The 143,321-nt window shown below is 47.2% G+C and overlaps 2 protein-coding genes and 1 long non-coding RNA gene across 3 annotated transcripts; 1 reads left to right on the top strand and 2 right to left on the bottom strand.

Annotated features, from left to right (window-relative positions):
* Window positions 1-28,679: 28,679 nt before the first annotated feature.
* Window positions 28,680-46,744, top strand: RGMA (repulsive guidance molecule BMP co-receptor a). Its single transcript, XM_082290552.1, has 3 exons — window positions 28,680-28,966; window positions 40,826-41,337; window positions 43,612-46,744. Exons 1-3 carry the CDS (start codon window positions 28,885-28,887, stop codon window positions 44,305-44,307), a joined length of 1,290 nt encoding a protein of 429 aa, XP_082146678.1. The 5' UTR covers window positions 28,680-28,884; the 3' UTR covers window positions 44,308-46,744.
* Window positions 46,745-49,269: 2,525 nt separating this feature from the next.
* Window positions 49,270-104,305, bottom strand: CHD2 (chromodomain helicase DNA binding protein 2). Its single transcript, XM_082290611.1, has 39 exons — window positions 103,333-104,305; window positions 102,864-102,997; window positions 89,519-89,726; window positions 86,683-86,769; window positions 80,933-80,994; window positions 79,569-79,691; window positions 79,114-79,260; window positions 78,093-78,226; window positions 77,211-77,436; window positions 76,384-76,484; window positions 75,688-75,732; window positions 75,360-75,535; window positions 74,556-74,680; window positions 73,745-73,961; window positions 73,033-73,122; window positions 71,957-72,147; window positions 70,758-70,946; window positions 70,123-70,285; window positions 69,595-69,747; window positions 69,034-69,105; window positions 67,801-67,950; window positions 67,058-67,206; window positions 66,454-66,550; window positions 65,637-65,729; window positions 64,979-65,152; window positions 63,895-64,070; window positions 62,413-62,454; window positions 61,303-61,442; window positions 60,434-60,572; window positions 60,146-60,296; window positions 58,717-58,839; window positions 58,258-58,386; window positions 57,385-57,525; window positions 56,116-56,250; window positions 54,868-55,046; window positions 54,237-54,336; window positions 53,542-53,758; window positions 52,921-53,170; window positions 49,270-52,811 (listed from the first exon to the last, which is right to left on the bottom strand). The coding sequence occupies exons 2-39, from the start codon at window positions 102,923-102,925 to the stop codon at window positions 52,478-52,480; spliced, it is 5,490 nt and encodes a 1,829-aa protein (XP_082146737.1). The 5' UTR covers window positions 102,926-102,997; window positions 103,333-104,305; the 3' UTR covers window positions 49,270-52,477.
* Window positions 104,306-106,127: 1,822 nt separating this feature from the next.
* LOC309578300 lies at window positions 106,128-119,866 on the bottom strand. The gene is made up of 5 exons (XR_014226819.1): window positions 119,478-119,866; window positions 116,793-116,865; window positions 115,996-116,081; window positions 111,831-111,891; window positions 106,128-106,513 (listed from the first exon to the last, which is right to left on the bottom strand). It is a non-coding gene; the product is annotated as an uncharacterized lncRNA (long non-coding RNA).
* Between the last annotated feature and the right edge of the window lie 23,455 nt (window positions 119,867-143,321).

The raw sequence follows: 143,321 nt of genomic DNA, 5'->3' as shown, positions 1-143,321 counted from the left end.
ACCAGGGGAAATGGCATTTCAAAAGCTGGATGCTCCTGGGAAATGCAGTAATACCAAGGAGACAGCTTAGATGCTTTTCTTGAAGAAGAAATACCCTCCTGCTCCCACTGCACAGCCACAGAAGCAAATGTGAGGAAGGGAATGCCATCTCCAGAAACTGTGACAATGACAGCTTCTTGTGTAATCAGCTAAATCAGGATTGGAGAAGTTGGCAGGTACCAATGGAGAGCATACCATGGAGAAGGCTGTCCTCAGTGCCAAGGACACAGGTTTCAAGGTCTCTGCTCCATGGGCCCCTCAAGCTGAACCTCTGGGCTCACCTTCATCTTCCATCAGCCTCCTCCAAATGCCTCATTTTATGCCTCACCTTCCACCATGGGAGAGCAGAGTCAATCAGGACAGGTCTGGCCTTACCCTTCTCCAGCAGAACAGTGGCTTTGCAGAGGAAAATTTACCTTTTCAGCTCTGTGGAGAACAGGACAGAAACACAAAATGTGGGATGTCTTTTATGGACACCAGCTGGAGCAACCCTCCAATGTGGGGCTTACCCCTCCACAACCCACAAGGAAAAGCTGGGCAGAGATGGAGGGGGGCAGGGGCTCCTGCCAAGCTCTGTGAGCTCACACTGAGCAGCCAGACCTGTATCTCATGCAGAGACACAAAATCCTCGTGTGGAAGAAAGTGTGAGAGAATAACTGCTGTGCTCATCTGTCTGCCATGAAACAGGAGCCTGCAGCCCAGCCCTGCCCAGCTCCTGCAATTACAGAGAGCTTTGGGGGCTATAAACAGCACCCAGCTGGTTGCAGAGCACTTGGGTTTCCGTGTCTGGAGTCTTTGCAAGCTTTGCAAGCATGGACTTAACAGGGAAACATATTTCCACAGGTGATGTTGAACTGCAGCTGGGAGGAAGTGGTGGATGCCTGGATGGATGGAGTGCAAGGTGTGGGATGGATCCAGAGACACCAGATCTCTCACTGGTCAGAAGGCAGGAATGAGATACAGCCAACCCTGATTACCAGCACAGGTAGAGCTGAGCTCCTGGGGAGCAGGGAGGTTACAGTGCAAAGAAAAGTGGCATCCTGCACCCCTTCCCACAATAAAGGAGCACTGGACATCCTGCACCCTCTCACCCTGCTGTCAGCACTCTCCACAGGTCTGTGCTCCTGCAGAGAAAACTCCCCACAGCAGAAGCAGATCCCAGACTGCATCAGCTACTCCATACATTGAACAGAAATGAACACCATCCATCTTCCCTCTGAAGGGAATTTCATGCCACCGCTTCTGCTTTTTGATCCAATAGTTGTCACCTGAAACAGCCAGTGCTTCCAAGCACAACCACAAAGAGAGAGACAGTTGCTTGATGCAGCACTATTCAAAATCTGCCCAAACACATGATGGATACAGCATCTGAGTGTTTTGACCTTCAAACCCTTCCCTCAGCTTTTCCACAGTCTGCAGTCAGATACAATGCTTGTTTCATTTATTTGGGGTATGTGGGCAGAGATAGGTGTCTGTTGACTGATGGTATCAGGTTGCATAATTTGCTTTTAATTTATATCTGTCTTCCCAAAGTGTCTAGTGGGGAGAATAAAATAGATCTGAGGATAAAACAATGGCTTCGGGGCGGGAGGGATGTACAGAATGTACAGTCCTCCACTCCCCACACACATCAGCCTCTGCTGAACACCTCAACAGATATTAACAGCTCCTGTGGGCTTCAAACTATCATGCAAGCTAGAAAATATGCCTAAGTGGTTAGAGCCCAGCTAGAAATGGTTTTGGAGCAGATATCAAAAAACAGAAATCTGGGATTGTACTAAACTGCAAGCCTGTGCTAAAGGGATGCTCAGGCGAGCCAAGAGCCAAGGAAGTACAGAGAGAGCAGGTGTACCAAAGCGAGAGAGAGGTCAGGACATGAATTCCTTGGCTTTTGGGAGGGAATGACAGGCCCTGAACAATGAAGACTATCCTGGCATGGGAAAACAGGTGTCTGGGAGCAGGGACAAGGACAGGCACATCAGGAAGAAGAAATTGGCCATTAGGGCAAAACGAGCAGGAGCAAGACCCAGAAGAACAGCTACAGCACAGGGCACATTGGAAAGGTGAGAGCAGCTGGTGGGATTGCCCAGCACCTCTGCCAGCCACAGGGACTGGCAAGATTGGTCTGGACCATCTGGTCGTTCACCAGACAATCTTTTTGAGACTTTGATTAAGATAACAATCTCTTCACTTGCCAGTGCACAAGTTTGTTGTTTCATTTACAGCTCCTTCTACTTTGCAGAGACTGGCAGAATGTGTTAATTAATCCTGAGATGATGAGAATTTTCTCAGCCTTTGTAGTCACACCTGACCTCTGCATCTGCAGAAAACCACCCTCTTTAAATCCACTTATCACCAGATTTCATTGCAGTCATATTCAGCCATCCTACCTCTGGCTTGGCCCTCTGGAAGCAGGCACATGCCATCTCTGCCCTCCTAACCTACCCACACACATCAGCAGCTCACCTTTCCCCATTTGAGGGGAAGGATATAGGCACTGCCTGGCACCTTCACTGTGTGGCCACCAGTCTGCATGGGCATATGAGTAATGCTAAATTCAAGCACAAGGGTAAGGATCTCCGTTTGTCCCTACCAGCATCCTTGCCTGCTCACAGGAAAAGAATCTGTATCTTCTCCAGCCCAAGACCCTCTTATATCACAGTGATGATCAGCTACTCTTTACTTTCTCCATGGTTTCTTTTTAGCACATAAAACATGTTACCCAGGTTTAAATTGTCCCTGTGCACAAGGCAGCACTAGGGCATTCAACCCACCTGGATCCCCCTCTTTGCCATTCGAGGCTTCCCTGGACTCAGGATTCAGTTTATGACAGGCAAGAGCCCTGAACTGCTTTGCACTGCAGCATTGTACCAGATAATCATTCACACGCTGAATTAACTTGTCTGAATCCCAGTAAAGATGAGGAACCAGTATATAAAAAGTCCCATGTAAGGCAAATGTTCGTCCAGTTTGATTTGTTTGAAATGCCTCAGCTCACGTCAAGTCTCAGCTGGGATCTGACAGCTTATTTCCACTAACTGGGGTAAACCCAAATATCTCAGAGTCAGGGAGAAACATTCAAAATAATTTTAATAAAAGCACCGGGCACTCCCAGCTCCATCTCTCACACTGGAAGGAAGGAGCCCTTTTCCTTGCTTATCTGCCACTGTTTGCAGCCTGGTCCTGCAAGTAAAGCATGGCCAGCAAGGAAAAAATATCCATCCCAACATCTGAACCTCTCCATGCCTTTGGTAACTGACCTGACTCACTACCTCGTTACAAAGCACAGCAGGACTATAGGCAAAAATGCAGGGGAGCCTGAGACCAGCAGAGAATTTTAGCTCCAGAAAGTAACAGCTGCTTAGAAATAAAGCAATTTAGAAGTAAAATGAAATAAAGCAATTTAGAAGTCAAACAACATAAAGAAAAAACCAGTAAGATCCAGAGTGAGATCAGAATTTTTTGAATATCCATCAGATTCTGAATCCTGATTCAGCAGGTGAATAGGCCATCCAAGGGGCATGGCTCTGTGGGAGGATACACAGTCCCAGGAGCCAGGAAAACGCTCAGACAGAGATCAAAACTGGAATTTCAGCAGAGCTAGCCAGGAGGTCAGATTGGGTCATATAAAAATGATCTCTCTTACTCTTGCACTTGGTGGAAGTTGGATCTCAACAGTGGGTGAAGGACCCCCAGGCTTTCAGGTTTGCTCCATACACAAGTGAGTCTCAGGAGAGGTGGGATGGGACGAGCCACCCTCTATGCCAAATTAACTTGATAGCCAGCATTTGGTTACTCAAAGCTGGCAACTTCGGGAAACCCTTAGAGACTTCTCCCTAGGGTATCTCCACTAGTTACCTAGAAACCCAGGCTGAGTTTTATGAGCAGAAAATATGTTGGGAGGCATGTTTGCCTCATCTGCTTTTAAAAAGAGCTATTTTCCCCCTTTCCCCACCCAGCAATTTCATTAGTGGAGAACTATTTATGGGCTTTAACTACCCCTCTTCTTCTTTGCAGCCTGGATTTCCCAGCCTTAAGAACATCCCAGCCCCTTCCACTTCCAGCATTGTGGCCTCACCCAGAAGCAATCTGTGCAAGCTTCCATGGTATCCACAGGACTTTGTGTGACTAAGAAACCCTTTATGAGCCTAATACCTCTGCATGCTGTGCCGAGACCTTAGAGAAAACGACTTTGGTGGGGAGGGGGTGGGTGGGAATGGTTACGGGTGAGGGCAGCCAGCCCATGATTGAACCCAGCAAGTTTTCCAGTTGATTATCCTCTCCTTTTGTCCAAGATCATGCTGAGCTTTCTTTGCAGCCTGTTTGCTGACCATCACAGAGCCAAGTGCCCAGCAGCCAGCACTGGCTGCTCGTCATCCCTGCGTGCCAGGCAGGGCACTCTCCCTTCAGCCATCGGCTGTGGGTTGCAGGAGCGATTTCCCAAAGTTAGACCATCGCCTTAACAAAGCAAAAAGGGGGGCTCAGTGGCAGGGAGGGAGGCCAGAGTGTTAGCCTTTCACCTCTGGAGGCCATGGCTCAAATCCTGGCTCAGGTTACCAAAGAAAGCGAGTCAGATGCACTCCTCTCTCCCCGAGCAGCCAAGCCAGCAGATGTGCTGCACACCACACTCGGTCCCAGCATCCACATCCCTGCATGGGATGTCCATGCTGCAGCTCCACTTCCCAGGAGCTTGGCCACACTGACAGTTTCATGGCTACAAATTGCCAGTGCAAAGGCCAGCAGCACTGAGGCTGTGAAGGCAGGCTGGGAAATATTTCCCCCCTTTTATCCTTGGGTTTGCTCATCTTTCATCTCTAGTCCAAGTGGACCAGCTGAAAATTTACTGATCCCTTCTCTCTTGTCATTCTGAAACTCTCTGTGACAAATGAGACAGCTAAAAATATAGAAAAAAAATATAGTTTAACTACAAACTAGCTAGGATCATCACTTTTCTGTAGGGAACTCTGCTTTATGTGGGTTGAGCTGCTAGGGGATTTATTTCTTTAATTACACTAGAAAGAAGCAAAAAGAATTGATTCTGGAAAAAAAACAACCCTGAACTCAAAAATCATCTCAAGCTCCTCAGACTGTTCCTGGAGATAAGGCTGAACTTGGCACTCAGAAATGTACTTTTAGAGAGGAAAATTTTTGCTATTCTTCCTTATATTTAAGCATAGCCACCAGCTGTGAATTTTTGCAACAGCTTTCTGGGAACAGTGTCAAGGACAAAAATACAGCTTTGGAGATGAAGGTAGAGCAGTTCAATGAAAGTTTAAGAAGTGGCTGCCAACAGGAGAGATGGGGTTTTAATTTTATCTGAGATGTGGCCTACGTAGGGGTCTGACATAAATTTCAATTATTTGCATCTATAAAGTGTTCTGGTTTGGTTCAGGAAGAAGTGAAGCTGAAGTGTCCTTCCAACCAGCTGATCTCCTGGCAGTCACAGAGAGGACATTTTAGAGGGGCAGTAGACTTCTCAGCACTTCTTAATTTCTTGCTTCCTGACTTAAAGAAAAGTGGGATTGCTGAGGTTTGATTCATGGTGAGGTAAACATCCAGATGCTTTGGAGACCAGGTTGGATGGGGCATTGAGCAGCCTGGTCTAGTGGGAAGTATCCTTGCCCATGGCAGAGGGGTGGAACTAGGTGAATTTTAAGGTCCCTTCGAGCTGAAACCATGCTGTGATTCTCTGCAAGTACTGGTGAAGGATGGGGCAGGAGAACAGCTGGAAGCAGGCTGCAAATTGAGTTACCAGACAGGTTCAGCGCTTCTCAAGGCCAGACTCATGGACCACGCACAAGATCAGTTCCCACAGCTGCGTTCCAGGAGAAGCCAGCCAACTTCAGGTAGATCAAGCACAGCAGAGGCTCACCCCTCCACCAGCACAAACCTCCAAGGACTTACTGACAGCTTTCCTTCATGTCCCATGCAATCTCAGGCCTTACACAGCCCACTGTGGGTGCTCCCAGCAGACCTGCATGCTGCATACAGACAGCCTAGAGTCAACCAGTGTGAGCACGAGGTCTGAATCTGGGGCTCTGGGCTTTTGAACCCACCCATCTGTCCATGCAGGCACCCCACAGGGGCTGAGCACAGACGAGTGAGTTTTCCCCATGAAATCACCACTGCTTTGCAGGAAGCAGAGACCACCAGGGCTGTCCAGCAGACACAACCCACTGGTGCGATTTTAACTTTAGGTATTTCTTTTCCCTTCATGAAGGAAAAAAACAAATACAAGACCTTTTGCACCTGGTGAGGAACGGCTGTTTGTTTAGACAGCCAAATGAAGTCATCGCTGAGACACGATGCCCTCACACCCCCTTTAATACTCACTTGCCAGAAACCAGAATGGAGTGAAATGACCCATCACCATCCACAGCTGTCTGATACAACCAGGAATGTTTCTGCCTCCTCCTCAGTCTCCTCTAACCATACAAAAGCCAAACTTATCACTGCCACTTAACACAAACAAAAAAGTCATCTCCCTAGAATGAAAAGGAGGTGGAAATTACTGCACAACCAATTTTTCCTGCAAATTGCCCTGTGAACCTTCTAATGAAGGCTACAGCATCCCAGCCTGCCGTGCCCTGGGGTCTGGCCAAAGCATTACACCAACCCCCAGCCCAAGCAAAACTGCCCTAAAGAAGCTCCACACTCAACACTACTCCTCAAGACAAATAGAAAACTAAGCATTTTTAATTCGCATTTTAAAACAAAGGCTTCTAATATCCAGACCATTAACTTGGCTACGAGGCTTTCACAGCAAAACTTGTTACCCACTGCGTTTTGTTGTCACTAAGATATATTAAACACTATTAATTGTGATGCCTTGCTATTATGCTATTTGGAGACTTGCCACAAGCCTGCTTCCGCCCAACCTGTATTATGCTGTGAACCTTGGAGGCGTTTTAAACATCTCATGCAAAATTCATGAATGTGAAAAGGAGCCTGTCTATGTTTCCAACATCTTGAGGGGCTGGGGAGCCTTCCTGAAACCCATCTCAGTTCAGGGCTCATCCTTAGCAGCTACTACATCTCAATCCAACCAGCCAAGCCCTCTCTCAAGCCCCGATGATTACCAAGGTCCATATGCACCTTCCTTCTAATTAATATAGGCTTATGGACTTCTCATGCATTATTTACCAAGGTGTGCTTATTATGATTGCAATGATTTAAGGCAGTTTGTTACAGGCACAGCTCTGAGTGATTTCGATCAATAGAAGAAACAAGAACAAGCCAATCTGCATAGAACAACAGCCTGGGTCCTCAGGGGCTGTGCTTCCCTGGTTAACCCTTCCCAGCCTGGCACAAAAGAGGCTTGCACTTGTTGGCTAGATACAAAGAGTTGGTTTCCCTCCCTCTCGCCCTCCCTACTCTAGTCAGGTCTTCGAAAGGGTTCTGCAGCTCCTCCAGCTGCTTGTTGGGCCGGATCCCACGTGCTGGCACAACATTCCTCATGGTATTTAACATGCACCTTGGATGTGGCTATAGGCCATTCATTAGGATATGTCATGCCCCACCTCCAGGCCCCATAAACAAAACCTCCACCTCTTTTCCCAGACATGAATTTTAGGCTTTTGCTGCCAGCTGGGGAGATCCCAGGTTCAACCCCCGAGGATGGCTAAGGCAGCAGGTATGAAGCAATTACTGCAGACAAGTAGCTGGACACTACTGCCAGCTGAAGCGGGGAAGGAGCTCCCTTAGCAAGAACTGGAAGGTGACAGGGAGTAGGATGTAGAGCAGTTTTGCGGCTTTCCAAGTTTACAGACTAAGAGGTCAAAACTCTATACCCAATACCTCCTACTGTACAGAATTACGGCTCAGCATTTGCTCTCTGAACCCTGGGAGCTGCAGCAGATCTCTGGACCAGTCAGGATGACCCAGTGATGTTGCTGCAATGTCCCACCACAACAGCATGAGGTCCCAAATGCCAGAAACTCCTCCCCTGTAGCACAGGGAGCAGGTAACTATGTCCTCTGGGCAGGGCAGAAGTGTGGTTTAAGGACAAACAATAAACACTGCTCTGTATTTTCCAAAAGTCCTCACATCAGGTGAGTCTGAGGACGTCCTTCCCCACTGAGTCTCAGACTGGTCTCAGCTCACTTTGCTTTTACATCGGAGCTTCGGATCAGAGCCGGCACACGGGAAATATATTCATTACTTCAAAGGGGAAGCAAACAGGATGTCTGGACAAAGCACCGAATAAAAGGCTAATGACACAAATGGATATTTAATACAATGACTTCCTCTGATTATCCTATAAGGAAACACTTCAAATGCTGTCCATTTTCTACATCCTGCATCACTGCAACGTGCTTCAGAGGCTGGGAGGGACTTTTCCACACCACACACTGGTCAGGTGGGGCTGTGCCCTTACCTGCATGCTGCAGACAATTTGGTACATCATGTACAGCCTGCACGAGTGGCTCAGTGCCCTGGGATGCTCTGCCAAGCAGCAGGATGGGAGCATTTCTCCTCCTTACCATCAGTGCTCAGCATCTCCAGCACAGTGAGGAGGGTGCCAAGGCATTGCTTTGGTGGCTGATCACCTTATGAAAAAATTCCCAGTGATACAGAGGAGACCAGAGTTACCTTTCCCCCTCCACTCCATCCCTGGGATAGCCAGCAAAGCACCAGGAGCTGGGGATAACACCAGCACTGCAAAGTACTCCTCGGGTTCAGCCCACAGGACTGTCCTACAGCCTGAGCCATCCCCAGGGCACGTCTGTGCTGGGGGGGGTCACTGAACAAACAGAGTTTATCCCAAATCCCCGCTTAGATTAAACCAAGACAGGATTTCATTAGCACAGCACTTGTTCTGCTGCTGCTGATCTCTCGGGAGAAGAGACAACTGAAGCCTTTTGCTTTATGGCAACAGAAGGGAAAAGACAAGAACAAAGTGGTTCAGTTTAAAAAAAAAAAGAAATTGTTTCCAGAGTCACCATGACCCAACAATTGCTTTGGGTTAAACCAAATCCAACCCAATTGGCCAAGAAGCCAGAGACATCAATATGTAGGATTAAGCTTAGATTTCTTTTTGCTGGCTAGAGAAGCCTGAAAAACTTCTCTGTAGAAATTACCTTTCATTTCTCTTTAATTTTTTGATGCAAAAAATTCAAGTGAGAGTTGAGCTCTATATGGGTACTAAATAGCAAAATAATGACACCATTAGGAACACAAAGCTGAATGCAGAAAGCTCCTTTCTAGTTTAAACTCATAAGTTTTGTTAACAGTTATTTCATTCCAGTGCCTAGCCAGCACTTTGTTTAAAAGAGGTCTTTGTTAATATTTTGTTTAAGTTAATAAACATTATTAGGCAAACTTGCCTCTACACCGCTAAGGAAGACCTCCTAGCAAAACCAGAAGAGAACATTTCACAGTCCTAACAATTCTCAGATAACATAGGAGAAACAAAAAGGAAATTCCCTCAACATCAGTAGTCTTTAACCATTCCAGCAAAATTAAATACATAAATTAAATGAAGTCTAATTAAACAGTAAATTTTATTACAGGCTATTTTCAAGGCACTGTTTTTCCAATAAAGGAAATCTATAGTCTGGGGAGGAAGAGGAATACTTTCTAATGTCTTTTGAAGTCTGACTTTCTTCCAGCAATTTATACACTGTTTGCTGGGATAATTCCACCAGAAAAAGAAAAGAAAAAAGAAAAGACCAAACAAAACTAAAACCTCTTCTCCATTTCTCAGCAACATCCTTGGGATATAACTTGCTTTTCTGATGCAATAAAGAGAGTTGTGACCAGTACAGCCATCCCTGATAGCAATCAGACTCTGGTATCTTTGTACATGGTGTGAATTATAGTTATTTCTGTACCAGTGATGCAATAGCAGCCTTCTACCCATCCTGAGTTGTTCCTAAGCTCAAGGGAAAAAGGTTCATTCAATCCCATCTTTGCTGTACAGCTGCTTTAGGAAAGAAGCCAGTGAATGTTCCATCCCAGGCCAAGAAAAATAATTTTTAAGGATGAGATAAGACAGAATTTGATCCTGTGTTTACAGCCCCCCTTGCAACAAAGACCAAGCCACCAGACCTGTGGGAAAGCCTCTCTGTCTCACAGAGCACCAGTGGCACCAAGAAGTGTTTGCCCCGAAGAGCGAACGCTCCTCCCTAACACCTTTCCTGGAGCACCACAAGGGATTAGCAGGTCTCCTTATTTGATAGCTCAAAGCTCCCTATTGATTCCCAACTACAGCTGACACCAAGGAATTACAATTAGTTGCAGTCAGTTTTCCCATCAGGACAAAGCTGCTGGCAGCAACCCTCAGCAGGCAGAGCCTGTGGTCCCATTATCTGCTCACACAGCCCAACACTAACGGAGAAAGCAAGGTGCAAAATCAGGAAAACACCTTCATTCAGATTCAAGGCCATCTCCTTCTTCTCCCACAGGAGCTCTAGGCTCTCTCACCTCCTCCAGCCTGGGAAATAAACTCCTCTCCCCTCACAAATGAGCTATTTCAACAGGCTGCAGCTGATGCTTGGCCGCTTACTCGCATCCACCTCCAGCTGCTGGCGGATCGCACAGCAGAGGAGGTTAAGTGTCACTGGGGCTTAGCAGCAAGATTGGACCTGCCCTTCTCCAGCTGCATCCGTTGTGCTCTTGGGGCTGGGCCAGGCTCGAGACAGAGGATCTGACGGGGTGGAAAAGGAAATTCTGTGCATTCCTCATCCGTAGCCTACATGCCAAGTGAAATGCAGCGATGAGCAGCCAGACCGGAGTGCTTGTCTGAGGCATCGTGCAAGCTGCAGAAATTGCAGTGTTTTAAAGCACTGTTGCTGAGCTGGGTCCAGAGAAACCAGACTGCTGGGGGTATGGAACCATTAGTGCTTCAGTAGTACTACTGCAACAGGTGAAATGTTAGGAGGAACGTAAATCCCAGGATGCACCCTCCAAAGACTGAATTCTGGCTTAGGAAAAACACCTGCCCCAAAATGTTCTGAGCATGTGATTTTAATTTTCTCTGACCTTTTTGTGTCTCTCCTTAGCCAGGCACAAAAATATCCTCCTCAGAAAAATTTCTGCCTGGAAATGATGGTCCTCTTTCCCCAAGTCCTTTTAAAGGGAAGAAAATTACTTGTCTTCCAGAAATGTGCTGCTATGAACAAGCAATGCACGAACTGTCTGTTTGAGGGAAAGGAAAAAAACCATGTTCTGCATGGGGAATTCTCTCAAAACTCATCCCAGCCATATCCTGAGCAACCTGATCTAGTGGAAGGTGGCCCTGCCCATGCTGGTCGGGTTGGAACTGGATGGTCTTTAAGGTCCCTTCCAGCCCAAATCATTCTGTGATTCTATCCTAACAAACAAAACTGTAATGAAATTAAAACACAACAGCAGGAAAATCCAGCGTAAATGTAGTGTGACATTGATAATTAACAGTTGAAAAAGTCAGCCTTTGGTTGCCTTCTCCCTCCTACCAGTGCATTATTAACTTTGTAAATGGAAATCTCCCATGAGCACAGTCATGGCTGCTAATCACAGCATCCTGATAAATGCCCTTTAGTGCCCCATCTGCCTTCAGAGGGTTTTGGGGGGGTGCACTCCACCCCCACAAGAACATCAGCTCCTTTTCATCCCCTAAAGCACTGTGTGGCCTGCTGGGGTGTTCCAGATCCAGTCACATCCCCTCAAGAAATGTTCACCCCAGGTGATTTTGGTCCCATGGTGTAGCTGGGGTTCTGTGGGGATGACGAACATGAAAGACACACAAAGTACATCCCTTCTATAAGAAGTGTTGGAGAAGGGTCTGTCCAATATCCATGCCCAGGGATGCCTGTCAAGTATCCTGTCTCCCAGGAGCTGGACTCAATGATCCTTGTGGGTCCCTTCCAGCTCAGGATATTCTAATATTCTATGTCAAACATTTAAAACTTTCAGCATGAGCGAGCTGGAGCCAGCAGCATTCATGCCTTGGGGAGAGAAGACTCATCCGAACTAAAATATAACTTGTGCCTTCCCACCCCAGCCTGGCAGCCAAAATACCAGCCAATACCACCACAGCACCTCACCCACTCCATCCATGGTTGCTGACTTTGATGGGGCAACAGCTCTGGTCCAGGATGGCTTGGAGAGAGCTCACAGTCAGGTTTGAGTCCAGGCATTTCTGGCAAATGTACCTCTGATTCAACAACAACATTGGGTTTGGAGACCTGGCTTTTGAAAACACACCAGCTCAGCTAAAATCCCTAGGGAACAGAATGGAGAAGGGTGCCAGCAGCCAAAGGGAAACAAATTGCTCGAAGACTCTTACAGGAAGTTGGCCATGCTGTACTGGCATTGGCCACACAATGTTTTCTTCACCACAAAAACAATGCTTCTGCCACTGCTACCACTAATTTCATTCCAGCATTGGGAAAACACTCCTGTCTTTGTGAATCTGTTTCCTGAAAGGGTTCATAACCCTCCCATTTGTACCATTCAGTGTGGGACTCGTTCCAAGCCATAAGGCAGGTGCGTGACCCAGGGGCACTCAGTGGTCACCTCTGGTTGTCACTACGTGTCACACCTGCTTGGAGGAAGGTGCAACCCTCTTTGGACACCTACCCATTACTGAGATCCAGGAAGGAGGATGAACTTCAGGAGGGAGGAGGCAAGCAAAGCAATATGTGAGGCATCATTACAGGGACTTCTCCTGAGCTCTTGGTACTATACCCACCAAACTAGAAGTACCTAGAAACATAGAAGTAAACTTCTATACTTCTAGTGCACTATAGGCATAAATTATCCCCAAGCAGCTGACCTAAAACCACTTCTTCTTCTTCATGAGAAACAGTTTCAGGCTGAGATGACTGACTCAAGCAGGTCAAGCTGGGGGCATTGGCCCCACAAGAGAAACAGGTCACAGATCAAGCATGCAGGAGGTATGTGGGTAGGGATGTCACATGGCACACTTTGTCCCTCAAAGGGCTCAGTTAACAGCTGTACCTGATGCCAGTAGCAACATATTGATGCTGCCTAAACGGCTTTTGGAGTTAAAACTTGCTCACCCCGATGCTTCTTTCAGATGGGTTTGTTACTCTCAACGTCCTTCCTAAACCATGCCATCAGTGCTCCTTATAAACTGACATCTCCTCTCAGGGCTGATTTCTACTGAAATTGTTCAAACTCAAATTCACATTCCTCCAGTCAAAATGGCCAATGAAAAACTTTGGGATAAATATCAGCAACAACTTGTATTTCTTGGGTAGAGCAGAAACCGCCCAAGGCAGGATAATGCCTGTGGGTGCAGCAGATGGAGCTTGTGCTGAGTTGGCACAGGGCTTGCTCTCTTGTTGAAGGACAAGTGACATAAGATCCGCAGCTTTTCTTCCACATTTCTTCACAGAAAACAGTTGGGATCCAGGAACAGCCTTGCAGCACATGTGCTGAGGGTAAACAACTGCACTGCTTCTAAAACAGTGCAAACAGGGCTACAATAACATGGACCAAAATCCTTGCCCTAAAAGGGTTTTTCCAGCCCTGTGTCCTGTGGTCCTGTTCCTTTGACCTTGCCTTTCTAACATTAACACATACCACACATTTTTCAAAAAGTAACCAGCAAAATGAGATATTTCACTGCATCTGATCCTCCCAGGGAGAGATGAGAACAAAACCTCCTAATGCACGTTAATCCCATCACCAGAGCACTGCTGAAAGATGGCTGATACCTGGAATAGGAACACTGGCAAGGGATAGGAAAACCTATATCAAGGCTCCCACATCCCACCCCAGCAGTGGCTGCCTATCAGTGACTGGGGAAAATATTCTCAAATACAATTTTTTCCATCATAAATAAGTCTGCATCAAGGCTCATCTGTGATCACAAAGCAGGCAGCACCATGGTTCAGGCTCTGCAATCTGCCTGTGTTACGTGTTACATCAGGCAGGGGGGTGGCCTGGCAGTTTTGGGGTGATGGGAAGCAAACACACACTGCTCTGCACATTTTGGGTCAAATCCCCTCCTCAGCAGGAACCCTTGTGCCTCCATCTCAGAAAAACCCAGAACGAGACAATTTGCATCCATGGGACCCTCAGCCACCGGTCTGGGGAAGAAAAAAGCCTCTGGCAAATCCATTGGAATACAAACAGAGCCTGGATGAAGGGTGACACCTTCAACAGGAGGAAGGGAGAGTCAAGCAGCAATTTCCATCCTGGGGCTGGGGCAGGTGGCAGCAGCAGCCGCCGGGCTGCGCACAGACTTGTTCTCATTTTTGTCCTTTGACCTTCTCCCCCTCAGCAGCTGAGCCTTGTTTACTGGCATTTCAGCAGCCCATCTCCTGTTTCCATTAACCCCCGGAGAGGTGGGAGGCAGAAAAAGGAATGGGTTTGCACGCTGGGTGGTTGGTGCTCTGCGTGAAGGGCAGTGAGCTGCTCTCAGGATACACCACGGGGACAGATTTATCCATGGGGGAAGCATGGAGACAGCAACGTGGCATGGGCTGTCTGCTTTGCTTGGCCCACAGCACGCTGGGAGAGCCACAGCAGGTACAAGGACTCTGGAGCCACCAGCTTTGCCTCTGATGCTGCACATCTGTGGGGGCTTCACTGTTCTGACAATTAGACAGACAGTGTCAAAACTAGCCCTGCTTTGCCCTCAGGCTGTGTTTATTCAGCACAGAGATGAGACATTTTCAGCATTCCTCCATCGAGCCTGACCTTGTAAGAGAATAAAATCTGATGGATCTGTCCCCCCTAAATGACACCATGGAGACTTCAATGCTCCTGAACAGCCATGCCCCATGGGTTAAATCCAAGAGTTTAACATAAAAACAAAGGGAAAATATTGCCCTGCTGACACTGAGAGACACTGAATGCAACTGATCTGAGCCACTGCTGGCCAAACAGATCAGAGATTAAAGACACCTGCTACAGGCAAGAAGGCACATCACTCATTCTCCCTCTTGATAACACTGCAGTTACTACGACATGGCTGGTACCCAGGTTATAGATCAGGATTGCTTGTGGGGACAGTCCTGGGACAGTTCTGAGCCATCCTGGCTATGAGCCAGGCCAGTGCTGCCCTGTGAATGCCCAATTAATTAATGCTCCGGGAGCACGTGTCCAGGAAAAGCCCTCCCAGGTCTTCACATTTTCAGTGCATAGTGAGAAATAAGTTCTGCTTCTCTGCAAAATCATTGAGGTTTAGTTCTAAGGTATTTATATTTATGGATTTTTGCTTATTTATTCTCTTTTTCTTTTCTCTTTATGGAATCTATTGGTAACAACAAAGAAGAAATTTCATCTGTGCACCACTACCAACTGCAAGGCATCAGCCGTTGGTTTGGAGAAACCCCACAACCACTCTCCAAGATAAATGGTGATTTTAATGACAAGCTGCTATGCAGTTATTCAGGATGGACAGACAGACAGACTGAATCTCCTTCTACTCCTAAAGTGTTTCAGTCTGGCCACAGTCAGTCAGCCTGGCTTAGCTATAAGTTTATTTGCCATACAGGGACCTGACAGATAGTGAAGGGCACAGATTTATCATTATTCCTGCAAGTACAGGCTCCCCACCCTGTGCCTGGGAATTAACAAATGGCACAAAGAACAAATTGAGGATTACAAGGACCCCTCGGTCCCTGCAATGTCCTGCTTTGCTGCTGGCCCCAGGGACTGAACGCTCCCCCTCTCTTTGTCTGATCTGCACTTGGGCAGGTGGCAGCCCCTCGCTGGACTAGACACCCCGCAAGCATCAGGGTGCTGATGAATATCCATCTAATTAGAATTACGGATTCTCCAGGCCAGCCCTTCGACTGAAGAAATTAGCTAGTTTATTCCAATAAAGATGCTAATATGGGGGGCTTTGTGAAGGGCGAGAAATTCCCATTGTCATTCAGAAGCAATTTGTAGCGGATTTGAAGCCTTTGAAAAGGTGACGTGCTGGTGGCTGGGTTTGTATAATACCCATCCCCGAAATTCACAGCTGAGCATTCTTCCCCTCCATATGCTTCAGTGCTGCCCAATTTGTATTCCCCCGGTGAGGAGGCGCTGGAGCGGAGCAGGGAGTGATAGCGAGTCACCAGCAGCGGCAGCGAGGGGAGGGCGGCGGGGCCCGGGGACATCAGCCCTGCACGCTGGGGCTCCACACGGGCTGAAGGGCTGGGGATCCTTGGCTAATCTCCCTGCTGGGGTGGGCAGTGCACAGCCTGAAACAGGGAGAAGGGTCTCGGGTGCCTTCAAACACTGGTATCAATTATTTAATGCTTCTTCAAGGTCCTCATGCCATTTTGCTGGCATTGTGACCCTCCACATTGCTGCTTTGCTTTTTGGAGTTCAGACCTTCATTACTCATTATTTCTAGTGATTGATGCTGAAGTTAACACCATCTCTCCAGAACAACCCCAAAATCCTTAGCTTAACTTTCCAACTCCATTTCAATTTAATTTTACCTCACCACTCACTCTCCAGATGCAGCCTTCTGAACTGAAGACTCTTCTGGTGGTGTCCTGCATGAGTCACCTGATGGGACTGAATTATCTGGGGAGGCCTGAGCTCTCCAAATTGCTTGGCAGGTGACTTTTTACTCACCTTCTAACCAGACTTGTCTCTAACACACCAGTGTCTGCAGCAAACCGAATCAGCATTTTAGGACCAAAGCACTTTGCAAACTGCAGCCTAAATTCACATAAAACCCTGATGCCTTCCTAAGCTACTCTTTGTGGATCGCTCTAGGAGACATAATGATGTAAAAATGTTTCTCTAACAGCTGCCTGGAAATGGAAGTAGAGCTCTGTAGCACAGCAAAGGACTATTCTTGTGGAGAGGGTCTCCTCTCTCTCACTGACCTTCTATCCTTTGCTCTTTCCATCTTGTGACATAAAGTCAAGGAATGACAGCAGAAGCCATGAGCAGCTGGGACTGCTCTCCAGAAGTCCAGATGCACTTGAGTCCTGTCCATCTCTCTTGTCTCTGTAGCTTTCTCCATGCAGAGCCTGGCACCGAATTAGACATTTGGTGTGGATTGCATTGCTCTGTTAAGTTCATTAAGTGACAGGGGCTGCTCTACTGTAAATGTCACTCCAAGGCCCTCAGTCAGGTATTTCAACTCATGCCTAAATTTAAACACAGGATGGCCATGCTGAATCCACAGGACTACTCCCATGCCTGCTGCAAATACCCTGAGGTCAGATGGTTTAGAAGCACAGGTAAGGGAGGAGGAATATTTCTACCTGCTCAGGATCCTGCATTTGCCCATGGGCCATGGCTCCACTTAGAACAGGACAACACTGACCAGGTCAGAGCCCATAAATGCTCACTCTCAGCCACAGTGAAGAGCTTCACATCTCTGGGAATGAGCCCATCAGCAGCTGAAGCTGAACCAGTATCAGGTTTTGATGCTCGAAGCAAGCATCTGTTTAAAACTAATAGATAAAAGAATATTAATAAATAGCTGCATAGGCAAAAAGGAGGTTTGGTCCCCAGCCAGGGCAGCTGATGCATCTGTGAGATGTTGCTTGGCTGTGCAGCTTGGCTTGCCATGGGTCCCTCGTGTGACTAGAGTGCAGATGAGGATCATAGAGAGTAGAAGAGTGGTCTTGGCTGAGCTCAACTTCGTACTCTGAAATAAGCTAAATTGAGCTCTGAAACCCCCTGAGTAGGGATTACAGAATCTGTTTGTGATCACAAAGCGCTACATAATTGTAACTGAACACTTTGTTTCTTATCTTATTTGCAATGTTAATATGAACTTTAATGAAAAGGAGGGGGGGGAACTGTTTCTCAGACATTTTGGCCAGCACTGAAGCAATGCTTTGCATTATCTACCCAGAAAGAATAGCTCCATTTGCACAATAACTTTTTTTTAACCTCTTGAAAAATGGAGCAAAGATAGTATTTTATTTTTGTTTCCAACTAGCTTCATTTCTATGTGGGGCTCAGAACTGGGGAGTTTTCTCTGGTCCTTGATGAGGACAAGGTCATGGTACCTTCCTCCCAAATGCAATAGGGAAAGGAGAAAGGAGCCAGTATCACCAAAATGTCCCAAACATGTAGGTCAGGCTCAAGCCAAGGAAAAGTGTAAAGATCAGGACAGAGAGCCAGCAGCACATGGTCACAGCACCTCCATACTGAAGCTTTCACAGGGAAGAGGGGAAAGGAAAGGCTACTGAACGCCAGGAAGCAAAACCACAGCCCTGCAGTCCATCCCCCACTGGTTCCCTGGTTCACTCCAGCAGGTAACATCCACATCCTCCCCACGGTGAGGAAACCCCACAATGCACCCCACAAAACAGGCTCTGTCACCTGCCTGGGGGTCAGGTCTCACCCGTGTGTAGGTGTTGGTAGCTTTGTGGCACCGGAAGGATGAACACATCCCCCTGCTCCCCAGCTCCTCCTCTCCTCGGTGGCTCCACATGCTTTAGCTCTGCAGCTCAGGCTCTTTGGGACCCCATTTTAGTGCAGCTCATGATGCACTGAATGCAGAAAAAGGGCTGGAAGGAAGGATGTCCTTCCTCCGACACACAATCCCCATGGGAGGTTTCCAAGTGCCACCATCAGCCCTACCAACACAGCTGGGTTGTCACCTCCTGAATGGTGCCATTGTTCCTGCCTCCAAAATGAAACAGACACAGGAGGCGTTTCCACCCAAAGAAAACCAATTTCCACTGGTGACTTCTCCCCCCTTGCTCGAGAATCCTCCCTCCCTTTCAGGGCCCCCGTAGCTTTCCTTTGTGCCTCTTCCAGGATGAAAAGAGGTAGTCATTGATTGTATTAATAATTCAGGGTCTAATCTCACAGACGGGTGTTCACAGCCCGTGAGGTGGCAATCTTTCATCTTGAGATCAGGATCAGCCAGATCTTTTAGAGGTCAAGGAAGATAGCTGCAGCATGGAAAACGCCTTCAAAGTAATAGGTTTAGGCAACCCTCATGCATGGACGAAAACGGCAGATGAAAATCTCGTGTGTCTCGCACTCTCAGTTGCACCTGCATCTCAGCCTGGTGATGCCCACAAAGTCTTGAAGATGATTTCCATCAGTGTCAGTGAGCTGTGATCTCTGCCACATATCCCATGGTTGGGGGGCTGGAACTGGATGATTTACTGGACTTTAGGTCTCTTCCAGCCCAAACCATTCTATGAATCTATGGCATTTCCCAGTCCATTAATATTCCCCAGGTCACCTGAACCCTCCTGCTTCTCAGGGCAGCCACCTGCCTCCTGATAATGGGTCTTGCGCTACCGTTCCTCTTCTCCCACAGCCAAACTCCTCCTTTAACCGCCTGCTCACTTGTGTTGTCTTAATCATTTCTGGAAGGACAAACTCTACTGGCACTATGTGCTTTGTTTGGTTTGTGGCCAAGAAGGTCCCTGCACAGGCAGAAGGGCCAATTCATCTCCAGGACTAAGAAAGTGGTCACAGACACTAAACTGGGGATTCACCAGACAAGACAAAGAAAAGGGAAATCTGAATATGCTGGATTTAATTTTCACCTGGCTGTACTTTACACGGGGGGACCAAATTTGCATCAGTACTCTTGGAGTCTCCCTGCAAGGACAAGTCCACCCTCCATTGAATCCTTCTCTTGCCCCAGGACCTGCAGTTATCCCCAGCAATGCCCTGCTAGCTGGGCGCTGCTGTCACCACAAGGGTGAAGCTCACACAGAAGGTGCCCATGAAGGGCCGTTGTTGCTCCTCCACCTCTCAGGGTGTTTATGGAGGAAATGGCAAGGTCAAAGACATGTACCTTGCACCTGGAACTTGAGGTGCCAACTCCTGTTGTGATGCCAAAGATTAACGGGCGTGCTGATAAGAGCTGGGGGAAGTGGCCAGCGGAGACTTCTGAGAGTTCCCATGAATGCAGCTGTGCTTTGCTGGAGCCCCCCCGCTTTGGGGCTCCTGGTTCCCAACAGGAACCGGGCTCAGCACCAATTTGCTGCCGCCGCAATGCTCTGCTGCTGTTACCAAGGCACCTCAGCGCCCTGTGCATTAGCATTCTTCTGTCTTGTGCTTTGTCTTCTCAGGGAAGCCCTTCCCCAGCACAGCCAAAGCTGCTGTGGTTTCGGTGGCAATGCCCCCCCAGCCCGTGGGGGCACGGTCCCCAAGAGCTGGGATTAGTAACGCTCCAGTGTGCAGTATTTTACAGCCTGGGACTCGCGCCCGACCCACTGTGCACACCTGCAGGAAGGCCTGGGCTTGCCATCACTTCTCCCCCCTCTTCTTTGTCTGCTGCATTCACTTGGGCTTCTCCAAACAAGCAGTTTACCTTCTCCCAGGCAGGGTATGTGCCTGGTTTCCGGTCTGTGCAGCATCCCAAGCCTGACAGAAGCTGCTCTGTCTCTGCTGTAGTATCCAGACACCACAGTATCCAGAACTGAGGACTGATTTGCAAATAATTATTACGGAAGGAAGCCATCCCTTCTATAACTGATAACTTATCTGGTATATATCAGGCTTTCCCCAGTCTTCTCTCTGTTCCTGCTTTAACAACTCTGACCCCCAAGCACGTTGTTCCTTTGTCAGGACTATACACTCACTGTGTCCACATTTAAGAAAAAGCCCCCTTTGATGGCAAGGTTTCTGTAGCAGGGCTGTTTAGATTTGTTGTGATTAAATCACATCCATTTTCTAATTTGTACCTTACACACACTCAAATCCCTCCTTAAGCTTGAGCTGTACAGGCACATTTTGTCTTCACTGCTGACTTAATCAAGCAGTGGAGAGCTGCTGTGTGCTCTCTGCAGTCGCTGTCTCTTGCACACAGAGGAGAAAGGGGAGGAAGAAACACTTTGCAAAGGGCTGCTATTATCCACGCACTACGGCAACAGAATATTTAGTACTTGTGGCTCTGGGGCTGTAGTAATTAATTGTGTGTCTGACACAGCCTGGCACCCAGACCCTTCCCATTGTCCTGGTACATGTGCATGCCAAAACCAGCCCCCACAGGCCTCTCTGGGAGATGGGTGCTCACCCCAGGGGTGCTGGGGAGACTTGGGGGCGAGCTGCCACACTGCCCAGCTCTCGGCAATGCTGGGTGCTGGGGCAGCTGGGGTGGGCGACTACAATGAGGGGCTCTTAGGGCAGCCTGGGGTCTCCATCCCTTCCCAACCACTCAGTCCTGCTGAGGGCCCTCCTCCCACCCCCAATCCCAGTCTTTGTCACAATCCCCCATCAATGTAAAGATGTTCTCAGCACCTACACATGCCCCAGGGGCTGGACAGTGGATACTCCCCTAATCCCACTTTCTCTCCATTCCCCCCTGCTGCAGGTGGAGCATCCCCAGCTCTCCGGGGAAACCCTGAAATCCTCCTCCACGTCCCCCAGCCCTGGCTGCCTGCACACGGAGAGGGGGTGCTGGGGTCGGGGGTGTTGCAGCGGAGACCCCCAGCCCCCCCTCCGCGGGGCCGGGGCTGCGCCTCCCTCCCTCCGCCGCTCCTTGCGAACGACGCTGCTCAGCGTGTGCGGAGGGAAGGAGGGAGGAGGAAGAAGGGAAGGAGGGAGGAGGGAGGGGACCTCCCTATCTGGCTCTATCTCCTCCGCTGCCTCTCACATGCTCCGGGAGGGCGATGCGGCTCCCCGCGTCCCGCTGAGCGAGGCCGCCTGCACCCCGCCGGGGCTGCCCGCAGGGCGGGGGGCTGCCCGCGCCCCTCGGCCTCCACCCCCCCGCCACCCCCACTTCAACCCTTGGGGGCTTTTATTATTTTATTTCGTTTGGGTTTTATTTTATTTCGTTTTTAATTTTTGTTTCATTTACCCCTCCTGGAAAAAAAAATATATAAAAAAAGCCGCCGCTGCCTGCACCGACCCCCGCGGGGCTGGAGAGGCTGATGCGGCCGCCAAGGTAAGCGGGGCGGGGGCTGGGGGCCCCCCCGGCCGCATGTCCCCCGGCTCCCTGCATGGCCCTTCCTCCTCCGGACCTGTTGAGGCTCCCGGTCCCCGCCTGCCTCCCCCCTCCCCGGCCGTTTTTATAAGGAACCTCGATTCTTCCCATTTTCCCTGCTCAGCGCTCCTTGCCCGGCTCGGCGCTAGCTGGCGTGCATGCGGTTATTCATTTATCCTCCCTTCTGATGGTTGCCACTAAAGCTGCTCCCTGCTGCGCTAAGTCAATCGAGTAATTCCTTGCAGACCACTGATGAGAACTGTAAACATCCTCCCCAATATTTCCCCCATTCCCTTGGATAGCTCATCCCGGGGCTGATCGCGGTTATCGAGACCGGAGCGGGGACACAAAGCTCTCCCCGAACTCGCCTGGTTGCCAGGTGCTGGGGGGTTTACGAGCTCCGAGGGGAGGAAGGTGAAGGGTGACAGATGGACAGATGTGGGACATGGCAGGGGATGGGCACATCTGTGCGCAGGGAGAGGATGGGCAGCTGGAGCGTGGCTGGGCAGGGGGAGCGACTTTGTTCCTGATGTCCTGAGTCCGTAAATAGCCCAAAACCTCCTCCAGGAGACGGGGGGGACAGAATACAGCCCCCAGATAGGACAGTTCAGGCGCACCAGCCAGAGCAGCCCCTGTCCAAGCTCGCTTCCACTCTGGGACGTGCACGTTGCCCTCCTTAAAAATTATATATCTTTATTGAAACCGGGCTGCATTTGCAAGACAGGTGCTTTTTGTTGTGGTGGTGGTTGCGAGGCAGGAGATGAAAGTTTGGTGTTGTTTTGATGTGATTCTTGATTGCTGCCTGTTGGAGTAATTGCATCGCAATTGCTCAGAGGTAGAATCAATTTCCCCAAATTGAGATTTTAATGGGAGCTCGCAAGCTGCTGTTATGTCATGTGGTTTAAGGCGGCGTTGGATTGCATTTATTTTATAAACTGGATACTTTCGCAGGCGGCGCAGGGATAACAGCACCACCCAGTGGGGCCGCAGCCCCGGCCCAGCCCAGTCCCAGTCTAGCCCAGTACCAGCCCAATTCACCCCAGTCCCAGCTCAACTCCAATCCTGCCTTAGTCCCAGCCTTAATCCCAGCCCAACCCCAACCCTAACCCAGCCCAGCCCCGTGCCAGGCACACCCGAGAGGACTCCCGGTGCCAACTCAAGATGGTCCCCCCCCGCCAAAACCTCCCATTTTCGTTTGCCAAAATATCCACAGAAGTGCTGGATTACAGATGTTTGGGTTTGGGGGTTTTTTCCACATAACAAGGAATGTCTCTTTCCCAGATATTCAGGACAAAGTTTTAAATCAGCTGAGGACATTGTCACTGAGCGTTTCACATCTGAGAACGCAGGAAAGGCATCCTGTGTTGGGTTGTATTTCTGCCCAGTACTGTCAGGAACTGACAGAAGGAGACCTGGGAAAGACGATTGGGTTTCACAGAGCTTTTTCCAGAAGATCCTTCAAACACCCCTTGCTCAAAGGGGCAGATGTAGACTTGCAAACACTCAATGCCATCTCATACCTTTAAATAGGTTCGAGGAGATGTCCTTAGCTGACCTGTCAGTCAGAGGAGGGGAATTAGTAAGCTATGTTTGCACTTTCTCGAGATGTCGGGAGCTTTTAAAAGCAGCAGAGAAAGACTGTCCCATTACACAGACTGGCTTCTGTCTCTGCTGATAAACACCCAGTTCTCCGCAATTCTTCCTGGTGTCCCTGCCCAAGGCAGGGGGATCAGAACTAGATGATCTTTAAGGCCCCTTCCAACTCAAACCATTCTGTGAGTCTATGATTCTGATCAATTTTTGGCAGTTCAGATTTATCCATCTTTTCTGCTGAGATGACAATTAGCCATTTGAACTTGCTCTTGGGAACCTCCCAGCCCATCTTCTATTTTTGCTTAGAGAGGAGCCCAGATGTGAAGAAGATACACTACGGAGATATTGCTTGATATTTACCCCAAAGAGGAGACTGGGCCAGGAAGACCAGCTCCCTGCAGAGAATTAAATATACAGACGGTGAATTCCAGCCAGCCCTCCAAACACTGCTGAACAAGGGATGGTTACATGCTCCCATGTGTAGGAATTAGGCCTCACCACCCCAGGGGCTTTGCAAGCAAGGGGAAGGGAGAGACACGAATGAATGTTACCAGTCAAAAAAAAAAAAAAAGTTGATGTGATGAACTCTATTTGCCTTAAAATATCCCTGCTTGTTTTGCTTTCTGCCATGGGTGAGTCTGGAAGTTTTCCACCAGCCCATCTTCCCTTCCCCTTGTACAGCTGGGTGGTTTTTCAGCATTTAGAGGTGATTTTTATGGCTGTGGGCTTGAAGCAGGCTGTTTGAGAAGAGAGGGTTACCCACTGTGACTTCAGTGGGGGCTGCTGATAATCGGTTAATCTGCAGATGCAAGGATGCAGGTCAAAGAGTTCTTACACTTTATTTACTGGTGGCACAAAGCTGTATTTTTTTCCACTTTTCACAACTGGCCTCTTTACACAGCCAGGTTGGTGAGGCTGATGCTCACAGCGGCAGCTGTGGGAAGGAGGATTTAGATAAGCCAACAAACTCCTTTCTGCACTTTGCTACGCAGGAGTGGGTCACTCTTCAAAGCCCAACTCTGTGCTATCCCCTCTGCCTGCCCCGTCCAGCTACTGCCAAAGTTTAGTGCAGGGCACTAAGGAGATCTTGGGGGGATATTTTCCTGCCCTACCTGCAAGGAAATATTGGTAAGGAAGGGTGTTTAGATGTGTATTCGTCAGCTTCGGGTGCATAGCTCAGGGACAGCGTCTGCTCGGTCAGCCAGGGAAATTGTAAAATTATAAAAAAATTGAATTATGAGTGAAAGGAAGGTCTTTAAAATTAATTGCAGACATCAGAGGTGGCTGTTATTGCGTAAAGATGTTGGGGTTTATTTGGTTCTTATTGAGAGGTTTTCTTTCTTTAGTAAGCGAATTGTTCAGAGCACAAGTGTTTGCTTTTATTTCCACAAACATTTTGGGATCAGTTGTTGTTCTCCAGACAACAACCCGGGGGTTTCCACTCCAAACTTCCTTTCTTCCTCCTTTAAGGAGCAGCTTGCTTTTTGCTGCTCACCCCAAACACACACATACCCCTGCAGAGCACCTCAGGATTAGCTTCCTGCAGGAGTGATTATGGCTTATCCCAGACAGGCCATGAGCTTAACACCGTGTCCTGAGGCAGAGCAGGCAAAGGCACGAGTGTGCAGATAGTGGTGTGAAAAGTGGCCACACAGAAAGTTCATGGGAGAGTCAGGAGCAGACCAGGAGCCCTGACATCCATTCCTCTAACTACCATCTGCAGCCCTCAGAAATACCCATGTTTACTATTTTAGCCATATAATTACAGGTAGTGAATGATTCCATTAGGAAGGTTGTAAGGGGAGCTCTCATCTGCAAACCTCTGGGCTCAAATCAGCCACATTCACTCAGCCCCACTGAAGCCCACAGCCACGGACGGTGCGGTGTAGGGCACAGGAAAGCTAAGTTCAGCCTAGTGATCCCAGCTAAGTGTCCCATGGGAACTGTGACTCCCCCAACATCCTGCAAATACCTCGGAGAAGGCTGTGATTTGCATGTCACCCCTCCACAATGACACCAAACATGGGAATCAACGTGCAGATGACCACGGAGGTGCCTGTGCCCCAGAGCTGAGCCACTGCAGTGGTTGCATTTCAGTGGTGGGTGGTTTCCCACATTCTGTTTGCAAGGAGCATCGGGCTCAGTGCTGCCTAAACAGGGAGTCCTGCATGGGCTTTGAGAAGGAAAGAAGTTGGGGGAAACACCGTCACTGCGCATTTCCAAACCTAGATATCCCCATTAAGCAAGGCAGAGATCCGAATTTCACACAGCCTCTGATTCAGTAGGCGACTTAAAGTCCAGCTCTTCGGTTCAGCTAAACAGAAAGGTGAAGTTTATTTAAAAAATGTGTAAGGGGGAGCAGGATTTCAGAAACACACCTTATTTGGGGCCTTTTCCTCCCTGAAGTTACGGTTTGGACACATCTGTTGTTTTCTCCAGCGAAATCCGCTGCTTTGATCGGTGCCAAGAACAGCAATCCCATTTGCAATGCATGATGCAACTGAGCAAAATCAAGGAGAAATTTTTACAAACTGGAGCCAGGGGCATCCGACCGTTGCTTTATGGCAGCGCAGTTTTCCCTACACCAAAGGAAGAATTTCCATCAAGGGTCTTATTTTAACTATAATGCCTCAAACTGGATTTCAGGCTATCGTTGCAATGTGTCAGCCTGCCCCAAAACGGCAATACCAAAGTGGTGCTTTAGGTCAAACCATCAAAGCAGCCTCACAGCAGCTATTTAACAGCTGGGTTTTAAAAGTTCGTCATTCAGATGGGTTTTTTTAGTTAAACAGATCATGTTGGATGTCATCAGTCAGGATAACAGCAGAAATTATGTTTTTCATTTTGAAACAAAAGCAAAAGTCACATTGCAAGAGGAGAGGGTGAGAGCAAGAAGAGGGGATTTGAGGTCTGAAACCCCATCCCCTGGATCTCCCCCCCTTTTCCTGGGCTCTCCCCAGCTCACAGACCCTCTCTCTCCTCCCCCCAGGCCCCTTGCAGCTCCAGCTGCCTACACATCCCATCAGCAGGCATTTCTTCTTGGGTGGTAGGAGCAGCTGGCAGGGTTTGGACATATTTGCCCCTGTTTGACATCCCCCACAAAGAGGTGCTTCGAGTCGGCGTTCCTCCCACACTGCCTCTGCTACAGGTCTGGATCCGGCCTGCCAGCTTTCATCTCCTGCCCAGCTCTGCCCACTCTGGCAGCTCCTCTGCACACAGAGCTCCCTCTGACTTTAGTGGACACTGTCTGAGCACAGCTCTAGGACCAGCAGGACCAAGACAGATATTCCACTAGGCAGGCAAGGCCACAGGATTTTTGTATCCCATCTGGGTCCCAGATGGAAAAGCTTCAGTGTTTTAATTCCTGTTGCAGCCTGGATAAAGCCCCAGAGAAGGTCCTCCTTCATTTGAAGGCATGGGGGCTCACTCCCCTCATGGAGAAATAGATAGGTGTTATATCTTTGCTTCTTGGGTATTTATTCCCATCTTCTCTTCCTCTTTCCATGGATATTTGCTGCACTGGATCACAGATTCAATCTGTGACAGGGATGAGATCACAAATTCTTGTTAGAGACTTTAAGCTATTGTCACTCCAAAAAGCATCCTTAAGGATGTTTATGAGCTGAAGAGGAGGTTTCCAAGAATAACCAGAAGAAATGTCAAGGAATATCCCAGGCCTGTACCAACCTGCAGGAGGAAAGACCCATGGTCTTACAGAGTTGGGAGAAGGGTGGTGTAAAACAACCAGCATCCTTTTATTCATTGTATAAGAACCCCAAAAGAAAGCAGATGAAACATCAGGATGGCAAAGGGACATGCCATCAAAGGAGAGCTAATGATCCAAAACAAGGAAGTTATTAAAGCCTACACCTGTGGGCACCCTCATTCAGAAGTGGTCTTAGTTCACTCTGGCTAAAACATCCCTCAAGGGGAATTTTTAAGAGATCCAAGCTAAGTGGATGCCTTCCTCCTGGCCTAGCCCTCTCATGGGTGGAGCAGACTCCTGGGATGGTGGGGATGCAGATCCCATCTGCTCACCTCCGCACGCTGTGGCATTGCAGGAGGTGGAAAGGAGCAGGATCTTGAAACACAGCAGGCAAAGGCCTGTGTGCTCCAAGCTGCTGCTCCATTTGATGGTCTGTGAGCAGGCAGGGTTCTCCCAGGGTTGCTGCCTGCTTGGGATTGTCCAGACAGTCTCTAAGGGGGGCTTAAAAGTGAGACCCCGAGACAACCCTACCAACATAATTGGTGAGACATTCCCCCAGCAAAAGCTGAATATCCAGGTCTGTACATGGGCTGGTGGTGCAGACGAGGCAGTGGTGGAGGTCCTGAGACAGTGCAGGTATTGTTTATTCATCTCCATCAGTCCTTGGTGGGCTGGCAGCTGGATTTAGGGTACCTGACAGGCGTCCCCTATCTAAGGAGTGCCAGTTTAACGATAAGGATCTATGAGACTTGCTGTTTCTGAGTCACCTGGAGTTTTTATCGCTGCTGCCAGTGCCAGTGCAGGTGGCAGTGAATGACCCGGAATTGTTGTGAAACTCACCTGCCAAGGTGCCAGGGCTGGGAAGATGTGAAGGAGCCCCATGTGCTGGGGGGGGGGACGCCATCCCCCAGAGAGCCGAGGACCTAAGTGTCGCTGTCACAACCCCTATCCCGCACCAGCTGCCTAAAGCCTCCCTGCCTCAGTTTCCCCCGACTGCTGTACGACAGCCCCTTTACCCCAAATTGCTTAATTTTGGGGCAATCTTGGCAGGCCCATGGGATAAGGGCAGGGAGGGCACAGTGGGTGTTGAGACCCGATGGGGTGGGAGGAAGCCCCTCTCCCAAACTGCCACCGACTTGCGGTGAGCGACGGCGGGCAGACATCGAGAGCCCTTCGCGCTTCCCATCCTGCGTGAGACCACCGCCACCCCATTCCCACGGGGCACGGCAGAGCTTGGGGGCTCCATCCACAGCTATAACCCCCTCGCCTGGCTCGCTCCGGCTCCTTTCCCCCGCTCCCCCTCCCTGCCTCGCATGGCCGCAGCCGCTCCCGCCCCTTCCCGCAGTATGGCCGGGGAGGCGGGCGCGCTCGGAGGAGGAGGCGCAGAGAAGGATGCAGGCATTGGGAGGCAGCGGGATGATTGATGGTTGGGGCTGGGTTGTAATGGGAGGGGACGGAGAGGAGGAGGAGGAGAAGAAGGAGAAAAAGTCTGTGTAATCTTTCAGTGCAGAGCCCGGAGCTGGGGCCGCCCGTCCCTGCCGCGCTCCGCGGAGCCATGTGGGGCTTTTGATTTAATTTTTTCCCCCCAGTTCTTGCTTTTGATTGATTTATTGTTCCCTTTTTTCCTCTCCCCCCCCTTTCCTCTCTTCCCTTCTCCTTTTTTTTTTTTTTTTTTTCCTTTTTAAACTCTTCTTCCAGGGAGAGGATAGTGGTTAAAGCTCGAGCTGGATGGATGGGTATGGGGAGAGGGGCAGGATCCACAGCCCTGGGACTTTTCCAAATCCTCCCTGTCTTTCTCTGCATCTTCCCTTCAGGTAAGGAACAGCCTCTTTATTTTGCAGACTTTTTCCCTGTGTTTCTGGCAGCCCTTGGATCGCCGCCCTCGTTCCCCTGTCCCTGGGCCTCTTTCCCTCTCCCTCTCCTCGCAGCAGTTTGCCACATGTTTAAAATAAGCAAGTGGGGCTCAGTTTTGGTGCGTGCCCCCCCAGATCCCCGTTCCCCAAGCAGTCGCGGTGGGTGTTTTTCCTTGACCTCATCTCCTTTGTCTCCCCGCTCCTCATCCCACAAGGAAGGAGATGGTGGAAATCAAAGCGGCGAAGGCAGCCGGGAGGTGTTCCTGACAGCGCCAGGTTACCTTGTTCTCCCCTTCCCGGGTGCCGTGCAAGGAAGGGGGGACACTAGGGGGGTACATCCACACATGAACACCCCGATGCCAAATTTCTGCCGTGAGAGCGGTGGGGTCCTCGCTCCGAACCCCTGGGGAGCGCAGAGCCAGGGAGCGGTCGCGGAGGGGCTCGGGGGGGTCTCCGCGGTGTGATTTGGGGACGGTGGGGGGCCCGGGGGTCACACGGCCCCGGCGGGGGGAGCGCGGCCGCGGGGCGTACCTGGGCGGGCGGCGCGGCGGGCGGGGATGCGCGGGCGCTCCGGGCGGGCGCCCCTTCTCCCGCAGCGGCCCCCGGCCCGGGGCTCTGGGGGCTCGGCACCCTCGTTTGGTCGGAAACCTTGCTTCGGCTGGGCCGGGAGCTATTGTGCTGTCCGAGGGCGGGATGGCAACCAAATGGTCCCGCGAGCATCGGCACCCCCGGGCCGGCCGCTCGCACCCGCCGCGGGGCTCGGCCCCCCCCCGCCGCCCCCGGCCCCGCTGTTTGTATTGTGTCAGAAAAGGGGAGAATTTCAGAATTACAGCTGAAAACGCCATCTGTTTCCAATGAATCCCCCATAGTTTTTCACAATGTTTTTGGCAGATCTCTGCCTGCAAATTCCTTCAAGCCCTGAGTGCTTGTTTTTGTTGGGGGAGGGGAAACCCAGTCCACAGAGGCGGATTTGTTCCTTCCAAAACTCTCCAGTTTCTTTACCTCTTTTTTTTTTTTTCACTTGCAAGGGGGGGAAAAATGGAGAGAAAGCAGGAGGGAGAAAGAAAAGCTCTAAGGCTTAAATCTCCCTATCGCTCTTTTTAGTTTAGTAAAACTTTCCTTTTTTTTTTTTAATTTATTAACTTTTAAATCGCCTCTGCCGTTCTTTTGCATAACCGTAGGTGAAGTAGTCTTGCACACACATGTAGGAAATAAATAAATAACTGCTTTATGCCCTTCCTCCTATCTTTGCCCTCTTCGCCCTCTTCCAGGAAACCCTTTTCAGCACTGCCCTTAGCACTGAGGTGTCTCTCTGGACCTCACTGCCACGAAACTTCCCAGCAGGCTGGAAGCTGAACCCCCTGTTTTTTTCTGGAAACTCTGGAGCTGCTCCCATATGTGTTGCTTAACGCCCTTTTCGGAGCAGTTGAGTTGCAAAGCGTCGAGGCTGTGAGATTTACGGTGCAAGAAAGAACTTGATAGGAGATCTGGCTGGCTGCTTTGTTTGATTCTCCCTTCAGCAGTCAAATAAGGTGCAAAGAACTGGCAGAACGAGGCGATCCAGAGCCCGCGGGAGCGGGGCGCAGGCGGAGACGGGGCTCCCCGTGCCCAGGGCTGGGAGCAGGCTGGGGGCTTTTTTGAAAGCTTTTTGGGTGGGAAGGTAGGAAAAAGGGGGGATTTATTCCCTGCCATATCCTTTTGCCCCTTTTTCCCTATGCTTCCTGGGAATTTGTGGGTTCCCAGCAGGTTCTCGGCACCAAGGAGGCTTCGCACCCCTCCTGGGAGCCCCAGGTGAGCAGGGCCGCTGGAGGCTGCCCAAGCGGGTGCTCGGCGTGTCAGATCAGTGAGTGCCTCGCCGAGTCCTGCCCTATTTATTTATTTGCTTAACCCCCCTACGCTCACAGCCCGGGCTGGATTCCCGCTTGTGCTGTTCTCACACCGATGGCTTCGCCCTGCTGCCTCCTGGGCAGCCCCCACTGTCCAGTGCCCTTGGGCTGGGTCCTCTGGCCGTGGGTCAGGGTGACTGTGGGGCAGTTGTGGAAGGAGGTCTGGGCAGAGCAGGCTACTGCTGACAGCTTCCTTGGCAGAAATTTTCCTTGGAGCTTGTGCCAAATGCCAGTGTTGGATGCTCATGGGTCCTCTCCCAGCTGAGACCCTGATCTCCAGGGTGACCCATGCCTGTGGCTCCCAGTACAGGCTGTGCTGGGTTTTCTTGGAAATCCCTTTGTACTTCCAAAATCTGGCCCTGAGTGATTTTGTCCCAGGTGTGTCAGGTCAGGTTTGCTTTGGCTTTCCCGACTTGGCCGTTTTGGCTGTAAAACGTTCCTGCCTCCGTAAAAATTTGGAGTTATCTGCTCTTGGTCCATCCAGGCAGCACAGTGGATTCCAGATTAGGATCCAACCCTAAGTGGAAGTGTATCAGAGTAGTCAATAAATGGCTTTTGTCTCAGCAGCAGAGAGGTGATGGCAGCATTAAACCAAAATTGAGATGGGGGCCTGAGAGGCTGCTAAAATACCCCCCCAGTGCTGTGAACAGAGAGCCCATCCTGGGGAAGGTGGAGGCAGGGGAGGAACACGCCTGTGCGGGATGTTGTCAGGGCAGAGAAGAAGGGAGGGATTCAAACGTAAACCTGGAAATATTTTGGCTTCCCTGTTTTGTTGCAAGCTTGGAGCTGGTCTCGTACATGGAACAGTTCTCTGCCATTTCCATCAAGGCACGTTGCGGGGCTGGAAGGAGGCGCCTTGTTTTTAATGTAGATGGGGTGGATAAGTTGCTTTTTTTCCACAGAAAATCGTGAAATTCCTGGCCCTTGGTTACTGGGAGCAAGGTGGTAAAAAGAGTGACTTTGGGATTATCATGGGAACAGCTGAGGTTTCTTTCTCTGTGGCCTGGACAGCTGTGCTGAGTCGGATGTGCACATGAAAGTGCTTACAGGGCTGGGCAACCATAAAAACTTCCTGACCTGGGGGCTCTTCTCGGGCTCTGCACTGACCTGCTGTCCCTGGGGAGCCAGGCGGTGGCCCCAGTGACAATGAGTTTTGTGGTCTGTCTTCTGGCTCCCCGATGGGCACATCCCATAAAGCATCTGTAGGCTCTGGCAGGGCGGTGTGTGGCCCAAGCCAGCCCCTCCTCAGCCTGTCAGTCCTTCATCCAAACCCTACTGCTCCCAAGGGATAACCATTGGTGAGACAGCAAAAAAGGTCAAAGATGAGGGCTTTTGATCCATCTGGATGAGTTTGATTTGGTTTGATTTGCTGTTCCTGATGGAGCAGACACCAAACTTGGAGTAAGGGGGAGTGTAGGAACCCAGGACCGAAAGTGCCTCAGGGTCCCAGGTGTTTTGAAGGGGGCTGGGGTGAGCTCAGGGCTGCTGGAATGCAGGAGTGCTGGGATGATGGGGAAGGGGTTTTGGGGAGGATGGGGGTTGCTTGGAGATGCAGCTGTGGTGGGGCAGGTGAGGGGGTGCCTTGGCCTCTTTCTGGCTGTCCCAGCAAATCCCATCCTGATGCCACAGATCAGGAGTGAGCTGTGCAGGCAGGGTCCTGCCTGACCATGCACAGCATCCAGAGTGTACTTGTTAGAGGAGAGCTCCTAAATGCCTCTAAAAAGCTCTGTAGCCTGCACTTGGCAGCTACTGGGATGAAAAGAAGAGGATATTTATTCCCTTGTCCGTGAGCTCTCAAAATAACAGTGCGTTCGATTGTAGCCTCAAGATTGCTTTGCACTCAAGTGCAGCCTGGCTGAGTAAATCACTGCTCCACCAGCTGAAATTCCTGCAGCAAGGGGGAGAATTGAATTATAGCCAACTGCAAAACCAGATGCCATCCCCTTGATGAAGTCATCGGGCTCTCACTGCGGAGAACAAGCTGGCTCCGACACACACGCAGCCCTGGTAGGCACAGACTGAGCCGCTCTGTCTGACAGCCTGGCCGTGGTATGTGGGGTGGCCAGGGTCTCATGTCCCCACAGCTGCAGGGACAGCAGGTCCTTCAGAAGGGTGGCAAGTCCCACTTGGCAGTGCATGAGCATCCAGAAGTGTTTGGCCATTCAGTTCCCAGCAAGCAGAGCTGTCCCTGACGTACAGGTTTTATGGGTCAGGCAGAGAGCAAGCTTCACTTGAGGCCAAAGAATTTTCTCCTCCCTTGGTTTCCTCTCCTTCCTGGACAGCTGTTGACTTTGGTCCCCAAAGCCCTAGTAATGATCTATGGCATTTTGAGTTTTGGACAAGCTACCTTTTGCTCTTGCTGTGTGACACACTCCAGCTGGCCCTTTCTGAGATGACAAGGACATGTGGCAGGACATGACTCTGAACTTTGCCAGCCCACAGTGATGAGAAAGCATCACTGTGCTGGGATAGGAGTGGGGGAGCAGTGGGACCAGATTCCAGTTAGAAAGTTACTTTTTCCTCTCAAAATTAAAACCTGAGTCCAGGAGAGGCAGCATTTAAAAAGAAATAAACCTCTGAAGGTCTGTGGCTGTGAAGGATGAACAGATACTGTGCCTTCCACGGGGTATGAGCGATGGGGAGGGAGTCTGGTGCTGGGTGGGAGCCCAGCCTGTAGGAAAGGATCCACAAGGTCCCCTGCATCCCCAGGTGGGACTCCAACATCAGTCAGGTGTCTTGATGGGCTTGTGCGGCTGCTGCCTTCCAGCCGGGCAGCTGCCACCCCACACCCTGCGCAAGCCGACGCCTCCGATTGAGATGCCGCAATTTTTTGGCAGACATCTAATTGTATAAATTTGCCTCATCCAGATTTATGTGCTCCGGGCTTTTCTCCATCTCCTCGTTTTGTATCTCATTTACCTCTGCGTTTGAAGGGTTGAAATTTCACAAGAGCACAGCGGGGATGATTATTCCTAGAGGGAATCCACACCTGTGAGCAGAAAGCGTTTCCCTGCCAACCCTGCCGCGGCCCGGTTGAGGGGGAGGAGGGCGAGGGACCCGCTGCCACACCTGGGGGGCCCCCGGGCACTGGTGGGTGGCAGCGCTGCCTTCAAAGGCACCCTGGGAAAACAGCTTTGGCGTGGGGAGAGTGATGTCTGCTGGAAACCTGGAGCACTCGGCAGTGGGGGTGGCTGGCAGAGGTGACCTTATCCAGGCACCGCTGCTCCAGAGGGATGGGGTCATGGGTGGTGGTGGCTGAGGAGGAAGGTGAGGGTGATGCTTCATGCAGGGGATGAGAGTGCAAATTCACATGTCTTCCCACGGGACTCATCTTGGGTGAAAGCCTTCGCGTCCTTCAGTGTCCTCATCTCTAAACTGGGCCATTTGCCTGAGGAGATTTACCAGCTCTTGGGAACTGTTGATGAAAGTGCACTCCCAACGGGGGAGGTCAGGTGTGCAGCTCCAGAATGGCTTCCCAGCCCAGAAGCACACTGTGCTGGACAGGCAGCTTTGTTAGTGCCCTTCTGCAGATGCAGAGTCAGAGGAGATCACTGCCCTATTGCTTCCCTCCCTCCTCGTCCTCCATCGACCAGCTCTTGAAGGAGCAAAACCTGCATCTTCTGAACCCCCCACTGGCACTGCTTCCTCTGAGCAGGCAAAAGCTCAACAGCTGCAGTAAAGGCAGTGCTGAGGCCCAAATCCCAGGAGGAAGATTCAAGAACAAAGTCTGTGACTCCATTGCGGCGTTGTCTGTCACGCTGGTTCCCCCTCTCAGCCCATCATGCCTCCTGAAGTCCCCAAGGTTTGCTGGTAGTTCTCAGAGCAGCACAGCCCTGGCTGGCAGCTCCATGGCTGGTGCCCTCTCCGATGGTGCCTGCTCATCCTTCTCCCTGCACAGGGATGCCGCGGTGAGCCTGGAGGAGCAGTGCTGGCTGGGGGCTGGGGAGAGCTGCCTTGGCTGGCGGCGAGCATGCCGGGTCAGCCGTAAGCTGAGTCTGGAGCCAAAAGAGCTGACTAAGTGACAGGAGCGATCAAGGGCTCCTTCGGCAGCGTGCAGCAGTTTGTGCTGTAGCCGGTGAAGACACTGACTCTGCTGGTTTCCTGCCTGTACTTGCCCCGTGTCTCTGCGACGCCTGCAGAGGAGAGATGGGGGGCCGTGAACTCGGCACTGAGGACAGAAAGGAGTTGGCCGTGGCAGGTCCTCCGGATGCTTTAGCGACTGACACAGGCTGAAACAAGAAAACTCCTTCTGTGTCCCTCTTCTGACTTCAAGGAGCTGGTTTCTCCTTCCCCCAGCATCGTCTTGAGCAGGACAAGGACTGGGTTAGACGAAGCTGCACGGCTTGAGGTGTGCTCTGGGGTACACCTAGAGTCACTTTATCGTACACAAGTAGGGCCTTTGCCTGGATTTAATGCATCTGCTGCTTTTGCCGGTGGAAATGAGCACATAAACCCGGCCCCAGCATGGAAGGTGGCCCCTCCGAGCCAACCTCCCCACGCACACCCCTGCAAAATATGAGCCCCAGCTCTTTAAGAGAGTCAGGTTTATTTTTCTCCTTCAGTTCCCTCCTCCCGGTCCTCCCCCCACTTCAGTGCAACTGAAACCTGATCTAATCCCTTTGCACATGGGTAATTTATTGGTCTATTGGGCTTTTCTTGATGGCAAATTGCATTGTCTTTCTTCCTGGGTTGAGGCTTTGGAGCAGTTTGCTGCATTCCTGCAGCTCTTTTCTCAGAGCTGATCTTTCACACCCCCTCTGAGCACAGTCAAATCAGTTTTATTGGGCCTCTTTGTTATGCAAACAAGGCAATAATAAGCAGGCTATTATTCTGCAAGATTGTGCTTGATTAACAGTTCAAAGGAGGTCGCTGGAAGAGCCCGGCGCTGCCTTCCCGCACAAATCCTTTCACCAAGCTTGGGTCAGGTGGCCCTTGGGTCTTGCTCGCCCCATGGTGCCCCGTGGGGCTGCGGGAGAGCTGTCCCTGCCCATGACATCCCATCCATCAGGGCTGCACCAAGTCGCTCCTTTCTCTCCCTGGTGTGGCAAGGCGCCGGCTGATCCGTGTCATAAAATAGAATCACAGAATGATTTGGGTTGGAAGGGGCCTTTAAAGGTCACCCCGTCCAACCCCCGTTCCATTGGCAGGGACCTCTTGAATGTCTCCGGAGATGGGGCACCCACCACCTCTCTGGGCAACCCGTGCCAGCGTTTCAGCACCCTAATTGTAAAAAAATTCCTTCTTTATATCTAATCTCATGACCCTCGTGGGCATCGAGATGTGGGCCCAGCATGGCCACTGTGTGGGATGGCTCATGTAGACACCCCCTGGGACAGGGACAGCACAAGGGGCTGGATGCAAAGCACAGTATTCATTCCCTCAGTTTTTGCTTGGGACTCCTGAAACCTTGCTGGAAGCAATCCCTTATGCCGTGCTTTTAAGGAGCAATGTGATTTTTATTCTTTTGGGGTCATTTTCATGCTGGTGGTGACTGCTGTCCGCCTGTGAGCAGAGCAGCCCACATCTCCTTGAGCTGGCAGATGTTGCTGGTATTTAGCACCTTGGAGAATCGTGCCTTTCCTATTGAGGTGTCAGCATAAATATGTTTATTTAGATTACTTAAATAAATATGTGTTTAGGAGCCTAAGTCTGGGTGCTCAGATCTGAGGCCAAAGGTAATTAGGTTTTACTGTGTTCTCCAAAAAGGCCCTTTACTGCATGTGTGAGGCTTGCACATCTACACTTCAATCCATGTATTTGGAAAAACGCGGGATGATGTATTTGCATCACATGTGGGTGATGAAATACTTTCCAGCCCGTTAGGAACCAAGAGGATATTAAAAAACCTTGCTTAGCAGTGAACACTTTAAAATTAACAGGTCTGGTGAATGTGCATTCAAGAGTCTTAAAAGAATTGGCTTTTGCTTACAGAAATTAATTTCCAGTATTCTTTTTGTTACAGGAATTACAGAAGAATAGATTAAATGTTGATTTTGTGCTAGTTTTCTGAAAGAACGTGATTTGGGTAAATGGAATTCAGGTTACTTGACACCAGCTGAAGGGAGAATAGGGGGGCACTGATGAGAAAATGCTATTAAGGTCATATGCATCCATATGCTTGAACATTTAATTTGACGTCACATAATGCAGTGTACTGATGACGAGGGGCAGAGCGGTGGGACTGGGGTTGTGTGATACCCCAGAACCCTGAGTGTGTGTTTGGTGGTCCGTGGGATGCTCGTTGCATGGAGGACCAGGGCTTTCCAAACCAGGAGCTCAGGAAGAGGTCACATCTTGTGTCCCTGCTCTCTGCAATGTCCCGGCGAGGTGAAAAGGGTGACCTCGGGAGAGTTGTGAGCGTGTCCCTTATCCCCGTTGCCTGTCGGGGTGGTAGGTTGTGCAGGAAACAAGGCTGCTGGAGGGAGATCTGATGGTGGGGCTGGGCAAACACCTTCCAGCGAGAACTTAAAAGTGCAAACCGTTTAGCTTATCTGGAGGATTGACAAGGGACTTGATTGCAGTGTGTAAATATCTTTGTGGGAAACACACTCGTTACTAACGGACCTTTTACTGCTTTGGAGAAAATCGCTGGTTCTTTTTATGTCTTTACAATGAAGTCAGATAAAATCCACTTAGAACCAAGACCCGTGTTTTGTAAAGGTGATAAACTCCTGGAATAGCCCTCCGAGGAACGGGGTGGCTTTTCAGTCCTCACAGACCTCAGGAGTCCTCACGGGAAGTGTCCCTGAAGAAACGGGGGGGGGGGGGCTGTCCTAATCCAGGTGGTTTTCTGATTTTTTCTGGCTTTAGCTTTCCAAAACTGTTGGTTTCAAGATAACAAAGGGGATTTTTTTCCCTGGTTTGAGTGACATCAAGGCCTTAAAAGAAGATCCTGGGGAGGTTGGGAGGTGGCTTGGAGGGGTTGAAGTCGCCTGTCTATGAGATGAGGGCTGCTTTGCCATGGACAAGAAATCACCCAGACCTGGGGATGTCTCACAGATCCCAGGAGAGCCTTGCTGGGTTCCTGCTTGAGAGGGATTTGTTTCCATGCTAAGTCATCTGTGGTTGAAAAACAGAACCATTGTGAGTCGATGGAAAATAGATTATGCGAAATTGAATAAACATCGTTTCTTGGCCAGGGTACAAATGAGCCTGCACCACTGTGCCAAAGCTGCTGCCAGAGGGGAGGAGGCAAGGCTGCTTGGGAGGGGTGAGGGTCGTGTTTGCTCTCCTCCACAGCCTTTGTCAGCTGTGCTCCCTCCCCAGCAGCATGCGGGGTTCGCCGTGAGGGTGGCTGGGGCAATGTCCATGGGAAAGGCCAGGCCGGGGAGGGCCCCGCTCACACACCACCCAGCGCCGGGGCACCTGGATGTGGAGATCTGGCCTTATATGGGGCCCTGAGCGAAACAGCGAGAAGGGGACGGGTGCCAGAAGTGGAGCGATAACATCTTAGAGCGGAACGCTCCCCCTTCAGGCGCTGGGAGGAAGGAGATAGGCTTGCTTCACTGCCCTCCGTTTGGTTGGGATTTTTTAATTCAGCGCCTTATAAAGTCATGTGTGACCCCGGGCAGGGCAGCAGTGAGGGATGCTCAGCACCAGGATGTGTCCAGCACTGGGTGTTTGGGGGGCTGTTTAGCAGAGCCCACTCTGTCCCTAGGCAGCCGCAGCTCACGCCTGCATCTCCTCATCCAAGAGAGTGAAGCAAGTCCTTAAAGAGCAAGAGTCTGTGGTTTTATTCCTTCTAAAAAAATCCTCTCTATTCAGCATCTGAAGGGCTGGAGCAGCCAAAGTGCTGCAGCCAGGACTCTGCAAGCTGCTCGCTGGATGGGATGCTTTGTGTAGTGCATCCTGATGCCTTACTGAGCTGTGGGGTGTTTGGCTCCTGCATGTCCAGGGATGTGTCCTCCAGCTTCTCCTGGGGCTGTGGGGGCAGGTCGGGCTGCAGTGACAGCACCTTCTGCCACATGCAACCCCAAGGCATCCTCAAGCTGTACATTAGCATAACTACTAGGAGAGCAATGACTTTAATTGCCTGATGCCACAAGGGTTTGGGATAACCAGCAGTGGTGGCACTGGTCACAGTCCTGTGTGCTGTTTTGACTCCTGCCTTCCGTTATAACAGTCCTGGTGGAAAACCACATTCCTGGGATGAACAAGAGAGAGATATGAAATAATAAATATATTTAAATTTGACCCATACATGCAGAAGACTTAGCAGAAACATGAGCCCATGCCCCAGGTCAGAACCTTGCTGTTGAGTCACCTCTGGTCAATGATGAGTTAAAGGCTTTCCACAGAGCTTCTTGCAGGTTTAAGTGGGATGCTGCCAAGACCATACAGCTCCTGGGTTCTCGGTGCTGTTGCTAGCATCTGAGTTTATTAAACATGAATTTTAAAACTGTGAGGAGCCTGTCACCATTTCCTATTTGCACTTCACTCTTCTTGGAAACAGAGAGGAGACAGGCTTGTTTCTCACAGCTGAACGGCTCAGTGTTACATAGTCTAAGTCTCCCTTTCTGATTTTCCAGCACCAACTCTGTTTAGGTTTCCAGCACTGTGATGTTTAAAACTCAGGCATACTCTTTTCCCTGAAACAATACTGGATTTTGTAACTTTCTTTCTAAACAAATCTGAGATGCTTTTGGCACAGTTGCCCTGCCAGGCTCCTTCTAAACAAGCCCCGAGACAGGAATATATGGGTCCGCCTGCAAAAGGCACCATGAAAGCATCTGGAAATGGTGGGGCTTGTCTTCTCCTCCTGCTGCCTTTTGTGCATGAACCATCCTGTTTCCAAGTGCTCCGAGGGTGTTGATTAAGAGAAGAGGAAGGAAAATGCCATGAATTTTAAGTAGTGTGAGCCTGGGTTCACCCAGCAAGACTCCAAGTTGGCAGGGGCAGAGCAGTGTCTGCGACATTCAGCGATGGCCATGTGCTTTTTGCACAGCTGCTTTCAAGTCTGTTCCAGGGAAGCCACACTGCCCCAGGGAGCAGACGTTGTGTGTGGGGGGAAAAAACAGGATCTGAATTTTCTTTGCCTTCCTCTGCCTTGCCAGGAAGCACCAGGGCTGCCGCTGAGCCCAGCAGAGGCCCTGCAGCCTCTGGCTTCGCCTCCACCTGGGCAACACAGGGCGGGTGGGAAGGGGAGGCGGGGGCTCGCTGGCATCCCCACACCTGCTGTGCCGGTTTTTCTCCTCCACCTCTTGTTCTCTCTCAGCGGGCTGTGGTGGGGAACGGGCTCCCAGGGCTGGGCAGAGCTGCACAGACGTCAAGAAAGAGGGTTTTTGGCTCCCACTTCTTTCCGGAGGCATAGGGACAGGGACAAGTGCTGCACCCGTCACTGCAGCAGCGCTTGGGATGGTGGATGGCCTCTGGCTGTGCTGCAGAGTGGGTCATGGCACTGGTCCTGCTCTAACCTGGGCACAGTGGTTGTGCTGGTGCTGGATTTCCCCAAGCCCATAAAGGAGGGAAAGGAAGAGAGCAAGCAGAGTTTTGTGCTGGTGGAGCTCAGTCTGGACGCAGCGCCCAGTAACTCACGCAGCACAGAGCTTAAAATGTCAAACTCTAAAAAGGCATTAAAAACCCCATTGCATCTCCCCCCACATTAATGATCCTCCCTTATCACTGCTTATGAATATGTCCCATTCTTCACACCATGGTTTCCCCCCATGATCATTCATCTAAAGGCTGGATGCTCTTTCCCTTTTGGGCTTAAATTGGGGCAGATCCTGTTGATTTCTTTGGCTTTGATGCATGAGAGTTGGGTCATGTGAGAGGGTCACGTCTGGCGAGCAGGGCCCCGTCACGCGGCCAGGCCAGGCCAGGGTCACGAGTTTGGACTGCAGGAGGAGGACGCGGCCTCTGGGTGGGGGTAGAGTTGGGCATCCCCCACGTGGGCGAGCCAGTGCTGACCCCCTTGTGTTCTCCCCTCCCGCAGTGACATCTCCATGCAAGATCCTCAAGTGCAACTCTGAGTTCTGGGCGGCCACGTCGGGCTCGCACCACCTGGGCGCGGAGGAGGCGCCGGAGTTCTGCACGGCGCTGCGGGCCTACGCGCACTGCACCCGCCGCACGGCGCGCACCTGCAGGGGCGACCTGGCCTACCACTCGGCCGTGCATGGCATAGACGATCTCATGGTGCAGCACAACTGCTCCAAGGATGGCCCCACGTCCCAGCCCCGCCTCCGGACATTGCCCCCCGGGGACAGCCAGGAGCGCTCCGACAGCCCCGAGATCTGCCACTATGAGAAGAGCTTTCACAAACACTCGGCCGCCCCCAACTACACCCACTGCGGGCTCTTTGGGGACCCCCACCTCAGGACTTTCACGGACACTTTCCAGACCTGCAAGGTGCAGGGGGCTTGGCCGCTCATAGACAATAACTACCTGAATGTGCAGGTCACCAACACGGCGGTGCTGCCTGGCTCCTCGGCCACCGCCACCAGCAAGGTGAGCCTTGGGCACGTTTCCCTGGACAGAGGTGGGCAAGGGCAGGGAGGCTTCAGAGCAGCCTTTCTTCCCTCCATGTCTTCCCCCATTTGCACGTGTCCTTGGGGAGGGTAAGACAGAGCATGAGCTCCCCTGAATGTGAATGTTTGGCCCTAAACATCAGATATCCATCCTTGTTTTGTCCCCAGCCTTCATTGAAATGGCCTGTGGTTTCTCGTTGGGCACATCCAGCCCCATCACAGTGAGCAGGCTGTGGTGCTGCGTCTCAGGGGGCCTTCATGGCCAAGCCAGGGACTGCAAATTGAGAGGGCTCCCACCCTGGGGCTCCAGATTGCTGTGAACAGCCAGATCAGGAATGATGCTGTTACCTTTTGGGGGAACCCGAAGGCACAAGCAAACCCAGGACTGCCCTCCAGGGAGGCTCCAGCTTGCAGGAAAAAGCCTGGAGGGAGCTGAGCTCTTCACACCACCTTCCCCTCTACCCAGGCTTGTAATTGTCTCTGTGGTTTGCAGCCAAGTCAAGACATTTTGTGGGGAACAGTCTGTTCTGGAGGTGCTTTGACAGACTAAATAAACATCCCAAAGGTACAAGGCAAACAGAAAGCTCAAGTGAAAATGTGCTGCTGTGACGCAGCAGGACTTGTGTGTCACAGCCTCAGCTTCAGCAGGGACCTGGAGCTGAGGAACTGGTGTGCTGCCCCTGGTGCACCAGCTCTAAAGCTAATAGGGCACTTCTTGTGCCGAAGAAAAAGGGAGGCTCAGCAGGAGGCATACTCTTGCTTTTGGAAAATGTCCTGTCCCACAATATCTGGGAATTCTGCTTCTCCCTGTATGTGGGGAGAGAAGAGAAGCACGTGTAGGATAGGGGCTGCTTCTCTGCTCTGGGTGTCACCCCTTTATCCTGAGCTGGAACTGGCAGTCAGGTTCTGACCTGGCCCTCATAAACCCCCTAAAAGATACTTAATGATGCTCTGAAGTCCTTACCCACTAAAAGACATCAAAACCTGCTGAAGCCTGTGAGGAAGTCTGGCTTGAGGGAGGTGGTCCTTAAGGATCCCAGGACCTGCTGGGTTTGCGGGATCACCATCTTAATTGAGCCTTTTCTCTCCTTATCTGCCTCGTGGGCTTGTGGTGAGCAGGGATTAGTCATGAGGTCTGCAGCATGAGCTGTGGGAAGCACTGCTGTGGGCACTGTCCTGCTGGAAAGGATGGGAGCACTTGATCCTTGGGGCTCTTTGTGTTCTCTGCTCTCTTCTCCAGCCCTGTCCCACTCTGGCCAGGTCTCAGTCTCCCCCTTCATGGGGGCCATATGGTGGGAGGTCCCCTTTGCCACTTCTCCCTCATGGGCAGAAAGGTGCAAGAGCAACTCTGCAAGAGCTGAAAGAGGAAATGTAGTTTGTACTGTTTGTACATGCAAATTCTACTCATTTTCCTCCCCAAGTCTTCCCTCCAAAAGCCAGGTCAGCAAGGGAAGAGCAAGCACTGTGAGGTCGTTCCTCTGGCAAGGGGCATGTGTTTGAGCCCAGCCAGGGGTGAGGAGGTATGTTGGGCTCTGTGTCATAGAATCACAGAATCATTAAGGTTGGAAAAGACCTCTTAAGATCATCGCGTCCAGCCATTAATCCAGCACTGCCAAGGCCACCACGAAGTCACCCCTAGAAGGGCCACCCCACTGGAACAGGCTGAACACATGTGTGCCTGTGGGGCTGAGATGGAGCAGGACATGTTTGAGGGCCCATGGGAGAAATCCCTGTTGGTCTGCAGTTGGTTGGGAAAACAAATTGGTCCAGCCCTTGAGATGTAAATGTCATGGGAGTCAGAGGAGAAGCTCCACCACCTCCAGGGGAGTCAGGGCTCGTCCCTGCTGCCATCTGCCAGCCCTGGAGGCAAGGCAGTGCAGCGTGCACGGGCATGCTGCCACAGGCCTGTGAGTACGGATACTCCACCCAGCTCCAGCTGCAAGGAAGCTCCTGTCTTGGGCCTGGAGATAACAGGCAGATCCAGGCGGTGCTTTCAGTCAAGCCTCTGGGTCTTGGATCTGTACAAGCCTATGGGTCTTGTCCTCACCTTTTTGCTGGAGCAGGATGACTGTGTCTGGGTGGCTAAAAGTCAGGGCCTCTTCTTAGGATGAAGGACCTGCCCATGAGCTGAAGGTCATGCTGCTGTCCAGACTGAGCATCCAGCCCTTCCACCTCCCACCCCACTGCTGGTAGTGGCTGTGTGCTCTCAGGTGGTCATCACTGGCTGTAACCATGCTCCTTTCCTCCCCCACAGCTCACCATCATCTTCAAGAGCTTCCAGGAGTGTGTGGATCAGAAAGTGTACCAGGCAGAGATGGACGAGCTCCCCGCTGCCTTTGTCGACGGCTCCAAGAACGGAGGGGACAAGCACGGAGCCAACAGCCTGAAGATCACGGAGAAGGTGTCGGGCCAGCACATCGAGATCCAGGCCAAGTACATCGGCACCACCATCGTGGTGAGGCAGGTGGGGCGGTACCTCACCTTCGCCGTGCGCATGCCGGAGGAGGTGGTCAACGCCGTGGAGGACCAGGACAGTCAGGGCCTCTACCTGTGCCTCCGTGGTTGTCCACTCAACCAACAGATTGACTTCCAGACCATCCGCTCGGCTCAGGCCACGGAGGGTCGTGCCCGTAGGAAGGGGCCCAGCCTGCCAGCCCCGCCCGAGGCCTTCACCTACGAAACAGCCACGGCCAAGTGCAGGGAAAAGCTGCCCGTGGAGGACCTCTACTTCCAGTCCTGTGTCTTCGACCTCCTCACCACGGGAGATGTCAACTTCATGCTGGCTGCTTACTATGCCTTTGAGGACGTGAAGATGCTTCACTCCAACAAAGACAAGCTGCACCTCTATGAAAGGACACGGGACCTGACCCCGGGTAACACGGCTCCCACGGGAACACATCCCACCCTCTGGGTAGCACTGCTGTGTTTGTGTTGGTTGTGCTTGTTATAGAGGTTTGCTCCTTCACACCTTGGAGAGAAGGGAAAGGGGAGCAGGAGGCAACCAGGGATGAGAGATGCAGGTGCTGGAAAACAAGAGGTTGGACATCAGAGCCACATGGGTTGTCCTCAGACCTCAGTCTCTCACTTGGTGCAAGTCCTCCACCTTCCCAGCTCTTGCCTGGGAGGAACGTGTTGCCAGTGGGACCGGTCAGGAGTTTTTGCTGGACTGTACCTTGTCTGGACTTTCCTCACCTCCCTCTCCTCCTGCTCCCAGCCAAGTGAGCACTGGGGAACCCTTGTAGCTACTCTCCTTGTAGCGCTCCCCCAGTCCCAACAACACGTGGTGACTGTGACACTGGCGTGTGTGAACATGGCTTTGTCTTCAGAGAGCAGAGCCCATGAGGAGGGCACGGAGCAGTGAGAATGACCAAGCCTGGCCAGCACAGCGGGGCGGGATGTCCTGCTCACTGGGGCTGGGCTCTGCTTTTTGGCATGTCCTGCTCTGCCCACAGCCCTGTTGTTGCAGAAGGTAATGCAAGGGGCCAAAATGGTGGGCAGTGATCCCCCACTTGCTTGGCTTCTGGTGCCAGGCACCTTCTGGGTGGAAGGAGGACACGTTCCTCAAGCCTTGGCCTGCATTTTTTGTGGTTCAAAGGCGTCCCCTATTTTAGCCAGTTCACCTGGCTGATTCACTCAGTAGTTTTAGTCCTGTCTCCCTTGTCTCTGCCTGGACCCACCATGGACTCTTGATGGCAACGGGAGAAACCTGGCCAGTATTCAAGCGGTTTCTGCAACTTCTGCCCAGCATTGGATGAGTTCCTCACAACATTCGCTCTCTGGTCCCCTAGAACTGGCAGCAGGGTGGCTGCACAGTGGGACACCCGAGCTGCACCTCCCTCCAGCCCCTCCCTGCCCGTGGCTTGGCCTGGCCCAGCCCTGGGATGGAGCAGGAGCATGGTGCTCTTTTTTTTTGCTGCTAGGTCTCTGCTCTGCTCCCCATCCTGGGGCCGCGACTTGCAACCCCATTGCAGACCAGTTGCACCTTAAGCCCTTTTGGGCTTGAATCAGAAATGGGGCAATGTCAGAAATTCAGCCAGGAGATGGGATGCAGCAGAGGACCCCCCCCCAGCTGCCTCCAGATGTCTGTTCCCTGCCTCGAAACCATCAATAATCTTCTTCCCCCAGCACGTAGTGCTGCCCATCTCCTCCACTCCGTGTTTCTCTGTGGTTCTCCCCATCGGTCACTGAACAAACAAGACCACCTTTGGTCTGCGCCTTCAAGACCTCCTGGTGGGTTTCCCCCATCTTTCCTCAGGGGGAAGTTCCCAGAAACAAGCCCCAGAATGTGTCACACTTGGGGGCACCTCCTGGTCTCAGGGGAGGTCTCTGGGCCTGATGAGACAAGCTAGCACCAAAAGAGGTGGGAACAGGCTTGGTTTGGCAGTCTGAACTGGTGCCAAGAGGCAGCCTGGTGTAAATACTGAACATGACTATTCATTGTGTCCTTACAGCTCTAGAGCTCCATTTGTAAAGCAGCAGAGAAATGCAAACTTGTGTCAATGGATGTAATTTATATTGTCTCTTTAATATATAGAGCCCTGGCATTGATCTCGTGTGACTGTACAGATGAAAAGATGTAATTGGTTTTTAAATGTTTAAGGAAAGAAAAGAAACAAAAAGATGTGTTTACTACTTTGCTCCTTGCTTTGTTTGCTGATGCCCCAGATACTCTGTTTAGGGAGATTTTGAAATAAGGATATCACAGTTTGGAGGTGCTGAGGGGAGCAGCCACTGGACCACAGCACTGGACAGTTTTCATTTCCCAATGCACTAATGCTCAGCCAGGCTGATTTGGACTTTTTGTTTCCTTTGTTCTAGAGAAAAAAAAATTTTATCTTCCCTAGAAATTCAAAACACACCTTTTAAAAGCCAAAATCTGTCTCTGGGCAAAGAGGCGATTTACCCCACAGCTGTGCACAGCCTCCCTCTGAGAACGTGGTGCTGCTTGAAAGCTGCCTGAGCTGGCCCAGCCACAGCATGCCAACAGGTCGCTAATTCCCTTAAGACCTCCCTTTCCTATAAAACAATCACCCCACAGCACGACATGCTGTGGTTTAGGGGTGGTTTCCATCCAAGGAAAGTCTGGTTACGGCATGGCTCGTTCCCTCTGTCCAGGTGGGTGCTCCAGTGGTGGCCGATGGCGTGAGGTGGTTGGGGTATCCCTGTTTTAGAAGCAAACAGTGAAGCACTTTATTTTGGTTGTGTTTGACCCAGTTCTGGTTAAAGGTGAAGTGTGGCCAAGAAGGACCCAATACTTGGAAACAAACAAAACAAAAAAAACCATAGGCAAAGGGGGGGTGTTCTGAAAAGGCCCCCCCACCTCCTCCCTGTGCTGAGACCCACGGGAGTGTCACCGCCTGTAAATACTGTAAATTATTTATTGAGAGAAACACAAGTAAAGTTTGAGGTTTTTTTGACAATAAATGAGTGGGTCTCGGTTTGTTCCCTGTGTGTTGCCTGGTGCTGTTCCCCACTCAGGAAGCAAGTGCTGCCCCATTTCTGCTGTCACTCCAAAGCAGCTTTCTTCCACCTGAAGGACCTTCTGAGAGCTCATTTCTGTCCTGATTTGTCCTGAGAATTTCACTCCGGAGTTCGATTATCTACAGCCAAGTGAGAAAATTAAAAAGGGGATGGGAGGAAAATATACATAATAAATCATTAGAGCCTTGACTCGCTGGGAAAAAAGATGTGCAGCAGTGGAGTGCAAGTGGGTACCATCACCCTTCCCCTGCTCACCCCAGCACATTGGGGTGTGCATCCCAGTAATGGTAATTCCTCCTTTCCATGATCTCCCTTTTGTTGGGCAGCTCTCCTGTCTGTCACAGTTGTGTTTGTTGCTGCCCTCTAACGAGTAAAAACAAAATTGCTTTTTTTTTCTGTTTTATTTTCCATTTTTGAAATCTGAAGGGACTCCTTGTCACAGCAGCTGGGGGACAAGGAGATGCTGAGGGCGGGTGGGACACCAGCACCAACTCAAAACACATATTTTTTGGGGCAAATCCATGCAATGATGCCCAGCACCAGAGATGTGGCACCTGACCTTCCCCTCTTTCCAGAGCCCGGAGAACGGGAAGTGTTTGGAAAGAGCCAAATCCGTTCCGTCTGCCACTCCTTGCACCAGAGCTCAGGTTTAGCCGTCTGCAATAGCTAAACCTGAAAATTCATGTAAAAAGTGCCCAGAGTGCAGGGGCCAGGGGTCTCCCTCACTGACTGTTCTGCCAGGAGGTCACCAATGGTCCCCTGCTCGCCCTGCATGTCCCAGTGGGACAAAGTGCTGATGGGAGGGCATGGTGACACCCGAGCCACGAGGATGCCCTGTCTCCATGAACCACACAAGGCATTAAAGCATGCCCAGGAGGTGAGTGGGGAAGGCACAGGCAGTGCAGGGGCAGGGGTGGTGGCAGTGGTGGTCCTGTGGCGCCTGGGAGAGGTTCAAATTGCTCTCCAGACCATGCTCAGGGCTGGCGAGGGGGGCAGCCCCTGGGGGATCCAGGGTCCCATCCCATCACTCTGTGATGTACAACAGCTCAAGTGCCACCACTTGGGTCTGGGGTGGGTTTCCAGCCCCACTGTGGCTGTGCCTGCCCATCCCTGGCCTTTGGCCACTGCCTTGGGCTCTGAGCTTCACATCTGAGTTCTTGCGGTGAGCCAGGACCGGGCGGCCTCCGGCTGTCCGGGAGCATCCACAGCTGCAGAATGTTGTTCTTCACCAAAAACCAGCTTTTTGCTAGGAACCGGCTGCCCTCTAGAGGGTCTGCTCCGGTGTAAAGCACAGCCCTGTCCTCTCACTGGCGTGGTGGGTGCGAGGCAGGGCTGGGGGTCCTGCTCCCTGTGCCAGAAAACGGCTTTGCATGCACCATGTCCTTACTAATGATTCCTGTGGGAATGACCACACCTGCCAGACACGGACAGGTGGGAAGGGGTCATCTCCTCATCAGCTTTGCGAAGGCCTTAGGATTTAACTGTTCTCAGTGGTGCTGTGGACATGGGGGGGCAGGGGGATGCTGAGCTGAGCTGTGCTGGGGAGTCACCTGGCACTGATCAGGGTGCCCACATCCTTACCTGCCTGCTTAAATTAAAAAAAAAATTGAAAAGCCACAGGTAGATTCACCCCAGTGTGCGCAGGCATGTACACCCAGCCCAGCTCCCTGCAGCCCCTGTGCCTCCCTGCAGCCGAGCCCCTCTCCCTGCCGAGCCCCATGGCTCTCAGCCAGTCACTCTTTCCATTAGGAAATCCATTTTTCAGGAGCATGTAACTCATCTGTGAAATTTCACTCTTGGCTGAAACTTGGCTCAGCAGCAGAGAGACTGGGAAGGGCTGGACCCAGTGGCTACAGGTGTGAAAAGTGCTTTTTACAATGAGCTTTTGTAACTTGGGAGAAATGGCTCCAATCCATGCTCTGTGTCTTGCCATGTGGGCCTCAGTTTGAGCAGTGGAGGGTAAAGACCAAACCAAAGCAGCCACTGGATGCTATCACATCCCACCTGGGGAGAGGCACATCCTGCCCAGGAGGGGCTGGGGACAGAGGAGAACTCACCAATGCAGCAGGAGCAACACTTCTCCCCAGAATAGGTAAAAAAGGTATTTACACATCCTCAGAGAGATCCATAAAACATGGAGGTGGAATAAACGCATAAACATCAGTATCATCCCTGTGAAATCCTGGTGAAACTGGGTGAGAGAATGTACAGCTCCTTCTGATCAGGTGGAAATTCCCATCTGAAGAGGCTTCCAAGTGTCTATCACCACAGACTGTGAAACTGCATGAAAACAGCCAAGCAGAACATGCTTATTCCTGCACAGTGAAAATATCCATGGTGGCTTGCCTGTGCCTGGCAGGAAAGGACCCTGTCATCCCAAAACAGCCCCCAGACCTGCCACAGGACCCCCCAGAGACACCACACTGGGGCCTTTCTGAAAATCTCAGTAACACTTTTTAATATACAAGAATCAAAAGTACAGCAGTTTTACAATGTAGGAAAATTTCATACATACTATATAAACAACATATTTACATCAGAAATCACTAGGACAGTGGCATTTCTTTCACAAATATAAATTAATATTAATTACTGTTTTTAGTCAACAGGTTTAAAAGTCCGTATTTTTACAGTAAGAGTCCTTCTCTCCCCGGAGGGGAGGCAGAGGTGGGGAGAAAAGGGGTGAAAGCAGAATATTTTTGTGTGGATCACAAACCATTCACGCAAGGACTTCAGCGCTCGGTTCCGTGTCCATTTTGGTTGGGACCACATTGCCTGTCCCAACAGCAGGTTTTGGTCTGCAGGACTTCCACTGTGTGAACTCATAACTTTACACCATTTCCAAAGAGGTCAGGCTAAAAAACTCTTTTTTTTTTTTTTTTTTTAAATAGCATCCCAGCAAGTCACTGCTTTTTCCTGCGAAGAGGCTGGAGGGAATCCCACAGCCTGTTCAGAAGGAAGAGCTGTACTAGATGCTGACACAAACACCACAGGGAAGTTTATGGCTGTGGATGTGTCCCCTCTGATCCCACTGACGTCCCCATGATTGTGTCTGGTTATGGTCCCTATGCTGAGGGGACATAAAATGCATGATTATGTGTGTGTGCTCAGAGAAGACCTTCTCCCAAATCTCGTTCTCCAGCTTCACTAAAGCCAAACCCAACAAAGACCCACCCACCACGAGTGGACAACATGATGTGACTTCAACACCAGGCTAAAGTGACAGTGGGGACAGCTCTCCAGTGCGTATGGGTAAAGCTTTTGCTGTTGCACAAGAAGGAAACCCCAACCAACCTCGTGCCTGGAACCTGGGATAAGCAGAAACTCCCACATCTTGACACAGAAAATGCCTCTTGCTGGGATCCAAAGTTTTCCTGCACCAACTCTAATACAGGTTGGGCAGTATTGCCTTTGCTACACAAGCATGGCACAAACTTCCCACTGTGACAGCACCACGTGGTGACAAAAAGAGCAATTCTCTTTGCCCCTCCGAGGTTTCTTCCATTTTCACATTAAAAGCTAATACCTCTGAAAAGAAAGGACCTCTTTGTTGAATACCACAGCCTGCAATCACAGCTGAGTGGGAAACGCCACGGAAACGTGCTCTCTCCACACCTCCCACCCCTCCAAAAGGGACTGTGGAAGACTTGCCTTCACCTCACCCTGCACAGGTAAACACAAGTGTAACACTTTTATCAGGGCAGCACGTGCCCCTAAGGAAACAAAACTGCCCTGATTTTGGTGGAAATCTTGCAATATAAAAACAGAAGGGGAACAAAACATTTCCCGTGTGTCCCGTTAGAGCAGCGGGATCGGGAGGAGATGGCAGCAGATTTCCAGGGATATACTGCATGGAGGAGTATTAGTGTCAGTTTGCATGCGCCTTCCAAGGCACTGGCTGGAGTCAGGAAGCCAGCCCTGAACACCCATCTGCCCTCAGTCTTTTGGGGAAAGGACATCACAGCTTATTAGGGTCAAATACTGGCATCTTAACAGGAGGCCCAGCTTCTCTGCCCCACCAAAGAGGAGCCTGGAACAGCCTGGTCTTTAATCTGAGCTCCGGGAGGTGACACAGCCCCAGACACCATGCTTGGGGCAGCCTGGCTCTTGGGAGAGCTTTGTGGTCTCCAGGGAACTCCAACCAGAACAATAAACACCCAAGGTGCTTCTGGCCAGCAGTGTGTGCACTGCCAACCCCTCTCACCACACCAGTGTCCAGGCCGGAGCCTGGTTTGCACCAAATGCTGTGGTTTGAACACTTGGAGTGTTTGCCCTGAAGCCCACTGAACTGGGCTGCACATTCCTCTTTTCCCTCTGCCATGCTGGGCTCCAAGACATTGGCTCCAAGGATTTTTGCGGATCAGTCCTGAATTCTTCATTCTCTCCCTGCTAACTGAGGTGCTAAGTCCTCGGGCTCATTTCCAACTCAGACAGACAGAAGGTCAGTTAAGTGCAGGTACTTTTAGCAATTCAGAGTCACCGCTGACTGCTGGAAAGGAGGCAGGAAGGTGACCATTCCCTGAACAGTGATCGCTCCACTGCATTTCCATTTCACTTTGTTCTACTATCCTTTATCCTTCAGTTACATTAAAAGTTTGTGATCACTGCTTCATGAAGCACAGAGAGAAATTATTTGCCCAAAGACCAGAGACTTTAGTGGCAGGAAGATTAGGAGTTCCATGATCCCCAGAGCCATCTTTTGATCTTGCACCACCCAGCCAGCATCTGTTAGTTCCTGGACCACCCAAGCTGCCCATGCCAGAAGAGAAGAGTTTTGTTATGAATTCCTGAGCCCTGTCCACTGGGAAATACTGTTCTCACTCCAATTTCTTTCCTACTGGTTAGAAGTGAACTAAGCCTTTGCTAAGGAAGTCAGCCTTTTTTTCCCATATCCCAGCTCCTGCTTATCCCCGGAGTCAAGATTTGCCAGTTCCAGCTCTGGAGATGGGAGGAAGTTCCCCCCCACCTCTTCTGTTGCAGGGGACACAACAGCAATCAAAGCAGAGCCAGTTTCTTGAAATGGATAAAGACATGGAAATGATAACATGGCCAGGAAAGTGATGGATTGTCACCAGCATGGCTCCAGCTCCTTTGGAGTCATCCTGCAGGGACATAAGTCCCTCTGTCAACCAAGCTTGGCTGCTGAGGGACTTTCCTGTCCCTCCTTGAATATATCCTCCCATTGCCCCATGCTGGTGACGCACAAATCCCAGCCCAAGCAGTTTATCCCCAACCCCAAAGCAGCATCTGTCACGTAACATCAAGTCAGAGCAGGCACACAGCCTTGTGCACCATCCTAAGCAGCATCGATCTGCCTTCTCCTTCTGAGGAAACAGTGGCTGGGGAAAATTCCCTTGGGTCCATTGGACTGAGGAAAACAAAAACAAAACAAAGAACGAGGCAGCAAGGCTGGTTCCATGATAGAACAGTTCAATGGTAAAAAAAGGGAAAGGAAATGGGAATCTAAACCAGAATCAAGAACTAGGGAAAATCTTCCTCCACCCACTCCCCCAAAATCCTCCTTGACCCAGCCAGATGATAGCAGCATGTTCGGAGTTTCTCGTTGCTGGCTTGGAGAAAGCAGCCACCGTCGCATCAATCCAAGTATTTCAGACGCGCACTTCCCCCTCTCAGTCACTTTATGCTTTCCGAATGTTCCAGTTATAATCTGGATTGTTTTTCTGTTCCAATGACCTATCCAGGGGTGACCTGTGATCAAGAGGTGACTTGGAATCGTGGGGGGATTTCTGAGAGGGGGGTGAGCGAGGGTCCGACACTGCAGGGTGAGATGGAGGGAGGGGCTGTTTGTAATCTCCCAGTTTGTCTGTGTGGAAGGACCGGTAGTGGTCCGAAGGTCCTTGGCCATGGTACCCCATGGGCGGCCTGTGGTCAGACATCCGCCGGAAATCCTGCTGGTGGTAGTTCTGAGGCCTGAAGTCGTCCGACCGCCGCCGTTTGGAATCGTGGTGGTGCCTGCAGAGAGAAAACAAACGGATGGCCATCAGCTCCCCGAGCCCGGCTCTGCAGCCAGTGCATCCTCACAAACACCCCCAGCCCGTCTGAGGCGAGGGGAATCAGTCACCTGTCGTAGTAGTCTCGGTGGCCTCTGTGGTCTCGGTCGCTGTTGTACTGCTCGTACGGCCTCTTGCGGGAGAGGTTGTTTGGTCTGTAGTTGCCGGAGCTCCGGTGGGGATCCCCCCGCGACCGCCGGTCCCCGTAGTGGTGGTCCTTGTACCAGTGCTGCTCGTACTGGTGGTGCCGCTCCCCGCCCCACATCTGGTTGCTGTTGCCACCGTAGTTGAACTTTCGATCCCTCTGCCAGTCTCCTCGGTCTGCCATGAGCAAAGAGCACCTCTGAGTCTCTTTGATACTTTGGTTTAAGCCCATTTACCTCCCTGAATTCTCCAAGAAATTATAACTACTGATGCTCCTTTAACTTTCTCCTCCCTAAACTATGTGGGCTCTATTTTATTCTTTGAATTTCTTTATCATTATTTGTCATCCTTGCAAATCTTATTCTGTCCCATTATTACATTCTTTTCCTCACTACATCAGCATGTTTCCTAGGCCAGCAGTAAGTACAGTGGTTATGTATGTTCTATCCCATCACCTTTAACCCTGACCAGTCACAAGTTCCAGAAGGATTTGTGTTCAGGAGCACTAGGTCAGAAGGGAAGGTTTCTCCTGGCTTGCCAGCACTCACCTGTGTTGCTGAAATGCCTCTTGTTTGGATGGCCATAGTTGTCCCGTGGGTGCCCATGCATCTGCTGCTGGGTGTGGGAAGGGGGCATGTGGATCTTCTGGGAATGAGGATTGTGAGGCACGTGAGACTGGGACATCACGGAATCGCGGCTGGAGCCTGAAGGCTCTGGGCGGAACGGCTTCTTCATGCTGGACATGTCCTCCTTCTTCTTTTGCTCCTGCAAGGTGGAACACAGGGATACAGCTCAGCTGCTCTCCCACCCAAAGGTCTGGACTATGTGAGCAATGGTCTTGTCTGCCAGGCTCTGGATTTTCCTGCCTCTTTGAGGACTCGGTGAGCCAACTGTGTGCCCAAGAACAGCACAAACGCGGTGGAGGACAGGCACAGTTTGGCAGCTGTGCTTCTATACCTGATCTCTACAGGGCAGCACACCCAGGATTTTCACTCTACAGGGCAACTGAGTATCATGTGCCACACCAAACAATGCTTTTGCTTGGTCAGAACACCCAGGACAAAGTGACCAGAAATGCCATGTGAAAAAGAAGGCAAATGCAATCAGACTGTTTAGATGTTGAGAAAATCACACACTGCCAACAAGGACAACAAAGAACACCCATGGTAAGAGGCAGAAAGTATTGACACTTCCAGTGCAGCAACTCTTTAAGGACAGAAAGGGAAAGCAGTTCAGCTCTCACCTCCTCTTCCTGTGATCTTTTCTTATGAGCCATCTTGTAGAGTTTGTGTAGTTTTCTGGCATCAAATTCTGTGAATTTTGACACAAATATCCATAGGTTCCTAGAAGGACATGAACATCTTCTGTTAAGTGCTACAGCAGCAGTTTAACTGCCAACCACTTCCAAACCAACATCAAATTCATTCTACCCTCTCTGGAAAACAGTCTCAGCTCAGGACAGGATGACCAGGAGGGCTGGAACCAAGTTCTTCAAAATGAAGAGGTTTGCAGCGGTTTATCTGATCTAGCTTTGAAATCCATTTTAATGAAACCAGGACACCTTGAAGACAAAACCCTTGCCTGGGACTGGTCATGGAAGATGATCTCTGGAAGTGTTCAAGGTTTAGGCAGAATGGAGCTCTGAGCAACCTGGTCTAGTGAACTGTGTCCCTGCCAATGGCTGGGGGTTGGAACTGGGTGATTTTTAAGGTCCCTCCCAACCAAAACCATTCCATGATTCTGTAGACTGAGTGGACCAGAAAACAGCTTAAATAAGAGGCAAATGGCACATCCATCCACAAAAAAGCCAGTAGCCTCCGACTACCATTTCATAATATCCTAGACCAGCCAAGGAAAAGAAAATGATCCCTCACCTTCTCCACAGCTTGATGTGATCCTGGTCAGTGTAGGCTTTAAGGCACTCAGAGATGCGATCACCGATTTTTAGGAGGCAGTTGCGCGTGTGCTCCAGCTGTTCTTGAACTGTCAGTCCCTTATCAGGCTTATCAAGTTGCTTCAGCGCTTTTTTGACTGGTCTCATCCTTTCCTTGCACTTGAAAGAGCAATAGAGAGGAAAAAGTGATTAATTCGGCAGAGGGCTCTACATCATTGCCCTGTTAATCGTAAAGAAGCTGGTTTAGCTTTATCTGGCCATTAGGTAAGGAGAAATCAGCTATAAAATAGCAAATTGTTAGACAAGCTGCAGACAATAATCAGGAAAAGACAAGAGTCTCCCCACCTCCACTGTCTCTGCCTTTTAGGAGGGAACAATTTGCTTTGCAAGCTGTAACCACACATGGTCAGCCTCTGCACGGATCCCGTGGCAGGCAGGGAAGCGTATCCAAGGCTCCACACGCTGACCCAGCCACCTCAGCTGAAGGAATGCTCAACTCAGTCCTGTCCAATCCTATCTTTGGTCACTTTAATGCTTGCTTTTACCAAACTGGCAGACATGAGATGAAAGCACCATGTTTTTTGGCCTGGGCACATCAACACCATGCACAGATAGACAATCAGACAGGTTTTTTGACTGCCTGCCTGGATCTTCTGTGCATCACAGAAGGAAAGTTAAAGAAAAAGACAAAAAACCCACAGGACCTGCAGCAAACACAGAGATTTACATTGAGAGAACTGTTTTTAAGAAGTGGTATTTCAGCCAAGGAGAATCTGCCATCACAACTTCTAGTACAGGACAATTTTTACAAAGAGCCTTGCGGGCATGTTTGGTGTGAGAGCATTTACACAGTTCCACACCTCCTACAAGGTCACCCTCAAAACTCCCTGCCTGAAAGAGCTTCAATGGCTCCTTGGCTTCTACAGGAGAGGTAATGTAGGGCTGCAGGGTCTTCTGTAACCCAGGGCTGCCAGCTGAGCAGTTGGAAGTCACTAGCTGGAGCAGAGAGCCCTTGTGCATGCTCTGCTGACAGGCTACCAGCTGGTGAGCAGCTCTTGTCCAGGGCTGTCCTGCCCTGCTCTCAGATCAGGAAATCCCTGTGGGGCACTCAGGGTGGGGGTTCACACCCCAACACCTAAAACAGCTCCTTGGATGACATCTGAGCAAACCTTGGCTGCCTCGCTGGGCCCTCAGCACTGCCCTCCCATGTCCCGAGGAAAATACTCACTATGCTGAATGTTTCTTGGTCCAGATCATCATCCTCATCTTCTCCGATGGGGATTGGCTCGCTCCCTGCAGTGATGTGGACGGGACCTTGCGATCTCTTCCCTTTACTTCCAGATTTGGCCTCGCCACCTTTAGGCTTTACAAGGACAAATTACACACATCACACCATGAGCCAGAATGGAGGATCCCAAGTGACCCAGCTCACAACCTCCACACTATTGTTACTGGCAGTTGCTAAACCTGGGCACTGTTCCTACAACTTTCCTCCCAGAATCTCCAACTGTTGAGTTGCAATGGCTCTGTTTAGCTTTACATCATCCCTGAGGGAGCAGAGAGAAGTCAGAGCCAACAGTTTGGACACGAGTATGATATTCACACTCATGGGGAGGAACCGGTGTTGAAGATTTGGAAGAAAGGTTAAAATAAAGACTATCTCTCCCTTGAAAAGGACAGAGCTCAGGATCTACAAGGATCTGCAACTTCATGTGATATCACTAGTTCTCAAATCATGGCCTGTTTGTGTAAATTTTTACTTATATGACTTATCTGCAGTCAAAGCCATACCGAAAATCACTGGAAAGCAAACTTTCCCCTACATAGGCAACAAATCTTGCTAGTTTGCACTTATGACCTCAGTGTCAAAACACACTGGGCATGCAGTACATACCTGTTCCTTGGACAGGTACTTCAGGTCATTATTATGGAAGCTTTTACCCCCCCTTCCAATTTGCACCCAGCCTCAGGGCAATTGTACCCAAAATTCAAGAGACATTTTAGTCTCCAGCATACCAGTGATGTTGAAACACTCATTCTGCTGAGTCCTGAACAGTGACAATGACAACTTACAGTCCTGATGGTGTGGACACTTGGGTCATTTGGGTGAGTTTAAATTAAAGGGGAATACAGACAAGGAGCTGCGAACCCTGTGATAAATCACAGCTGAACAGAACTTTGATCTGAGTGCTCCAGGCTCTTTCCCTGTTCTTCCTTAACATCAGCTCTGTGGCCATATCGATGTCACAGGGACAGCTGTACTTTAAAGGCAGTCTGACAAAACCTCTTCCATTCTGGTCACATTCCATGAGGCTGTAGGACATATTGCCTTTTCTACTTTTTATGGCAATTCAGAAGGGCTGAAAAAGGGATACCCCCTCACCCCATGGTGCTTCACTGATGTCTCTTCACACAGGGCCTTTAATGAATCCTAAGTCTCACAGTTTGTCCTGCTCAGGGACTTCCCTATCAAGTTGCTCCTGAGAATACCACATACCTTCTCTTTCTTGTCTTTTGTCTTCTTTTTCTCTTTATCGCTTTCCTTTTCCTTTTTAGAGGATGTCTGTTTTTCCTTGTTCTCTTTGTTCTCTTTCTTCTTCTGTTTCTTTTTCACGGGGCTCTTGTCCAAGCCATCCTCCTAGAACATCAGTCACAGCACAAAGTTGGAGTCCCTCACCTCATGTACATTTTCTTCCATAAAACATCCTTAAAACACAGGCAACTTTTGAGGTCCATCCAGATTTACCCTCACACCTCTTTAAGTAGACAGCAAGCCCTGCTCAAGCAGCTGCCATCCCCCCAACTTGACAAGAGGGTATGAAAACCAGACCAGCCCCACTCTGTGACAAGCTGGCAAGCTGCAGAGCAGCTCTCCTGTGCCAGCTGTGCTCCAGATCGCTCAGGCCCTGAAGTAGATACTGATCAGCACACGAACAAAAAGCCTCAGACTCCAAGCCAAACCACTCAAAGACTGAACGTTTTCTAAGCAACAGCATGACCTTGGTAAACTCCAGCTCCACCATGGGCTGACATGCCCAAAAGGAGAGGGAAACAATTCTTCTTTCTCTCCTTTATAAGGGCAACAGGCTTTGTCCTGAGACAACCTTTCCCCCAAGTCAGTATGTGGATGTTTGTGGCCATTCTGGGATGCCCCAAATCACTTAAAGCACTGACCTAAAAGAATAGGTGGGAAAGGTCTTTCTTTCACACCGATAGCTGCATGGGTGTTTTTATCAGTCCTGTGGGAATTCCCTCTCAGTGTCCCTGACTCCCTGGGGCTTTGCTGGGAGTGCTTCCCAAGGTGAGGTTGGACAGTAACAGCACAGCCCTAGGAAACCTGGAAAAGCCACTATCCACCCAGCTGACTCACCTTGACTTCACCTTCTTCTGACTGGTTGTCTGAGTGCCGAGGAGAGGAGAGTTCATTCCCATGCTCATCTTTGACTTTGGGAGCCTTGTTCTCTTTCTTTACCCGTGGTTTCCTCTTCTTTAGCTTGCCCTGGTAAAAAAAAAGAACAAGTCAGGGAAAGCAAATAGCCACAGCTACTGCCTAGGGACCTATCCCATCTCCTGAACATCAAGCAAACAGCTGCAGGTCCTGCAGGATGGCAGAAAGCCTGATGAGCCCAAATCCTTCAGTAAGTGCAGTAATAACCTGCCCCTTATTAATTATTATTTAAATGATAAATATCACAATGCAATCAGACAATAGAGAAGTCCATATTCCTTCACAGAGATGATGTTTGGTGACTTGGGAACACAGGGTGTCTCCTGCCATCAGCCAACCACTTCCCCCTGAAACCCCCAGAATGAAGCAGCCACATCTCACCTCTTCCCCATCTTTCATGTTTTCTTTCTTGTCCAGATCTTTTTTCAGCAGTTTCAGTAGATAATCAACTCGGGTCTGGAGCTGTTTTCCCTGAGGTTTCTTATCTGTCTCAACAGGTAGGATCTTTGATAAAGCAGAAAAAAAGAAATATATATAATCCACATGCACAAAGCTTGACAAAAGAGATACATACTAGCAGCACCCCTTCCAGGCCCAGCAAAGGGCAGCAGATGCTGCACCCTCTGGAGGAACAAGAAGGCTCAAGCCTTTCTTCCCCCTCTCACACAGCTATCCCTGTCTGGCCAAAGCCAAAGCTCCTAGCAAGCAAGCAAGCATCTCTCCCCCTGGAATCCTGCAGAAGTTAAAGGATCCCAAGGCTTGCTAAGCCTTTCAAGCTTGCTAAGCTCTCTTGAAGGAAGAAAACCCTTTACAAGCTATATTTGGGACCTTGAGTTGCAAAACTGAGTCCACTCCCCTTGACACATCAGATTTGTTTGTGACAGCTTGGTCACAGCAGCCCAGTCACTCTGGTAACCTGAGACATTGCTACAGCAGGGGCACAGATGCACAGTTTTTAGTGGAAAACAAGGCTGAAAGGTGATGCTTTGTGGAGGAAATATCTCAGCTTGTCAGCTAGGTTTGCTTCATCCTTCACTGGAAAATGGGTGGCGTGTCTCAGGCAGCTGTTTCCATTGCAAAATGCCTTTCTGAGCTCCACACACGGAGGGCTCCCAGGCAGAGCCTGATCTTTGCTAGAAGCACCAGCAGAGATGTCAGGGGAATGCTGCATGCTGGCAGCAAAGCTGCTGTGGAGATTCCTGGTGCTCCTCAGCCCTGTGCTTGCTGCAGTTTCCACACTCTTTCCGCCACACTGACACAATGGATGGTGGCTTATTTTTAACCCAGATCATTTCAACATGGTCCTGTAAACTGTTCTTGTGGGGATGACTGAGGAACAGAGGAACAAGATGGAGGCTTTCCAGCTGGCTGGGCTGCCATTCCCAGTCATGTAACCATATCCTCAAAGCTAACACGGACCAGTCTTGACATAAGCAGTGTCAAATCTGTGAAAAATTATTTCCACTCAGAAATTCACACTCAGATTCTTGTGAGATGCTCAAGGAAACATCAAGTCACAGCTGTGCAATGCAGCCTCTTCTATCCTGTGCGTGGAACCACACATGTCAGCACTGCCATTTTCTGCCTGCATCATTTCAGTGTGGTTCACCTGGTACTGCCCACCAAATAACACAACTCTGCTTTCCAACGAGCATGCAACATTCCATGAAGGTCACTGTATTCCTCAATATTATTTATCATGATTTTTGGAGTGGTTACAAACACAAACATCTGTCTCTGGAGTAAATGAGTCATGTTCTCTATGAGCACTGCAATGGACCCAATGGAAGCACCAAGCAAAGCGACCTACCTTATCAGATAACTTCAACTCCGGATCTGTTTTAATTAGCTCCCAGTTTCCATAACCATGCTCGTAAATTCCCACTAACAAGCGAGAATCCTCCTCCACTCCCCAGTCTACATCAAAATGAGCAGCTTTGACACGGCACGTCAGGCGGTACCTAAAGGCATTTCAAACACGAGCTACTTTTAATGCTGTGGAGGATAAAGCAAATCCACACATCCAGGCTATTCTCTTTCCACTACAAAATCCAAATCCCTGAGCCTCTTTCTGCATTGCCTACTTAGCCAAACTCACTTCTTCCTTTCCTCTGGGTCCGAGGGAATGGATTTGTGCAGCATTTCAAATTCCTCTTCGTGCTGGATGATGGATTTCACATTGACTTGGACACCAGAAATCTTGATAGTAGGACCTCGTCTCTTTCCAGGTCCTTTTCCTGCTCAGCAATAAAACACAGCAATTAAGAGAGCTCTTACAGAAGGAAGTGTCTCTGTAAAATGGCTTCACACACAGTGATCAAGACATTGCCTCCAACCTCTTATTTAAACATTAGGCCCAAAATATAAGTTTTCTTCCACTAACTCACTCAGATTTGCCACTTAAACACCTCCCAGTATCATTTTCTTAAAAAGACTTTTAAGTACACTGGAGCTGTTTCTTCTGCAGTCTTGGTCAGCTGCGACAGGCAGAGACCCAGCAGGAAATCCATCCCTGACTCTTATGTCCAAACCAACAGCACAGAACAGCCAGCCAGAGAGTGGGTGGTGATTCCAGCTCCAGGAATTGCTAACTGTGGATCCAGCTTTAGCATGGAGTACAGAGAATCAGTTTGATTTCCACTCCCAGGAGCAGTTAAAATAAGATCTGCTTTGCTTTGTGGCCCAGCATTCAGTAAGTTGGTCACTTCAGCCTCTCCCCACAAAAACTCATGTCCAGCAGAAGCCAACAGACCCAAGTGGAACTTTCCAGTCTGAGCAGAAAGCTCAGGGGCTTCTCTCTGTGGGTGAGAGCTGCCTGGCAGAGATGGGGTGGTTTAAGTGTGTTCTTTTTCATTGCTTCTAAGTCACAATGTGGCCTCCCTGTCCAGCATGGGAACGGCTTCCTCACCAGCTCCATGGAACACTCCCAAAACCATCCTAATGGCAGCACACAACCATCTTGCCTACCTTCCCCTGGATTTTCCTTCAGCTGCTCCTCATATTCCTGCATTGCTGACACACAGCTGTTGTGGATGAGCTCCCCTAACCGCTTCAGGTCAGCCACAGACTTATCCACGAGCTCAGCATCCCGGGCAATGCACTCCAGCCTGAGAAACAGGAAGAGTTTTGTGTTTGATACAGCAGATCTCTTCTCAGCCACTTCCTAATCAATTGTTTCACAGCTCAGTGCTGTACAGATATGAATGTATGAAACATGCACAGGTTCAGTTCGTGCAGGAAACAACCAAGTTTTTGTCTTTTTTTGGTCTAATAGCTGCAATGCAGATGTAGAAAAACTGATCCAATCCTTTGGATTTTTTAGTACCAAAGCAAAGGTGAGAACTGTGTATCTTGGGGACAACAGGGACCCTCCGTGACTGTTCAGTACTCCCTCAGGCTTTGCCAGTTCTCCATTAACTCCGTTTGATGGTCCAAAGCTGCCATCTGCTGTCCCTTTTGCCTGCCTGAAGTCAGTAACATCAAGGTTCACACGCAAGCCTTGTGTTTCACAAGACAAGAGTACAACCAGCTGAAAAAACACTGCATTTCTCCTACAATACATTCAGGGAACTCTGCCTCAGCACTGAGACCTTTCCAGACCCAGCACAGGATCAGGGCCCTGCAGATCCACATTTGAGGATAGTGCCTCTCCTCGTTTCCCTTCAGGAGCAACAGAGCATGGAAAGATGCTCCAAATTCAGTCCTGAGGCTAACATGCATAGAGAAGCTTGGCAAGAGTTTTGGGTAGCATTTGCTGTTCTGTCAGCTGCTCCCTCTCCTTTCTGGGCAGAGTGGGAATGCCCCAAGGGCCGGGCTCTGCCAGCAGGGCACTGCTGTGTTACAGCCCAGCACCACGGCTGCTCCAGCTCTGGTTTTTGGCCAGCGTTCGTCAGTGCCCATCAACAGAGACACCAGGGACTGTACAGCAGTGCTTGGGGTCCTGATGGCAGGACAGCAAGGCTTGTGCTGTCCATGGAGGTTGTGTCACACACCCAGAGCAATGTGTGTCTGGCTGTGCTCACAAGTACAGCGTGCCTCCATGCTTCCCCTCTGGAGCGGGGCCAGGATGGGACTCACCGTTCAAGAGGCAATCCAAACTTCTTGTAAGCCTTGATAAACCTAAGGAGAAAAAAAAATCAAGAACTAAACTAACTGCCATAAATAGTAGGTCCAATATCACAAATTTGCTTGAATATATTAATTACAGCCTGTCACATTATCACCCTTGCATTCCCCACTGATCAGCTCAGCATCCCTCAGCACTGGGAGGCCTCATCCATTAGCCCCCACAAAGAGTTTTGTGACCTTGGCTGGAGAAGAACACAAGATTATTATAAATGGTGAGTGTTTGACAGATGAGGGGGAAAAAAAAAGAGGAGAGTGGTAACTGTAGAGAAAAAAAAAATAGAAGAAAGCACTGGCTCACACCATGTTGGTAATTATTAACTTCATTTTTCCAGGAAGAAAAGAGGCATTATATCAATGTCATTAGTAATTTTAAAGCTCAGGCTGCAAATGTAGCAACCCATCACAGAAGAGCCAAATGTGGTTCAGTCCATCAACAGAGGTTTGCAGACGAGGTTTGCTATTTATTTTCATGTCTTATTTTTATTGTGAAAATCCCTGCTGTGGCTAACACGACTTTAGGGCAAGAGTTGCTGCAATCAAACATTGCCTTGAGCTGGGAGCAGACACAATGGCTACAACTACAGGTTATTTTTGAAATTAATTATTTTTTTTCCTTTTTTTTTTCATTTTGTATTCTTTCAGCCTCTTTCTGCTACATCACAATAACCTAAATGGCTGTTATATTGCAGCATATCCTTCCTGCTCCATGGTTGCAAGATGATTATGGGGCAGCTTCACAGCCCAAAAACTCCTGATATCTCCTGCTTAAAAATACACCAGCTCAGAGATAGAGAGAGTTAAGGAAAACTCACAACCCCCTCTTTTCCATCTTTCGCTGAACATCTGGGCAGAGTTGTAAGACAAAGATCTTTGGAAAAGACTCAAGAATTTGAAGATAGAAGAAAATAATGTTCTGGAATTCAGTCCCCAGCTGACATCAGGGACTGACACACAGGTCTCAGATCAACAGCACCAATGCTTCTCATGGGGTCATTTTGCCAGAGCCTACCTTTCACTTAGAGCTTAAATCAGCAGGATGACTGCCAGAAAAATGTCAGGAAAGCCAGAGCCCTTGGTTTCTCCAGCTCTGCAGCTCATGGCACCTAGGACCTCACATGTTATATGGCATTAGCTTGATGCACTTGGCCCAGGAAGGGCAGTTAAACACGGATTAATTTTAGGAAGGTACCAGCTCCACAGCAGCCTGACTAAAGACAACCCAGTCCAATTTGCACTGATCTGAATGTTAAGGTCATCAGCTGGGATCAAACTGAATTATATAAAGGCACAGAAGCAGTCCCAGTGAACCAGCTCCGCCTAACCACTGACGTGCTTACAGGTGATCACTTCCTGGATTAGTCTGGAATTTTCTCCACCTGCATGGGATTTCTGTATCTGTTTTCTGAAGTGTCTCTTGTGCCCAGCACTGACCTCCTGATTTCAGCATCAGTAAATCCTTCCACAGTGTCTTTTCTAACACTCCGAGGGCGTCCCCTGCGCTTCGGTCTCTTCTCGTCATCGGTGTCGTCAGTCTCGCTTTCTGAGCCAGATGATCTCTGAAGCCTTCTCTTGGTTTCTGCATCCGATTCACTGTCATTTGTCTGAGCCTGCACGTGCCAGAGAAACAGCAGTACAGTTACCAACTACTAATCTAATCAGCTAACAACCTTTTCTGTCCGTCCGTGCACTGGCAGTATTTAATGGACTGTAAAACACCTCGGCATCCATTCCTGAGGATGCAGGAGCCCATGTAACCAACCCAGAGAGGCAGCACACCTTGCAGTTCCCAGCTGGCTGAGGCTCTGGTGGTCATCCTCCCTTTACAGCCACCAGTTCCACAATTCCATTTTGATCTACTAAGAGATGTTAAAATATTGATTTCTGTGGGTTTGTGCCACAGTCCCTTAGACTATTTTGAAAACCAGGACAACCTCAGAAATTAATCTGGACTCATCCTACATGAATGATCCTTCTCTGTAGTTTTCACTTCAATGTTTTTCCCCACCTCACCCCAAAGAACAGTTCTACCCTCTTAAAGTCCCATGTCCCAGCAGAGCATCCTTGCACAGCCAACTTTCTTTTGGATTGGGGTGGATCCCATTACCTAAAGAACTTGGGAAGACACCATCTCTTTGGCCCCTCAGGATCCACATTTAGGCAAGAGCCACCCAGGGAGCTAGAGAGTCCAAGGAAAAGAGATGGCCAAAAAATGGCAAAATCTGCAGCAAAACCCAGTACAATTGGATACTTTGCTTTGTGGTCACTACGGATTCTTTTTATTTTATCTGCTAAGATGAGATGAGTCACACCAAGTCCAGTCTGGGCCCTCACACTGCATCCCAACCCATTGGTCCAATGCACGATGCCAACAAGAGGTCACTGTACTACCTCTGTGCTTCATTCCCAACCAACTTTGGAGGAGGGAAAGAAGCTTACATGGCAAGGAGGCTTCCCTTGAGCATTCCCTTTGCCAGCTCTCGCCTCCTGCCTCTCATCCCCTCAAGATGAGCTGTACCTTTTTAGTTGAGCTCCGGATTCGAGGCAGCATGTAGATTTCTTCCAATTCTTTCTGCCTTTCTTCCTCCTCCACCTTTTTCCTCTGCTCTTCTGGAATGATATCATCCCAGTCCTTCTGGGACCGCTCGTCCAGCTCTGTCTCTTCCTCCTCCATGGTTGCAAAGTTGGCAACCTTTTTACAAGCAAAGGAGAAGTTTTAGCAATTCCCTCCCCTGGCAGGAACACCCCAGAGTTGTCTGCTAAGCCTCAACTCCTTCTCCATAGGAACTCTGCCAACACTTCCATAACTACTTCATAATTGATCCCTATGGCACTACGTTCCTGGCTCCTTGCCACGTCTTTGGACTACCAGCATTTGAGGAAGTACGTGCAGTTGAAGAAGTACTGCTGAGTATTTGTAAATTATTGGGTTTGTTTCCAAATTTGGTAAATTTTGCATTTTATTCACAGCCTTCAAAACGGCTTTATTGAAATTAAATTAATACCTACATCAGAGGGGTTGGAACTGGATGGTCTTTAAGTTCCCTTCCAACCCAAACCATTCTGTGATTCTGTGATCTCTCCGAGGTGCTCCTGCCTGTTACTGACCTCACCACCACGGCAGGGTGTGGGGATCCACATTCCCACACCCCACTACAGAGCTTGGGGGTCCATACCTTGAACTGGGAGAGCAGCTCATCGGTGGCACTGGTGGACACTTCATTCTCCCGTGTCTCAGCCAGACGCAGAATCTCATCAATGTCCATCTCCTGCCAGTCAGGGAGAAGGAGGGATAAAGCGGAGGGTGCTGAGCACAGCAGGAAGTAAGAGGCTTTGAGAACAGACTCGTGTGCTGATATGAGCTAAATAAAGTGCAAATATCTGCAGGGTGTCATCCCAGAGGTCAAGGATGAACTAGCTCAAGTGGTACAACAAAGTACAAATTAGGTGACAGAACAGAAGGAAAGGACCATCAAGGCAGAACAGTGGGGAAAATTTCCAGGCAGTGAGATGTATGAGCTATGGACTGTTTCCCCTGGGGGGAAGCTCTGCTGCTTGGACCATTAAGAGAATTGGGCAAAACACTCAATGCTAAACTATCAAGCAATGCTGCACTGAGGCGGGAGAGAGCAACCTGTTCACTGCACCGTGCTGACTCCCGCCTCGCTCAGAGCCACCAAAAAAGGGATGCTGAACAAGTGCTCAGAAGAGGCAGGGAAAGGAGCCTTCAGCAGCCTGTGCTGTCACTAGCTAATAATCCTCAGGAGCCAAGGGACTCCCTTGGTGACCATTACTATTTAATTCCCAACAATAAGGCTCTCACAAGCCCCTTGTCCCCCAGCCCCAGACTCTGCCTTCAGCTACTCCAGAACCTGTGTTCACCTGTCTGCTCTCATGCACATGGCAAGAACAAAGCAGGAGCAACCCCACACAGTCCCTCTTGTAGACCTGCAGAGCACTACAAACTGTTATGTGATTTCAATTTCAAACTACCTGAGGCTCTGACTCTTCCCCTTCAAGCTCCTTGAAAAGATCTTCAGCTCCAAACTTCAAAATAGCTGTCAGCTCCTCTTTGTTGAAGGGATTTGAGCTGCAAGAACAAACGAGAAGGAAAAGGTGTTTTGAGCTGTTCAGAACTGCTACAGCACAAAACCATACCAAAGTTTTTCCTAATTGAAGCAAGGAGTAAGTTGTCTACCCAGCACTATAAAAAGCTTTGTTATTAATCTCTTTCCTGCTCTAGCACAGACAAAGACTGCAATGGGAACCACCTCCATCTACTGGGGGAAATGAAGAGAATCTGAGGTCACTGCCAAAATGCAGCTGTTCCACAGCCAGGTTCCCTCAGACCAGGATGATCTCTGGGTGGAAGACAGAAGGAAAAACAAGTAATACACTAAAACTCATTTTTAATGTCTCATCATCTTTATTCTACGTGTCCAAATTAATGGCTGCAGAAGCCAAATCAGTGGAAGCTGCCATTACTTATTAGCCTTCTGCCCTGTACTCTATCAAATAAATACTGGAAAATGCCAGCAAGTGAAGCAGGTTATGCCACGAGTTCCAGACATTTCTGCCTCCTGACACAGTCACATACTTGGATCTCCCAGAGTTGTTGTCCAGAACAGTCCGGCCAGTGGTGTCCATACGCTGGATAACCAAATGATCCAGCACCATTTTCTTCTTGGCTCTCTCAATGATCTCCTCCTCCACTGTCCCCTTTGTGACCAGGCGGTAAATATTCACCTGAGTGGCAAAAAGAGAACACAGCTATTTCCTGGACAGGCTCTGCTGATACACCAACACATCCCTCAGCTGTTTTCACTGGGCTGCTGGCATTGTCTCTTCATGTACAGATGTGCTTTTTCAGAAGAAAAACAAGCACATTCTCTTTGTATCTCAGGAGATCCAGTTAAAATCAGGATGGTTAACACAGATCTTGTAGTGTGCCTAAGCACAGAGTAAAAATCTTCTGAAACAACCACTCTAAATTCAAACTAGCACCAAGCTTTTCACATATCTAATAACCCCTAGTAAAGGTGGATGTTCTACTTTTTATCAGGGCAAGAAAGAACAAAGTCCACTAGGACTAGGCTGAGAAGTGCAATTCCATGGGTTGGGTTCTGGGTTTGTTCAAAACCAACAGAAAGACTTGGGATCTGGCAAATCTGGGATGGTTTTTTGTCTCCTACTTTTTAAATGAGATTCCCTTGGGCAGCACTCTCTGGAGCAAGGACTGGGACAAAAAGCCCATGTTTTCAGAAGCTCTGGTGAGGTGAGAGCCTGTTTAGATGCACACACTGAAGGCACAGTGAAAACAACCCAGGCAACTCTTCTCACCTGCTTCTTTTGTCCGATCCGGTGAGCTCGGGCCTGAGCCTGAAGATCATTTTGGGGGTTCCAGTCCGAGTCAAAGATAACAACAGTATCAGCAGAGGCCAAATTTATTCCCAGCCCCCCAGCTCGTGTTGACAACAAGAAACAGAAGTCCTGGGAAGGAAAAAACAGAAGTATCCATGAGTTAACCAACTCGTAACTGTGGGTATAAAATGGCAATGGTGACTCAAAAACTGTACAAGGAAATGGAGGGAAGGCTCTGTTGCACTCATGCTTTTTAAAGTTGAAAAACTATTTCCTTCCCATATACCCTGTTCATGCAGGCTGAGCAGCACCAGTCTTTGAGCCCAGACCCAGAGTGAGGCAGTGCTGGCCCAGGTGAAGGGTGTGCTACTCCAGACATGAATCAATACAGGAGAGCAACACAAGCAGCTCAAGGCAAGGGCACCTTGGAGTCACTTTTGAAGGTCAGACCACATTTCCCACCAGATTCCTACAACAGCAGCAGGCAAACACCTGCTTTTTATTGCCTGAATCCTGTTAGGAATGAGCACTGAACAGACTGTGCCAGGTTAGAGCCAAGATGCCTGAACCCCCACAGATGCCCTCAGGACAGGGGATCTATGGGCATTCTTGCTCCTTCCCCCCTCACACTTCCTTTTGTTAACTTTCCCACAACCACGATCTCTCACAACTCCTGTGTGAGCCAAGAATTCCGCTCCAGCTCAGGCTTCTGGAGTGAGGAAAGGTATTTCTCACAGCTGGGCTGACTGACACAAAAACAAGTGTCTTGCACCAGTCACTGTGAGTCAGCAAGCCCAGATGAGAGGCTTCAGATGCCCTCTCCTATTACACTGGAGACTTTCACCTCCAACACCAGACTTCACTGCCTGCCAACACTTAAAATCCTCCTTTTGCCTCTGCCATTTCATATCCAAAACCAGCTTCAGACTGGAATCACTCAGCAACCATCTCATTCTCCAGACCAACAGGGAGAGAATTGCTAAATTTTGGCTCTTCCCAGCTTCTTCAGGACTTTCTGGAGATGTGGCTCACAGCCCTGTTCCTTGGATGTGGGAGATTTAAAATAAGCAATATGGCTGGTTGCAAAACCTACCATATCTATGTCTTTAAAAGTACCTGGGGTACTGTAAAAAGAACTGAACTGAACTAATCCCCTCTTGTCAGACACAACCTGTGGCTCAGCCACAAACCCTCTGCCCAGGCCTGCGGTACCTCGGAGCCGTCGGCGTTGAAGTGATCCAGCGCCTGCTTTCGGATCTCCCCCTTGATCGAGCCGTCCAAGCGCTGGAAAAATCAACAATAATGATAAAAGAAAGAAGGTAAAGGAGCCCTGAGGGCTGCACCCGAGTGCTGTCAGCCCTACAGCCCCCTTTGCTGCCTGCAGCGTTTAATTGTTAAAAATAGCCGCCAATTAAAAATAACTGCACTGCCTCAGCTGTGTCACAAGGGCTGGGGGATGCTCGGGGAGCAGGCACACAGCGGGTGACACCACAGCTCCCATTACAGGCTCCCAGCCAGGCTCTCTGTGCTCACTGTCCTCTCCTCAGGGTTTATCACAGGACAGTGATATCACAGGAGTGGCCTGTCAGAGGAGTTTTGCAGAAATGGGGCCATACCGAAATGAAGGGACATCCCAGTTGCCAACAGTAAGTGCCACCTGTAATCCCAGCCACCAGCCTCTGGGGAACTCAGTGACTCCCACTGCTGAAGCTCCCTCCACTTTTTCCCACTTTCAAGGGGACCCACATTGTTTTCCATGCTGATGTTTCTCACCTGAAAAGGGTAGTGTTTGATAGTCAGGTATTCTGCCAAGATGTCCAGCATCCTCACCATCTGGGAGAAGATCAGCACTCTGTTGCCTCTCTCCCGCAGCCTGGTCAGCAGCTTATCCAAGAGAATCAGCTTTCCACTGCTCCTGACCAGAGACTGAAGAAATAACCATCATTTCCAATCTTACCCTTATGTACATCACACAGAGACCTGCACAGACCTACTCCTTTTGGGGTCATGCATCTCTTGTATATCTCTAATCTAATCATATGGGTAATGCACACAGCAGAGCCCACACACACAATGCATCACACAAGAGAGATCTTACACTGCCTGCAACTCCTGCTCTTGAAGGCCATAAAATGTTGCCTACAGTGGAAGTGCAGGGCTGGGGGTTCAAATGGCTTAGCTGTGAGGACTATTTTTAAAGGAGAAGCCACAGAAGCTAAAGCTTCACCAGATATTATCCTGCTGGGAGGACAAAAGAATGAAATCTAAGGAAAAAAGGTGGTGACCAAGGACACCACTCACCTGCAGGGTCTCAAGGCCATTCTCTCTCTCGTTTTCCTCAGGAGGTTTGATAAGGTAGCAATGGTTGCAGCACTTTTTCAATTCCATCACAATGTTCAGGAAACCAGATGTGCTTCCCCTTGTTCCCTTTGAAAGAGCTTTGTAGTTTCTTGTCAAAATCCACCTGCAGGCAGGAAAATTAAAGCCCAGATCATCACTCAGTGCAGAGCAGAGTCTTGGAGGAACAAAACCTTCAGAAGAGCTCATTCAGGCATCAGTCTACTTCCCACCCTCCATCTCTCCTCACTTCTCTTACAGAATACTGCTCTTTCCTCCCTAAAAACCCTGACCTGACTTTCTTGTTGATATTATCACAGTTTAATATTCAACAGCCTGCCAATTTCATGCATATTTTCACTCCCCCAGGAAAGACATAACCTCTGTCTTGCAAAACTGGCCAGTTGAACTGTATCACTCTACAAAAGCATCTCCCAGAAGGAAAGATACCAACCACCCTACCTCATATTCCTACTGGGAAGCTCCCAGTACTACAGGTGATGGTGTCACATTGCACTCTGAAGGAACATATTGCCAAGGCCCACATAAAGATGTGTCCATTTCTACTGGCACTCCCAGTAACTTATTCAGTGACTCACTTGTAATACTGTTTCTGCAGAGCAGACATTTCCACCCGGAGGATCTGCTCCACTTTGGCTGGCAAAGATTTCTCTACATCCTTCTTCACTCTGCGCAGGAGAAATGGCTCCAGGACTTTGTGGAGGCTCTGGTAGCCATTCTCTCTACCTTTCCCATGGTCCTCTTCAAAATCCTCCCAGAACTCAAACCTGGCAACAGAAAGGAAGAGAAAGGAAGGGTCAGAATATCTCTTGTCTTATGGCACCAAACAGCATCTATTGGATATACTCCTGCTCCACCACAAGACAGGAGACCATCAGTTTAATGGAAACACAGTGGAAGACAAGAGGTTCACTCTGCTCAGGTTAACTAAACAGATGGCTGGCAAAGCTAGAAGCTCTCTGGGCTTAGATGCCTTCCTAACATCTTATATTTGAGCTCCACACTGACTCCCAGGACCCAAAATCCCAAGTCCCCCACTATTTTACTCTGTTGGCATTTACCTGGCAGTAGTTTCTGAACTTTCCGCGGTGCCTCCCTGAGGCAGGGCTTTGACAACTGGACTGTTTTACCCTGCTCTGAAGGCTCTTTTGGGATTGTTGGCTCCTCTGACAGCTCCTTTGAAATGTGGAGATCCGCTCTCCTCCACTTGGGAGACCTCAAGCCTCTCCTTCACTCTTTCTGTGATCCAACAAAAAGAATTTGGGGGACAGCTCTTCTTGCAGTCAAACATCATTTTAGTGAACTTTGGGGCATGCTTGCCTTAGCCTTAGAGATGCCCACAGCTCATTTTATTTTAAAGAAAACAAAACATTTGTTACACTGTAGACACACAATCAGCCAGACAGCACCCCAGAGCTGCCATGAAATGGTTGGCAGGGGTGCCTGAACCACAGTGTACAGGAAACCTCAGAAATGGCTGAGAAGATTTTCTTAAAACGAGTTTAGCTTTTTAGAGATGGCTGGAAGACAGCAGACAGATTTGAAAGCCATGTATCAGGTTTCCCCATTCAGTTTGCTGCCAGAAATACTCCTTGTGTTAGTTATTTAACCTTTGATTTTCCCAACTAATGTCTGTTCTCCTGTCACTGCTGTCACACCACTGAGTTTAATTCAGGGATTTAATTCAGGGATTTCTGCCATTCTGCACTCCCTTGAGCCTATTTAACAGATGAGAATGGACCGAGACATTTCTTGGAAGGCCCAGAAGGAGACTCACTTCTCTGGCATGATGAAGTGCAGCAGGGACCAGAGCTCCTTGAGCGAGTTTTGAAGCGGGGTGCCGGTGATCAGCAGCCTGTGGTTGGACTTGAAATCAATCAATGTTTTGTACAGCAAGGAGTCGTCATTTTTCAACCGATGGGCTTCGTCCACGCCTAGAAAGGCCCAGTTAATGCTTCCCAGAACAGTCTGGAGGAAGAGAAGGAAAAAAACACAGGCGCCGAGGAGACGCTGGGTCAGACAGGCCCCACCACCTTGCACATGTGTCTCTCTCCAAGGGCAGAAAGCCCTGCAGTGTGTGCTGTCCAGCGTGTCCTGCCCCAGCCCTGCGGCTGGATGCTTGCAGGATTTTCTTGCTAACAAAATTTGGGGACCAAGGTGTCTTCCCGGTGTCTTTTCCGGTGGAAATTAGCCATGCTGTAACACACTCCTGCTGTATCTCAGTAGTCTTGCAGCAAGTACACCTATTCTAATCCTCCTTTGCTTTAGCCAGAAAGCACAGTCCTTTCCCAGCTCTTTACTCCCCACTTTCTCCATACCCTTGGGGCCCTGGGTAGCACTAGTCCCACTGCAGCAAGAACAGGAGAGCAGATTAACAAGCCTAAAAAGTTCAGATAATCCAAGAGTTTTGATTCTAATTTTTTTCTGTTTTTAAGCTTTTTGTTTTCTGCTAGGACTCAGTGATACACTGACAGGGCTGATGAATATTTCCTAAGCCGACAAATTTCTTGTGGATGTAAAAATGAAAATACTGTTAACACTGCGGCCAGAGGTTCAGTGTAATGTTTTGTCCTCTTAACAAGCCTAAATTAAACCAGGTAAAAATCCAGGTACTGCTGGATACTGCCAGATGTCTTACATGTAAAAAGAATAGCACAACTGTGCAGTACAAAAGTGAAGACACTGTAACATGTGCCCCACATTCCCTGTGCATTACTGGCAAGAAAAAGCAAATAGTGGCTGTAGTTCTCCATCACCACAGAGGGAAGAGGTGAAATCCACTAGCTGAGGACTGGCTTTCCATTTGAAAATGAGAGAAAGTCTAAGTAAAAACATCCTTGGACCATTACTCACCTTATCCTTCAGGAGGATCTCGTATGTTGTGATAAGTGCATTGAATTTCAATCTTTTAGACTGAGAATGGATCCACTCATATTCACGTATCTGTGAGGGGACACAAAAGTTGACTTCAACACATGTTATCAAAAGGAAAGAGTTAACAATTGTTCTTTTAGTGTAGCTGTAGCCAGAGACTCCAACCAAGTCCAAACCCTTGTTGTTCCAAGGTGCCATTTGATGAGCTCAATGTGCCCTAGGAACAACTTGTTTTAGTGCACACATTGTTCAACTGCCCTTGCACAGGTAGCAAAATAAGGTCAGCTTGCTGTTGTGACATTAATGAACACATCACCTCACTGTGGACACCACTAGAGTCCCAACACTTGTGTGCTCCGTTGTCTGAACAGCTCCAAACACTGAAGACAAGCACTTCTACACTGCTGGACTCCTCACTGCATGTTTCAGCCCAGAGCAGTACTGGCTTCCAGATTCTGAGAGAAGCCAGTACTCCTGCACTCACTCCAAGAGGAAAAATAAAGCAGAAAATTCCCTGCAGCAGGGAATTACACCCACATGCTCAGCTACACCAGCTCCAGCTGCCTGCAGTGCTGCCAGCACTATCCACCAGCCTCTCCAGCTGACTGTGTCACACACATCACACACAAGCTGCTGCTTTGCACCCAGTGCTTCTCCCTGAGCCCTCACCCTTTGCTCTCTGATTACACACCATGTTCCTGCTCATGAGGTCTCCAATGTAAACCACCACGTTTATCTCGGGCGCCCACACTTCAAACTCCCTCTGCCAGGAGGTGAGGGTGGACAGGGGCACGACCACCAGGAAAGGGCCGTACAGCTGGTGCTGATGGAACAGGTAGGACAGGAATGATATGGTCTGAATTGTCTTGCCTAGTCCCATTTCATCAGCCAGGATCACGCTGTTGTTCCTGAGAAAGAGAACAAACAAAAATGCTGCCTGAGTGCATGTTTCTGCCACTTTGAATTTACTGTGCTCCACGTGAACAGCAATCCACAACAAGGACAGAGAGGGGCAGTGCAAAAACAGTTATTTGAACAATTCCAAGTGGATCCCAGGGACAGCCAGACTGAACATGGCACAATAACATGCAAAAATTACCTATGATGACTCCAAACTGGAGGAAAACAGGCAAAGGCAGAGGGGAATCAGTGGCCTAATTTTAGAAGGACATTTCTCAAAGACTTCAATGAGTATAAAAGCACATTGAGCCAGAAACCTTTTTTTCCCATTAAGTCAATGGAAATCTAGGGCTGATATGTGCCAGACTCACGCAAATTCAGCATGTGAACAGGCCCAGACAGGGAAAATGCTTTTTGTTTTCATACAAGGTTTCTTAAATTCATGCTCTAGGTAGTGTCTGCAACGCAGCCAGGCATGATAATATTTGGAATCTTCCAAGCTGCAGAAGGAGGGTAGGTAAAGACCTCACTTGAAAAGAGGAGTGCCAAATCCTTCTGGGACAAAAGAGCCACAGAATGAACATCACAGCCTCTGTACATACTTGCACCAGGAGTGAGCGAGCCAGTTGAGGCCCTCCAGCTGGTAATCCCGCAGCTCCAGGTTCTCCCCACCGATGTACGAGGGCTGCTTCTTCAAGGCAACAAACCTCGGCCTCTGCTTCAACACCTGAAAGAGATGCTGCCATAAGTCTATCGAAGAAAAAGACCAAATAGTCAGTAGCTGAAAGGCTGAAAATTCAGCAATGAAATCTATGAATTCAGCAAAGAGCGCCTATCTCTTCACTGGTTCAAGTCCATCCACATTTTCCTAGCCAGTGCTTCTGTCTGCATTTCTTGTGATTTGCCTGCTGCCTGCTGGTTTATGATCAGGGCTCTGAGTCCCCCAGGAGTGTAGTAAGCTGCACAAAATGCACAGGAGTTGGAACAAGCTCCACTTCCTTCTTTGTCCTCTTTTGGTTTTTCTCCCATTATTCCTGTCCCTCTCCTTCACTGCATCAGCATCTTGCAGGCTTCCTCTTTTCCCAGGTGTGCTGTTTTTTCATCCAATTGATATTAAAACTGCTGCAGCTCCTTCTGAGGAGGAAGCACTTTGCAAGGATTAATTAAGCCTCCCACTCCCCAGGGGGACATAACGTTCTCACTGTGCACAGAGTAAATGAAACTCAAAGGGGTTCGCATTCTGCTTGAAGTACAATACGAGAACAGCAAACAACCCTTCAAACGCAGGTGGGAGGACGGGAAAATGTTCTCTGACATTTATCCTGAAAAAATTTCATGTTCCCACTGCTTGCATCTTCCCCCAGCCTGGAGGAACCCAGCAATGGAAAGAAGAGAAGCCAGCAAACCTTGCAGTCCCGGGTGGGAATCGTCTTGGAGTTGTTACGACTGTTGAAGCTGTCGATGCAGTGCTGAAATTTCTTGCTGATCAGAGCCTCATCTTCCCAGCTGCACTCAGCATAGGGCAGCCCCATCCACTTACACAGGTATTCGGGGTCATTCGAGGATGTTTTGCGACTGTTTGCTGTAAAATATGCCAAAAAGCCCAAAGCTCAGCACCTGAGGTTGAGCAGCTGAACCACAAGTGCAGTTCACAGGCTGAACTGCCTGGACAGCCACAGGACAGCTCTTGGCTCATAGGAAAAGTGTAGAGAGAGCAAAAAAATGCTCTTTTACCTGGGAAATCTGAATGTCCCGTGGCAGACTTGCTGGTCTTCACAGCTGTGTTTGGAGAGAGAAGGGAAGGGAGGGTTGGAATGCTGGCAGCCAGCAGAGGGAGCAGGGCAGGCGATCACTGCCTCACACCCACGTTTTTACAGGAATTCTACTGGAAATAGGTTAAACAGCTCTCCACACCAATTCCCAAAGCAGCTGGGTGCTGGCACCTCTGACTGACATGACTGTGATATTACCAAAGCACTCAGTAAGTTCTGTTTATATTTTTATGAATTAATCATGAAAATCTCACCCCTGAGCTGCCTTGCAGCCTAACCCCATCCTCAACCACACCCCGGAAAGTGGTCCTCACAAAAGCCACGCCCATACTGCTGCTTTGGAAACAAACACCTTGCATCCAAAGGGTTCAAGACAAAGAACTTCAGCAGCCCCTCAGAAACAAGTGCGTCATCCCATAATCCAGGCAAGCAGAGTCACTTATTTGTATTGCTTGTAAATACAAATCTGTAAACCTGGATTTCTACTGTCCAAATTCCTAAATTTCACACAATGAAATACACTAAATACCGGGGTTTTTTTCTTCAAGGATTCTGGAGGACAGGGAAGAAGAGAGAGCTTCACACTCCTTCTGCTGTCACATGGATTAAAGCTCCCACTCCCACTTCACCCCTTTACCAAAGTCTTGGCTCCACTTACCAATTACCCTCTCCACTATTTGATACTGTTTGTTCAGCTCTGAAGCCAGCTCTTGTTGGCAGTTGAAATATTCTACATCTTCAGGTGATACCTTGCCCAGCCTAGATGCAAAATAACCCAAAAGAAAAAAGCAACCCACTATAATGCTTCTGTCATAGTGCTCATGGATGTTACATATAGAAAATCTACTTGCCTACACGGCTCTGACATTCAGACAAGTCACAGGAGGAAACTACTGTTATATGACATGTTTCTTAAATTTCCTATAATTATGAATTATTGCTGAGAAGCAAATGTCATAGATGTTGAGATTGCCTCCCTGTTAAATGCTGCCTTATTCTGATGCAAGAATCAGTCTCAAAACAGGAATCAAATAGAGATGGAAGCTGCTACTCCAGCTTTACCACTTTGGAAATACACCATAGCTTCCCATTATAGTTCCTGGGGAAGCTGGACATAAACTGATGCAAAAACTTGTACACAGAGAAGCCCACAATTAACAAGAGTTAGTAAGGCTGCAAGCCCTCACAGCACCTCCTGGGCCAGGCGAGTCTGTGCACCATTTATTTGTCACCAGTTCTCCCAATTCTTAAGCCCAGGAAGCAGCAATAGTGTGAACTTATGCCTTGCCCTCTCCATTTTACAGCCATCCACACTGTAGACATCATTTCTGTGAGGGGGACATTCCTCAGCAGGCAAAGAGAGACCAGAGAGCACATGAAACATACTTTGTAAGAAGAAATCAAACATTTTCAGTCATGACTCCTCAAACCTCTGGCTGAAAATTACTTGCCCAAGGCCAAATCACTGCCTGGAGTGAAGCCTACCATTGCTTGATCTCCTCCTCTTTTTTCTTGAAGTTTTCGAGCTTTTTCAGGCCCTTCACTTTCTGCTGCTGCAAGGACTCCTCGCTCTCCCACGTGCTGTGGATGTATGACCAGCCCTTCCATTTGATCAGGTACTGAACTTCCCCCTCATCCTTCTCCGGGTCGAAGTCGGCGCTGGGGTTGCCGTTGGCCTCGGTTGCGTACACCGTGGTGGAAGCTCCAATGGCTGCAAGAGAGACCAGCCTGCATTTGGTACCTTCATTATCAACCACTGGGCATTAACTGCATTAGAGCAGGAAGTTACTCTTGTAATACATCTTTTGTGGGAGCACAAAGAGCATCCGACAGATTCTGCAACTCTGTAAGGCAGGCACACAAAAGTTTTCCCTACAGCAGAATCTTTTTAAAGCTGTCATAAGTAGCTTTTCTTTAAGTATAATTCAAAGGCCCCTTGAAAGTGTTCACAACCATTCAGTTTTACAAAACATTTTTGTAAGGCTTTGAGAACAAAACATTGGCTTTATTTTCATTATGGCTTTGTCAATGGGGCCATGAAAACTGACTCTCTTAGATCTGTTTTATATTTCAAAGCAAAGAAAAGCAGAAATTGCAGAACAATGACTGCATCTCTAAAATGTGTGCAGGCTAAATGAAAGCTGCCGAGTACATAAACTATAGAGATTTTAGGATTTTAAATATTATATGTTACAAAAGCTATTACATATTACAAGACATAAATAAGAGGCACAGAGGAAAAGATGAAAAGCACTGAAACAACCCTTGGCCCCACTTTGAAGTTACAAAAGCATTGCACCAGCTCAAAGAAACCATGAGCACGTGCAGTTGCCATCAGAAATAAAGGCTTCTTCCAGAGCCACGCACCTCCCTTTTTTCCAAGCCTGATGTCCAAGACTTTCTCAATAGTTTCACTGTTGTCTTGTTGTTCATCAGCACCTTCCCCAGTCATCTCTATCAGGTCATCAGAATCCGTCTCAAAATCATCATCCTCTTTGTAGCTGAATAAGATCAAAACCAAACTGATATAAAACCCTTGATTCTTCCCAGCCCACCAACACAGAGAATGGCTCAGACTGGAGCACCTTCTCCAGCATTTATCCTGTGGTTCAGTGCACGTTCAGCACATGCATGCCTTAAGTCATCCATTCAGTATTATTCCCCAAGACACTTGAACAGCTACACTTTATCAGACTAATCCTCTATCTTGCCCATATAATTTTTCTGACCATGGCCAACATCAGATGATTCATAAAGTGGAACAATCTCTGCAGCAGAAGCAAGGCCATAACAGAGAAAGTCTCCACTGTTGAGGGAAAGATTATTCTATGGAGGTTGCAGAGGCTGCACGGGTGCCTACACTGCCCTAGGAACTGCACTTCTCATCTTTGATGAATGTTTAACCACCACAAAATATCATTTGAACGGCTCTTTGCAAGTCCCTTATTGGGACTGCCCGAAAGGTGAGAAGGTACACTGGGGAATGGATAAAGCTTTACCTCCACCCTGTCTCAACACTCTGTCCCAGGGCATTACCTATCAGCCACTCTCAGACAATTGGTCCAGTCCAGCACAGCTCCTCCCTTTTGCTCATTTTCATCTATTATTTGCAATTATTAATCTCATCTGAGAGTGCTTTACAAATATTATGCAAACCTCCTCACGTTTCTCTAAGAGGGACTGGTAAACATTCCCTCCTTCACAGATGGCAAAACGAGGTAAACCAGGATGTTCCCAGCATGAACCTGTCAAAAGAGCCACACCTCAACCACAGGTCTCTGCAGGGCAGAGCTGGGTCTCTGCAGGACCACACAGGGAGTCAGGGCCCCCAGTGCTCCCCCTTCCCCAGCCAGCTCTCACCCCCAAGCAATCCCACACTTCTTCACACCTGACATTTTTGGCTGCTCTTCGCCGAGTTTGTCTCTTGGGGGTCTCATCATCTTCATCATCATCATCATCTTCAGATGAGTCTGGTTTCTTCCTCTTCCCACGCTGGATTTTGTGGGGCTTTTTAACACCAGTTTTGGCCACTGTTCTAAAATAAGAGTTAATAAAGCCATAATACAGCATGGTTTGTGTAAATATCTGCTTTAGTAAGTCTTTAAGGAAGCACGAGTCTCAAATATTAGACTCCTAAGGGATTTAATCTGCTCTATCATGGAAAACACTCTATTGCTCACTGGAGCATGAGATGGGGAGATGAGGGAGTAACTAGGCCCTAGGTTTACTAGGCCGTAAACAGGGGTAATATTGCAGGAAAAATACACATTCGTTAGTGACAAACAGGGATTTCCTCTCCATGCAGCACAGGCAGAAAAAGAGACTGAACCAACCATTCCTTACCTCCTTTGGACAGGCCTTCTTGCTTTAATTTTCTTCGGTTCAGGCTCACTCTCTCCACTGGTGCCTTGCTCCCCTCCATCTTCATCCTCTTCTCCGGCAGAGACCTCTCTTTTCCATTTAATTCTGTGGTCAGAAATGTAGGTCATGAAGGGCAATGATATTTCTACACAAACACCTGAACAAACACCTGGGGGGTCTCAGTCACCTGGGCTTTTGTTCACACAGAGGCAGGATTGCCTTGAGTGAGAGCAGCTCTTACCACATGCAACCACATGCTGGTGGCAGAGCTGTACTGGTCAAACCTGGGTGGGCAAGGGCTTTGATTGATTTTTTTTTTCTCTACCTCTGCATTTTTGAGATGGGCTGGAAGGGTCTGAAGAGAAGTGCTCACTGTCACAGAGCACGAGCCACAATGTGCACAGTTACATGAGCGCCTTGGAGCCCAGAAAATGGAACAACGAGTGTCCAGACATCTAAATTCTCCTGTCAATTCAAGTTTCCAAGTGTGAAGCCAAGTCACATTGCACCATTAGTGGAAGGAAGCACATTCTCTGGGGGCAACTCAAAACAAAGCTGCAGCTCCAAAATGCCTTTTGGAGGAGCCCCTCCTCTCTCCAAGGGGACATAGAGGGTCCACAAAGATCATTCTCCTTGACCAGGAGAGGTTCATATTACCACAGTCCTCCCTCTACTTTATCACCTTCCCTCCTGCACTGATGGCTACAGCTAAATGAAGAGTTAAAAAACAAGATGCAGGAGAAAGTGAGCAGGATCATGTGGCTGTGTTTAGATTTTCTCCATCAGGCAGCTCATGGCTCCCTACTTCACTTCAGTGTTTGGAAAAACTAAAAGGTACTTCCTAGATGGGAAAAAGGCAGTAAAACATGACTGTAAGTGCACTCATTTACAATGCTCAGACATCCAAAGCATTCTTTATGGAAGTTCTTTTGTTTAACAGAGGGTTATAAAAGATAAAAGAGGATAATAATTTGGCATTTTATTCTCAGTTAATCAAAAAGGTGGGAGGAGAAGGGATTAAACAGTTTTAAGTATCTCTGAAGGATAATCAGTAACCTGATGGAAGAGTGAATGACTGACAACAGAAAGTGAACCTGACTCATTCAGATTCCATCACAAGCACAGTAGGAAAATACAAACAAAAGTTGGAAAATTGCATCCATCAATAGATCCATATTCATGCTTCAATTTTAGTAATCCAAAGTATTATTACTGGAAATATTAAAGTATTTATTTATTTTACAAGCTCTCCATGTTGACAGCTCCTATCGAACAATCCAGTGTGCTACTGTACTGAGAAATAAACCAAAGCATCACCACTCAAAACCCTTTCCTTAGAAACTTACTTTCTTTTCAACTGCTTCTGGCGTCTTCTTTTTGGGCTCTCATTTTCAGATTCGCTACTTGCCTTTAATTGAAAAGAAAGAAAATCAGGTTGTAGGCTTTACTCTGGACTGTCTTCTCAAGGATGCAAGTGAAACACGTGCCCGTGGGCTGAGCCCAGCTCCTTCCCCTGCAGCCTGAAGGACGCTTTGGTGCAGAGCAGCTGCCTCCCAGCACCACCACCTCAGCTGCACAGTCCTGCTGCTCTGCTCTCAATGTGAGGAAGGAAACTCTCTGCAGGAAGCCTGGAGAGCTCTACAACATCACCTATCCTGGAGTCCCTAAGCTCAGGACCCATCCACCCCTCAGCATAAACCCCCAGTGCCCAAGAGACACCATGGCAGCAGCAGCCAGGCAGACCTGCAGTGTGTGCAACACCCCAGGGATTGCAAACCCATGGGTGAATTTATCCCAACAAATGCATTATGATCTCTGCCTTCATTGCACAAACTTCCTACAAGGAATGAAATAAAAATATTGTCATAAAAAGGTAATATTCTCATCAAAAGAGTGTCCCTGTCTTGTTGTTGGGTTTTTTCTGCCACAGCAAAAGTCACCAAGGACCCAACTGGGTCAGAGCCGTGTCCTGCTGCTTTCCTTCCTCCTAGTCCTACAGTTTCCACCAGTGAAGTCTCTGTGGCTAAATATATCTAGAGTTATTCTAACTACTTGCTGTACTATTTTAAAAGTGGGCATCACTAATTCCCACAGACCAAGATAGCTAAAATAATCTCTTTATGCTGGTTGTACACAACCCCATTTTCATAAAAACTAGTCAACCATGTAAACAGATCACCACACAGACAACATGACTTCTTATCTTCCCCCAGAAAACACAAATAGGCAGGGACAAAACTGAAGAAACCCATGTGAAATTTCTAGAGAAGTATTAAAATGACAGAAGTAGCCTCCAAGATTGCTTGCTACACACACTTACTAGAAATCTTCCGCCTCTAGCTGCTTTTTGCCACAGTATTCAGCTTTGGCTCCAGGCCATGATGGACAGGTCTGTCCATCACCGTGGGTACCACAGTTTGCATCCTCTGACACCTCCACTGCCCTCCTGGACAGAGCTCACACAGCTGTGCACACAAGGATCTTGTGAAATGGTGTGAGTTGCAACGTGCATCCTTCATTCCCATTTTCCAGCTCTCCTTCCACCCATAGAAAGGCCTGTCTCACTTGCATCAGTGTATCCATTAAAATCCACTAAAATACTGGACTCCATGTCTGACCATGAGCTTTCCTGGATTTGGTGTCAGATTTGCATGTGGCACAGTAACACCTTTTGCACCATATCTTACTACAAACACGTGTTCATCCACCTGTTTCACGGGCCTGCATGAAATCCCTGTCTCATTTACCAAGCATGAAGCAAGTGCCTGGCAAACACCATGGAGAGCCCTACCTACCCTTGCAACACAAGCCAAGCATTCCACAGATTTGTTTTGACACACAGAATTCAAAAGTCCTCAATTTTCCTTTTCTCTTTTAATCTCTTACCCACTTTCTGAAGCTTTTCCATTCTAATTGGGTATGATTTTAACAGCTGTCCCTCAGTGCCCATTTACTTTTGCTCTATTTTGGCAAGCCACAAGTAAAGAGAGATGGATTTCTGTTCTGCCCTGCATCAGAGAAGATCACATTGGGAGAAAACCAAATACAACCTTTAGCTCTTTGAAATTAACTCCACTTCTGTGCCAAAATCCCCTTTTCCAAGCTTCTAGTGTCCATTTTTCTAATGCCTGTACTCTCTCCCTGCTCTGTCGCTGGGTCTACAAAGCTGATGACAATCTCTTCATGACTCCACTTTTCCTCCCCTCTTCCACCTTGAAAAATGTAACTTGTAACTGCAGCTCAGCCGCCTTCTCTTACACTTTTCAAAGACACCATTGTGTGTTTTGGATGCATGTCAAGCCCAGCTCCATCTCCACTGACACAGCCAGTCCCCAGCCTGAGTCACCTGCCTGCCTTGTGCTCCCACATCCTCCCCATCCCAGTACGGAGTGCTAGGAAGTGCCATACAGCAGCTCCTTAGCTTCTCCTCCCTGCTCCATCGTGTCTCCTGGTGATAAATTCCTTGTTCAAGGAAGGACAGAGGACAGCCAGAGAGCCAGGGCATGCCAGGTCCAGAGTGTACGCCCGAGGCCCTGTCTGCCCACCACCACCATCATCAGGAACAGACTGGTTGGGAAATCCCATGCAACTTGAATTTTAATAACGTCACCTCCTTGAATGACACAAGCTAGACTGGCAAAGTCCGTCCCCAGTCCCCAGTGGGGTTTTTGTCAGCCCAGCAGGAGGTGCTCGGGTCACGCTGCTCAGTCCAGAGCCCGAGTGCCAGTGCTGGGCTCAGGCTGCCCCGCTGGGGTGCTGCTGCTGTGGCCAAGGGGAAAGATGACCTGCCTCCCCTAGGTCCCCTTTATCAAACACTACAAATCTACCTAACTTATTCCTGCACCACTACTTCCAGCTGGACTAGGATCTGGCCACTTAAAATTTCCCCATCTCCAGCTTAAGGGATCAGCCTTCCCTCTCCATGCCTCACTGACTCCTCACATCAATTCTCTCCCTCTCCCAGCACGTAAAGTGCACACACTTTTACTAGATTAATTACACTGCATTTTGCCGTGGAGCAAAGCCGGATAAACATAATGATGCTGCACATGTAGCACCAAGAAGAGCAACACGGAACAATTCAAAGTTCTGCTCCTATAGATTATCCACGAGTGTCCTTGCCACTAGCCCAGGGCAGGAGAAATGGAGATTCCAGGCCATTGGAGAGGAGGTCCAGGTGAGCCTCTGGACCTATTAGGAGAGACAATGACTTGCTTAAACAGAGCCAGTAAGTATTTCAGACTAAAGTCAAATTGAGGACTTGCTTATTTCAGAGCAAGCCAAGCTCTAGTGCTTCAGAAAAGCTGGAGAATCTCAGCTCATCAGGTTAGTTTTATGTCTGCTGAACTACTCTTTCTCAGTGAGACTAGTAACATTTGAAATACATGAGGCAAAGCATTGACCAAAATGCAAATGAGCAGATTTTTTTTTCCAATAGGAAAAGCAGCTGTATTTTTAGAACACACTGGTGCGTGACTTCAGGCCTCTCTTTGACAGAAAAAATGCACTGACATTTGTCACCAAATTCAATCTGAAGCTATTCTTTTTATAGCAAAAATATTGTCTGGTTGGGGCACATTAATTTCTCAACTGCCCCAGAATCACATGGGGAATGATAAAATGGTTTGGGTTGGAAGGGACCTTAAAGTCCATCCAGTTCCAACCCCCTCCCATAGGCAGGGACACCTTCCACTATCCCAGGTTGCTCAGAGCCCCATCCAACCTGGCTTTGAACACTTCCAGGGATGGGGCAGCCACAGCTTCTCTGGACACCCTGTGCAAGGGTCTCACCACTCTCACAGGGAAGAATTTCCTTTATCTATCTAACCTAAATCTGCCCCCTTTCAATTTGAATACTCTAAAAGGCACTTGGTTCTGTACTCCTCACATCCCCTGGCTGAAACCTGAAGCTGATTTATTAACTGCAAATGCCTGGGGAAGTAGTGTTTTTACTAAAAACCTTACACATTCTCTTGTTCCTGGAGACAGCTCTGGGCCCCTGAGCAGCTCTGTGCTCCTATGCAAAGCTGCGCTTTCACTTCCCCAATGGCTCAGCCCACGCCTGGGTATTGATCACGAGTTATCACCCTCCCTGATCGCACCTCGGACACCTACACAAGGAGCCCAGAAATCCCCAGAAGGGAACCATTTCTAACACACAAATAACCCTACCCAGAATGCTGCTCTCAGAGGACATGGTGATTGAGAAGGGCCCCAAAACCTGAACCACCTCCACCTGTGCACCATCTCCCCCGCACAGGTGAGTCACGGGGCAGTGCAGGGAGCTGGGATGGCTCATCCTTGCTCTGGTCTCTGAGCCACGCTGCCTGCACGATGCTCTTTGCTAATCTGCAGAGAAGCATTAGGGAAGAAGGCAGTTACAAGCCCCCAGACACTGTGCTGGAAGTCCCAAGCAGCAAGCAACAGGCGCAGGTCACTGGCGACAGGATTGACCCTGCGAAGGCAAAAAGCATCTTCAGACGTGCCTTGGATTTCTGCCACCTCCAGCAGCAGCAAGGAGTGCTCAGCACCACGCAGACTTGAGCTATGCTATTTCCTCCCTCTTGGTGTCTTCCAAAAGCAAGACTTTCCATCTCCTCCTGCTCTCTGCGAGGCCCCAGCACTGTGCTCCTGACAGGTCGCACCCTCCATCAGATTCTGCTGCAGATGCGAGTTGCCCTGTGGGGACCAGTCAGTGTTTCTTTGGGGAGAGAGGGGTGAGGGGGTGCTCCAATTTTTTTAATTTCAGCTGTTTCACAAAAGTTGCAGTGGGGGTCATTTGGAGGACCTTTGGGGTTTTTTTGTTTTTTACAATATTTTGTGGTATAGCAAAGTTTTTGCATCTCAGATTTTAAATTTTTTTTTACTGTACCTTAAGTAGTAGGAAATAAAGATATCGAAAAAGAAAACAACATTTGCAAAACCACGTAATATTGTAAAACAAAAAAAGAAGGGACTTACCTGGGCCCCTAAGAGGGCAGGGGGGTGTGCAGCGGAGCTCTGGGGTGGGTGTGAGGTCGCCGGCACAGTGCATGCCGGGGCATCGCACAGAGGGGCGGCTGGCCAGCCCAGCCTCTGCCAACTTGAAAAGGAAAACAAAAGCTATGTCAATGGTGCACCCCGAGCCCCTTCCTGACCTCTGCTCTGCGGGACAGCCAGCACAGGAGTCTGGGGGGGCAGCTGGTGGCACTGGGGTGCCACAAGGCTCAGCAACAACGCACCAGGGCAAGGAGCTGGAGACCTGCATGTGACCCCTTGAGCATCCAAATGCACATCTTGGTGGTGAAGCACAAACAGCCCGAATCAGAGAGTACTACTGGGCTCCTGCTCTGCTCAAAGTCTGCTGCTTATCTTCAGATTCCCAGCCCCAAGCCCCAAGCTCTCCACGAAAGCCTCTCTCTGGTTCTCTTACCCCTCTGCTATAGCTACTCGACCTTCCTGAAGACCTGCAGATGAAATGCTCCATGCAGAAAACCTGTCAGATGCAAATGAAGGTGGCACCTAATTCCTACATCTTCAAAAAAAAAAAAAACCAACAGTGTTCTGAAACAGGAACAATTAGAAGGTTTGGCTGCCAGGCTCTGACCACTGCCACCTCCAACTGAAGCATGAAAGACTACCCAGTATTCAACCAAAGAAAAGTGATGGGTCACAAAGCAGCACACACACAAATGCATTTATTAGTGGGATCCATTCCAGGTTAGGCAATGACTATTTTCTTGCTATGAGGTGTTTCTGGGAACTTTCCTTTATTCCTGGTTGGATTTGTGTTGCGTTTTGGTTTTGTCCTGTTTTTTTTATTACACAGACTCCTCTCCAGGATGTTCCTACAGCAGAGCATGACTTGCATTACGCCCCATTCCAGCAATCAGATCAGTGCATGCAGATCTCAGCCCAGGCAGTGTCCCGCTCACTCCACAGGTCTCAGGCCAAGCAGATCCAGATGCAGGACTGGGACCTCAACTGTGAGCTCCAACATCCATGCACCAAGCTGGGACTCAGTGTTTACAAGGCAATGCAGATGAGCCCTCCCTTTGCTCTTTGGGTTTGGTTGGTTTTATATGTTCAGTAACCCCTCATCCTTTTTTTTCCTTACCTCATCTTTTATATTAAATCGTGACGGTTCTTGTCTGCTTCGGTTTGACCTCCTAACCCCATAAACATCAGGATATTCTTCCCACATCTGCAAAATAAACAGACCATCAGAAGGCCTGCTTCACCCCAATTATTTCTGACATTTTAGAGAAGCTTGATGGTGTTTAAAAAAAAAATCAACAGAAAACCATTAGGGAATTAGCAACCAGTAGATGGACACTTTAAAAAAACTGGCTGAAAGAGATTATTATTATTTTGGGGTATTTGGCACCATTCTAAAGCAGCATGTGTTTATCTCAGTGTTATCTTTACAGTGGTCCATCTTTCCACCAAGGTACAAATCACTCTCCAGCTCCTTCAGGCTGGAGGACAGAGTGTTGAGGTAACCAGCCCTCTGCAGCACTGGTACCAAAGGTATGGAGGCACCCAAAGGTATGGAGGACGTGGAATGAACAGACCTACCACGTCAACAGGGCAATTCTCTGTCACTAACAGCTTCCAGCACAATTCCTTTCCATAGGGAATGCCCCGTCAGCTGCCTGGAGACATTGCCAGCTGCAACTTCAAAGGTGAATTCTGTGGCCCAGCCTGGACGGCAAATGGAGCAAGATACCCTGTCCTTTGGCAAGGCAAGGCAGTGGCTGCTGGTTCCTCTCCTGAATGCACTGACAGGAATGTGGTTTGGCAGCGCAGGGCACACAGATGTGCAGAGGTCACTGCTGGGAATAGTTGTGCTCTTTGTTGTTAAACGAGGACCTCACCAGTTTAATACACTGTGTATAAGAGCATGCAACTGTTCTTTTAGGTGGACAGGAGAAGGGGGAGACAAGAATGGATGCCCTAAGGGGGATGAATGCAGAGTTGTGTTGGTGACATAGGAAACAAGAGTTACGCGGCAGACACAAACCACCACCATGCCCCTCAAAATCCTATACCAGCAATTCCTCTCTCCCTCAGCAGAGCTTACTCTCTTAGTTCTCTACATCTATTCATTTCCTTCTCATTCTCTCTGTCTCCAGTCCTCAAATATCTCTGCAAGCCACTGGCAGGAAAAGGAAATCAAAATACACTGCCAGACGCAGCAGTGATTGGGATTGAGAGCATGATGGATAAAAGGCTGCAGCCCAGCAATTTTTCTGCCTCTGTTAAAGGAGTAATGGGATAAGGAACAGACTGTGACAGTGTGTTATCTGTTGGGCATGCAAGTACAGAGGTACATTCACATGAAAGAATAAATCAAAATGCTCCCCAAACCATTTGAAGAACTTGTCTTTTCATCTATTAAATGGCATGGGTTTTGAATGTGGGAGCGACTTCCATGACAAATCTTAACAGCACCTAATACAGATTAACCTTGCCTTTAGGGGTGTATCTAGACAAATGCCAAATAAACAATAATATAATAATTAATTGCATTGGTTATTCAAGGGGAACTGGTATCAACACGCCTAGGTTAGACCCTAGCTAAGGAAGACACCCATTAACAGAGAAATTAAGGAAGGGAGAGGCTTTCTTATTAGAGGGTGCCCTGACCTTTTCATGTTTCATCCGTACTAATTATCACCCTGTATATGGATGCACTTCCTCACAGGATAATGTTAACATTTTTTATTCGGGACATGCTCTTTGAATCCTTCAGAGGGAGAGAAAAGTTCCTTTGGTGCCCACCTTTCAACAATAAAGCACAAATTTTAATATAGTGTTACCACAACTGCCTTATAAACTCATCCTCCCTTGGCAGTCCGAACACTGGAGCATTTAGCCACAACCTGAGCCAGCAGCCTGGAGCTTTGTGAGAGGGAGAAGCTGGTAACAAAATCCTTCACTTCTCCCTAGCAGGTCCATAGGGAGCGCAGGCTGGAAGCATGGTCCGTCCTCCTTATCCTTTACATACATAGCAACTTTCTCCATAAAACTCCCTCTCAGGAGCAAACTGTGCGCCCAGTGCAACCCATGGCTAAGAACAACAGGATAGTTACACACCACAAACAAACAAACAAGCTGACCTAACCAGAATTTTCTCCTTCCAAACGAACTCGGTTCACTGAGTTCCTGTCTCCAAATGGTGTTTGGGCTCCTCTTTCTCACCTCACACTACCCTATGTTACTCAGGTGCCTCCATCCCTGAGGCAAAGCAGGTTGAGTTGCAGCTTCTGCCCCGGGGAATGAAGAAGGACACTATGTGCAGTAACATCCACAATCCCCTTTCCTGCTGGACAGCAAGTAGAGGGAAAACCTGGCTATCTGAGGGGTATTGCTAGGGAGGTGCTGGGAAGCTGTGCGGGAAAAAAAAAACCACAACAAAGAAGCACTGTTCTGGACTTAATAAATAATGGAAGTTAAATAGCTTTTTCATTCTTCCTCTTTTTTTTTTCCCTATGCTTTTTTCAGAGGAAGAGTGATGTAAAAAAACCCAAAGTGGTTCAAACTTCAAAACCTTCTCCCTGATTATTTTTCTCATGGGGAGGCTTTACTACTCCTGAGGGAGAGAAGAGACAGGAGAGAGGAGTGGAAAGACAGAGGGAGACAATGAAATGACAGGATCACGTAGTGATGGCAGGCACCTACCCCTCATTCATACTAGTTGGCCCTGTCATCATCTACCTGGTGCCTCAGGGGTTGTTCCACAAACACAGCAGCTCCTGCTCTCAAGGGTGACACCAGCAGGGCTCCAGCACACAGACCAGACAGCCTCTGGGGACACTGGAGGTCAGAGGCTGTTCGGTCCATGTGCAACGTGGCCAGGAAGTTGGACACAGCTTCACCGAGGTCCTGCTGTCTGACCTTTGGTGGTGGGACAGGAGTAATGTGTCTGGGCAGAGCAGCAGGGGCAATACCTTTTTAACATCTGCTATCCTTTCCTTCTTAGAGGCTGGTTTTTCTTTGGTTTCAGGAGGGGTTTGTTGGGATTTGGAACCAGTTGATTCACTTTCGGATTCAGACTGACTCTCAGAGGACTCGGAGCTGCTGTTTGACTCGCTGCCCTGCTCACTTTCAGACTGGCTTGCAGAGTCAGAGCCAGAGGCTTCTTCGGATGCCGAGTGACTAGTGGTAGAGAAAGAAGAGGTTACATTTTAACTGCACTGACACAGCTGTGAAATATGCAGCGAGCAAACCTGAGACACATCCAAGCCACAACAACAGGCTTGGAAAAGCATGAATGCAAGCGTGGACCCTGCAGTCCTGAAGAGACACCCCGCACTGGCATTTTGCAGCAGGGGCAGCTCCTTCGCAGGACTGACAATGAACACAGGTGAGAGTGCAGCCCCAGAAGTCCTTGTCTAGGATCTCCTGCTCATCACCAGAACAAAAGCAGTGGTGGTAGGTGAACAGAAGCATCAGCAGAACCAGCAGCGCAGGTGCTACTGGGAGGATGTGGCTGCCTTGGAGCGAGGAAGAATAAGGTAGAGTGGGAGCTGCAGCATCCAGAGACCATCCGGCTGTATTAAAGATAAGCAGTTGCTCCAGCACGGCTCTCCACTGCATCCTAGTGTGGCCAGTGGTTCAAAATAAATCTGATACCCATTTTCTGGAAAAGGCCAGTATCAAATGCTATACCCATAACACCATGAATGATATTAAATATAATGTTTCTTGCAAAAAAAATGAATTCAGCAACAGGACAGAAGAAAGAATCTTATATGGGCTTGTGGCTGGGGCAGCTCCTGTTTAAAGGATCACACCAGTGCTGTGCAGACTGCATTTCTCAAGCCAGTAAGGGGAGAGCAGATGACCAAGTAGTATATTTCCCTCTTCTTTTTTTGTTTTTAGTATCTTTATATACAAATGGGTTAACACACAGGATATCCCCTTAAATAAAGGCTCCTCAACAAAACAGTGAGAGGCCAAAATATTTTAGGTGGCCAAAACATTCAAATACCTTTGCCCAATCACTCCCAACATCTACTCTTTTTATTTTAAAATCCAGAAAAGCAAGCTGAAATCTCAGTACACCATATCATACGTGCGCTGGTAAGGCAGCATTCAAACCTCGCTGTCACAAACAAAAAACCAGTGACAGTGATGCTACAAACTTTTGGAACAAGGAGCACCCCTTTCCCAGTCAGCTTTTCACCGGCAGCTGGATGTGTTTGTGATATTTAAGGGTTTACTTAGAACACTATGAAAGAAGAGTCAGGAAAACTCCACAGAGGGAAAACAGATCTTTATTTTTTTTTCCTACTTTTGTACAAAAGTAACAAAGTACATCAAAGGCTTTGCTCAGATCTCACGATTCAAGGAACAAACAATAAAATTAGGCAAAAGAACCCCAAACAAACAAAAAAACAGCCAAACAAAAACAAAACAAACACCACCAAAGCATGTGCACGCGTACATTTACATCCGACTCCACGGGGATGGGCAGCTGGGGATGCCCGGATGGAGCCGGGCCCGTCCCGCTCCCGGACAGGACAAATCCCGGGATCCGCGGCTGTGGGCCGGGAGGCGGGCAGGGGGCAGCACTCGCGCGCCCTCAGGCGCCGCCGCCATTTCGCGGCCGCCCTTCCGCCGCCATCTTGCGAGCGCGGGGCCGTGCCCGATCCCTGGGATGGAGGCTCCTGGCACTGCCCCGGGCAAGGGGAACCGCAGGGAGCGCGGCCGTGCGAGCCTGAGGGGACACAAACGGAGCCCCTTCCGCAAGGAGCGCGGGCAGCCGTCACCCATGGCTGCTGTTATACTGTCCCAGCCTGGGTTTGAGGGAACGGGGTTATTACAATGCTTCCTCCAAGCAGGGCTGGAAATTGAACTACGGCCATTCCAGGCTGCCCAGTCCCTCCTGCCTGTCCCTGTCCATGGATGGCGGTGATCCACGATAACCCAAGACGCAGCCCCACACACGGTGTCCCACTACACCCCTTGTTCTGCAGGCTCTACAACAGTCCCCCCCCTTGTCTGCCACAGCCCTCCATTGCCACAGCCATAAAGTGTGGTGGTGCCACACACATAACCCATGGTGGTGCCACAGCCATAACCCGTGGTGGTGCCACACCGCTCCTGGGAATGGCACTCCAGCAGCTCTGGGGACAGATGGTGTCCATGGGCAGGGCTTGGCAGGACACCATCCCGCTGGGCCTCCACAAAGGAACGGGATCTGGAGGCATCCGAAGCTCTGCTGTCATGACAGAAGTGGCAACATCAGGCTCTGCCTGAGCCATGGTGGCATCCTGTGTTCCACACAGGAAGAGGAGGACAATTTTTCCTTCAATCAGATTTATTAGCAATAGCTGGAAGGAATTCTAACAGCCCAGGCAAGACTGAGGCCAGACAGCTCTGACAGTATTTGTTCAGACGCAGAACAGTAATTAATGTCCTCCTCCCACTCTGGAGCTCTTTGTTCCTCAAAGCCCTAAGCTTTATTTCAAAGACACAGGGACACAGGCTCTCTGCACATCGATAGCCATAATTCACGTGCTTTATCCACAACATTATCTGAACACTGTAATTCTTTTTTTTCAGGCTGTGAACTGTGTCATTTGAAAAGAGGGAGACTTCTCTGGTGACATACACATCTGTATGTGCAGGTATTTGCCCGCACACCTGCTTGCCCTACTAAGGAAAGAAACACAGATGAGAAGTGGTTACATCCTTTTGAAGGCTGTTGCAAATAATTCTTCTTTTTTAATGAACAACCTGTTATTGAGGCAAAATATGTGTTTGTCTTCATTTCTATGTTGATCGGATTAAAAAAATAACTGAAAGGCCTATTTCCATAAAATAATCCTTTCTAACTGTCACTGCAACAATCAGGAAAGCATTTCTACCTGCCAACAGAATGTAACGTATTAGCAACATTAGATGTCAAATCAGGTCTAACACTGTATATACCTGGAGACCTAAGTCCTCTTTTCAGAAGTTATTTTCGGAATTTGTCCTGGTTAAATGCCCCTAAGTTAGCATCCAAACAAGACCTACTTTCAATTAAACTATAAGTGAGGGATAAGCTATAATTAATTGTCACAAAAATCACAATTCAACCAGACCACCCTCCTCCAAAAACACCCATGAACATCAAAAGAAAGCAACAGATGGACCATTGGTAACTTCCTTGAAGTGAGAAACTCTTAAAAGAAGTTGAGATCTGCAAAGACTCAGCCAAATACATTCCTCTGGTTTCCAAGAAATACTTCAGGCTGTAAGTCTGTTTTAATTAAGAGCCTGCTTCTGGACTTGAGGGGGAGCAAAACTAAATCATTCCTTACCAAGGATATGTTCCTTCCAAGAAATAAGTAGCTTAAAGGCAGTGATAAGACCCTTTACAGTGAGGCATCTGAGTTTAAAAGGCAATTACCACGTGCCTGAAGCCTCCAGACTTTGCATTTAATATTCATATATGACTTCATTTTATAGGGGATCATCTTTGCAAACAGCAAATCATTTTATAAGCTCTCAGTAAGAACAAACAGTAGATATGTTTCCAGAAGGTGTGAGACAGCTGAAAAATATAAGCAGTTGTGAAACCAAGAACTGACCGGGGAATAGCTCTAACTGGGACCATTCTGCCTCAGTGTTTAAAATGTGGCTTTTGAGGGACAGAACTTGAATTCAGACAGGGGAATAAAGGAGGATTAATAACCCAAGAACCTCCCACAAGCAAAGCTCCTCCCAGCTTTAAGAACTGTTTGTGAATGTTTTGAATCTAAACAAGTTTGAATCCAAACAGCAACATTCCACTGAGCTGCGCAAGCTCTGCAAGGATTCAGCACCAGCAAAACCAGTCCATGAAGGCTGGAGAAGGATCCTGGCAGATTATCCCATGACTGGATATAACATCAGGGGCTGGATGACTGCAGGAACCGTTATGTTTAACTCCTGTGCATTGTTGGCCAGAGCGTCACGAGTGCTGTGGGTAACTGACACCCAGGTGCACATCCACAGCTCACTGACACCAAAATGCCACGGGCAGGTGGCTGGGACAGCCCCTCCCCACTCCCATCCCTCCTCACCCTGCAGCCCACGATCCCAGCATTGGCTGGACCTGCCAGGCTTCCTGATAACACACCACAGAAACAGCAAGTCACCGCCGGCTTGGCTTAAGCCAAGTTCAGACCAAGCCTTTACAGTAACTGGGAACAGTGGAAATAAACTGCACTTGGCAGTGGCAGGCAAGTTGCAGAGTTGAAAAGTAATAGGTCAGACTCAATGATCCCAGGGGTCTTTTCCAATCTAATAGATCCTGAGAAAGGGGTGAGCAGCCTGAGGTCCAGGGGTAGCCACTGGGTCAGCCGAGCCTCACGCCCTGTCCCCACAGCCCCACTGGCCTCAGCAGGGTCCAGACTAGGGGTGTCTGGCAGAGCCAGCTCTACCTGAGAGGGGTTCCTGGGCTCCCACAGCTCTTCAGCTCAGGCTGCCAGCTGCTCCAAGCCGCTCCCATCCACCAGCAGAACCAACCTGAGATTTACTCCAAAGTACAGAGCAGCAAAGCTGGTGCAGGCCACCAGCTTATAACTATTTTAAGAGGTCTATCTTCCTAAAGTGGCCTGCACAAACTGTGGGACACACAGGCAGGGTGACAAAGCACAGAAGGCACAAACACACCGACTGACATGACAATTGTGCTGCTGTTAAACACTTCCTTTGAATATCTTATCTATAAATGTGATGTTCCCTATTATGAAGAGAAACTATTCACAAGAGCATGTGGGGACAGGACAAAGGGGAATGGCTTTAAACTGAAAGTAGGTTTAGATATTAGGAAAAAATTCCTTACTTGTGAGCGTGCTGAGGCACTGGAGCAGGTTGCCCAGAGAGGTTGTGAACATCCCATTCCCTGGAAGTGTTCAAGGCAGGTTGGATAGGACTCTGAGCAACCTGCTCTAGTGGAAGGTATCCCTGCTCATGGCAGAGAGGTTGGAATGAGGTGATCTTTGTGGTCCCTTCCAACCCAAACCATTCTATGTTTCTATATAAACATATATGAAATGTCTAAACAAGCACCGTCAATGTTGATATGTGCACTCAAGTCACAGGGTGGCTGTAAAAAGGCACTAAACCATGTTAAATTTAACCTTTCGCCTAAACAAGCCAGGGAGAGGAACACAAGATGTATTCTAGCTATAGATCATTGGATAAAGAGAAGATAATACAGGTACCACAGAGGAGTGAAAACTGCATGGGATCTATCCCTTGTTGGGGGGGGCGGGGGGGGCAGGAAATGAGCAAATACCACAGTAATCATAGACAAGGCCATACAGACCCAGCACATGGAGTGTGCAGGAGAGCCAAGTGAAGGACAGATTGTGATACTGAAGATAAATAAATTCATTCCTAGCTTTTTGAGTTCCTCTGCAAGTCTACTGAAAAATGATTGGTGCTTGCCTGTCTCCCAAGGCGAAGATTTTCTAAGTGAGAAGCCTTGAGAAGGGCCATTTGGTGAAAGAGCTTTTCCAGTTTATTTCCTGCAGGGAAAAGTAGAAATGGGGAAAGGAAGAAAAATACTCCTGCTCCTCTACTCTCCATACCTATGCATGGTATTTAAAACACTGATCTATTTCCAGGCAGTAACTTAAACTAGAATATCCTAAACACAACCAGGCTCCTCATATTGTTTAAGAGTGAGTCTCAAACAACTCTGAATACTCAGAATACGGTTTGTCCAACTCTGGGCTAGCTTTCAAGGGGCACAACAAACTCCCATGGTTACAGGGCTGCCCCTTCCAGATTACCAAGACATGCTTCAAAGAAGCATAAAAATATTTCCCTAACCTCACTTTGTGACCAGCAACTTTTATTTTTTTCCTCTTAAATAGGCATGTGAGAAGTTCTCATGGAGAATCCACACTTCTCCCACCTGTGCCTGCAAACGTGGCTTGCAGGGTTGGGTGTTCATTACATTTACACAGCAGTAGGCACAGCCAGGCCATGGTGCTGCTGTACCACCTGATGGATTATGCACCCAGCAGGTATCTATCCAAAATATCCACCTGAACTGGGCTGTGAGGCTTCCCAGCCTATTCTGGCCACTTCTACTTACTCCAGCACAGGACTCCCAAATGCCAAAGGCAGAGCTAAATATATCCCTCACCGCTCTGCTGCAGCTCAGCCAAGCACATTGGGCTATCCTGAATGATAAAGACTTTCCAAAAGCTGGTGGGGTTTTTTTCTCCACTACAAAGACACTTATGTCGTGCTTGCATAAGCAAGCAAAAGGAGCAATCCATTCATGATGGGGAGAGCTGGCTCTCTCACTCTCTGATCTTTAAGCCAGAGGGTGAAAATGCTCGGGATGTTCAGTGGGAAAAGAGAAAAAAAAAAGAAAAAAAACCAGCAGAGGGACAAAAGGAGTCAAAACCTGTCTGCTTGATTAAGGAGCACCATTGATAATCTCCAAGGCAGCATCCTTCCCTTTCCCTGCACAGAAAGGGGAGAACAATTGCAGTTGTCATGGTTTGAAAGGGCCCCCATCTCTCCCTCCCCGGGAGGCAGCGAAGCGTTTCCGGGCTCCACATCCCACTTCAGCAGGAGGATCCGCTGGCTCCTGGCAGCTCCCAGCTCCTCCTCAGCCCCAGGCAACGAGAAGAGTAGGAGCCCGGGGGTGCACACCTTCCTCAGACAGCGGGCAGGGCTGTCCCTGTGCCCTCCACTGTTCCAGCCACCGTTGTGCCGATTCCCACCGGGGACAGCTGAGCTGAAGCTCAGTGGCAGCACAAAGGGGATTTCCACACAGGTGCATCCCCACTGGCAAAGGACATGTGGATGCATGAGGGCTGGAGCGTGCACACACAATTAGTACAGAAAAGGTGGATGCTTTTTCCCTTTGGCAAACTTCCTTTAAAACCACTGAGATTAAAGACATGCAGTGTATATGGAAATTAGGACCCAAACCCCATTAACAGGAACATGATGGTGCAGAAATTCCTTTCTGGTTCTAGGTGACCTGCAGTTCAGAAAAAGGAAGCCTGATCTGACCTGAGGAGGTTATTCCAAGTGACTTTTAAAAGTTGTTTTTAACCAAGAGATTTAAGGCTCATCACCAAGCCTAAGTTTTATAGACAGCACATGGCATTCAAATCTCAGCTGGTGACAACTCTGTAGTGAAGCACAGAGATTCCTCCCCATGAGAGAGATGCAAACGACTCCTATAATTAACATATTAGCAATTCTATTAAGTCATCTATACCCAACAATAACACTTGCAAGAAACATAAATAGTTACAACACAGCTTTTTCCTAAGGAGTCGGGTGTTCTGGAGTCAGTGGATTCTTGACATTGCAACACACTTGTTCATAGCTGGGGTAAAGGTTGGTGAGCAATGAAGTGTTCAGCATCCTATCCCGTCTGTGGAGCTTGGCAGACACTGCACTGAGCCACGCCAGGATTAAACGCCATGCCAGCACTTCCAGCACAATACCAGAAAGGAGTCTGAGATCACTGTTAAAAAACTTTTTAATTTTTAACCCCTATTAGTCAAGGCCAGAAAATCACATGTAATACAGAGTAGGTTATTTCAGCCCACAGGTAAATATAAAGCAAGGTGGAGACTGAAAATTATAATTTAGCAGCAGTGCTGCACAAGCTGTAATGTAAAATGAGCTGCTGTGCATTTAGAAAGACTCAGCAACACTTGGCTCATAATATCCAAAAAATAATCCCTCTAAGAAAATGAGGCATTAACAGTGTGACAAAAAAGCTTCACTGCAAGTCACTAGGGGTAAACTTTTCCTCTGGGCTTTTTTGCTTTCATTTCAAGGCTTCTTTACAGGATGTGAAGGTGGGCTTTACACACACACCACCACCTACTGAAAGAGCATCCTCACATGGCATTTCAGCACACATCTTTTAATAAAAGCACACCAGAAAGACTGATGTCAGACACCATGTCAGTAGAGCAGCACAACCTTTGCCAGAAGGCTGCTTCTATCTAATTATGGTAATCCAGGCCATCCCCTCCCCCAGTGCTGTGCTGTTTGTATTTATTTTCCTTGAAGGAGAAGAGAGAAAGCAGAACAGCAGCTTTCCCCAGCCATTACCAGCTCCTTTCTGAGCTGGATTTCAGCTAGGAGCAAGTAGAGATTTAGAAGCCTTTTCCACCTCCAGAACTTAGCAGCCTAATTTAACATTGCAATTCCTGCTGGGTCCTTCATGCTGTGTGCAACACGAAACAAGATACAGTGGATACACACACCACCAGGTCATGTGGAGATGCAACTTCAGCATAAGCTGCCAAACCCACCCAAAGAAGGTTTACTTTGGCTGTCTTGAGTTCAAAAGCAGCCAGTCCCATGGCATCAGAAGCTTCAGTCCCTACATTCCTGCTTGCAGTCTCAGGTACTTCACCTCATGGCCAGTCTGCATCTGCCCCTGGTACTCTCACCTGCTCCTCCAAACCAGCACTGATAAACCTGAATTAAGAGATGTGCCAGTATAAAAATTCATCAGGGACAAGTTTGGCAGCTCAGTAACCTGTTAACGGTATGAGCAACTTTCTGAGGGGTGAAACATGAAAACAAAGACAGGAACTGGTTTATCCCTGTACCAAATCGGAGAGATTAAAATGAAACACCAATGCCTTGCTGGCCCTCCTTCTGAGCCCTGTCAAAGCTACCAGTGGAAGTGTTTGTTTGAACGCACAAGTGTGGTTATGGCAGCCCCAGCGCTGCTCCCGAGGCACAGCCGGGATCCGCGTTCTCAGAAATGCCACCACCGAGCCACAGCTCGTCTCCAGCACTGGAGGAAGTGGGGGAAGGTGCAGATAAGGGCAACTGTTACCCTCAGTGTGTGGCAGGTGAAACAGAAAGGGGAACAGGCTCTAATCTGCGATCTGAGCCACGTCACCTTCCTTTGGCTGAAGGCACTCACTGAGCTGGGAACACGCCTGCACACACGTGCACTCAGCCATGGCAACGCCCCTGCCCCAGCACAGGCTGTGCCACAGAAACAGGGTTACAGAATTACCCACGTGAGCTCTTTATTCCCATTTCTCAATTTTTATTCAGTAAAAGTCATGCATTTTAGAGAATCTATAAAATTTGGTTAATTAGCTTAAGATGTTTAACTAAAAAAAGAACAATCCAGAAGACAATGAATTCCAGCTAAATGTAGCTTCTTGCAGTTTGTGAGCCCTTTTTATAGCACTGTATATACTGTATCCATCTCTGGCAGCAATCACAAAACCGGGAACAGAGGAGTTGAAAGCCTCAGGATTGTGCATGCGTAATTAGATGAGACACTTCCTTCACGAGGGTAATGTGAAACAGAAGTAACAAAGCAAAACAAGAACAATCTCCTTTGTGCTGCACAGAGATTACATCACGATTCATATGAATTCCTTGCACATTATTCCTTTTGTGTCCTGCACTGATCAAACATTTTTCCCTTTCAAAAAAGGCTCCGGACAGTTTCACAAAGGGTTAAAGCTTAAAAAGAGGGGGGAAAAAAGTCCTTGTTGAAGAATGCAGCGGTGCAAATGAAACTGAAAGCCTCGGCACATGCACGTGGCCACAACAGCTAAAAAGCAACCCGTCAACTGGGTAAAAACTTGAAACCCACAATTTAACATTTTAAGAAATGTGTTCAGTGTTTCTGCTAGGCTGAAAGAAAATCAGTTGCAAAATGCACACTGAAAGCAAAACAGTGAGTTTTGGTGATTTAAGAATACTGAAAGCTGTACCCCTACGCAAAAAAAAAAAAAAAAAAAAAAAAAAAAAAAAAAAAAAAAGACAGATGTTCCAGGAATACTATGGCATACTACAATTCCTTTTGAAGTTAAAAAAAAAAAAAGGGAAAAAAATCCGCAGCAAAAATAGCCTTGCTTCAAGTCGCTTCTCAAAATAGCTTGCACTATTAAAATGAAAACCCCTTAAAATGAAAGCACTGTAAGCCCACGCCCGGCAGATGAGCGGAAGCGGGGGGAGGCAGCGGCAGCCGCCCGCTCCCGGCGCGCTGATCCCGATCCCGCTGCCGCTCCCGGGGGCCCGCGCGGCGCGCGCAGCCAATGGCGGCGCGGCCGGCGCAGGGCGGCCTTTGAACCCCGCAGCCGCTTCCCGCGGCGCCCGAGCAGTGCGGCACAAAGAACAGCCATTTTGTGACAGCGCCGGCCGCCGCAGCCCGCCCGAGCCGGCCCCACCGCTGCCCCAACGACAGCGGGCTGCCCCCTGCTCCCAGCGCCACACAAGGGGGGCAGCTTGTGCTTAACGCGATCGCTTCCCGCCCCTCCCCCGCTCCGCCAAATGCTGGTTCGTGTGTACCGACATCTCCATAAAATGGCTGCCACGTCAGGCGAGGGTGTTGTGCTGTGCAGAGCCCTGCGCTGGGAGGTGGCTGCTCAGCAAAAACACGCCATTTCAGACCTCGGAGCTCCAGCTCGGCACAGAAAACGGCCTGGGAGCTAATCTACCGCAACCTATTTCCCCCCCCCCCCCCCCAAAAAAAAAGATGTTTTAATGCTAGAGAAGCCCAGAGCTGGATACAGACACAGCGTTTGTCCAGCCTTGCAGGGTCTGCAGCTCAAACCGTTCCCACGCCGGGTATTTCAGAGGTGGGAGAGCAAATGCAACAGATACAGGCCAAGGGAAAAGAAAACTACGTATTTTTGCTATCCCTGCAAAACTCACTCCTGGGCTTTAAGGGGGCCCCAGCCTGCCTCCGGCCTCTACACTTCCCATGAGGGCTGACCATGGATGTACCTTCACACTACCTGCCCTTCAGACGTGCAGCACAGAGGATGCTAGAAAATACAGCAGATTGTGTTCAATTATTTATGCAAATCCCAGGCACACGGGTGGGGATCAGCAGGAACTGCAGCAGACCCAGAGCAACTTTTCCCCCGTTGGGTAAAGTTGCATGAAATCACTCAGCTCCAAGTTCGATTTACTGTCAAAGCACAAAGGACAGGTGTTGCTGGCACCTACAAAGGCAGGAGTACAATGCTCAGCTTACAAACTGTAAAGAGTTAACACCATCTCTCTCCCCAAGAATAATCATCTGCTTTGGGACAATTCTCAGGCATTTTTGTTTACTCAGCACAGGCCTTTGTATTTCCTTAGAGCTGGGAAAGGTGGGAGTCAATTCCTCAGGGCACTACAGTGGTGTGCAAGAACTGTATTTTCTTCCACTCTAACACCTTTCTCCAGCCCAGGTGAATGGCACCAGCCATATCCACCTCTTCCAGCACCCAGGGCTCCCACCAGGACTGTGCAACTTCCATGTTCAAATACTTCCATGGATGCCAAGCTGGCCTCATCAGCACGTGAAGTGCAGACACAGGTGCATTTCTGGGTTACAATACAGCAAAGTGGTGGCTTTACTTCCTAGAAATCATTTCCCCTACTTCAGGTCAGCCTCAGGAAGTAAAGCCCATTTTATGACATTGAGCTGACTCACAGCTCACAAATAAGCTCAACAGGGTTCACTTGCAAATATCCTGTGCTCGACTGCTCCCACACTTCAGGTGTGTTGGTGTCACACACAGCAGGTTTGAGAAAAAAAAAAAGATGTGAAGGGGGCGACGGGTAACTTCACACAACAGGTGTTAAATGTAAATGGATCAATTATGATAAATAACCTTTCAATGAAAACCCCAAAAGCACACGAGACACTATGCAAATCTCATACCCCTAAGGACAAAACCCCCTGTGGGACTCCTGCTACATAGCTCAGATTTTAGCTCCTATTCCTTTCCAACACTGATAAAATACTTTAAATTTCCTCAACAAATTATGTCTGTTGCTGTTCTTGTTGATAATCTCCACTTTAAAAAAGCATAAAAATTTATGTAAGCCGAATAATAATTTTTTATAAATGGTGACTTTTCCCACAATATTTTGCATGCAGCATTTACAGTAAAGAAAGCACAATATGAAAATCTGATGTGTTTTTAAACAGCATTATTAAAAAAGCTCTGTTGAAGTGCTACATGTAATGCTTCAAATATCCCTGAGGCTAATTTAGTTAATACTAATTTCAAATTAAACAAACTTACCTATATCCATTTTAGAATTTAAAATTTGACTGCAATTTTAATACACCCAGAACAGCATCCAAGTTTATAACAGAAGGTTACAGTAACTTGATAATATATATATGTATTACCACACTATTTCAAGTTCGTGTGCTTAAGGAAGGTTAAATACTGGACATCAAGAATACTATTCAAACACCTGAACATCACATAGAGCACATGTGATACAACAGACAGTTCAGAGTTCTTTTTTATTAATGTTGGTTTAAAATGCAGGAAGACAACACCAGAGAAAAAGAAACAGACCAAGATTCAGTTAAAATTAACAAAATGCAAAACTCAGTAATATTTACAAACTAGAAAACAAAAATGCATATAGTTTAATTTCCAATTTTTGGAGGAGGCAACCCTTTAAATACAAAATGAGCGATTTGGTAATTGCACTTCTGCATTCCCAGCAAACAAACATTTTCAGTATTTCACACTTTTCCCACATCAAGGTTAAGTTTATAAAAATCTGTAAAGAATCTCATTACTCGACAAAAGTAAATAAAAATACTCTGAGCAAAAATACATTAAACAAAACAAGCAAAGCATCTGGTGCCTCTTGTGAGCAGTCCCAGGGTATATTTTATAATACAAAATGCCATCACCAGCAGGACAAAGTCTCGTTAAATTGTATAAAAATATTCTAAAATACCTCAACAGAATCAAAGTTCTACAAGCTAAAATAAAATCTGAAGTAAGAGGTATCCGACACATAGGCACTTTCCAGTTTATATTTCAAAATAAGCTTTTTTTCATTCATGTAACTTTTTCTTGTGCCTATTTACTATAATTTACTACTACACCAGGCTTCTGTATGGCCCTCAGTTAAAGTTTAGACTTCTGAGATTCTTCAAAGAAAAATTTGCCTTGTATGTAAAATGGTGCAATGCAGCAATGGCTAAACCGACAAGGTCATTTTTCACAGCACAAAAAACCTAAAAACTGAAATTCAAAAGCTGGAAAAACATCATACAGGGGCAAGGGCTGCCCTGAATAAAGGTACAGTACCTTTTGCCTAGGACATGGGCCCTTAAGTCACAACACAACTTTCAGAAATTGCTACCAAAAAAAATTAGGGTGTGGCATGCTAACAATCTCAAGGTCATTCCTTAAAAAGGAAGCAAAATCAGTAAAATGTTTTCTATTAAGCACTGACAGTAACCCAAGGCTGTCAAAGTAAACAGGGTATTCACAGGTTTTACAAAAAAAAAAAAAAAAGAAAGTTGATAGGTCATACCTCGATGCATTGCTGTGGACTGAACCCTCCTCTCCTTGGCTTTTGTCCTTATTTCTCATCATCTTTTTATTCTTAAATATTAAAAGGGGGTCAGGGGTGTCTGTTTGCTTTGAAGTCCTGTGCCCAGGTATTTACTGTCAAAAGTTGAAAGAAAGGTAAGGTCCCAGTTCGTTTCACTGGCTTTCATTATCAGGAACAAAGTCCTGACGCTGCAATGATATTGTTATAACAATACACAATACTGATCAACACGGCAAACCGGAGATTTAAAACAAATAATCATTTTTACAAGAAAAATCCGAGAATAAACACAGGAGAGGAGCATCCTGCAAACTTTCCCAAAGTAACACTGGATGCAAATAATCTCTGTATCTTATTGCGTCATCCCAATACAGCACAAATCGGTCGAAAATCAAAGTACTCAAAACGGCAGAAATTTAAAAATTATTATTATTAATTGCTCACCTACCTGATCCATGCACCGCCGCCAGGACCAAGTCGATATTAGTTTCGGGTAGTGGAAAAACATTAGATCCAAAATATTTAGAATTATACCGATAAAATACAAATTTCAGAAAATGAAAAAAAAATATATATTCTAATCCCAAAAATATGCTGCCGATAAAGCAAAAGAAGCGGTAATTAGTACAAAAATGTCCGGGGGAAAAAGCTCATTAGGAGAGCGCACAAAAATGGAGGTACGCCATGGCTTCTAAGCTGGAAAAACAACGACCTGGGCTCTCTCCACGGCTTCTTCTTTCCAGCAAGGCACGAAAAAGGAGCCCTCAAAAGCTGCTTTTCTGCCCGAAAAAGGTCCGCTCGGCCCCCGATTAGTGCCTAGGAGAGGCAAGGGGCTGTGGGGGCCCCCTGAGGCTGCCCGAAAGTTAGGGAAAGTTGCGTAAAGTGTTGGGGAAGGCACGGAGCTGAGCGCGCTCTCTCTAAGGCACAGCCGCCATCTAGAGCTCCTTCCCAGCTCTGAGCTCTGCCTTTGATTGACACTCTCTACATTTACCCCACAACTCAGGTGATGTACCATAGACCCACCCCTTCATTTCTACCAAAAAAAGAGAGAGCCTCCACCTAAAGGGTGCCTGCTACCCCACAGCCCTGGCTCCTTCCAACTACCCCAGCTCAAGGGGCACCTTAACCCCATGTGGCTCAGGCACCCTTTGGAAGCCAGAAAGAAATGGAATTTGTGCCTTTTGTTTTAAAGATTTGCTAAATATTTCAGTGCCTGGGCTAAAATTACTTCCTCCCTGGACAGGAAGTGGTGCTGTTACAAGCCATTTTGAAGGCATGGAACTGGAGCTCACAGCCATGTAGGCAGCAACAGCCCACTCTGGGGGTCACCCCACCCAAGGGGCAGCTTAGCTTCCCCCCAGTTCGGTGGCAGAATCCCCAGACAACAACTGTTCCCTCTGCCCCCCAGTGCTGGCACTGGCAGGGGGGGACAGGAGCATCACCCACTCCCAAACCAGCCCCACAGAGCCGAGATTGCCCTCCAGCTCCACAGCGCCTCCCTAGTGGTTTCCCCCAACAACTCAAATCCAACAGCCACGCCATTTCTACCAGCTGTGCCAAGGCACTGTGGTCAAGTCAGTCCAACACCATCGAATTGCTTATTTCTAATGCACTTTCTTAACCCATTCATGGTCATTAACAGATTTTTAACACAACAAATTAATTTGAAAGCTGCACAGTAACCAAGCTGCAGAACTGCAAATCAATCAATGGACACCTCCAAACACAACATCCTGGAATTGGGAAGATGTATCACCAAGGGAATGGAGGTGATCCAAGCAGCCCCTGACCGCTTGATTCTGACTACCAGTTGTCTTCCACGAGCAAAACCAACTCCTTAAAGCACAAGGACATCTTGCATATTCATAAGCATCACAACAAGACAGAGCCATCAGCCACTGGGGGACCACCAGAGGACAAACGGGCAATGGGCTACTTTGGGGTTCTATGGGAACATCCATGACACAGCATCCCAACAGCTCAAAACCATTCAACCAGTAGAACCAACATAGTCCCCCTTTAATTCCTCCACAGACCTGCCATTCATCTCCTACAACCACCTATCCTCTTTCCACAGGGGTTTCACAAGGAACTCTCCAATGCCACAAGCCATTTAAAAAAATTCCACTTTACCAATTATTCACAGAAGACTCCTTGCACCTCAACTGCAATAATGAAAAAACCACAATGCAAGACCATTCCAAGCATTTTTGGGTAACACTAAGGAAAATCCACTCATGTGAATGAGAAACCCTTCAGGTTAGTCCCAGCATCCAACTCCACCATAAAAACACATGGCAAAACCAAACTGGAGCAAGCGTGTACCATTAAAATGGCTGAATGGAACAGGTATGAGCAACTCATCATGGCAAAAATGGGTATTTCCAAAGAAGTCTGAGCAAGGCAAATGGTTAAACACAGACAATGAACAGGATTTTGCCTGGGTTTTCAAAGATAATATCAAGGTTATCTCAGCACCAGATTTATCATCTTGGCCCTCCAGCACAAAACAAAAGACAATTTTGAGTTTCAGGTGAAATATATGGAGAAGAAATGGCTACCATTAAATTATTAGATCCACTAGAAACCTGTAAGGAAATCATGACTTCGAGCATTAGAATAATTTTAAAATTCATTTGCAAAGGTTAACATGTAATCTGTAGCACTATCAAAAACAACTCAGTTTTTTCTCACCAAACACATGGCACAGTATCACGACACTAAGGCTACATGCAAGAGCAGTGAAGCAGATTGGACACTCGCACAGAACAATTTTTAAGACCAAAGAGACTGTTCAGGAAGTCTGTAGTCCAGGAAATCTGTTGAAAAGTTTCTGTACCCACACACAACCCAAGAACATACCTAAAAAAGTTACACAAAACATTAGAGTACTCCTTTATTGTGATATTTTCTCAGCCTTCAACTGGTATCAATTCCATCTTAAAATAACTTCACAAAGTTCAGCAGCAGTGTCCTGACAATAGGCCAAGTACTGAAAACCCCTCATACTAAGCACCTCAATGAACAAGCCAGCGAATACAAATTCATTGGAAGTCATGGCAAAGTGAACATAATTTGCGAATGAAAACCACATTTGAAATCAAGTATAGCACAAAATTTTACCTTGCCTTCAGTACTCAGCTAAAGTATTTCTCAGTTTAATAGCAACCAAAAATGTAACCCACTTCAATATCAACACAATAAAAAAAAAATAAATCAGCCAGAAAGGACAAACACAAAGTGTGAAATAAACCAAAACCTTTTATTTAAAGTCACTTGAAAAAATTACATTTTCTCAAAAGGGGTAGCAACAGATCTTGTACCAAATTAGTTTGCCTGTCATGCAAACACAACCCAAAAGGAAAATTCTGCCACCCAGTCCTCAAACAGATCCATCATTGGATAGTCACTGATTAATTCAAATGCAAGTCCATTTTGAGAGGATGATCACAACCCAGATCTTCTCTGGTTTAATAACATGAGAGTCCACGTTTTAACATCCTTTTCTTGGACAGACATCCCAGCACTCATGCATTAGTCCATTTCCTCAACCTCTCAATCCCCAGTGGAACTGCCATCTTGGTGTCTCATTCGTAGACTCCTTTTGACACTCTTCATCTGAATGGATTCTTTATGAAAAATTAGAAGAAAGATGCTGTTGGAATACACATCATAGCTTTAAACTAAGACATTCAACTACTGTACCTTGAAGATAATTTAAACATGTAACTCATGCTTCATTCCATGTTACACAGTCCACAATATCTACTTTTATCAGAAACAATGTCAAACAATCACTTCAAGAATCAAACATAGGAAGTGTAACCAAAACTATAAAAAAACCAGGAGAAATTATTAAAAGTCCAAGAACCCTTTCAGGATCCATGAATTCCATTTGAAATTTCTTCAGAGTGTTAAACTACTACAGAAATCTGGGGTGGGAAATCTAAGAAATTTGCTCTTGCAACCATTTTCATTGCACTGGCCCATCCTCTGAAACTGACACTGCTTAGTAGAAGACCAAGGTTCTTGTAACAAGTCAAAATTTTTAAATACTGTTGAAGCTCCTTCCTTCGAAGATAGAGATCCATCAAAATCAATGAAAACTGGTTTCTTATAGACAGATGGTGACTGGAGACAAGACATTCCACCATCTTAACCCAGTTTTCCAGCTCATGAAAGGTGCAGAGTGCAACAGCAAACACACAAGCAAATGGAATGACTGGTTTAGTTACTGGTGGGAAAGGACACATCAGAAATCAGATGAAAATGGTCACGTCACACTAGCTGCCTTTAGCAAGGCTCCTGTTCCATACTCCAACCATACTCATCATGTAACAGCAACCAAGCCCACAAGTGAGTGACAAACCAAACTGAGCAAACATCCACATGGATAAATACAAACCCAATGTTCCCATCTTCCTATCTTCTTCCAAGAAATGTAAGTTCAATTTACTTCAAGAAAACCCCTACTTCTCCTCACATACAAAACTTAAGTACAGGAAGTTACTAAGTGTTAAGAACATTATTTTGAAATCAATCCTGACTGTAGGGCTGACATGCAAAAAGGGTTTTTAAATGCCTTCATGATTTTGAGTATCTGCACTCCAACATCAATTTATTCTTTTGCATATGTATAGGTTTAACCTCGTTTTAGTCAGAAAGCCAACTTCACCACCAGTCTGCTCCCTGATAATCCTGGGCAGATTCTGACAAATGATGCAGAAATTACCCACAGCCCAGCAAAATCTAGTGGGGCCATCTAGTGGTCCCTGCCTCAGCATCCCAGTCTCCCCAGTCTCATCTCAAAATAACCAGTTACAGCAAAGCAAAGAGCACTGGAAGCAGTGCAACAAGCCCCAGTCTGGCTTTCTCAAGTACCCATGAGTCCTGTTTTATGCTGTTCTATAGACTCCCTTGTTTTAAACACAATGTATTGCACATCAAAGTGGGATAAGGGATCTGGTAATTCACTTTCCACTGTGAAACGTGTGTAGCTGTAGGAATATTGAACCCCAGGACATTCAGTTTTCAGAAACTGAACTTTCAAGTTTAAAGAAATGCTTTGTTTCTAACATTCAACTCATCCTCAGTTAAGATAAGGTATTAAATATTTTGAAAGGTATTTTTCTCTCACACTAAACTGGTTTGAGGGTTGCTTTGGGTTTGGTTTGGGTTTTTTTCTAGTTCTCACTAACCTGATTTCAAATATATTTAGGCACTTGAATTAAAATTTTGAATATTTTTTCAAATTAATGCCTTGACCGAGGCATCAAAACATGAAAAAAATGACCACCACAAAGTTGTCCATTATTGTCACAATCAAACACTCAGAAGTACTAACATGAGTACAGTGGAAACCCATAAATAAGACCATTAAAATAATCTGTAGTTATTTTCAATAAGCTTAACATACAGAAATCCAATTACTGGCATCAACTTTCCCCACATCTAAAAAAGGTAATTTAGTTACATATTAGTCACCCCTAAAAGGCTCTTTCCAGTTGGGTCAGCCCTCTGCCTTAGACACTCACAGGACCTGCCAAAAGCAATTTCAGGGCAAATTTCCCTACTGGGTTCACCTACATTGGGTTGGACCAAAAACTTTGCAAGTAACCCCATGATGTTCATCTTAAACTCTTCTCTAAACCTTGTAAAATAATTAGCAGTAAACAGAACTGATGAGGTATTATAATTAAGAACACATCCTTGTTCTCCAAGTTATTATACATCAAAAAGCTGCCATAGGAATGGCTAAAATAATAATAGCAGCCTCTACACTTGTGAAATCTACATTTGCTTTAAAAGCTTTCACAGCACTTGTTTACTTATGAATTAAGGCACATTTTACTAAGAAATTTCAATAATGTTACAAAAATACACTCCTCCATGAAGACATATGCAGTGATCCTACACTTGAGGTAGATACTGAAAAACCCATTTTTTTTCCCTAGATGACATGAGTCTTCCATTCCTTCTGTAAAATGCATTAGGCATCCACCCATTTTTCAAGCTTCTATCATCTACTAGTTACTGGTTTTGTTTCCAAGCACTGCATTTCGGTCAGGATAAATCAGGGACCTGGGTAGTCATGTAGTACTGACAAAGTTTCCTTCAAACCACTGGTAACACATTGACACTCCTTGCCATCCATTCCCAACCTGCCTAAAGATTCAAGGCAACAATTACAAAACATCTGAGTTTACAAAGTTTTTCTCTTCAACTTTTCTTGCAATTATTTGTTGCTACATTAAAAGATCACAGAAGTAAGACAACCCTCATGGCCAAACCCATGGCTTCAGCCATTTCAGGGGCATTGAAACCCTGCATTCCTTGAAATGTGAGACTGAAGCCGAACACGTACAACACCCATGCATAAGACACCAACACATTTACAAACTTTTCCAGAATGAAATCTGAGGCTTAAACTTTCAACTGAGGTGACCTACTTGGGAAAGGGAATTCAGTCCAACACAGGGAGCTGAATGGACAGAAGGAGGTTCTGAGCAAACCAAACCTCAAGTTCTACACTTCAAAGTTCATTAAAGCAAGGTTTTATTCTCAAAGACATCCCTGGTAATTCTTACACTGAAGGAAAGGACAGAGGTGTCCTTTATTGACAGCTAAGTCCATTATGTTATTCTGTACAGTCTTTAGCAGGAACTAAGTGCTCTGGACAGCTCTAAGTCTGCTTTTACCACCAATAGATGTTCCTTAAGCAGAGCAGCAAAAGCACAACTCATGTAGGTTTGGATATTTTTAGGTAAGAAAGGCTATTTGCCAGGTTTGTCAGATTTCAAGGTTAATTCCAAATAAGACTTGACTTTATTCACACATGCACTCTTTTGTGGGTATTGTTTTTAAATAATAGATTTTATTGCATTAAGCAAAGTATGCTAAGTTTAACAAAGCTCCTCGTGTTTTCAAGTATTTTCCTTCTTCTTAAAAAAAAGAATTAAAAATAAAGATCAGTGCTTCAACTAAACACCACGTTAACCAGAAAATGCAATCAAGATCCACCCATCTGAATGCTTTCACAACTGCTTTTTGAAGCAACTTCTTTTGTAGACAACAGTTTCAATTAAGTCAATTAAGGGTTTCACATTGACCCCTTCCTTTAGGTAAGGACTGTAAACCAGAAAAGGACAGAAGAATTACTCGGTATGTAACTGAAAAGCCAAAGTTCTACTCAAGAAGCCAGATCTGACAATAGCTAATTTACAACCCAATGAAAAAACAAGAATGTACATAGAAAGGTGTAGGAATCACATGGAGATTAATATTAAAATGGAACACGAGTCATGTGTTCAGAGATTCTAGCAGGTGATTGGGGCTAGGAAGACATCAGTGGATAGTATAGAGCTAGAGAAGAAACATATCAAGAAATAGGCTGCTCTACACACACCTGCAGTGGGAAAAATAGCTTAAGACTTCTGAAAGAACAAAGCAATAGAACTTAACAGAGATTAAACACGTATCAAAACTGAGCTCATGTACACACATTAAAAACTTAATTCCTCAAAGTCCATGAACTCTTTTGCTACTTCTTTTGCTTCAGGACTGAAACCTCAAGTGATAAAATTGGTCCAAAATGAAAAGGACCCAGAAGCAGCAGGAGGCCAGAGTAACACAGCCTCACAAGGTTTGCACCTTACCCCCACATATTCCTTTTCCCTTTCAGAAGAGCTCTACATTAGTCTCCACACCATGGAGCGGATGAGAAGCACAGGACTTTGGAGTACAAAACCAGCTTCTCCCAGCACCTGAGGCAGTGCAGAAGGCAGTGGCTGCTGGAGTGCTCTGCTAACAAACACAGCCACAGGACAGCTAAAATTCACTGTCATCTAGCCACTAAAATGAGTGGATTTGCATCTTGGAACAACATTTTCCCAAGCTATCTGAAGCTTAAGGAAGGCCTTGCTCAATCAGGTAGCACGTCAGACTGAAAGAAGTGGCTCCAAGAAACTGTCTCTTAAAGAAAAGCATATATTCCAAAGCACAGTGCTACAGGAATAGAGCTTCCCACAAAAAAAAGTTAATCCATGTACACAAAATGCAATGGATGCCCTAATTAAATATGCACAATCAAGGAGTCTGAATTTTAAGCAGACAGGAAGACAAAAGGACTTGTGTCTTTCCACAGGCAACTCCCAAGAAAGTCACAAAATGTGCCAGAGACAACAAAAGGTCAAGACCAAATTCCTTTTAGTTAAGGAAATGGGAAAAAATTCTGTCCCTATATTCATCCAGTATAGAACTGAATTAATTTATGTACTCAAGCCTGCCAATTTTATGTTTTGACTATATGAGGAATGATTTCAAGTCTATCAGCTAGCAGTTTAATTTTAAAAAAATACAGGAAACTGTAGTAGCATTTATCGTTTTGTGCAAAGCCAGAGCTTTATGAATGAAGAACAGAAAAAGAACGATGGCAGAACAGGAAACAGTAGTGTCTGCTAAAAGGCTCTCACTGATCCTGACAGAAGCATAAGGGCAACACGAGATGCTTGTAGGGCACGTTCTTCCTGCTATACTTTCCACACCATTTGTTATCCAAATTGTGTGTAGTACCTCTCTAGAGACAGACATCTGCATACCAAAAACCCTTCTGAACAAGCAAAACTGTGATATAGAAGTTCTCAGTGAAATCTGGAGTCAAATCACAGAAGCCCCCAGAACTACAATCAGATCTGAAAGCTGTTCTGCAGCCAGACAGGGAGAGAGCACTATCCAAGTACTGCTCATTTCCTAAGAGCCCAGCAGGAATGATCCTGGGGTCCTCTTAACTAAGCTTTTCTAAAACACACATGCACACATGGCCACACACTAATTAACTTCTGAATGTATTCAGCCAAAACCTTCAGCCACTTAAACATTATAGCCATGTGTGGCTGCTGGGGGTTTTTTTAAGCTAAAAAGTAAATGTTATTAGGAATAACAACTTACCAGTGCTTCAACCAAAAGCAGCTATTTTGCTTACAGTGAGTAAATCAATTCCTCAACACATCTGTAGGAAAAATGGGATATTAAAACACTTCAATTAAAATAAATTTAAAAATAAAAGAGATCTAGACCTTAAGGTCTAGAAGACCAAGCACTAGCTTTTATTACAAAACCCCTCATATGAAAACTCAAAACAATCCCAAGCATTCCCAGGTCACAGCATGTGCTACAAAAGTTATTTTTATAAAAAAAAATTTAAGTACCCCTATGGAACCTGTTATTAAAGAACCTGCAAACCACCCAAGAAATTCAGATCCAGTCCTATACACAAATGCATTGAGAAACAACATTAAAAAAAAAGTTCTTCGAAATTTTTGAAGAAGATCAATCAGGCATCAAGTGGAAGCACGCTTAAGCAAACTGACTTGCCCTTCACAATAGGAAATAAAATGCTCTTTTTATTGACAGGAAGTATCAGCTGGATGCAGGGCAGTTACATAAAACATTTATTTGGAGCAAATGATCTACTTTATCTCCAAGTTACTCATGCATGGGCAAGGTCCAAATGTGAAAATCTGACTTTGAAAATGCTTATTGGCAATCAGTAACTTTTTAATCACAGTTACCTCAAGCAAAGGTAACAAGATTAAAGTAAGACTCAAAATTCTAAAACAACTAATGAATTCCCTTTTTACTGTAAATTTCAACTAAATGAAATGAGCCATTCAAGTTTATCCTCCTGACATGTACAAGCAAAACCACTTCTTTTGTGATCTCTCAGAATCTACTTATATTGAAACATAGCCTCAAATACATAAAAATTAATGAACCTATCCAGTGACAGCATATTGTGCAATCCTCTAAACCTCTGCCATCTGATAGCTACTCAGATGTGTAGAAAGAAATATGGGATGAACAGGTTTGTAATTTCTTTGTTGATGTAATTTATTTGAAATTATTATTCTGGAAAAAGCCTTTAAAAAGGGAAATGACAAAAAAAATATAGCAGTAGACCAGCAGAAGGATGTAGAATATCCTAATGAATGTGAAATTTAGAGGTTTAAGAATATATAAATGATATTTTAAAATGTATTTGAATGTGCACAAGCAGCTGCTATTAAATAAAAGCACAGAACTTCTGTGAAGTGCCCATCCACCATTTCAGAAGAAACTCAACATGGCTGCTGGACTCTGATCATCCACGAGGCATGCACCAGTCAACCAAGGCATGAAAAATGAATCAAGGAATGAATCAGAGTTACTTAGGCCCTTTGAATCATTTCACTCAAAAAAGGCCACTTAGAAACTACAGCCTAATATATGAAGACAGGTGAAGTTAATGATTGGAAGATTCTCAATTTACAGCCCTCAGCCGTTTTCAGTAATTCACGGCACGGCTGCACATCCATCAGTGCTTTCAAGTTAGTTTTTGTTTTCTTTAGTTCTAGAGCAAGCACACAGCTACGATAGTTTGACACAAACTTTAATGAGGGTATTTAATATGGCTGTCACCACAAAGCATCTTCCCCTAATGACAGTGTTACAAAGACTCCACCGGAGTTGTGTTCTCTGACCTCAGCACACTTGTGCAAAAGAATCTTACATTTGGCACAGTGGTATCACGTAGCAGTAGTGACACTTCTCTTCTTGGAGTGAGTGGATGAACCAAACAATGACTTTTGCAAAAAAAGCACCAGGATGTTGATAATGTATTACATTTCATTCACACGAGTTATTTTCCCATTATTATAGAATATAGCACGGTATGTCGAGTTCTTAATTTTAACATCCAAAACACATTCACTCTTAAACTACAGAATAAATCACCAAAGCTGCAAGTTTATGCCACAAGCCAGAAACCAGAGCGTGGAAATACAAGTCTTGGCTGAAAAAAAATAACCTTTCATGTTAACAGCTCTATTTCCTGTATCTGATGTCAAAATCTTTTAATCAGACTACTTGCCGTAAGTGTTGTAGCCTGGGTGATTAAAAAAAAAAATCCATCCCCTATTTAAAAATAAACATAAATTTACTTTTTCAAGGCATGCTAATAGCTGTGGCTTCTTTTTGTTTTAAAATTACAGACACTTGAGGTACAGTACAGCCTACACCACACAAAACATGCCTGGCCTCATAGGTCCATGGCTCCTTCCCCCAAAGATTGGCATTAGCTCTCACCCAGTGCACCTCCTTCTACAGTAAGAGGAGAGGTCAGCCACCCAAAAGCTATCACCTGATATCACATTTTCTCTTGTATTTATTATTTAATTAACCAAGCATTTTGGCAAAGATGATGTGTATCACCACACCAATGTTCTTCCATGTACGCTGTCAATGCTACAAAAATCAATTCTATGAGAATACTTAATATAGGTTTGTATCCCCACAGAGGAACAGCCTCCTCTACTGAAAAGGTTAGGATCCAACCTGAGACATTCTCCGGACCACCCTTGATCCTCATGAACACGCTGTAGCGTAGCCATGAACTTGGAACTTCCCTCAAGTCCCAGGAGTGCACTTCTAAACCACTGAGGTCTACTTAACCTAAAGGTGAATCCACCATTTGTTAGATGAAAACAAGTTGCTCTTGCAAGAAAAGGCAGCTCCAAAGAGTTCACAAAATGGACAGTTAAAGCTGCTTTTATTGTAATGTCTATTCAGCAGAATCAGCATCAGGACAACACCGGAAAGATGCAAGACCGTTAAGATCAAAGTGCTCAATTTCATAGTTATCATAAAATTCTCAGGTCAGCCAACATCTGCTCTTGAGCACTGTATTTTTTAATTTTTATTTTTCTACTTTTTTTAAGAGCAGGTCAGTTAGAAACTGCAGATTCAAACATTTCAGAATTTAGTATTAGGAATGTAAGGCGAGTCTGATGGGTTCAATCTCATCACTGTTACCAGAATTGTGTGACTCAGGCTGGTCTTGCCTTTATCGTAATAGACTGTGCAGTATCTGTGATTTTTGACCCTCTAAACTGAAAATTCACATGGGATTTTAGATATGTCCTGTCATTCTTAAGGTATGAGATCATTTCTAACACAAACTTCTAGTTCTCACACTTCCCATCAGCCAGTTATACGATGAAGTTGCAGGAACATACTGACATATCACCTTGCTTGTTAGCTGTGTTTGCTGCAGGACATCCATGATGGTGGCACATGTCCAATCTCTATAAATATAATTTGAACTCTACCTTGCACATCAGCAGTGACTCACTGCAGATAAGCAGTTACTAAGCCCAAGGAGACATTTTTGTAAATCTTATGGAAAATTGTATACAATTTCTTTTATATGAACAGACTGAAGGCTTCATCCAAGCCAAAAAGAACAGCTGCACTCAGGTAGGGGTTCACAATTCTATCCTTTAGTTATCATGATGAATTATGTAATTTTAAAAAGCAAATCAGCAAAGAGAATTTTTGAAAATCCTGATACATGTGTCTTCATGAAGACGCCTCACACTTTGACATCCTGGGTATGCACCAAAGTACATGAGCATGGGAAGCTGCAAAAAGGAAGCAGTTAAGACAGGCAAACAGGATCCCCAGCTTTTAATTACAGAGTGGTGGAAGCCTGACTCAAAGGCAACATGTTACTCTGATCCTAAATGCAGAATCTTAAGTGTAAAAACAAATAATAAACATTAAAAAGCTGCTTTGTTTACACTGCAAGGAGGAGAGCAAGATATCTCATAACAACTGGGTCCCACTTTAGTCTTTTAGAATAAAATTTACACCAAAACCAGAATTTTTAAGTTTATTGTATAATCAATTACTTGAAAATGAAAAGCTTTTGAGTATCCCCCGCTAATGAACCAACACCTTGAACTAAGGAAAAGCATTTCTGAAGTTGGATTAGACAATGTCCTTAGGAGATGACAATCCTTTGGCTTTACCACGTGTCAACATGGTCATTGCAGACTGTTAAAAAGTTGCACTTATGAGTGACCATAAAAGTCTTCGAAGATGCAGGAGACAATACCATTGCTGTAGTATGCATACACTAAAAGTTTCCATATGCACTGAGCTCGAAAGAAAATAAATTCAACAAGGTAAAACACTGAAGCTTAAATGTTTAATGTTTATTTTGAAAAAAATATTTCCAGCATAATTAAAAAAAAACCCACAAAACAACCAAAACCCACAACACAGTGCTACATACCTGGCACGCACAGTACAGAATTTTGCTCAAGGTCTTCTGCCCAACCAGTCATCTGAATCTTTGGAAGAACAATATCCAGTAAGAGCCTTTAAAGGGAAAAAAAAAAACAACAAAACCAGGTTTGTCTGAAAACAAGGTACAGAGAGCAAAGTCCTAACATTGCTGACTAACAAACTTTTTGAAAACACCTAAGGAGACGTCTTTGAATAAAGTTTTACTGACAGTACAAAACCAATATTCTATCGTTGTTAAGCACTAGCCTCCGGGTGCCCAAAACCAAGAAACAGGCCCCAAAAATCTCCTCTTCTACAAATCCCTGAAGTCTCGGGTTACTACTTTCATATACATATTCTACAGTACCGCCAAACATTAATGCTACAAACTCATTAAGTACCAAACCTAAACCATTTTCAAAGTTTAATGCAGGTTTTCACAGGTGAAACAGGACATACAGAACTTCAGTTTACATGCAAATACTGTCCTTTCTCAGCAAATACAATGCGTATATATCCGTACCCGTATATTATAAAAAATAAACAATCCACTTATTAAATAGCCTTAGTAAACTAAAATTTATGCCCAAGCAGCACATAAACACGACATTATTTGAAGACAGTCTACCTCTAACTGCAAAGAAAAGCTTTTTACAAGTCCAGACAATTTATAAAATGTGTCCCCTCCATATAAAAATGGTACTTCTTTTCCTTCCCACCTGCACAGTAGCAAAAAGGCAAATTCCAGTTTAAAAAAAATAACAAGGAAAGGAGCATATTAACACAAGGTATAACCATTCTTACCTAAAAAAAATAAGGCATGAACGAATCCTCTGGAAGCCAGTCAGGAAATACGGTTTTGTTCACAAAATTCTACCTGAAAAAACAAAGTATGGAAATTTTCAGTATTTTGCTTCAGAAAAGCAGAGTAAGTCATATGCCTGAAATTTATCGATCGCTAGGTAATTATTAAGTCGGGAAAAACTTGTGTTAGCAGTAACTGTATCTTTCGAACTGAACTCTAAAAATAAAAGTATGGGTGGTTGTACATTCCTGGCTGAAGAAAAACCCACTGGAGATGAGTGACTGACATACAACATGCATGATCTGTGTTTTTCACGACTAACTGTAGTCTGGTCTTCTGTCTCCCATTACTTTAATTTTGAAAGACTTAAAGCTAAAATGCCAATTTAAGATTTTTTTTTTTACTGAGTAATTTATCACACAATACCCCTCAACCCTTTTACTTTTTTTTCCACATTAAAGTCTTTAGAAGTAGGCTATGCAAAATTAAATAAAACCTCTACTGATAGCAAGGTTATTTTAAAATGGCTTCTGTCATCAGCTTCTCTGAATTTTAAGTCCTAAGTTACTTCATCTCCCAAAAAAACATCTTTTTTTTGCCCTTCAGAATACAGCATTAAAGCCTTCAGCTTCTTTAACCTTTAATCAGATCTCAAACTACGCTCTTTTAACACAAGGAACACCATATTTGCACTACCTCTAGCCAACTTTTCTTGCCTTTTGTGAAAAGCCATAACATTTTATTTTACAGGAGTTGTAAGTATCACCACCACTACTTCATATGCTAGAAGTGTGGAATCATTCTGTAAATACACAATTTTTAAAAACATTTTAATGCTGGATTAAAAGATATATAAATTCAAACCCCTACACCTTAAATACAAAAAACCACCAGAAAACTATTGAATAAAACACATTATGAATTACAAGCGCTTTATTATCTGGACAATTACCTGCTATTTTATTTTCAGCTGTTGAAAGAAACCAGTCAAAACTATCCAAAAAATTATCCTCTAATATACTTAAGAGAAGAGAAATCCAGCAGACACCCACCTAAAGCTAGAACTTTCTTTAGGGCAAAGTGTGTATGCCAGAACCTGTTCTACACTGCAGAACTGTTGCTGGGGTTATAAAAGCACCATAATCCAAATCTAAAATAAAGACACCAAAACCTTTGCATAAAGGTGACAGAAGTCCAATGGTTGCTGAAACTTGTATTTCTATTTCCAAAAAAAGGGCTAACTTCAATTGTTGCAATGACAGATTCCAATTTTCAGAGGAAGTACCGAAAAATGTAGATTTACCTCCAACTGCAGTATTTAAAACCTGCACAGGGATTTATAACCTTGCACAAGCTTGCACCTTTAAAATCCAGCAGATATGGCTATATACAACCTCCAATTAAAACTGAAGTTCTTAGTATTTACCTCTTGCTCTGCTACAGAGACTTTTCATACAGTTAGAATTATAATTTTACCCGTAAATTGGTAATTGCTGAATGCGAGCCAACCCAAAACAAACGTCAGACACTACATTTAAACTTGCATTTTTAGAAAGTCTTGCAATAGGTGTTATACAACTTCTAAATTATCGGAACACCGAAACAACTATTAAAATGTTTCGTAAAGAGAAGTAACTGCGAGGTCTCCGAAAACCCTATAAACTGAATACTAAAAACAAACCTGACACCTAGTAAATGTTTTTTAAAAGCTTTCCACGTCAGACACAAACTCATCCGTTTCCTTATCGTGTAATTCGTATTTAAGTAACTCTCTTTTCTTTTTGTAGCGTCGTCTAAATCACAACTAGTAGTATTTTGCCAACTTTAAACTGCAGACTTGGCATGACCGAGCTTTGTTTTTCTCAAGCTTTTAAGTTTCTACACTGCCGTTTTAATTGCAAAATCAAATTTGCACGTAATTCCTCAGTTTCATTTTAAAGTTCTGCACCTGAATTGCTGTTACTCCAGTGAAGTCAGTTTCTCTCTATTGTTTCATAAACTACCAATCTATCTCATCCGCAGCCTGTGTCTCTCATACTGGTTTACAAAGAGTTAAAAGCCAACACCCCACAAAAAAAACACTCCAAGTTTTATTTTTAAGAGAAAAGGACATGGCGTCTTTGTTCTTAGAAACTACGAAAACATATCCTCATCCGAGCAGCGACGGGCAAGAAAAGCTCTTTACACAGACACAGGGCTAAACATTTCAGTGATGATGTCGTACAGCCTTCACCTCTCCCCCCTCCCTCCACTGCTGCATTGGAGTTCCAAGCGGGTTTGCAGATACCCCCCTTGCACGCTGCGCTGGGGGGAACTGGTCTGCAGCCCCCCCTGTGCTCGGTGCTGCACAGAAGAGCCAAAACCCGCCGCTGCTTCCCCCGGGGCTGCATCGGGGACGGGGCGTGCGGAGCCCCCCGGGTGCTGCAGGAGAAGGAGGGGAGCGCCCGCAGCCGCCGAGGATCACCGGGGCTCCCCCTGTCCCGCCGCTGTCCCTCAGCCCAGCCCGGTCTCGGGCACGGGCGGGGGTCCCCAAGGGTACCCACAGGTCCTCTCAGCGAGCGGCGGGGGGGAAAGGGGGGAGGCAGGGAGAGGCAGCGCCCCCTCCCCCTCCCGGCTCCAAGGACATTTTGTTTTTCCTCCCAAGGACAAAGGACAATGAGGAGCCCGGAGACTCCGACACTTACCCGGCGAAGAGCAGCCCGCTGGCAGGCACCCGGGGCCCCGAGGACAGGGCGCTACTCCCGGCTCTCCCTGCCCGCGGTCAAGGGCGGCCCCGCGCCCGCCCGGCGAGGGAGCGGCGCGGGCAGCGCTCCGCAGCCCGGCGCCATTGCTGCCCGACCGTCGGCAGCCCCGCTCGGCAGCCCAGCTCGGCGCCCTCCGGAGCCCCGGAGCCCCCAGAGCACCGGGCCCGGTTTGGCGCCCGGGAGCGGCACCCAGGGCGCTCGCCGGGTCTCCCCGGCGCGAGCGGCGGGGAAAGCGCCGGGAGACGGGCGGGAGCTGCGGCTGCTCCCCGGCCATCTTGTGCCGTGTGTGTGAGGGAGCCTCCGCCGTCTCCTCTCAACTCCTTGCTCCCCTCCCCCCGCACAACATGGCCGCCCGCTCGCTCCTCACTGCGGCGGGGAAGGGGCGGCACCGCGCGCGAGCCCCGCCCCTCCCCGCCCTCGGCTGCGCGCGCGCCGCGCGCCGCTCCCCATTGGCCTCCCCCCACCCCGGGCCCCGCGCGCTCCGCCGCCGCGGCATCCCATTGGTCCGCGCTCCCCGCCTCAGCCGCTCCCCATTGGCTCCCGCCGCCTCCTCGCGCGCCGGCCGCAGCAGCCGCCCCTCAGGGTGAGGCGGGAGCAGGAGCGGGAGCGGCCGCCGCCCCCTCGCAGCCCCACCTGGCCGGGCTCTCCTACCTGGACTGGCCCAGCGCAGCCCTGACTCCGAGCGCTGCCAGACCCCACTCCAGAGATGCCCTCATGCCTCCGCCTGCCTGCACTGACACACAGCGGAGTTCAGCCCCTGAGTTGCCTGCTGGCGCCCCGCAATTCACGGCCCCGTTTGCCGCCATTCCACAAACACGACCTCTGTTAACAGCCCTTGACATGCGCCGGGCCCAGGTACGGCTCACCCGCCAAGCACCCCACGGAGAGTGGGGCCACGAACCCTCTATTCGATGGAATTCCCACCTCTGTGTTGGGCACCCTCAGCTGCAGAGACCGGCTGGAGCACAGAGCCACCACAATCCTGTCACCTGCTCGTCTGCCACATCAATCCCTCCTTACTGCCGCTCAGAAACAGCACAGATACCCAAATAAAACTAGGTATCCTGCTTTTGTTAGCCAACATCATAGAAGTTGTCTGGTGTGCCAACCTCACCATGACACTGTCTCCTATTCTGACTACAGCCATGGAAACCACTTCAGATATCAGCAAGATGGAAAGGCATCCCTCACATTCCTGGTCACTGCCACGAATGCTGTCCCCAGCCCCAGTTCCTCTCCAAGAAGCACATGCAGCAAACATGACAGAACTGATATTTATGTACTTCAGCAGTCACTTTGAATGTTATGCGCACCTTTCACCTTCTTTCATTTGCCCAGATGACTCCATTAAAAGCAGAAACAAATTGTCTAAGTCTTCCTTTTTCATAGTAATGAAGCAAGGTAGTTACGACAGAATTAAACTAACAATACTTCAGATGATTATGGAAGGTCTCAGGATCCAGTCTGGCACTTGAAATCATGCAGCTGGACGTTGGCAGCTCTCTCCTGAGCTGAGTCCTGGAAAAGCTACAAGGAAGTGGCCAGCTGAAAAGAATCAATCCCTATGATTTTGAGCCAAGAGATGTATTTCCTTTCAAAATACAGAGAAAAGCTGACCTCGTGTATAGGATAGCAGGGGATATCTACTACTTGTAGACAGGGGGATAAGGTGTTACCATCTTCAGAGAAGGGATGGTGGTGACCCACATACAGGTGTCACAGTCAAGTAATCAGTGGTCATACAAAAGAGTTGATACAGCTTCTCACTGAAAAAGGACAAAAGGCCTTGTCTTTTTCCCCTCACAAGAAGAATTATTGAAGTTCTGGTCTATGGAGACCATGGATGGCAGAAAGCCTGTTCTGCAACTTCGTTCCCATTCAGATTCCTGCAAAGGCCAATCTTCTTGCTCTCAGTGAAACTGCTCACATGTAACTGTATATAAAGGTGCTTTTGTGGGCAGAACCCAGATGCTGTCCTCCTTGGAAAACCACCAGCAGTCAAAAAAGGGGGAATGAGGCAGGATCCAGATGAAAGTGGGGTGCAGCAACAGCACTTCTACTTATGTCAGCATTTTCAGCCGATCTTGCATGGTAAAACCTCACAGCAAGGCCCAAGATTAGAAATTCCATGTACAATTTCCAGCCTTTCTCTTGTTTCTTCCCAAAACACAAGTATGTTTCTAGAAAAAAGTATTTGTGATCACTTGCAATAACCACATGAAAGGGAAAAAAGAGATCAGGCATTCTAGACATAATTGTGCTTTGTAAGAGTAGTGTGATTCCAGCCAGGAGAGTTTAAGATTGTAACTGAACAAGACCTAACCTGTGTGCTCAGACTGTTATCTGATTTTCTCTAACTATACCAGACTGTCTAGTGTAATAGACTGTTCCTCTTTTAAAAATTATCTATGTAATTTATAGACAAATGTTTTTGGAAGTCCCTTACTCTATTGCTGCTACTTGTAACCAAAAAATTACTCAAAGTCTAATATCCTCATTAAATAAATGCAGTGCTCCTCTTTTGCTTCCTGGGCACCAAGACCTGAAGCAGCTCCAAAAAACCTTACACGAGAATCCATGACCTCCTCTGTTCCTTGGCCCCAAGCGAGTTACATGGAGGTAAGCGCAAGTACAGTCCCTCTACAGAGCTGTGGCTCCCCTCACACAGCTTTGCTGTTCCTTACCAGGAAAAGTCTGTTTTGCATTCTTTTTCCTAACAAAACAGTGGAATAAAATTTTCATTCCTACTGCCTCTGCAGTTATACCATTTTTTTCTTTCTAAATTCAGCATTTCTACACTGCAGTTTCCTCTATAAAGTTCATTTCTTCTCTTTCAGATGACACACTTTCCTTCCTTCGTGTATCATTAGACCAAATACTTCAGGCACATTTATGAACCACATGTCTAATAATAATGGGACAAGTTAATGTTTCCATTACTAATTTTGGAACTATTTTCTGAGATTGCGTCTGTGGCTGGAATTCCAGATGGAGGCACAGAACCCAACTTTCTGGTACTCTATTTTCTTCTAGAACCTTTCTTCCTTCCCCCAGCCCCATGTTATCATCCTTTAGGGACAACATACAAAGGCACACTGTTGATCTCACACAGGCCAGTGTCCCTTCCCCACCTGCCCCAACCTGCCCTCTGTACCAGACGACACCAAAAGATGGGTGAAGCAGTTTATTCTTTGTTGTACAGTGTAGCCCACAGATCTTTGGAGACACAAATATAATGGAAAGGCAAATATTGGACAAAGGTTAAACATTGTATCTGCCTTTTGAAGTAGAAAACAGGAGTCTAAACAAGACTGAGAGATGTGCATTGTCACCAAACTTTTCTTCAACCAAAACTCTCACTTTTCAGAAGAAATCAATGCCAATTTCCTAGGCCCTAGGCCAAACAGAATAGTTTGTATTACTTGGACAGAGAATATGCAAACAGGATATGGAATGCCCTTTGAGCACAGCAAGCTGTTTGTGGGAGGCATTTAACATCCTGTAAACTGGGTGTTTATAGAAGTTGTCACTTTGTTCTGAATCAAGCAGGGGCTCTGTTTTCAGGTTATGTATGTAACCTGTAACATGTTGGTCAAACAAACAATCTGCTTTCCCCCCCCCCCCCGCCCTTCTGTTTCCTTCCTCAGTAATTCACTATTAAAATCACAGTAACTGCTCAGGTAGATACAAATTCACCTTCCAAGCATGGAACCACATTCCCTGTGTGACTGGAGAAGATAATTACTGTGTATTGATCCCAGCTAAAGCTTTTTGCTACTGTCACAAGACCCAGCAGCAGCAAGGACATAACTCAGTTCTAGCAATGAACTCGTGCTGTTCATTCTGCTCCAAATCTGGAACTGGAATTGAAATCCAGACTTTTGCTCCAGCCGGTAATGAATAATTGCAAACACATCTACACACATAGAGAGAACTTCTACATATGCCCTTTTTGTTCCTAGTATTTAACACTGAAAACTGAGATTATGTTAATATGAGGGGTTTGCTGGCACTTTTATGGTGCTCGTGTTCAGAACGATGAACCTTGTGAGCAGCAGTAAAAGGGTTTATTACCATGAATAATTAGAAACAAATTCTTATCAGTGTCATAAACATATGGTAAAGAAAAAAATCTTCCAGTCTAAGCCAAACCCCAGTGTTTTTTCAATTTATTCAAATGAAGCAATTTTAACCAAGACTCAGCTTTCCATTCCTGCTTTCAAAGAAAAATAAGTTATTAATAAAAAGTATAAAGATGAAATGGAAGTCAGAAATGGATTAAACATATTTTGTGGGATTCAACGGTCTCTCCTATGCAGATTTTTTACTTGTTGGTCACAATGCATCAAAGAATCAGTACTGTTACTGTACATGTGATCTGGTGGCCTGAGCTCAAATTTTAGATCTAAGAGCTCCTTAACAACGGACACACCTCACTGTTTCAGTTTTGCATGAGTTCCTTATACAATAAAGCAAATAACAGACCAGCAACTATTATCTAGTGAGAGGATTAATTATTATGCTTTATATTAACTTCACTAGGGAATATACACACATTTTTTCTTGGGAAATCAAATCCACTTTTCTTAAGGAGGTTTGAAATTTGAAGTTCTATGTTGTTATTACAGATCATCTTCAAGCTATCCCTTGTTGCCATCTTAACTGGATGTAAGAAGTAGACACCATCTCAGTTAAGGTACTATGCTGTATTTGGTCAATGCCTAACACACAGCTATTGCCTTAAATGGCAGCCTTAGAGGTATAAAAAAAAGTCAGAAGGATGCAGTAGTCCTTATTTTGATGAAATCTTACGAGAGTTTAAAACTCCAGACTGTTTCAAACTTAAACAATGTGAGTGATTGGATAATAGTATGTTTAATTGCTTCTTAAAGTAAACCACTGGAGCTTGGAACAACAAATCTGTTTCTTTACCCCGTTTTTTAGCCCCTGCTTCTTGTATGCAATGCTCTGTTTTTTCAAGGTCACCTTTTAGGTAATAAACTATTCTGCTTGGCTTGGGAAACTTCTATAAGAGGACTGGGAGATGGTAGAAAAATACTGACCATTTTGCCTGTCACTGCTTAGACACTGGAATTTATAAAAGTGTTAACAAGGTATTACATATCTCCTTACATGAAAAACAATTATGCAGCTTTGGTTATTGCTGAAATCACCTTTGAAAGCAGATAAGAAACTAAAGTGCACCTTCCCAGGGACTGTAATGCCAGAGGTAGAGCACACCAAGGCAGGTGCTGTGACCGGCCTTACACACTTGAACTGCTCTGCACTGATCAAGTTCCCTGCTAGGAAACTTGCAGGACTGGAACCATACAACAATTAGCCATAGTGGTAGGGCTTAAAATCACTTTAAAAGGTAGAAGCTGCAAGCAGTGTTCTTTATGTCACCATTCTGGCTAGAAATACAATCTGCAGAGTCACAGGAGTGTTTTGTGGTCACTGTTTTATCAAGAGTTTGTTAAAAAACCCCCAAAATATCAGCATGATTAAGGGAGTCTTACCCAATCTTACATTTCAAAATAGATACTGTTCTCCCATTTTCCAATATGTTATGGAATTGTTACATAAAGAATTTGAACATTTTATAATTTTTAAGCCAAATTTCCAGAATATTTGGATTTTAAATGTAGCTTCAAAATTATATTTTTAGAGGATATAGATAATGAAATTACTTTTTTTAAAAAAAATCAGATAATTTGAAATTCTAGCATGATTACTTCCTTATGCACATTTAAAGCTCATTTTCCAAAGGCATTTACCTGTCCATTCTTGAAATTTATTTGCTGCAAATGTAAGCCAGTAAAGCTTGATTGCATAAGTGCTTGAGGAATACAACCAGAAAAGGGAAAACGGGCTTAGCACAAATATGTGTTTACACATCAAAATCGAGGAAAAAAAAATTCCCAACTATAAGCTCTAATTTTTATTTTTACTAACTCTCCATTTGAGTTCTAATGGAGACTTTGGAAAGTTTAGATGATGATTATAACAACAAGTCCATTTTCTTGGTAAATCTCCTTGGAGTTTTGGAGGCAAAGGGTTTCATACCAGCCTTGCAAACATGAGGAATTTCACTCAGAGTGAACAAGATAAATTACAGCTACTCTAGAATGAAAAGAAAAACAGCCCAGGCCTCCAAAACCACAAGTATAGAACTGGAATTTTTATTTCAAGCAAGTTTCAAGCCTGTTTCCATAACAATCTTCATTCTTGTCTCCCATGTGCAGGTAGCACCATAGGGCATTTACTGATTGCTATATAAAAGTTGACAAAATGATGCATTATTCAGTAAATTGCCACATGCAGGGAAAAGAAATGGTACCTTTATTTTCTGAAATCTTACAAGCATATACTTTTTTTTATTTTATAGACAGTCTGACAAAGCACTGAATCACCCTGTTGTAATGCACCATATATATAAAAGACCCCTTATGTTAGTAGCTCAAAACAAACTTCTTCATATTTGTCAATACCTGCTAGATGTGCAGTCCAATCAATTTTTGTTGTAGTGATGCACCGACACACTTGGATTAGAATGCCACCTGAACAGAAACAGCTCTTGTGTCAGGCTGATGTTTCCCATGAGCTTTTATATTTTCTTCCTACAGTCAATTCATTATAAACTGGCTCCTGCCAGAGCTTTACCCAGCTCAGAGAGCTCAGCATCCCAGGGACTAGAGCAGCTCTGGGCATGTCAGGCACCTAAACTCTGGAATTACCAGCTTTAACTGTTGCAGTCGAGATTTTCATGCTGAAACAAATACTCCCTCTCTCTCTGACCAAGCCGTTAAGGGTGACAATCTTGTCTGAGCTTAAAACCATTCACAGTGCACTTTTTTTTTAATAGTCAAAGTTTTGTATTAGGTGGTGAGCTGTGAGAAAACATAGGCAGCCCTAGAAAACACTGTTGGTACAGTCCTGTCACAAAATTAGGTCAATGGCTTTTTGTGCAATTAAAGCAGCAGAGGAAACACAAGATGTCTTGGCTGAGACACACACAGTGCTTGATCACCACTTGAAAAATCTGACTGCCACCTTCATTGCCATTTCACCCAGAGGAAGATCCCAACAAGGTTCTATGTGCCCAAAACAAGATTTATTTTCTTCAAGATTTAATCATGCATCTGACCAAACTCTATCACCTCTCTCTACAAATGTGTCTTAAGTCTAGAAACATTTACTTCAATGACAAAAGCTGAGATTTTGATCTCTTCTTGTTACTCCAAACACGTGGGATATAAGTTATGTGCCTATGCCTTTAATTCAGGGTTGAGTAATTACATTTAGGCCCATGGAATCCCTCCAGTTTTTTCTTGGTGTCTAAACCAAATGTTGTCCTAAGGATTTGGAAGCACATGAAGTGAATTTAGGAATGAACATGTATGTCAGTACTTGGAATATGCAACTGAAATTAACTAATCAACTCTGTAGAAGGGAAAGAGAACCTGAAGCAAAGGTCTAAATTTCAAGAGGAAGAGCAAGCACGTTGTAGCTTTGCACATACAGCTATAATTGTATCACCATTCCTTTTATTTTCCCAACATTTCTTTTTCTTTCATATTTTTATTAGTAGTGGCAAAAGAAATAATATAAATTGGCTAGGCACTTCTTATTCCTCTCCTTCAATACACATTTAAAATCTTTCCATAAACAGAATATTGACTATGAAGAGACCAAATGGTAGACAGAAGTAGAAGCAAGTAAGTCAAAATAAAATGCTTTTAATTGAGAAACTATCTCAGATTTTCTTGTAACAAGCCACACATGCAACTGGAATTAAACAGGACATTTGAATACTCCAACCTAGTGTGTAAAACAAAGGAAACCATAGAGCACTTTGGGGGAAAAAATTGTGTGGGGAGCATAAGTTCATACATGTAGGAGCTAAAGGCAAATGCTTGAATAATTCACAATCATAACGTGCACAAAAATGAAACACTGTGACTTTAATAACTGAGTTGTTTTTTTTTCCTTTAATTCTAATTATTAGGCTATTGTGCTCCAGGCTAGCATATCAGGTGCTGATAATGAACATTCAGGCACAGGACTTTTGTTGCACAAACGAAAACTGTTCTGCTCAAAAGATTAATAAAGGATTATCTTCTTGTATATACATATATATATATACACACACACACTGAACAGAATGAAAATTAGAATCAAAATTGGAATGTTGAAGTCTACTCAAGTGTTGCTAATAATATGGAATTAAGGGGAAAACATAACCTAACTAAGAGGTTCCAAAAGGCACATTAATATATGCTAGAAAAGTAATTTTTATATATGGGAACTATTTTATGTTTCATATTATCATTATAATGCACAGTCTTAAACAAACCAAGGATGTGCATGAATGTCACACACTAGAGCTCTTCACTACGTGTATTGCTGGTGATCGGTGCACTGCAACCAGGTTATGTTTGAACTGCAGATGGAATGTAACCTTAGCAGAGTAAAATAGGGCAATCAAGAAAATAATGGTCTTGAGGTGGCAAAGACGCTTTTCTGTAATCAGAAAATCTCTGAATCACGGTCTCAGAGAAATCTTCACAGGTGACAAGCTTGAAAAGGAACCTTTAGACCAGCGCAAGGAGATCAAAACCTCGCAAAATTCAACTGCACGTAACGTGGAGGAATCTTAAATATGACCAATACTCCCTGCAAACCTAGTTGGTATTTGAGTACTGTGGCTGAAAGTTTTCAAGTCTTTTGTGAGCAGCTGAAATAATGATGGCTACTTTCCTGGGAGTCAGCAGCCCCACACCCAAGTGCACTGCACTGCTGCAGCATTCCCTATCCCGTGCCATATTCCAGTAGAGGCTGCGACATTTCCAAGCTACACATTATAGACTGGTCAGCTGGCAACGAGATGCTCATTGTTGGGTTAGCAAGGAATGTGAACGGAGACCCTTTGCACTCATTTTGTAGTTCTTCCTTCAGCAGATGCACTGATTTGTCTCTATAACCTGCAGCTTCCCCCAAAGTGCAGAATCTCTAGAACAGAAATTTGTTGAAACTGCACATCAGATCAAAAGCTCCAGGCCTTTAACAGCACAATTTCATGAGCTCTGCCTCCTTAAGAAGCCAGGAAAAAAATACAGCTACATGAAAAATAAATGAGCAGCTTTTCCTGACTCTGAAACCAGAAAATAATGACATGAAACCAAAATCAAATGCAGCACTACCAGTTGTATTCCCAAATGCCAGTATTAATTCTCCCTCTTCCAGCTCCCAGAGACTTGTTAAACAAATGAGCCTTATAATGCATTTTGCAAGTGAAAGGTCCCGGAGTGGTAAAAAGTCAACTCCCATACCAAAGGCACTTAACAAAATCCTGCAGCTTGCTCCAGGAGTTCTGCACTGAAGAGGATCACCCTGAGCCCGCTCCTGCCACGATTCCTATTTTCTCCTTTGATCAAAAGAGCAGCTCTGCATCACTAGCAATAGTGTGGGCTTTTAGATCAAAACTAGCATCTCAATACCTGGAAGTCAAGTCAGCTCGTGTAAATCACAAAAGGCTGGGTTTGTCTGTGCACAGACCAGTCAGACCTTTTTTTGTAGCAGGAAAAAATCCTCTATTTAAAACGCACCTGATGTACCCCCTTTTCCCTGCACACCTGGACTGGATCCGCAGCCACGCTGTCATCCTGGTTATCCTCCCTATGCCCTTGGTGGCATTTTTGGGACCATGTTACACCTCTTAAGATTTTTTTGTCTCCTGGAGAGAGATCCGATTTTGCTTGCACACTGTGATCCCCTCAGGAGAACTCTTCCCCTTTTCCCTGGTTTTCCCCGCTTGTCACTACTATTTGCCCTCAAGTTTAAAAAAATGAAAGCCTTTGGACTGAACGAGGGTAAAAGCGGGATGAATAAACCTCTTGCTTCAAATCAAGGAGGAAAACCTTAAAATCCAAACTGCACGAACACAACATGTCTCCTCCCGCTGCATTAATGCCGCCTCACGAAATGGCGCCTGCCTCTGCTGACAGCTGCCTCAAAACGCCCACGGCTCCTCGGGAAAACAGAAATGCAACTTTCCCCCCCCCCCCCCCCCCCCAGGAAATCTTTTATTTTTCTCTCTTCACATTCAGCCCCTCGGTACCTCCCGAGAGCCGTCCGCAAAGCCTAAACCTGACGGGGAGCGCTCTCCTTCATGGAACAGGCTTTCCCCCTCCGTTTTCAGACCCCCCCCGGGGCGTGGGTACGTGGGGCTGCGGGCTCCAGCCCTTGCACACTGTAAATAGATGTGCCGATTCAGCCGCTATCGCCACGATCTTGCCTTTCCAGAATTTTCTCCCTCCGCTTCCCAAATATAAAAGGACTTTTTGTGCTGAACACGGAGCGGGAGCGATGACGGGCTGAGCGCAGGGCGCCATGTGGTATTTGGTTTCTCTACAGTACATGTTTTTATAATGAAGGGGGAAGGGAAGGAAGGGAGCTGCTTCTACCAGCATGCCAATAATCTGTTGCAAAGGGCTGGAGCGCTCAGAGCCAATTAGCTCTCCAATTAACCATTTAACTGCTGAAACAAAGCCAGTCCCAGGCATGGAGTCCGCGGGATTCGAGACAGAAAAGACGGTGTGGGCTCCCAGGTCATCGAGTTCGTACAGATTTTTTCACAGATGCATTTTTTCTACACTTTAATAATAAATACTTTCGATAGACAAACTAGCCACTGAAACTCCCTTAGATCACAGCATGCAAAGGTGAGACAGCTATATCCCGCACGCGTACACCACACAGTTTTAAGAGAAGCTGGATGTGTTTCAGGATCAGTGCCAGCCCGTAGTGGAGCCATAAAAGCCACCCACAGGAGCTGCATTTCTGATACGGATATCAGGTCCCTGCCACTGGAACAGCGAATCCATGCTGTCCATGGATGAGTGGGAAGGGTCAGTGTTCTCTGCCAAAGAACGGATGTGTCACTACAACTCCCAGTAATGCTGCTGTGGGTGGAAAAACACCCTAAGGTGGGACAAGCTCTAGGAAAGCAATGGCAGAGTCTGTCTCCCTCTAAAAGTGATGTCTCCATCATCACTTCCCTACACTAGTCTTGTTTTTTCAACCCCTTAACCACATCAAAACAAGAAAAAAAAAAGTTCTTTTTTATATTCTGCAGTTTAATTTGTCATAAACCTTTAAAGCCTGAGGCAGGCCAGCTCATGGTTTGTTGTGTGCCACTGAACAAGCCAGGGAAGAAGATGCACAGGGCATTCTCAGCCTCGAACTTTTTCTCTGGGGGCAAGTCTAAACATGGCCAGAGAACACAGACAAATTAGTCCTAATACACAGCAACAGTAACCTGCTCCTGCTTGACCCAGCAGGTCAGTAAACCTATTTTTGTCGTCCTTTTTTATTCCATGACGTACCGGCAAATATTGGATCAGACTCCCAGGGATGCTAGGAGGACCAGCAGAGTTTGTACAGCTCAATGAAGTGCCCAGCGTGCCAAAAGCAGGCTCTGCACCCCAGCTCAGCAGCCCTGGCAAGAAGCAGGCTTTGCTTGGGAGGGGCCATACCAGTGCTGCAGGTCTGCTCCCAGCCCAAGAAAGCTCTGCAGTGCACATGAAAGGCATATTCGAGCTATCACTACCCTCCCTAAAAGATGAAGTCAAATCTCCCCACTCGCCATGGAGAAAGGCCAGTGCCCCTGAACGTTGCGGGTTGCCCTGTCTGAAGGGCTGTACCAAGGCTGACACTGTAACACATCTCACTTTTAAGCTCCGGGAAGGATTCTGACTAAATTGAAGTGTAACTTTACATTCAAATTAAAAACATTGTGGAGCGGCGGGGGAGGAAACATATGGGTAAAAAACTAGCAGATTATTTAGGCATGTGAACTGTCAGAGCACAGGCAATACAAGAGCTCTCTTGTTCCTGCTGCCTCCCACAGCTGCATTCACTAAATATATCCAGCGCTGAGAGACGCATTTCTCCACCCCTTCCTCAGCCCAATGGTGTTTGCACAAACACCACCCAGGTCCCTTAGGACAGGCAGTGAGGCAGCAGCGATGCCCTAGTTACGGACAGCATGAAGGACATGAGTGACTAACCATGTCTGCAACCGGGTGAAATTGTTACATCCACATCAGTCCATGCAGCTGATCCATATTTAACTTAAACCCAGGGTAGTTTGTTGTTCGTAAGGATACACCCAATTTGTATGACAAACTCAGTTACTTGAAGTTATTTCCATCAGATGATTTTCAATAGTTTATGGAGAGAAAAAAACACAAAAAAAACCAAACAAAAAGCAGAAGAAGGGCCACCTCTATTAAAAAAGAATTCACTGGATCCACCTCCTGGCGGATGTGGAGGAGAGCAGTGGTCTTGGGGACTGGCTGTTCCCCAGAGAGTTTTACCCAGTTTTACCCTCCATCAAGTCTCTGTGTTTTGCCTGATCATACATGCATCTTGGGGCAGGGGGAAAAGATATGAGTGAATTTCTGTAGGACTGAGGTGCTCCCCCCATGACCTCCATTCTGCTCCTCGCATTTCTCCCATGCTCACTTTGCATCCTTTACCATCAAGGACACATTCTTTGGCCTGGCACAACAGAGCCTTGGTCCCAAATGCAGCCTTGAGACACTGCTGCAGTCACAGCAACAGAGGGAAGAGCTGCCCCTTCTGATATAGCAAATTCTATAGTGGATCAAATTGTGGGAGAAAAAAAAAGTCATCTTGGTGTCTTTCCTCACTTCCAAGCTGTGAACCAGCAGGGATTTTGACCCTCCTGGTCTCTGCTTCTTCCTTTCCTCACAATTCTCTGTTTCTTCAACACCTCCAGCTCCACTAGCAGCGACGCAAATTTGACAGAATCTGGTCAATTTTTCAAGCTTTCTCATTTTAAGAAGTCAGTGGGAGCAGACTATCTTGCAATCAAACCTCACAGGAGGGAGAATTAAATATGTCATGCACGACCTTAATCCATAGGATTTTGCAGATAGTTCCTCTTGTAATCTCTATACCGGGAGCTTATTATGCATTCAAAATGTATCTGTAGCCCTGGAACATTTTGCAACAAAAGGAACTCAAATTCATTTTGATATAATTATGCAGTCACACCAGTCACATGCCTGCTATGGAATAAATATAAACACTGGGCTTTTGGGAATAACTGGCAGGCTTGAAGTGTGAAAAAAAACCCAAAAACAACAACCCAAGAATGAAACCATCTATTACATATGGAAAAAAGATCAGGTTTAGATGTCAAATTGCAGTTGAGGAAAATGGCACAATTATGTATGAAAAGTCTTTTATATATATTTTTTCAAACTACAAAGCATAAAAGAAAGAACTGAAACTCATACTTAAGCATCTCCATAACGTAAGGACTTCATTTTGTAAAGTAGGAATATCGTTTAAGGCATTTAAAATCCTTTGAAATCAGATAATTCATTCACAAAATGGCCACAGGTCCCTAAAGCTAGAAAAGTTAGAAAACTGTGCTCTGGGTTTTGTGTAATTTTTTTTTTCTCTGCTTTTCTTGCCTTCCTGAAACAAAATGACCTCTAAGACTGTTCCAACTTTGTCGCTGGAAATTGCCTATTTTAATTAGGGACGTTTCTGTTCAAGACCCACACCCCGCTGCACTAGTTGTGCTGGAAACCAGCTTCGCTCACTGGAGACCGACTGGGGGTTCGCCTGCTTTGATCTCCTAAAGTCTTCAGGATCCTATGGATTTTGGAGCACGAGTGGGAAGATGTAGTCCCATCTCTGTGCTTTTAAGAAGGGAATAAAAAACGTGAAACCAGATGTCAAACCTGAGCCTCAGAGAAGCCACAGGAGCGTGAGTTACCTTCAACAGCACTGCAGTTCTAAAAGCGAACAAAGGCATAAGGGGCTGGGATGGAAGGTTTCATTCCTCAAACGAGGCAGTGACTCACCCACATTCCTAACAGCGCAAACAAGGGAGGCAAACCCTCCTCCTCCTGGCAATTAGGATCCTCCGCGTTTTCCTGTGTGGAGCAAATCCCAAGCAAAGGCGGCTGTGGTAGTGTGTTAGAGCAAGACACAGCACAGAGCAGATGTATTTTGGAAAGGGACCCTCTTTTGCACACCTCTGTGTTTATGTGCCTTCTCGAAAAAAGAAAGAGTTCCCAAGTGCTGCTTTTCACTTCTGAAAACACACTGAAAAAGGAAAAGGGCTACTGCTAACAACCAGTTTTCAAAAGCCAAACCCATCTTGCCTTAGATACGTTTTTTTAGTACTAAGAGGCAGCAGTTTACTTTAAAAAACCCAAACAAACAAACAAAAACCAATCCAAAGACAGATAAAACAAGTCCAAAAGTTCACTGAGCAGAGAGCCGAGCAGTGTGTGATGTGGATAAGGTGCTGTTTCTAACCAGCAAGTCACCCGTATGGGAAAATTTGACGTAGGGATGTGGAAACTCACCCTCCTAAACGTCTGCTCAGTCGTTCCCATCAGACAAGGCACACTTCACTGATGGAGGACAAGCATATTCCAGGTGACAGATGGCATGTAGCCAAGCTGCTAAACATGCCCTGCTCCACCCTTCCTGCATGGCTCTCCCGGAGGTGGGGAACGCCGTGCAGGTCCCCAGATGGTCGGGGCATCGACTGAGCTGCCGGGTGGTAGCAACAGAGCCATCAGCAGCAAGGATGAAGAGGAGGTGGTGGAAAGACTGGGTGTGAGGAAACAGGACCAAAAAGGAGCCCAGAAAACAGAGAACGTTGCTAATTTGCGAGAGAAACTGCAGGAAACCAACATCTCTGAATTGTAAACCTCAGAGAAGTTGTGGTTAGGAGACACACATCAGGGTGACAGAGCTGCAGGGCAGGCTGTGCCTGTGCCCAGGAGAGATGCCTCAAAGCCACCATCCATGTGGAGCTCCCCAAGGAGTGGGGCTGGGTAGGTGGTCCCCTGTGTAGCTGTGCCCGGGCTCTGTTGGCTGATGTTTATTCATCTGTGCAATGCAGGATGCCAGAATGCCAGCACGAAAATCCCCTCTGGCTGCATACTCCATGAAGCAGAATTAAGGTTGATGCTCAGTGTGTTCCACTTTATATCAAACTTTTCAATTCTCAGGTTTCCAGTGGTAGCCAGACACCCCAAAATGACATGCTCATTCATTCCTCCTGGGGAACAACTCCTAAGGGTTCCTGGAGCTGCTGCAGATGGGAAGTGGCAGCATTACCTAAGTGGGGGGGACTTGTGGTGTGGGACACTTGTTTGTGTGACAGTTACCAGTGTAGTTTGGCTGCTGATGCTGGGAGAGACCTTGGCAGCATGGGCTGCTAGCAGGAACACAGAACTCTTGTTAATGACAGTATCAAGCCTCAAACAGATAAAATAAGCTATCCTAGAGCTGAAGCCGTGCTTAAGACATCGTGGAAATGCCTGTTGCACTAACACTGCTGCCATACTTAAAGCTAAACCCCAGCAAGCAGGGACAGCACACAGATCTGCTCTTCCTGCTGCTGCAGATTCTGCTGGCGGCATTTGAAATATTTTAGGCATTTCAGACAACTCTCCTGTCTGACTCCAGAGCTTACATAAAAGAAAATAACCTGCTTATCAAGTTGCAGAACAACAGCGATCCGTCTGGTTTATTAGATGGAAAGAACAAGAGAAGGGGGAGGATTTCGCTAACAGTATTTCTGCCTTGATTAAGTGGCTGTTATGATCAGTGCAACAGAAAACAAACATCACGAGCTCATTACAAGATATTTCCTTGTGCAAAGGAAGAGATGGACTCCACGCATAATATTATTATTATTATTATTATTATTATTATTACTACTACTACTACTGAGCATTTTGGCCGGCTCGTGCTGTTTGGAAAGCCCAGTAATGCCGGGCTGCTTGAGAAAAGCAGCATTTGTCCCCAGCTTTAGGCATGAAAACACAACTCAAATCCCTTCTCGGGAACAAAGGTGCTTCCCAGGAGCCTGGCGTGCTGCCGGCATGTCGAGCGCGTAGCCAAGCAACGGCAGCCGGATTGGAGCTTGCGCCTCACCCGTGATGCTCCAGCCTCCACAAACAATTCTTGCCACGTAGACAGGACCGTGCAGGGTAATGGAAAATTACTGCAGGCTTTTTCTTAAAGGGCGAGCACCGCCGCTGGCGGAGAAGGTTGATCTGCATCCCACTTCCCAGCGCGCCCCAGGGTCAGCCTGCGTTTCCTGCGAGGAGGCTGCAGTGCGTCACCGCGCGCCGGGGCATTAATACAATGAAGTATCATTTGCATGCTATTCCAGCCGGCTGCGGGGATCAGGAGTGTTAAGCAGCGAGCTGAGCTGCGAGGGAAGGGGGGAGCAGAGCATCCAGAGCCGAACAGCCCGCGGCTGCCGTTCGCGAGCTGCTCTCGACGCGGCTCAAACACGGCAACCAGTTCGTCCGGGCTGCGGGCTGATGCCAAAATAACTCTGCCCTGCGCTTGGCAGGCGCCGTGTTTTAACAACTGCCTGGCACATTCCTGCCTGCAAGGCTGCAGGAGTTAAAAAAAAAATACCTTTAAAGAAAGAGCAAACTTTGGCAGTGGTTAAGCTGCTATCAGGACAACAGCAATTTTTTTAAAATTATGGCTATGTTTACCTCCATTTCCGGTGTCAAAGAGAATTTAGTTATTAAGACAGCATTGTGCTTACCTAGCTTTTAATACCAAGCCAAAAAGCCAGGCAAATAGCTACAGGAGCACCAAACAGCCAGTTCGAGTCACTGCACCTCTGAAAATCAGGGATATGCAGACTGGCTGGTTGGGCAGGGCAGGATCTGCCGCCGCGGCACACAGGAGCTGCCCAGCAACAGGGCACAGCACTAAACGGTGCTCTTCCCAGTCTTCAAAAGTAGCTCCTGTACTCCTTACAAGTTTCATTTTGTCTCCTACAGGAGCAGACCACACTGCCTGTTCCTTGAGGTACCTGTGGGGAACTGTGTCCAGCCTGCAACAAAAAGAGAAAGGCAGACCTTCTCCTCTTGCTTTTACCTTTCTGCTCACTGCATGCAGCTCCTGGTTGCCCTGGCGTGGTGCAGGGATCACAGATGTTGCATGCCAGACTGGTTCTAGGTCAGCTCCTGCAGCCACCGTGTTTTTGTTCTTCCCTATCTTCATGTATTAACTCGCCTGTTTTTTCTTAGATAAGCACTGGTTAAAGCCTCAACCCAAATCTTTTCATTTTGTTGCAGCCAGCAATGAAAACTAAGCCCCTGCACCAAGTTAGGGGACTACTTTGTAATAGAAACTTCCTCTACCTTAAATAGAAACCTTTGTTGTGAAGCTGTTTTCATTGCAAGCTCCACAGGGTAAGTCATTATATTTCATAGAGGTTGACCTCATTTTGTAGTCCTCGATATTAAACCTTATAAGGGGGACACATAATTAGAAGCGGTGAGTTCTCAACAAAGATACACAGTACTTTTTGCTGTTTCCTTCTTACCTAAGGATTAATTTAATATGGTTCGGAAAGAGTAACTTGAAACAGCTTTTAGCAGATAAGTGAACACAAGTAAAATGCAAAGATCTGGTTTCCAAGAAGCCTTTACAAGCTGTACAGAGAAATGAAATCAAACCCTCCAGCAGCACACAAGGCTTCCTGCAGAGCCTCCCTGGAATAGCTGCAAACGTGCATTCCGGTGAAAGCTAATCTTGGTCTGAGGCTGGGGTTACATAAAGACATCTGGTGGCAGAGAGGACTCGTGGTTAGGCATGGGCCTGCCCATGTGGCAGCCTCTGCTTGCCTGGAGGGAGTTGAGGGAATTTTCTACTGCATTTCCAGGGTTCTGCTCTGAGACAAAGAAAGCAAAAGGGTTTCATCTGAGTCAACACAGACAAGGGAGGGAGTGCAAAGATGCCCCAGCTTTGTTAGCTTTGCTAATGCAACCTAGGTTTCCACACAGTGGACACTGTTGTCACAGGGGAATGGGTAAACACAGCACTGGCCACCACTAAATAAACACATTTTGCACAGAAAGGGAGGGCAAGGCAGTGAGCAATGTGCTGCACCGTGCCGGAGCCTTGCTGAGCATAACCCTGTGTTGGGGCTTTTCACTTTAACATGGTTTAAAACATCTCTTCACAGCCTGCTTTTCAAGTAACCCCTACACTTTTCTGAACTACAGAAGTTTGCTTGAAATACACATTTTGAATTCATTTTCCCCACTCTTGTGATAGCCCCACTGCTCTCCCAGCTCCTGAGCATCCCCTGCGTTCCCAGTGCTCTGAGTCCTGCTGGCAAAGTGTCACCTCCCTGCTGAAACACTCATTATGTAAAAAGAACGATTTCTTGTTGAAAGGCCCAGGCTCCCTTAAATTTCCCTTTAGATTCTGTGGTTTGAACGAGCATTTCTGCTTCAGCAACCCTGAGAACTTCCTGATTTTTGCACAGTTCTCCCCACTGCAAACAGCTGACTGCTTTAAACTCAATTTTGGACTTGGTTTCTGGAAAAACCAGATAAATGGTGGTGTTTCCTAGCTGAAGCAATTTCACCTGGTGTTAAACTTCTTTTCTGTAGCCCAGCTCTCCTGGGTCTGTGCCGTGTGGAGCAGGGCGGTTGCTGCCCACACCTGCAATGGGTTTGCTCTGCCCTGTGGTTTGTGGCACAACGTGCATTCGAACGGGAGAAAAGAGAAAGGCAGTTCCTCCAGAGACATCACCAGAAACTCCCTGAATTAAAGCGCCCAGCCTTTGTTCCTCCTCCCTGGGAACGGATTTCCACTCCACACAAGCAAAAGGGATCACAGTCATGAAAAATGTGGGAGGAAGCCAAGAGTGGGACCACAGCAGCCTGGGACAGTCCTGGGTGGGTGGGCTGTGGGGCTGGGAGGACATTTGGTGGCCAGTAGCTCTCCATGACAGAAGGACATGGCATAGATAAGACACCTTTACCCTTGCACCCTACTTGGCCTCCACCCACAGCAAGGCTAGGACTATTCCAGTTTAGCTAGTTTTTCCTCCCTCCTATTTTAGATGTAGAGTGTAATTAAATCACACCCAACAATTCCCACCACACCTCAAGAAATTAACCCCATCCCATGGCAGTGCTGGCTGGGGAAGCCCTGGACAATGTCCTGGGAACTCCCATAAAGCTGAGAGCAATTTTGCCACCCATTCAGTGTGTAGAAGGTTGGGCTTTTTGCGTTTATTTTTGGAGCAGTAAGTTATTTTCAAAGAGCCTTTCTGTCAGGCTTAGCCCCGTATGAGCTGCCAAGTGAGCTCCCAGATCTTTGGGCATCATTAGTAGGGCTGCCTTGTGCTGAAGTGGTGTCAGCACTTCCATTACAGCTCCTTTCCCCTGCTCCAGCCCCCTTATAAGTGGGACATAAAAATTCAGTTCTGGCAGAAAGTCTCAAGCCAACAAGGAAAACAGTCACCACTTTAATCTGATCCTTGCTAAACTTAACTGGCTGGGCGGAGAAAGCAGGGATTTAAAATATCTTTTCTCCCTCCCACGCCTAAATCATGAATTTTAAAATCCAGCTGCACTGCACTCATATTACTCATGGGGAACTTTTTTTAGGTTGGGTTTTTTTTCATAATTTATCTGTGGTAAATGGAGAAGTGATCCTCCGCCCTCCTCTGCCTCTTCCTCAAGCCAAACAGTTGATTAAAAGTTTCTATTGTCAGTCCTACTAATGAAGGCCACAGTTAATAGTCATTTTAATTGGGCACAAATCCATTGTAGTGTTAAGGGAAGAGACAGATGTCCTTCTCACCACCCTTGGTGACACACAGCCACCCAGGGTGCTGGGGCAGGAATTAATTTAGCTGACAGCTCACCAGGAGCTTCCAGCCAGCTCAGCGCTGGCTGAAACCACCCAACAGCAGAGCAGGGGCACTGCTGGGTTGGGACACAGCAGATGGGGCTGGAGGGAAGCAGGAGTGCTCATGGAACATGTTTTCAATAGCTGGCTTCTTGATCAGCTGCTGCTCAAGGAGGAAGTAGCCCCTTCTCTTGTGGAGATGCTTGCTATCAAGTCACCATGCCATCAGCCAGACTGATTGATTCACCCAGACTCAAACTCTATTTTTTTCCTTTTTTCTTGACTTTTTAGCTGGATCAGTTCCCTGTGCACAAGAGCTAGCACGCACAGAGTGGAGACAGGGGACTGGGACAGAGGAGGGCAAGATGCCTCCAGCCAGCAGCACCAAGGACTTGGGGAGGTTTGTCTCTCAGAATCCAGCACACAGCACACAGCGTGTGCACCACAAACTCAGCAGGGGAAGAGAAAGAACCCATGCCTTGTCTGCATTGCCTTAATGCCAGGGTGAATGACCATCCCAGGGTACGTTAGAGGAACTGCAGGAAGACAACCTGTAAGAGGGAGCCTACCAACTCTTTCACTCTTACAAAGAAGTTACCCCACTTCTGGTTTCAATATTTACATATTTTCTAAGCCTAGCACATATTCCTGTGTTACCCCAGAAAAGGCAAAGCCTGGAAAGAGCTCAGGCTCCAGCCAACAGGAGCTTGTTCTGGTGCGATGACATTGCAGCTCCAGACTTGCTGAGGATGTTTGGGAGATGCAGAAGGTAGAGGTTCTGTGGAGTCAGGTGAGACAGCAGCCAGCTCAGCCCCGCCCAGCCCTGCCATCCTGCTTTCCTATGGGAATGCACTGCTGCACATTCTGGCAGTGCCTCTTACACCACTTTAAACTCCAGTGCCACATCCAACCACCCCTGAAAGATGTGTTTTAGAACTGAAGAGAAGTTTCTGTGTGTCTTCTGCAAACTTCTTCTCCCACTTGACCTCCAGACAGCCGGGGTGGGAAGCCTGTGAGCGTGGCCATCTGCCATCCTGCTTGGAGGCAGCTGCCTTTCAGCCCACTCATTAGTGTGCATGTCATTGCATCACACACTCTGCTTGCTGTGGAGAGGGACTTTTTTTTGCAGTGGAGTCTGGTAATACAGGACACAGATTTACAGGAAATGAGGCTTTACTTCCTGCTCACGGAGAATCACGTGCCAGTTGTCTGGTTAATTCTGGAGGAATATGCTAATGGGTGCACATTCCACTGCAGGACACATATAATGACGAACTAGCACCCCTGAGAACACTTGAAAGGGGAAACTTGTATTTTGGCTGCTGTGCTCCATCTCAAGCCCCCAGCAGGCTGGGTCAAACATCAGTACCCCAGTCTTACCCTGCTGCCAGCATGGCTGTGCTGGTGAATGCCAGCACCACGGTTTCTCCTCTCCCACCCAGGAACTGCAGTTTTCCCTGTGCCACCCGGTGTAGTGCATGGGGCATTTGGCAAAGCTCTGCTAGGACTCGCACCTGGCTAAAATTCCAGCTCCCCAGGGAAGAATGACACATTATCCCAAGTAAACAAAAACCCTTTCATGGAGAAATGAATGTCAATACCAAAGGTGGGTGAGAGATTAAAGTAGTGCTGAGAAGACACTGGGTTTCTCTGGGGACTCTGATTTCACCTCTGATGCTGTGGTATGGCTCAGCACTGGAATTTATTCCTGTTAAATATGTACCTAATGACACCACTGACCTCCTGGGAGAGTTGCCTCAGTTTTCATCACAGCTGCTCCAGCTTCTGTTAGAGCTTCCATTAAAGAACTGGTTCATATGTGGCCCACTGGTCCCATTTCCTTCTTCTAGTTTGGTCTGGGACTGCTCCAGCCCCTAAACCTTTACCTGCTGCTGGCTGGGGAGATTTGCACAGGCAGGTCCACAACTCAGTCCTGTTGTCACTGTGAAATGCTGAGGTCCCCTGTGTGCCTTGTGGAAGTAACTATGAAATACAGAGAGATTAAATCACTCCTGAATTGCCATTTCTCTGGCATGAACTTTGTGTCCAAAGCTGAGAGGTGAATATGAAACAAAACAAACCCTATGGTTTTCCTCATCTGTTTATGAGATTGAAACGTTAAGTCATGGCTTTAAGGTATGTATTGTAGGCTTTCTTCTTTAAACATAAATATTCAATCAGTGAATAAAGTGTTTCAGGCATGAGCTCATTCCAAAGGCTGTTGCAATTGCGAATTGTTGCAATTTTGAATTAAGCAGCCATTGGATTGTGCAATTTCCTAGTGTTTGAGAATATCCCAACAGAGAAGAAACAACAGAAAAGGAAAAATGTTGAGCTTTCTTAGTCAAATCGATACCAGTAGACTTAAATCCCTCCTGTTCTGAGCCAAGGATAAGGATTTTTTTCAAGGATTTTCTCCTTAAAAAGGAGGATAAAGAAGATCTGCTTGTCTGGCAATGTTTTCTGTCCAGCACCAACCACAACAGGGCACAAACATCTGGTGTATAGGGAGAGGTCAGATCTGAAACCCAGCCAAAACCAACACAGAGTGTGAAAAGAAAACACATCTTTGCCATGTACTGCTTTGTCTACAGCAGTAAATTGGAAATGAGACTTTCCTATTGCCAAGAAAAAAAAAACCACAAGAAAAATAAAGTAATGAAAGGGTTGCTGAAATCTGCCTTATTCAGTGTGCTAACAGCCAGGAGAATCGAACTACATCAGATATTCAGATTAAATATTCAGGATGAAATTAAGCAACAAATATGAGAGAAAATACAACGAAGCCACCACAGATCCATTTGGGGATCCTGGAGGACAGAGGTAGGAGAGACCTATTTTGCCACCAAGCAGGAGCAGCGTGGAGTCCTTAAATCTGGGCCCTGCTACATCAAACCCTAATCTACTTTAACACCCCTAAATCAAACTCTAATCCACTCTAACACCCCTAAATGAAACCCTAATCCACCTTAACACCCTGCCAGTTGTGCATGGCACTGCCTTATCAGTGACTGGAGCTAAATCCCACCCACACTCACATCCACTCCCAGCAAAGCACAGACAAGGGCCCTTATGGAGCACACGGAGGGGGAGTGATAAAAAGGCACCTCTCTGTAGTGTACGGAGAGCAGCCCTGCCAAGAAGGGCTTGGGGGTGCTGGCGGGTGTGAGACTGGACATGAGAGGCTGGACATGTCCTAGCCATGTGTGCTGGCAGCCCACAAAGCCAAACATACCCTGGCTCCATCCAAAGGAGCGTGGGCAGCAGGGGAGGGAGGGGATTCTGTCCCTCTCTTCCTCTCTGGTGAAACCCCACCTGCAGATCTGCCTCCAGCTCTGGGGTCCTGAGCACAGGAAGGACATGGAGCTGTTGGGGCAAGTCCAGAGGAGGCCACGGACATGCTCACAGGGCTGAAGTACTTCTGCTCTGGAGACAGGGAGAGCGAAGCGGGGGTGTTCATCCTGGAGGAGGCTTCAGGGAGGCTTTAGTGCCCCCCTTCCAGTACCTAAAGGGGCTCACAGGAAAGATGGGGACCAACGTTTTAGCAGGGCCTGTCGGGATAGGACAAGGGGGAATGGTTTTAAACTGCAGGAAAGTCGATTTAGATTAGCTATAAGGAAGGGGGTTTATAACGAGGGTGGAGAAACTGGCACAGGTTGCCCAGAGAGGTGGTGGATGCCTCATCCCTGGAAACATTAAAGACCAGGCTGCATGAGGTTTCGAGCAACCTGGTGTAGTGGAAGGTGTCCCAGCTCATTAAATGTTCCTTCCAACCCAAACCACGCGTGATTCTGTGACTCCAGAGCAGGGGCAGCTCCGCCGGAGCCGCGGGAGCCATTCCCGGGATGCGGCGCCGCTCCCGTCCCGCTGGAAACCGGCTGCTGCTGCCCCCGCGCGGCGGGAGCGGGCCGGGGCACCGGGAGAGGGGGAGCGAAACATCCCGGCTCCCTCCGGGACCGGCAGGGCCGGGGCACCGGGAGAGGGGGAGCGAAACATCCCGGCTCCCTCCGGGACCGGCAGGGCCGGGGCACCGGGAGAGGG

Source organism: Coloeus monedula (assembly GCF_965178545.1).
Source record: "Coloeus monedula genome assembly, chromosome: 14".
NCBI classification, from domain to species: domain Eukaryota; kingdom Metazoa; phylum Chordata; class Aves; order Passeriformes; family Corvidae; genus Coloeus; species Coloeus monedula.
This window is presented reverse-complemented; position numbering and strand designations above follow the sequence as displayed.

Bases quoted from the DNA above. Each gene is read 5' to 3' on its own strand.
- CHD2 (XM_082290611.1), bottom strand. From the start codon at position 102,925: ATGATGAGAAATAAGGACAAAAGCCAAGGAGAGGAGGGTTCAGTCCAC. The intron at 72,148-73,032 runs GTGAGTAATGGT...CTCTTCCTCCAG, and splicing joins AGATCCTCCTGAAGGATAAG to ACTGTTCTGGGAAGCATTAA. The intron at 65,730-66,453 runs GTAGTTTGAAAT...CCTGACTGGCAG, and splicing joins GGGAAGAGTCAGAGCCTCAG to GAGATGGACATTGATGAGAT.
- RGMA (XM_082290552.1), top strand. From the start codon at position 28,885: ATGGGTATGGGGAGAGGGGCAGGATCCACAGCCCTGGGACTTTTCCAA. The intron at 28,967-40,825 runs GTAAGGAACAGC...CCCCTCCCGCAG, and splicing joins TCTCTGCATCTTCCCTTCAG to TGACATCTCCATGCAAGATC. The intron at 41,338-43,611 runs GTGAGCCTTGGG...CCTCCCCCACAG, and splicing joins CGGCCACCGCCACCAGCAAG to CTCACCATCATCTTCAAGAG.